This window comes from Pistacia vera, unplaced genomic scaffold, assembly GCF_008641045.1.
Source record: "Pistacia vera cultivar Batoury unplaced genomic scaffold, PisVer_v2 Contig223, whole genome shotgun sequence".
NCBI classification, from domain to species: Eukaryota; Viridiplantae; Streptophyta; class Magnoliopsida; order Sapindales; family Anacardiaceae; genus Pistacia; species Pistacia vera.
Genome location: NW_022196028.1, coordinates 2,067,187 through 2,209,597, shown reverse-complemented (window position 1 = coordinate 2,209,597; position 142,411 = coordinate 2,067,187). Strand labels below are relative to the sequence as shown.

At 35.4% G+C, this 142,411-nt stretch overlaps 12 protein-coding genes and 2 pseudogenes across 18 annotated transcripts; 4 read left to right on the top strand and 10 right to left on the bottom strand.

Moving 5' to 3' along the window:
• Positions 1 to 36,298: 36,298 nt before the first annotated feature.
• LOC116130596 (peroxiredoxin-2) lies at positions 36,299 to 38,165 on the bottom strand. The gene is made up of 3 exons (XM_031416317.1): positions 37,931 to 38,165; positions 37,766 to 37,845; positions 36,299 to 36,809 (listed from the first exon to the last, which is right to left on the bottom strand). Exons 1-3 carry the CDS (start codon positions 38,083 to 38,085, stop codon positions 36,556 to 36,558), a joined length of 489 nt encoding a protein of 162 aa, XP_031272177.1. The 5' UTR covers positions 38,086 to 38,165; the 3' UTR covers positions 36,299 to 36,555.
• Positions 38,166 to 38,770: 605 nt separating this feature from the next.
• On the bottom strand, positions 38,771 to 41,229 carry LOC116130680 (protein NRT1/ PTR FAMILY 1.1-like). Of its 2 annotated transcripts, XM_031416404.1 has the most exons (5): positions 41,177 to 41,229; positions 40,967 to 41,068; positions 40,650 to 40,867; positions 40,018 to 40,568; positions 38,771 to 39,759 (listed from the first exon to the last, which is right to left on the bottom strand). In XM_031416404.1, exons 2-5 carry the CDS (start codon positions 41,061 to 41,063, stop codon positions 38,814 to 38,816), a joined length of 1,812 nt encoding a protein of 603 aa, XP_031272264.1. In that variant the 5' UTR covers positions 41,064 to 41,068; positions 41,177 to 41,229; the 3' UTR covers positions 38,771 to 38,813. The 2 variants fall into 2 exon arrangements, with proteins under 2 accessions (XP_031272264.1, XP_031272263.1); XM_031416403.1 differs by lacking the exon at positions 41,177 to 41,229 and having other exon boundaries at positions 40,967 to 41,081.
• Positions 41,230 to 42,926: 1,697 nt separating this feature from the next.
• LOC116130686 (protein NRT1/ PTR FAMILY 1.2-like) lies at positions 42,927 to 44,960 on the bottom strand. Its single transcript, XM_031416410.1, has 3 exons — positions 44,943 to 44,960; positions 44,023 to 44,570; positions 42,927 to 43,893 (listed from the first exon to the last, which is right to left on the bottom strand). The coding sequence occupies exons 1-3, from the start codon at positions 44,958 to 44,960 to the stop codon at positions 43,005 to 43,007; spliced, it is 1,455 nt and encodes a 484-aa protein (XP_031272270.1). The 3' UTR covers positions 42,927 to 43,004.
• A 247-nt stretch (positions 44,961 to 45,207) lies between these two features.
• Positions 45,208 to 45,722, bottom strand: LOC116130600 (protein NRT1/ PTR FAMILY 1.2-like). The gene is made up of 2 exons (XM_031416322.1): positions 45,543 to 45,722; positions 45,208 to 45,444 (listed from the first exon to the last, which is right to left on the bottom strand). Exons 1-2 carry the CDS (start codon positions 45,661 to 45,663, stop codon positions 45,215 to 45,217), a joined length of 351 nt encoding a protein of 116 aa, XP_031272182.1. The 5' UTR covers positions 45,664 to 45,722; the 3' UTR covers positions 45,208 to 45,214.
• Positions 45,723 to 46,005: 283 nt separating this feature from the next.
• On the bottom strand, positions 46,006 to 62,357 carry LOC116130685 (putative E3 ubiquitin-protein ligase LIN). The gene is made up of 16 exons (XM_031416409.1): positions 61,566 to 62,357; positions 60,206 to 60,421; positions 60,058 to 60,109; positions 51,106 to 51,139; positions 49,871 to 51,025; positions 49,618 to 49,762; positions 49,195 to 49,452; positions 48,760 to 49,066; positions 48,206 to 48,330; positions 48,003 to 48,119; positions 47,749 to 47,880; positions 47,553 to 47,675; positions 47,300 to 47,410; positions 47,047 to 47,193; positions 46,543 to 46,788; positions 46,006 to 46,377 (listed from the first exon to the last, which is right to left on the bottom strand). Exons 1-16 carry the CDS (start codon positions 62,355 to 62,357, stop codon positions 46,360 to 46,362), a joined length of 3,978 nt encoding a protein of 1,325 aa, XP_031272269.1. The 3' UTR covers positions 46,006 to 46,359.
• Positions 62,358 to 63,669: 1,312 nt separating this feature from the next.
• On the bottom strand, positions 63,670 to 66,487 carry LOC116130705 (bark storage protein A-like). The gene is made up of 5 exons (XM_031416431.1): positions 66,163 to 66,487; positions 65,762 to 65,829; positions 65,503 to 65,658; positions 64,096 to 64,350; positions 63,670 to 64,016 (listed from the first exon to the last, which is right to left on the bottom strand). Exons 1-5 carry the CDS (start codon positions 66,401 to 66,403, stop codon positions 63,678 to 63,680), a joined length of 1,059 nt encoding a protein of 352 aa, XP_031272291.1. The 5' UTR covers positions 66,404 to 66,487; the 3' UTR covers positions 63,670 to 63,677.
• Positions 66,488 to 69,462: 2,975 nt separating this feature from the next.
• Positions 69,463 to 71,679, bottom strand: LOC116130684 (annotated as a pseudogene).
• Positions 71,300 to 74,732, bottom strand: LOC116130609 (transcription factor bHLH68). The gene is made up of 9 exons (XM_031416331.1): positions 74,222 to 74,732; positions 73,719 to 74,028; positions 73,369 to 73,443; positions 72,960 to 73,025; positions 72,643 to 72,708; positions 72,454 to 72,513; positions 72,251 to 72,295; positions 71,933 to 71,977; positions 71,300 to 71,814 (listed from the first exon to the last, which is right to left on the bottom strand). Exons 1-9 carry the CDS (start codon positions 74,467 to 74,469, stop codon positions 71,680 to 71,682), a joined length of 1,050 nt encoding a protein of 349 aa, XP_031272191.1. The 5' UTR covers positions 74,470 to 74,732; the 3' UTR covers positions 71,300 to 71,679.
• An 11,580-nt stretch (positions 74,733 to 86,312) lies between these two features.
• LOC116130548 (NADPH:adrenodoxin oxidoreductase, mitochondrial) lies at positions 86,313 to 96,216 on the top strand. Its single transcript, XM_031416273.1, has 13 exons — positions 86,313 to 86,429; positions 86,534 to 86,638; positions 86,824 to 86,937; positions 87,050 to 87,103; positions 87,287 to 87,403; positions 88,216 to 88,325; positions 88,423 to 88,496; positions 88,687 to 88,748; positions 88,906 to 89,104; positions 94,591 to 94,651; positions 95,026 to 95,093; positions 95,615 to 95,760; positions 95,930 to 96,216. Exons 1-13 carry the CDS (start codon positions 86,319 to 86,321, stop codon positions 96,161 to 96,163), a joined length of 1,455 nt encoding a protein of 484 aa, XP_031272133.1. The 5' UTR covers positions 86,313 to 86,318; the 3' UTR covers positions 96,164 to 96,216.
• Positions 96,217 to 100,808: 4,592 nt separating this feature from the next.
• Positions 100,809 to 103,404, top strand: LOC116130634 (auxin-responsive protein IAA27). The gene is made up of 5 exons (XM_031416368.1): positions 100,809 to 101,469; positions 102,171 to 102,400; positions 102,541 to 102,682; positions 102,923 to 102,984; positions 103,152 to 103,404. The coding sequence occupies exons 1-5, from the start codon at positions 101,117 to 101,119 to the stop codon at positions 103,187 to 103,189; spliced, it is 825 nt and encodes a 274-aa protein (XP_031272228.1). The 5' UTR covers positions 100,809 to 101,116; the 3' UTR covers positions 103,190 to 103,404.
• A 1,225-nt stretch (positions 103,405 to 104,629) lies between these two features.
• On the bottom strand, positions 104,630 to 107,910 carry LOC116130597 (DNA-directed RNA polymerases II and IV subunit 5A). 3 transcript variants are annotated; one of them, XM_031416320.1, is made up of 5 exons: positions 107,822 to 107,910; positions 107,090 to 107,296; positions 106,640 to 106,819; positions 106,022 to 106,135; positions 104,630 to 105,049 (listed from the first exon to the last, which is right to left on the bottom strand). In XM_031416320.1, the coding sequence occupies exons 2-5, from the start codon at positions 107,288 to 107,290 to the stop codon at positions 104,924 to 104,926; spliced, it is 621 nt and encodes a 206-aa protein (XP_031272180.1). In that variant the 5' UTR covers positions 107,291 to 107,296; positions 107,822 to 107,910; the 3' UTR covers positions 104,630 to 104,923. The 3 variants fall into 3 exon arrangements, with proteins under 3 accessions (XP_031272180.1, XP_031272179.1, XP_031272178.1); XM_031416319.1 differs by lacking the exon at positions 107,822 to 107,910 and adding an exon at positions 107,685 to 107,820; XM_031416318.1 differs by lacking the exon at positions 107,822 to 107,910 and adding an exon at positions 107,661 to 107,814.
• A 1,839-nt stretch (positions 107,911 to 109,749) lies between these two features.
• LOC116130616 (methyltransferase-like protein 5) lies at positions 109,750 to 115,054 on the top strand. Of its 3 annotated transcripts, none has more exons than XM_031416342.1 (9): positions 109,750 to 109,843; positions 111,599 to 111,655; positions 111,729 to 111,826; positions 112,155 to 112,224; positions 112,360 to 112,408; positions 113,130 to 113,218; positions 113,311 to 113,358; positions 114,505 to 114,564; positions 114,741 to 115,054. In XM_031416342.1, the coding sequence occupies exons 1-9, from the start codon at positions 109,784 to 109,786 to the stop codon at positions 114,849 to 114,851; spliced, it is 642 nt and encodes a 213-aa protein (XP_031272202.1). In that variant the 5' UTR covers positions 109,750 to 109,783; the 3' UTR covers positions 114,852 to 115,054. The 3 variants fall into 3 exon arrangements, with proteins under 3 accessions (XP_031272202.1, XP_031272203.1, XP_031272201.1); XM_031416341.1 differs by lacking the exon at positions 109,750 to 109,843 and adding an exon at positions 111,334 to 111,513 and having other exon boundaries at positions 114,741 to 115,052; XM_031416343.1 differs by lacking the exons at positions 109,750 to 109,843; positions 114,741 to 115,054 and adding an exon at positions 111,332 to 111,513 and having other exon boundaries at positions 114,395 to 114,520.
• A 262-nt stretch (positions 115,055 to 115,316) lies between these two features.
• Positions 115,317 to 122,330, bottom strand: LOC116130586. Of its 2 annotated transcripts, none has more exons than XM_031416302.1 (5): positions 122,216 to 122,330; positions 118,774 to 120,527; positions 118,021 to 118,296; positions 116,934 to 117,636; positions 115,317 to 116,170 (listed from the first exon to the last, which is right to left on the bottom strand). In XM_031416302.1, the coding sequence occupies exons 2-5, from the start codon at positions 120,458 to 120,460 to the stop codon at positions 115,534 to 115,536; spliced, it is 3,303 nt and encodes a 1,100-aa protein (XP_031272162.1). In that variant the 5' UTR covers positions 120,461 to 120,527; positions 122,216 to 122,330; the 3' UTR covers positions 115,317 to 115,533. The 2 variants fall into 2 exon arrangements, with proteins under 2 accessions (XP_031272162.1, XP_031272164.1); XM_031416304.1 differs by lacking the exon at positions 122,216 to 122,330 and adding an exon at positions 121,158 to 121,175.
• A 7,574-nt stretch (positions 122,331 to 129,904) lies between these two features.
• LOC116130683 lies at positions 129,905 to 132,008 on the top strand (annotated as a pseudogene).
• The last annotated feature ends 10,403 nt before the right edge of the window (positions 132,009 to 142,411 follow it).

Genomic DNA, 142,411 nt, shown 5'->3' with positions numbered 1-142,411 from the left:
TAAGCTTTCACAATTCATGCATAGACCTAAAACTGAGCACTGGGCTCTTGTTAAACGACTACTTCGTTATCTTTGTGGCACTATAAATGATGGCCTTCAGCTGTTTAAGGACTCTCCTTTATCCTTACATGCCTTCTCTGATGCTAATTGGGTTGGCAAGCCGGAAGACTTTTCCTCCACCAGTGCCTATATTGTTTATCTTGGCCGAAATGCTATCTCTTGGAGTTCAAAGAAGCAGAGGATGATAGCTCATTCCTCCACCGAAGCTGAATACCGATCAGTTGCTACCACAACCATGAAACTTAATTGGGTTTCTTTTTTGTTACATGATCTGCATGTTCATCTCTCTACCAGTCCTATTGTGTATTGTGATAATGTTGGGGCTACTCAACTCTGCTCTAATCCCATTTTCCACTCACGAATGAAACATGTAGCTATTGATTTTCATTTCATTCGCTCTTCGGATTGCACATGTTTCCTCTACTAATCAACTTGTTGATGCTCTAACCAAACCACTTCCCCGAGCCAGATTTCTTCTTCTCAAAGACAAGATTGGACTCTACTCCCGAGCTCCATCTTGAGGGAGCATAATAGAGCAAATCTCTTATTTGCTGCTTTAGTTGTAATTGGGTTTTGAATCTTTTTAAATACTTCTTTATCTGACTTTGTATAAGTTGTTTCTACTGTTACCTACAATCTAGGAGTTAGTTTTGCTGATTTTGTTTATACGTTTAAACACTTTTGTATTCTATAAATACTCAATTACATCAATAGAATAGATATACCATTATTCCTCCCAGTCTCCTTCTCTTATTGATTAATAGATGATGTATTGGGCCTGTTTGATTTGTGATTTAAAAATAATTTTTAAAAACTAAAATACGATTCAAATTTTTTAGTTGTATTTTAATATTTGGAAAAGTGTCTAATATAAAATTTAAAAATTGCTTTCATATTAAAAACTATAAAAAACTATGAATTCGGTTGTTTTCTAACTTTACACTAGTTTCTAGGATTGTATTTGAAAACTGTGTTAAAAAAATTGTTTTACTCATTTTTACGATACACATTTTCATAAGATTTGTTATATCCCTTGTTTTCAAAAACAAAAAACAGTATTTAAATTCTATACCAAAAGGACTTTAAGATTTTCTTTTCGGAAATAAAAATAATAGTGGAGACGCGCAAGCTGGCTCGGACACCTGGGTTACCAAAAAAAAAATAATAAATTAAGATTATAAATATTTTGTTTTGAAATAAAAATTGAATAAAGGGTATTAACATTGTTTAACATTCAAACAATGATACTTTTATTTTAAACTTGAAAAAACAAGATATGCATTTATATTGTATCAATAATAAACATTTTATCATTCATGACATTTCTATATCAATAACGATAATTTTTTGACACTTTTAATTGGCAAATGACACTTATTCAAAACATTTTTATAAAGGATGTTTTGAGTGATAAAAATGCAGCTCGAGTTTTTAGTTTTTAAATTAGTGTTTTTTAGACGATGGTACTCATTGTTAAAGGGTAATCATAGAATTTCGTGGGAACAAGAATGTTAAAAAAAACAAAACTTATAAATAATGCGTCTGAAAGAATGTGGTTTCTTTAGCTAAATTCTCACTACTCTAATTTTATTCTTGAGACCCATTATATTAACTAATCTTAAATCTTCAAAGAAAAAGAAAATAATTTCTTTAATTATTATATCTTTATAGAGATTTTTTTTTTTTTTTTTTTGGTCGTTTTATTATTTTCAGAATAAAATTTATGTTTTAAAACAGATTCAGATTTGAAAACATTTTTCTGAGTTTCAATATTTGTTGGGCTTTGAATGAGAGAGTGACAACAAATGTACACCTTCAGATATATTAAAAAAGAAGAAAGAGGTCTACTACTTTGGAATAATGTTAAATAAAGAAAAAAGTAGGTACCCACTTTTAATTTGATAAACGGACAGTCTTGGATCGAGTGTCTTCATCAACTTCCCCTTCTTTTATAGTTGTTCAATTTCCTTTTTATTGATTTCTTAGTCGTTAAAGGAGCCGACACTAGTGGTTCCTACCAAATGGTTTAATACCTTTTATTTGAAGGGTGTGTTTTGGTGGGTAATCCTGTATTACTTCTGTATATCCCTTACTATTATTGATGTTATTATGTTTGATTGTTAAATAATAAAAACTTCTAATAGTTTTTTTTCAATACCAATATAATCATTTTAAAATTATAATAGTATCTAAATACCATCATTTTTTAAATATTTTAAAGATTTTTAATAATCTTGATTTTGTTTATAATTTGACTTCTAATATAATATTATTATATTTTATAATATAATATCATTAACAATATAAGTTTTGTTCATTCAACTTCCCCTTCTTTTATAAGTTGTTCAATTTCCTTTTTATAGTTTCTTATTCGTTAAGGAAGCCGCAAACATTGTTTTTATTTTATTTTTTAGTTTATTTAGAGATTATCTACTAAAACTATCTTGCTCAAGTTTTGAATTGTGCGTCCCTTCCTTTCTTTTTACTTCTCTTTATCAACTTACTAATTTATCAGTCATAAATCAATGTTAAGAAAGCTTTCATATATTTATGTATTTTATTCCTGGATTGTGCTGATCTTTTGTAGGATAAATAGAAATAGTAAGAAATTACTATTTTCTTGTTTTTTTCTTTTAAAAAAATTTCTGTTGAAGTTTATTTATTTTTACTTTAATTTACAAAAGCATGTGTAAAGACCTTTTGTCTTTCATAACACATCATCAAGCTTCGTTCACAAGTTATAATTTTTTTTTCATTTTTTTTTAAATATGATAATAATTATCTTTTTCTCCTATGTTCACACTTGTAACTTACTGATTTTCTAATTTTGATATTTAACTTCGTTCACAGTGTTACTGATTTTTAGAATTTTTAATCCAAATTTGATATTTCAAATTATTGAATTTGAAATAGTTTTAATGAATTATTAACATTATTTAATTCAAATCTTAAAGCTATATTAAATATATAGAATTTAATCTAATATGCGGACTAATGTGACAACACTATTAGATAATAAGAATATGTATGTGAGATAATTTTGTTTGTTGATGTTTAACTCCATATCATATTAGGTAACTACTTGTAATGAGTTCTAATGACCAAATATAATATTTAGCATGATTAAACATCTCCAATATTTTTTATTTTAAAGAATATCTTTCCATATAATAACAAAGTATCTTCATTAATTTCTAATTATAAAAAATAAATTATTTTAATTCAAATTTAATGGACTCTATAATTTTTTAAGAAAAAGACTTATAAGAGAGAATTACAAACTAACAGTATAGAAATAAGAGTAAAATTTAACTCTTTAATATGGAGAAATCAACTTACTCTTTAATTTAATATTTAAAGATAAAAAGTCTGTTAGACTCTATTTATATGAATAACTCTTATAAAAAGTTTGTGTCACATAAAGATCTTTTTGATGTTTATAAGGTTTAAAAGTTAGATTTTAGGCATGAAATGGATGGATCAAAACATAAATAAGTTTTGTTTAGAAAACTTATTTACAATTAAAATATTCCCCTAGGTTAATATTGTTTTGTATCTTAGTGAAATAAATAAAATTAAAAAAAAAAAAAAAGAGAGAAGACCAAGACTTTTTGGTAATCACTTGGCCTTTACAAAGTTTTCCAAGGTTTGTGTTTGTCGTTTTGAAAGGAACAAAGCTGACTGAGCTTTTCGCTTTCGATGCTTTTATGTTTATAGAGATTCCTTCGTTTCCTTCTTTGCATGATTCAGTTTGCTTACTAAAGAAGCAATACCTCATTTTTTTCTATTTCTAACAAACGAGAAATTATTTTTAACACTCTGATCAAATTGTTATTTGATAATACGAGAGGTAGAACTCCGTGATCGTGGAAAGCAAAGTCGTAGCAAGAGAACCCAGTTTTTCAGTGACTATGGCTTCACTGATAAAGTTCTTTCTTGGACTCTTGATGACATTCTTAATCCAAATCGTTTTTCAAGGACAAGTAAGTTTTCCTCTGCTTCTTTCGTTTACAATTTGCAGTTTTTTTTTTTTTTTTTTTTTTTTTTTTTGGCCCAATAAGTTTTGTTGAAGCATCACTCACATTATAAATTAGTTTTTGTTGATTGTGTTTTAGTTATGTGATTTTCTCATTCATTAATGAATTTACATTAGATTATAAAATGTTTGATGCCATTTTCTGTTTATAAAAAAGAAAAATGTATATCCACTTTGTGCTACAATGCGTGAATCAAAATTCATACTGACTCCAATAGTATATTCTTGAAATTCTGGTTTTGAATATTTCCTGATATTTTTTCGCTTTTAGGGGAAAAATTCCAATCATTTCAATCTAGGAATCAGTAATTTTCGGTCATATGATTTTCCTCTACTGGAAGAAACCTGAGCTCAACCTGCATTCAGGCATGAACATTATCTCAGAACACCTTTTTCCAAACTTGTTTCTTTAAAAGCAATCCCTGGCCTTTGGAAAAAAGTTGTATGAAGATTAAGATTGATTACTGGCGGAACAGCACGAACCGCAGAAAGACACTAATAAAACATTGCCGGGTATGTTTTAGTTCTAGCAGATGCTAAGCCTGAAACTGCTTCTGATTTGCAAGGGGTCGGAAGGATTGGACTTTTGTAGATCCGTCCCAAACACACTATCTGGCAGTGGTAGTACTATTTCTTTAAAAATCCAAGACCTCGAGACATCGAAGTAGATGATGAGAGATAAATTCTGTGGCTATTTATTGCTTGAGCGAACATGACTCCGAACAAAAGAATCATGAGCTCATTGGCATATGTCTCAGAATTCAAGATTATCGACAAGTTTTATGTCGTAAAACATGGTAAGTTTTTGAAGACTATTATATTATTATATATATATATGATATATATATTATTTTTTTTTTTTTTTTTTTTTCAATTTTTGTAGATTTTAGACCACGGTGTGTGAACCATTACATTTCATGAAATGTACAGGTGCGGAAATTGTGACCTATGTTCTCAACACAGGAGGTGCTGTGCTGAGAAATTCGGTTCTAATTTATCATCTACCCTGAATGATTCTCAAGTAAAAGTCTGTGTTTGCTTGTCTTCGTAGACAATTGTAACACACAAGGCCAGCATTGACTTATATTGGGACCCCCATGGCGGGAAAAACTAAACTGTTAGTATGCTGCTTTTAGACTCTTAAGATGAAATGCAGAACCCTTGTTTGTTGCTCCACACAATATTGCAATTACAGAAGTGGCGCCGCGTGGTTGGGAAGTTGGTGAAAGAATCATCTGAAGCAGATACTGGAGAAGCCACTCTGTTTTCTGTCCTTGGGAGATATGATCTTATTTGGAAGAAGATAGACTTAATGTTGGTGCGAATTGAAGAGATCTACTTAGACTACCCAAAAAAAGTATTGAAAGGCTTGTCGAGTGCTTGGGACTGGTAACAGGTTGAAGACGTTGCCCTTTCACTTCCATGACAGAATTTTTAGAAGTTGGTTTCTCATATTCAAACTTTTCTGAACAATGAAAATAAAAAAAAGGGAAAAAATGCAAGAAAAAAACGGAAGCGCAAAATTGCACGTCATTTCTTCGATTTGTTGAATAGAATTTAGTGAATTTGCATCTTCACTTAAAAATTGGCATTAAACCTTTGCCACGATAACCCATTTCGGAAAAATTTTCAAAACATGTTAGGCCTACTAGTTTACTTGATTCTTTTGAAACTCGCTTTTTCAAGGCAATTTGGTTTCTGAAGACTGAAGCGGCGTTTTTTTTCACATTCACTGGTAGTCGAAGTTAAGATTTGTCTGAGTCAATTGTGGTACAAAGTCTTGTGCGCAACCAGAAGTAATGTCATTTTGGCTTTGAAATACTCTTGGGTTTCCTTAATGAACTGGCTACCAAAGCTTAAAAAAAAACCTTAAAGGTGTCTGTTTCAAAAGCTTCTTTGTTATTTTTGCACTGCTTCAGTCACATCTTCCTGCACCCATTGTAAAGGAACCCGCTGAGCTTTCTGGTTATGATGAAGCGCGCATGTGAAAGAAAGTGAGTCACATCATGCCTATGCAACTCCCTGTATAAAGCATAGCTTTCTAATCGCGCGAACCACAATACCAGCAACGTCGAGCAATGTGTGTTATTTAAAATGTTTTTTTTTTTTTTTTTTTTTTTACATTTTCCCTCTTTCCCTCGCTTGGTTTCCTACACTATCTTCTCCATTCCTTTAACTTGAGTTCGTGTAGTTATTTTGCTTTTCTCTTTAGTTTCTGCGAAGCTGGTTTTTGGTAGAAGTTTATTTGGAACAGGTTGCAGCTCATTAGGACACCCAAAACACGCTCATACAACAATACAGAATGCACCATCAATTAGCTCCTTTGCAAATCCTTATTCTATCAAAATCAATCTAGATGGTCCCAATGTTGAAAGAACAAGTCTACAGGAGAACAGTATTTACCGGGAAAATGTTTTGGTTTCCTATTCCATTCATTATGTAGTTGGTGGAAAGAAGAGTTCGTACGATATTGGCCATAAGGGAGGCCGTAATATGGTGAGTATCCTGTATTGCTGCAATACTGCAGAATGTCAAAGGTATTGTTTTCTTGAGTCCACCACTTGTTTACCACTCAGGTTTTTCTTTTTTTTTTTTTTATTAACTTACACTAACAGCTTGACCCTTTGTGTCTTGTTAAATTTTTTAACGTTTTCATATTGATTCTTTGAGATACAGATATGTTGCTGTTCAGCTCCCTTCTACACAAAACATGATGTTTATTTGGTATTTTCGATCGATTTTGTGATTTTCATTGATGCAGTTTTTCTACTCGGAGCAGATCACATACAGAGGCTTCAATAGTTATGTAATATTTCAACCACTAGTTTGATCATTATAGAATGGAAACTAAATATTTGATGTAGTCCAAAGAGACTGTATTCAATTATTCGATGAGAACATGGAAGGGTCAGTGCTTTCTGTATGGAAAAGCAGCCATTAATGTTAGTGTTTCATTTTTCCATGTGCTTATATTCCTTTTTGGTGGCTCTGTAATATCAGCAGCTTGGCTCGCTCCAAAATAAGCCTCAGGCCATTGGTATCGTGTCTCCCTATAATGCTCAAGTACTTGCCTATGTCCAGAAAACTTGGACGTAATTATGAAAACGGAGATGGATTTTGTGTAAAATGTGAAGTCAACTTGATGGGTTCCAGGGTGGGGGAGGACTTAATAATATCCACTGTAAGATCGAACAGTGGCGGATCGATCGGGTCATCATGTCCAAGCCACAGAGGACATAATGTTGCGGTTACAAGGGCGAGGTAAACTTATGCAAAACTTATGATAATGGGTTTTGGATCATTCTGGCAACTAATTGTCAATAACTACTATTCCTTTGATGATTTTATAGGCACTGTCCTTGGATTTTGGGAATGACACAACCTTGACTGAAGCGAATCTGTTTGGGAATCCTTATCCTTGATGCTAAAGCATCGAAGTGTTTTCTTTCTGCTTGATGAGATAAAGATTTGTTTTTGCTTAAGTGCTATTAGAGTTCAATGAGCGAATCTGATTAATTTTGCTTAACTGTGGGAATTATACGTACCAGACATCAGAGGTGGAGGTATGAAAGTTTATGAGTTATAAATCCAGACATGGGAAATATATATTATTTTTTTAAGATTTAGCATCGTACTAGTATTTTTGTGAGTTCGATCTTGACAAATGTAGTTATTTTTGACTTTCTTATTTAAGTTGATATAGGTTTCTTCTCAATTTTACTGGGTATGTGGCGTTTTCAAAATTCATTCATTTCTCTTTGACTGGTTAATCACTGTAAAAAACTAATTACATTGAGCAATTATAATTGTGATTTATACTACATGCAGCCTAAGAGTTTTTAACTAGATATGGTTGGTTATTGCTGAAATTGTCAATATTTTTTTGCTCTCCTTATCTACCAGGTTATTGCTGACAGGAGATGAGTTTGCTGAGGCTGAACGATTGAAAAGGGTCGTACCCCGAATGGAGATCAAAGACTTGGTACACTGAAGTACTTCCTTGGTATGGAATTTGCTAGGTCTAAGTGGGATATTTTATTTCTCAACGAAATATGTTCTTTGCTTGCCGAAGAAACAATTTCTAAGTTGTTAAAGTGGCTGAACCCCATAGGCCACACTTGAAAATTGCAACCTGCCAGCCGAATATCAGTACTGACAAGAAAGTTTCAAGGCTGGTTTAGTAAGACTGATTTACCTTTTACGTCACTCGTCCTTTATATAGATTTTGCAGGCGGCGTGGTAAGTCATTTTATGCCTCACCCGAAAGGAACACTTTGATGTTTTTTTATAGAATGCTGGACCATACTAACAGGTATTCCAGGAAAAAGTCTTCTATATTGAAAATTTGTGGCATCTTCAAGTTGAAGCTTACATAGATGCCAGATTGTGGCTGGATAAAATAATAGACGATACTCTGTGTATGCATGTTTGAGATTCTCGCCAACTCACGATGATTGCAAAGAGTGAAAGAAGTGGGTTTGATCTGTTTGCTGAAATGAAGACCAAGTCGTCCCTGGACACTGGTTTATAGGAGCTGTTTATAGTTGGTAGCGATCACTGCTATTAGGGGCATTTTGTTTTTTTCTTGAAGTTATCTTTATCACTATAATGTAGTTTCAAAATCAGGCTTTAATATAATACATCTACCAAGCACTTCTTCTGCTTTCGTACCCATATTTCGTTTTGTTTTTGTCTACATTTGGTATCAAGCCGGTTGTTGAGGTGTTTAGTCCTACTGTTTACAATTAGTTTGGTCAAAGCTTCCTCCCCATCTGTGGAGTCTGCATTCAGTCAATGGAGTTGAAAAATTAATTCACAATTGTTGATCCGAAATTCACACCGACTAAAAAATCGGACAAGACACTCGTCCACCAGATATACTCATTTGCCTCCAGAGAGAACCGAGCATTTGGTGCGTGATTCCTAGGACCAACAAAGAAAACTTGACCCCAACGCGGAGGTTGGCCAAGTGGTGATGCCCACCTCCTGTAAATGGTGGAAGACTGGACCTTTTCTAAAGTGGTTCGACTAGTAAATGAATAGGCCATGTCCATGTCGAGCTGATCGTCCCAGACTACAAATTATAATCTAATATACCATAGTTTAAAGTAAAAATTGTCCAAATCCATAAGGGAAGAAGATATCGATCTAATGTACTATTTGAGTTAAGAAAGGGAAATTGACATTTGATTAATAACAACTACGGAACTAAATTACTAACAAGTAATAAAAAGGCTTAATTAAAACTCTAAATAAGGCATTGCCCTTATGGATTTGGTTCGATTCAATACCAAATCTTACAATTCCTCCCTCGCTCTTCGATTTCCTAACCTACAAGGCTTAGTCAAATCAATAAAAACATCTCCCCGCATCTAGGTATATATATTTTGTCTCCTACTAATGTAATCATAGATATGATTGGTTTAAAGATTAGATCTAAATATAAGCTATCTGTCTCTCCCATTGACTCAACCACAGTTCGATGGTTAAAAACTATCATCGCTACCTGAAAAATGCTAACCGTTAAAACACCACTATTGGTACATCTAACCAAGTAACAACTATCACTTTTATCATCCATCAATCATTCAACACAACTAATGCCTCCTAGGTAAAAAATGATATTAAACGCGAATACAACTTGATTGCAATCCGCATCGAAGCAATTAAAGGCCAAACAAATTCAATGAAACTCAAACCAACATTCAATTGTGCAAAAGTGTCTATATCAACAAACGTCTCAATGGACAAATCAATCTCAACTGTCACAAGGCATCATAATAATATTAAAGTATCTCAAACAAACTCACGAATGTAAATATAATCTTAATACAAGAAACTTAACCAATGTCCAATGTTTTGCTCAATCCAACTAGTCAAGAACTGCCAAGAAAGCACCATAAGCGTCCGATCCTAGTCTCCTAACACCATAACTGCAACTGGGAGTTCAGCCACTCAGTGGTGTCAATGATGCTCAGAATTGGAAGAGAGATTGTCATGGTGAGAGGAGTGACCGACAGTAGGATGAGGTACGAAGGTATAAAATTACAAGAAACACCCTAAAGTCACAGTTGCAACTCTGTCGGAATCTGGAGACGGCTCATCGAATGAAGATTCAAGCACGACTATAAGATAGATCAGGACCTGGGGCAGCTAGACCGATTGGTTGGAAGTGAAACCATTGGAAAGGTGCATGAAGCAGGCCTAGAAAGCGAAACATCGCCATGGGTTAAATGTGAAACATCATCCGGCATTTCTCGACGAGAAACTGTGGGCTAAAGCTATGTGAAGTTATATAGCTCTAGAAGGTGAAACAATGGCCAGATGACTCAAGAGTCATTGAAAACACGATAGCTGTGGAAGTGCCAACGTATCGCCGCCAAACGCGCAACACATAACGAGAGATGATATGATTGGTGGCAAGGGGAAGCTGGAGATTGCCGAATGGAAACCGAGAGCCGGCGGTAAGCTAGGGTTTGGGTGAGCGGCACTACCTTGTCACTACTATTCACCTTTCCCTTTTACAAAATTGTGGTAAATTCTTTTAGTCCCTGCCATTTAAAAGTGACAAAATCACCCCTTTAAACTGACAGTTTTAACCCCCTGATAAACCTAATGCGATAAAAGCACCACTATCCTAACTCAACCTAATATCAACTCACGCCATTTCCAAAATCATTTCCAAACATGCAAATTCATAAGAAAACTATTAGAATGTGATTTTTCATAAATAAATTCATAAATTGTTTTCAATATATATTCAATTAAATAATACAAGGGTATAATCCTTTATGAGTCATTCTCATGACTGTCCATGCGCCTCTTGGAGAAGGTGTGAACAACTAGACTTTTTAAAGTGGTTTCGCCACAAAACGAATAATGCATCATGGCATATGTCCCTGATTTTTTTATTTGATATGTGATGTCGGCATACAGGAGAAGGTCTCCCCCACTAAGTTTTTTTTTTTTTTTTTTTTTTTTTTTTGGAAGGGGGAGGGGTGGGATATTTCCATTTGGTTTCTCTGCGTAGACATGATGCTTGGACTAAAGGTTTTTTCCTCTATCCTCACTCCTGTCTATCGTCTCTTATCCCTTCTCTCTCCTTCCCTAGTCCTCCTCCTTCTCCTCTATAGTAGGTGTCTTTTACAGGTCTCCCCTTGGATAAGCTTCAGGAGAGCACGTGGAGTTTGCACTGTTGTGTGCTGCTGTTGAGGTGTGGGGCATATAATGCGGTAAGATTATCTACCCGATGAGACATATTTCATATGACAAACCACTTTTTTTATCTCGTCACATGTTGCTCCTATCTAAAAATTTTAGTGCGATGTAGGCAATTGCTCGTCGGCTCTTCTATCGAGCCAGGTGTGGATTTTTATCATACAACATTTGCCCCTATTTTTCTAAGGTCAAGACAAGCTTGGAAAACTAAGTCTTTTGTGGTCTAGTCCCATAAGTGATGTCATGTCTAATCTTGTCACTTGTTGTAGACTTTTCATCTACCTGCAGCTTTATGGTAATCGACGGGATTTCAAGTGTCGTCTGACATTGCATTTAATGGGACGTGACTGTTTTTTCATCCCGTAACCCGAAGTGTTAGGGGTTGCAGCTGTTTTGGGGATATCAAAGTGACGTTATAGTGCTTTTGCCCTTCTATAAATACAAGTGTTTTTGGGTTGGATGTTCATCCTTCATCATTCTTGCTTTGTTTTGAACCCATCAAGCGGTTTATAGCCTTTTGGGGTTTCCTTTCTTTTTGTTACTTTTCTTCCCTACTCTAAAGATTTCATTCGGCAATGGTCGCTTTCGCAAAAATGTTGGTTTCCCAAATAATGAGGTCCCTGCGATGTCATCGCTATCGTCGGGAGAGGTTCGGACTAGTCCATTCCGTAACGGCCTTCTTCATGATGACAACGTCAACCCTTCACATGCATGCTAGAGGCGAGGAGGTCCCAGGCTAGTTTAGCCTCCCTATCATATGTGCTGATATTTTTTGTCAAACTTATGTTATGGTGGACAATGAATTGTTGAGCAAATATGTGCACACATCGTTCTTCTGTGCAAGCATCTACTATCTGAAACATTTTGCCAAGTGGCACTTTCTCTTTGTTGTCTTGCCCATCAAGCTAATTTTAATTCATGATATATTTGTTTGAGCTAACTTTACAGGTGTCACAATTTCCTTATATGGTCCTAAAAGGTTGTAAGACTTTTTCTATGGTCCCACAAGAAAGAGAAAATATATGTTTGTGATCTAACAAAAAATTGGAATTCTTTTTGTCCTCCACGTGTTCAACTATGTCAGGCTTATGCCTTTTACATTTTCATTTCATGTGTGTTCACAGTGGATGTGTGCTTGCACACTTATGTTAGACATATGTATGTTGCATTTCATTTTGCATTTTATTTCGTGTGTGCGCACAGTTTTCTGCTATACTAACATCGCATGCTGACTCACTTTTGCACAAGTTGTGTTTTTTTCTTTATCAATTGAGATATTTTTTTTCATCTGTTGTGATGTCATGAAGACCACCAACAACTGTCCCAATATCCTCTTGTGGTCCAGGGAAATAAGCTTTTTCCCTTTTTGGTTGTGGTCCCAAAAGATTGGTGGAATCTTTTCTATTTTTTGACCAACATATGTCAGCCCTTGTTTGCTGACTTGGCAAGAATTGGGGGGCATGAAATTAGTCTATATCATCTTCATTCTTGCTCATTTGTAAAGCTAACCTTTGATATTTTTATTTCCTTGTGCTCTGAAACATTCAAAGAGTTTTCTTCCTCAAAGGTTCACCATATGTTATCGTGCCAAACACTTATCATCCTTCATCTTTGTTCAGCTCAAAGGATGTTCATCTTCTTCCTTGGTTGTTTTTCTTTTTGAACCTGAATATCTATTTCGTTGGTACTCTGAACTTTTCAGAGAGTTGTTCTTGGTTAGGTTCTTTTATATGGGTTTGTGCTAGAAACTTTCTTGTTTATCTTCATTGTTGAATGGCGGTTGGAACATGGTTCCTTTGCTGATGTTGGAGTGTGTCTTCAGTGACTAAAGCTTGGGTGGAGCTCAAGCATTTTCCAGGAGTAAACCTAGTGTGAAGAGATCCGTGAAGCAACAAGATATTAGAGATTCAAAGAGTGGTTAGTGTAACTAGAACAGGGAGTTCTCTTTGCTGTAGCTAAAATCAACTTTGTACTATATCTTATAATGTTTGTTGATTAGTGGATTTGCTTCGATCTGGATGAGGTCCCATGGATGAAGGCTAAAAGTGGATTTAGCCAAACCTTGTATATGCTGGTGTGCTTTACATTTGCAACTTATTATTATTGATTTGTTGTAAACCTAACCGTGTTAACACAACTTGGTAAGTCATTACATTGCACTTAAAAATATGTAACCTAACATCAAAGTGAGTTACACAACTCTAACGATATGTCTCTTGAACCCTCGGGGGATGTAGGCAACGATGTTGGTGGTCAGAGAGGGGTTTCATCTTCTTCTCATGAGGAGGAAGCGGATGGCTACCTATAAACTAGGTGATCACCCCATCCCTGTCACTGGGTGGCTGAGCCTTGAGAAGGCTAAGAAGATATTCCTGCGAACGCATGGTCGATGGTGAACGAGGAGGGAGACTGAGAGAGACTAGTTATTGATGTCATTGCATGAGAACTTGGTGAACTTCCAAAGAATCTATGGGTCCTAGTGCTTGCCCTCCATGAGTCCACCACAGATACTAGTTAAGAAGAAACGAGGGGGCACAAACTGATACCCTTTTTGCAGAAGGCAATCATAGACATGCTCAAGTTTGAACTTGCTTCTTCACAATCTTCATCCATCTTTTTATTTGTCGTGCTTACTTGGTTTCATGTTTGTTGTGTAGCTCCTCTCTCTGTTGACTATGCTCTTCCAACAGGTCTACCCGAGGCTGCTAAGTTCGAAGACTGCCCGTGAATATCTTCGAGAGTCAAAAGAGCATTATGTGAAGCTGAGAAAGGCCTTGGCTTCGGCTTATGATAGCCACATTGAGGAAAACGTTACGTTATACTGAGGTATGGGGTCGAGGGATGAGTGCATTGCCACTCTTCAGAGAGATAACGACGAACTGTGCGCACAAACATAGTGAATGGCAGAGACCCTCAGCATTCTTGAGAATGAGAGCGGCTCTAGCATCGTATTGCATTGCTCTAGGATGTGGGTTCTAAAGGCTCATCCTCTTCGGATGAGGATTAGGCTTCTATCGGTTTTTTTTTTTTTTTTTTTTTTTTTTTTTTTTTTTTGGCCCAATAAGCTTGTTGAAGCATCACTCACATTAATAAATTAGTTGTTGATTGTGTTTAGTTATGTGATTTTCTCATATCATTAATGTAATTTACATTAGATATATAAAATGTTTGATGCCATTTTCTGGTTTATAAAAAAGAAAAATGTATAATCCACTTTGTGCTAAATGCTGAATCAATTCATACTGACTGCCAAATAGTATATTTTGAAATTCTGTTTTGAATTATTTCTGATATTTTATTCCTTTTAGGGGAAAAATTCCAAAATCATTTCAATCTAGGAATCAGTATTTTCGGTCATATGATTTTCCTCTACTGGAAGAAACGCGAGCTCAACTGCATTCAGGCATGAACATTATCTCAAGAACACCTTTTGCCAAACTTGTTTCTTTAAAGAAATCCAGCTTATGGAAAAAAGTTGTATGAATTAAGATTGATTACTGGCGGAACGCACGAACCGCAGAAAGGACATAAAAAACATTGCCGGGATGTTTTAGTTCAGCAGATGCTAAGCCTGAAACTGCTTCTGATTTGCAAGGGGTCGGAAGGATGTGGACTTTTGTACCGTCCAAAAATATCTGGCAGTGGTATACTATTTTCTTAAAAATCCAAGCCTCGAAAGACATGAAGTAGATGATGAGAAGACTAAATCATGTGTAATTTTTCTTGACGAACATGACTCCGAACAAAAGAATTGGAGCTCATTGCATGTCTCAGAATTAAGATTATCGACAAGTTTTATGTCGTAAAACATGGTAAGTTTTGAAGACATATATTATATTATATATATATATATATATATATTTTTTTTTTTTTTTTTTTTCATTTTTGTAGATTTTAACCACGGTGTTAACCATTACTTTCAATGAAATGACAGGTTGAGGAAAATTGTGACTATGTTCTCAACACATGGAGGTGCTGTGCTGAGAAATTCGGTTCTAATTTATCATCTACCTGAATGATTCTCAAGTAAAAGCTGTTTTGCTTGTCTTCGTAGATCAATTGTAACCACAAAGGCCAGCATTGACTTATATGGGGACCCCAGGGACGGGAAAAACTAAAACTGTTAGTATGCTGCTTTTAGGCTCTAAGAATGAAATGCAGAACCCTTGTTTGTCTCCAACACAATATTGCAATTACAGAAGTGGCGCCGCGTGTTGTGAAGTTGGTGAAAGAATCATCGAAGCAGATACTGGAAAGCCACTCTGTTTCTTCCTTGGGAGATATGATCTTATTTGGATAAGAAAGACTTAATGTTGGTGCAGAAATTGAAGAGATTACTTAGACTACCGTATTGAAAGGCTTGTCGAGTCTTGGGACTGGTAACAGGTTGGAGACGTTGCTTCACTTCCATGACAGAATTTTTAGAAGGTTGTGTTTCTCAGTATCAAACTTTTCTGAAATGAAAATAAAAAAAAGGGAAAAAATGCAAGAAAAAAACGGAAGGCGCAAGAAGTGCAAGTCATTTCTTCGATTTGTAGAGATAGATTGTGATATTGCATCTTCACTTAAAAATTGCATTAACCTTTTGCACACATATACCCATTTCGGAAAAAATTTTCCAAAACTTTTAGGCCTTACTAGTTTACTTGATTCTTTTGAAACTCTGCTTTTTCAAGGCAATTTGGTTTCTGAAGACTGAAGGGCTTTTTTCACATTCACTGGTAGTCGAAGTTAAGATTTGTCTGAGTCAATTGTGGATACAAAGTCCTTGTGGCGCACCAGAAGTAAATGTCATTTTGCTTTGAAAATCTTTGGGTTTCCTAATGAACTTGGCCTACCAAAAGCTGTAAACAAAAAATCCTTAAAGGATTCTGTTCAAAAAGGCTTCTTTGTTTTTTTGCACTGCTTCAGTTCACATTGCTTCCACCACATGGTAAAGGAACCGCTGAGCTTTCTGTTATTGATGAACGCGCGCATTTGAAAGAAAGTGGTCATCATGCCTATGCAACTCCCTGGTATAAAGCATGCTTTCTAATCGGCGACGAACCAATTACCAGCAACAGTCGAAAGCAATGTGTGTTATTAAATGGTTTTTTTTTTTTTTTTTTTTTTTACATTTCCCTCTTCCTCGCTTGGTTTCCATACACTTCTTCCCATTCCTTTAACTTGAGTTCGTGTATGTTGATTTGCTTTTTCTTTAGGTTTCTGACGAAGCTGGTTTTTGGTAAGTTTATTTGAAGGTTGGCTCATTAGGACACCCAAAACACTGCTCATACACAATACAGAATGCACCATCAATTAGCTCTTTGCAAATTCCTATTTCTATCAAAATCAAATCTTAGATGGTCCAATGTTGAAAGAAAGTCTACAGAAACAGTATTTACCGGGAAAATGTTTGGTTTCCTATTCATTCATTATGTAGTTGGGGAAAGAAGAGTTCGACGATATTGGCCATAGCCGTAGAAATATGGTTGAGGTATCTGTATGCTGAATACTGCAGAAATGTACAAAGGTATTTTTTCTTGAGTCTCATGCACTTGTTACCATCTCAGGTTTTTCTTTTTTTTTTTTTTAAATTACACTAACAGTTGACCTTTGGCTTGTTAATTTTTTAACGTTTTTATTGATCTTTGAGATACAAGATATGTCTGTTCAGCTCCCTTACCAAAACATGATGTTTAATTTGGTTATTTTCGATCGATTTTGATTTTTTAGATGGCAGATTTAATTGCTAGCTCGGAGAAGAATCACATACAGAGGCTTCAATAGTTATGTATATATTTCCCACTAATTTGATCATTAATAGAATGGTAGAACTAAATATTTGATGTAGTAAAGAGACTTATTCAATTATTCATGAAACATGGAAGGGTCAGTGCTTTCTGTAATGGAAAAGCCCATTAATGTTAGGTGTTTCCATTTTTTCCATGTGCTTATATTTCCTTTTTGGTGGCTCTGGAATATCTAGCAGCTTGGGCTCGCTCAAAACTGAAGCGAGCATTGGTATCGTGTCTCCCTATAATGCTCAAGTATTGCTATTCAAGAAAAACTTGGACGTAATTATGAAACGGAGATGGATTTTGTGTAAAATTGAAGTCAATTGATGGTTGTTCCAGGGTGGGAGGAGGACATTAATATATCCACTGTAAGATCGAACAGTGGCGGATCGATCGGGTTCACTGTCCAAGCCACAGAGGACTAATGTTGCGGTTACAAGGGCGAGGTAAAACTTATGCAAAAACTTTATGATAATGGGTTTTGGATCATTCTTGGCAACTAATTTAATAACTACTATTCCTTTGATGATTTATAGGCACTGTCTTTGGATTTTGGGGAATGAAACAACCTTGACTGAAGCGAATCTGTTTGGGAATCCTTATTCCTTGATGCTAAGCTCGTAAGTGTTTCTTTCATGCTGATGAGATAAAGATTTGGCTAAGCAATATTAGAGTTCAAAGCGAATCTGATAATTGCTTAACTGGGAAATTATACTTACCAGAATCAGAGTGGAAGGTATAAGATTTATGATGTTATATAATCCAACATGGGAAATATATATTTTTTTTAAGGATTTAGCATCGTACTAGTATTTTTGTGAGTTCGATCTTGACAAATCGTAGTTATTTTGACTTTCTTATTTAAGTGATATAGGTTTCTTCAATTTTAATGGGTAGGTGGAGTTTTTCAAAATTCATTCATTCTCCTTTGACTGGTTAACACTGGAAAATATACTAAATTACATTGACAATTATAATTGTGAATTTATACTATGCAGGCCTAAGAGTTTTTACTAGATATGTTGGTTATTGCTGAAAATTGTCAATAATTTTTTTCCTTATCTACTCAGGGTATTGCTGACAGGAGATGATTTGCTGAGCTTGAAGATTGAAAAGGTCTTACCCCGAATGTGAGATCAAAGACTTGGGTACACTGAAGTACTTCCTTGGTATGGAATTTGCTAGGTCTAAGTATATTTTATTTCTCAACAGAAATATGTCTTTGCTTGCCGAAGAAAAAATTGTCTAGTTGTAAAGTTGGCTGAGACACCCATAGACCAACTTGAAAATCAACCTGCCAAGCCTGAATATATTGACAAGAAAAGTTTCAAGGGCTGGTTAGTAGACTGATTTACCTTTTACGCACTCGTCCTTATATAGATTTTGCAGGCGGCGTGGTAAGTCATTTTATGCACTCACCCGGAAAGGAACACTTTGATGTTTTTTTATAGAATGCTGACATACCTAAAAGGATTTCCAGGAAAAGGTCTTCTATTTGAAAATTGTGGGCATCTTCAAGTTGAAGCTTACATAGAGCAGATTGGCTGGGAGTAAAATAGATAGACGATACTTCTGTGTATGCATGTTGAGATTCATCGCCAACTCACTGATGATGCAAAGAGTGAAAGTGGGTTGAATCTGGTTTGCTGAAATGAAGACCAAGTCGTCCTGACCTGGTTTATAGGAACTGTTTATAGTTGTAGCGATCACTGCTATTAGGGGCAGTTTGTTTTTTTCTTGGAAGTTTCTTTATTCACTATAATGTAAGTTTCAAATCAGTGCTTAATATAATAATCATACCAAGCACTCTTCTGCTTTCTGTACCCATATTTGTTTTGTTTTGCTACATTTGGTATCAAAGCCAGGTTGTTGAGGTGTTATCCTACTGTTTACAATTAGTTTGGTCAAAGCTTCCTCACCCATCTGTGGAGTCTGCAAATTCAGTCAATGGAGTTGAAAAATTAATTCACAATTGTGATCCGAATTCTACACCGACTAAAAAATCGGGACGAAGACACCGTCCACCAGAGATACTCATTTGCCTCCAGAGAGAACCGAGCAGATGTGGTGCGTGATTCCTAGGAACCAACAAAGAAACTTGACCCCAACGCGGAGGTTGGCCAAGGTGGTGATGCACCTCCTGTAAATGGTGTGAAGACTGGACTTTTCTAAAGTGGTTCGACTAGGAAATGAATAGGCCTATGTCCATGTCGAGCTGATCGTCAAGACACAAATATAATCCTAAATACCATAGTTAGAAGTAAAAATTGTCCAAATCCATAGGGAAGAAGACTATCGATCTAATGTTATTTGAGTTAACGAAAGGGAAATTGACATTGATTAATAACAACTAGGAAACTAATTAATAACAAGTAATAAAAAGGCTAATTAAAACTCTAAAAAGGCATTGCCTTATGGATTTGGTTCGATTCAAACCAAATCTTACAATTCCTCCCTCGCTCTTCGATTTCCTAACCTACAAGGCTAGGCAAATCAATAAAAACATCTCCCCGCAATCTAGGTAATATATTTTGTCTCCCTACTAATTTAATCATAGATTGATTGTTAAAGATTAATCTAAATATAACTATCTTGTCTCTCCCATTGACTCAACCACAGTTCGATGGTTAAAAACTATCATCGGCTACTGAAAAATGCTAACCGTTAAACACACTAGTTGGTACATGCTAACAAGTAACAACTATCAACTTTGTATCATCCAATCAATCAATTCAACACAACAATGCATTCCTAGTAAAAAATGATATTAAACGCAATACAACTTGATTGCAATCGCATCGAAGCAATTTAAAGCCAAATCAACATTCAATAAACTCAAACCAACATTCAATTGTGCAAAAAGTTCTATATCAACAAACGTTCTCAATGGACAGAATCAATCTCAACTGTCAAGGCATCAGAATAATATTAAAGTTCTCAAACAAACTCACGAATGAAATATAATCTTAATACAAGAAACTAACCAAATGTCCAATGTTGCTCAATCCAACTAGTCAAGAACTGCCAAGAAGACCATAAGCGTCGATCTAGTCTGGCCTAACACCATAACGCAACTGGGAGTTCAGCCACTCCTGTGGTGTCAATGATGCTGCAGAATTGAGAAGAGAGATTGTCATGGTGAGAGGAAGTGACCGACAGTAGGATGAGTGACGAAGGGATGAAAATGTACTAAGAAACACCCTAAAGTCAACAGTTGCAACTCGTCGGAATCTGGAGACGGCTCATGACGAATGAAGATTCAAGCACACTAGAAGATAGATCAGGACCTGGGGAGCTAGACCGATTGGTTGGAAGGTGAAAACCATTGGAAAGTGCATGAAGACAGGCCTAGAAGCTGAAACATCGCCAATGGTTAAATGTGAAACATCACGGCATTTCTCGACGAGAAACGTGGCTAAAGCTATGTGAAGTTGATATGAGCTCTAGAAGGTGAAACAATGGCCAGATGAGCTCAAGAGTCATTGAAAACACGATAGCTGTGGAAGTGCAACGTTCGCCGCAAACGCCAAAATAACGAGAGATGATATGATTGTGCAAGGGAAGCTGGAGATGCCTGAATGGAAACGAAGAGCCGGCGGTAGAGCTAGGGTTTGGGTGAGCGGCACTACCTTTCACGACTATTCACTTTCCTTTTACAGAAATTGTGGTAAATTCTTTAGTCCCTGCACATTTAAAAGTGACAAAATCAACCCCTTGGAAAACTGACAGTTTACCCCCTGATAAACATAAATGATAAAACACCACTATCCTAACTCAACCTAATATCAACTCACGCCATTCCAAAATCATTCCAAACATGCAAATTCATAAGAAAACTATAGAATGTGATTTTTCATAAATAAATTCATAAATGTTTCAATATATATCAATTAAATAATACAAGGGTATAATCACTTTATGGAGTCATTCTCATGACTGTCACATGCGCCTCTTGGAGAAGGTGTGAAAACTAGACGTTTTTAAAGTGGTTCGCCACAAAACGAATAATGCATCATGGCATATGTCCACTGATTTTGTTTATTTGATTATGTGATGTCGGCATACAGGAGAAGGTCTCCCCACTAATTTTTTTTTTTTTTTTTTTTTTTTTTTTGGAAGGGGGAGGGGTGGGATATTTCCATTTGGTTTCTTGCTAGACCATGCATGCTTGGACTAGAAGGTTTTTTCCTCTATCCCCTACACTCCTGTCTATCGTCTCTTATCCCTTCTCTCTCCTTCCCTAGTCTCCTCCTTCTCCTTATAGTAGGTGTCTTTACAGGTCTCCCCTTGGATAAGCTCATGGAGAGCACGTGGAGTTTGCACTGTTGTGTGCTGCTGTTGAGGTGTGGGCATATAATGCGGTAAGATTATCTACCCGATGAGAATATTTCATATGACAAACCACTTTTTTTATCTCGTCACACTTGTTGCTCCTATCCTAAAAATTTTAGTCGATGTAAAGGCATTGCTCGTCGGCTCTTCTATCGAGCCAGGTGTGGATTTTTATCATACAACATTTGCCCCTATTTTACTAAGTCAAGACAAGCTGGAAACTAAGTCTTTTGTGGTCTAGTCCATAAGTGATGTCATGTCTAATCTTGTCACTTGTTGTAGACTTTTCATCTACCTGCAGCTTTATGGAATCGACGGGATTTCAAGTGTCTTCTGACATTGCATTTAATGGGACGTGACTGTTTTTTCTCCCGTAACCCGAAGTGTTAGGGGTTGCAAGTCATCTGTTTTGGGGATATCAAGTGACGTATAAGTGCTTTTGGCCCTTCTATAAATACAGTGTTTTTGGGTTGGATGTTCATCCTTCATCATTCTTGCTTTGTTTTGAACCCATCAAGCGGTTTATAGCCTTTTGGGGTTCTTTCTTTTTTGTTTTTTACTTCCCTACTCTAAAGATTTCATTCGCATATGGTCGCTTTCGCAAAAATGTTGGTTTCCCAAATACTGAGGTCCCTGCGATGTCATCAACTTCCCCTTCTTTTATAAGTTGTTCAATTTCCTTTTTATAGTTTCTTATTCGTTAAGAAGCCGGCACAAATTGGTTTTTATTTTTAATTTTTAGTTTATTTAGAGATTATCTACATAAAACTAAAACAATGATTTGGTCTCTTGCTCAAAGCTTTGAATTGTTCTCCCTCCCTTTCTTTTTTACTTTTCTTTATCAACTTACTAATTTATCATTCATAAAATCAATGTTTAAGAAAGCTTTTCATATATTTATTTATTTTTATTCCTGGATTGTGCTGATCTTTTGTAGGGATAAATAGAAATAGTAAGAAAATTACTATTTCTTGTTTTTTTCTTTTAAAAAAATTTCTGTTGAAAGTTTAATTTATTTTTACTTTAATTTAACAAAAGCATGTGATGAAAGACCTTTGTCTTTCAATAACACATCATCAAGCTTCGTTCACAAGTTATAATTTTTTTCATTTTTTTTTAAAAATATGATAATAATTATCTTTTTCTCCTATGTTCACAATCTTGTAACTTACTGATTTTCTAAATTTGATATTTAACTTCGTTCACAAGTTACTGATTTTTAGAAATTTTTTAATCCAAATTTGATATTTCAAATTATTGAATTTGAAATTAGTTTTAATGAATTATTAAACAATTATTTAATTCAAAAGCTTAAAGCTATTATTAAATAATATAGATATTTAATCTAATATGCGGACTAATGTGAAACAACTATTAGATAAATAAGATATTATGTGAGATAATTATTTTGTTTGTGATGTTTAACTCCATATCATATTAGGTAACTACTTGTAATGAGTCTAATGACCAAATATTAATATTTAGCATGATTAAAGCATCTCCAATAGTATTTTTTATTTTAAAGAATATCTTTCATATAAATAAAAAGTATCTTCATTAATTTCTAATTATAAAAAATAAAATTTTTATTCAAATTTAATGGACTCTATAAATTTTTAAGAAAAAGACTTAATAAGAGAGAGAATTACTAAATAAAAGTATAGAAATAAAGAGTAAAATTTAACTCTTTAAATATGGAGAATCAAACTTACTCTTTAATTTATATTTAAAGAATAAAAAGTCTGTTAGACTCTTATTTATATGAATAAACTCTTTTTAATAAAGAGTTTGTGTCACATAAAGAGTCTTTTTGAGATTTTATAAGGTTTAAAAGTTAGATTTTAGGCATGAAAAATGGATGGATCAAAACATAAATAAGTTTTGTTTAGAAAACTTATTTAAAATTAAAATATTTCCCCTAGGGTAATATTGTTTTGTATCTTAGTGAAATAAATAAAATTAAAAAAAAAAAAAAAAGAGAGAAGACCAAGACTTTTGGTAAATCAACTTGGCCTTTACAAAGTTTTCCAAGGTTTGTGTTTGTCGTTTGAAAGGAACAAAGCTGACTGAGCTTTCGCTTTCGATGCTTTTATGTTTATAGAGATTCCTTCGTTTCCTTCGTTGCATGGATTCAGTTGCTTACTAAAGAAGCAATACCTTCATTTTTTTTCTATTTCTAACAAACAGAGAAATTATTTTTAACACTCTGATCAAATTGTTATTTGATAATACAGAGAGGTAGAACTCCGTGATCGATGGAAAGCAGAAGTCGTAGCAAGAGAAGACCAGTTTTCAGTGACTATGGCTTCACTGATAAAGTTCTTTCTTGGACTCTTGATGACATTCTTAATCCAAATCGTTTCAAGGACAATGTAAGTTTTCCTCTGCTTCTTCGTTTACAATTTGCAGTTTTTTTTTTTNGGACCTTCTTCAAGTGGATACGAGAATTCCATCTCGACACGACGTCAAGTTAAAGCAAAGGGTCCTGTCTCTAGTCTTTGTCATCAAAGCATACTTGAATCCTCCTTGAGGTGTCAACATTGATTTAGGGCTAAGTGAGTAAGGGACGACTCTTGCGCTTAGGTTCTAACGATGTTGCCCTCCTAAGTTACAACCAGATTGCCTTCTCAAGCAACAGACTTCCAGTTTTCGCAACATCTTCTTTGTCTTAAAATTCGGGCTTAGGTATGACTGATTGCTTCGAAGTGTAACTATGTAAGTTTAAACACACGTTTACAACAAATTGACAACGAACTTTTCATGACTTAAGAAATTTGAAGAAATTATATTTTTAATACATGAAAATTGAACTAACAATTACAATTGTTGACTGGACTTCAGACTTTATATCTTAGAACGGGGAACTAAAATTTACTTTGTACAAAAATCAAAATGCAAGCTGCATTAGTTACCGATAATGCATTCTTAGATGCTCGACATTCCATGCTCGGGGAATCTTTACGCCATCCAGGTATTCCAGGTGGAAGGTTCATGACGTGAGCTTTTTTGATATCCAGTATGGATGTTCCTAGTTCAATCCAAATGCCCCGATGTTGGCATCATTTATACTAGAAATGATTTTTTTTTAGGAAGAGCTCTTCGGCTCCAAAGTCTTGATTCCAGACCTTCGAGTCAAAGTATCCCTTAGTTTGCTATTGGTATGAGGTCACTCGTGATTAAGCCTTGCTCCGGTGCTCCTCAATTATATTTAGCCTTAGGCACATAAGTGTCTCATTATCGTCTTCGTTAAAGGCTTCACATTGGAATGTATCGACTCCGACCTCTACTGGTGCCATAACCTCGCATCCATATGCCATGGAGAAAGAAATTTCCCCTGTGGTGGTCCTTGTCATGGTTATATATGACCATAGGGCTCCAGACAACATTTTGGCCCAATTCCCTTTCGTTTCATCAAGATTTGCTTTCAGGGTGTTCTTAATGATTTTATTCACCGTCTCGACTTGTCCATTGGCTTGGGGTTGGTAAATAGTTGAAAAGTTTTTTCTGATGTCAAGCCCATCATAGAGTGCTTTGAAATCCTCGCTAACAAAATCTATAGAGATTTGCTCTTACATCGATGGTTTGCCCTAAATTTTTCGTCACAACGAAAAGATAACCCCCTCTCTCACTTATACTGCAAATTGACCTCAATCAGTCGCCGAAATCCCTCGTCTTTGAATGGAGATGTCGTACTTTCCATCATTTTTCTCTCTTCTCCCAATTTCGTTTTTGCGCACTGTTGTTTTGCCCTAACTTGCATTTTTCGTCAAATGATTCCACCAATTTGGGCATACAACATCTAGGCTAGATGAGACCCAATTGTAAGATTCTGGTTTGCTTATTTGAGCCCTGGTAACTCTAGATCTAGCCTTGTCAAAGACCCAATTTTTTTCCTCAATGTAGTGGGCTTGACCTACCTTGCGCAAGGGAGTTGAGTGCTCCTCAAAGTGCTCCTCAATGCCGACACAGTCCCCATCTGTTTCAGGGTGACCAAGGCTTCGTAGGCAAATCTCTTGTAAGATGGCTTGAAGCATTCGACCAACGTTGATTTGAAGGAGCTCCAGGAAATTATCGATGCTCGGGAATCAACCCACTAGTACCAATTCAACGCACGCCCCTCCATGCACATGGAGACGGCTTCAACCTTTTCCTCTTCCTCAAATTGGTTTACATAGAAGTATCGGTCAGCTCTAAAAGTCCACCTAAACGGATCTTCTCTGTATACTCTCTCCGTTGTTTGACATTTTCAGCATATTGTTCCTGTCCTTCTCATGATTTTTACTATCTTCTTTCTCATCTCTCAACCTCATCCACTCCCGAAGTTCCAGGAGGTAATCCTTAATACTACCTAAATCTTTCTTCATAGATCCCATCTCTTTTTCCATTCCCTCCATTCTAGTCACCATTTTTGTTTTAACCATTCCCTAACTTAGCTCTAATACCAATTTGATAGGAACCCCTATAAAAAAGAATCAAGTCCAAGAAAACCAACACCCAACTGACAGATAACAAAAACACAAAGCTTATATTGATCGATATTGGAGTAAACTAAGAACTGAAGAACAGAACAATCTAAAATAGTAATAAAATCACAAGAACAAGGATAATTCCTAGCAATTCGAGGAGCTAGGGGTCTCCATTGATATACCTCTAATGAAAATGCTTAACCCTTCTCCAAGACTCTTCCTAACTTTATATACTTGTTATTCTACTAGTCTGTCCCCGCACTAATCAATCCTCATCACTTGCCACATGGAGATTCCTATAACAAACTAACAAACTCCCATTACCACCCATCTGCCCTTATAGTGTCTTTTTTGTCCCCCCCCCCCCCCCAAAAAAAAAAAACTTACAGACCTTGGTAATGGGTGGTCTATCACTATACTTTACATATGGTAATAAGTCTAAAGCATATAATTAACAATAAATACTTGGCATATGGTTTATATATGAACAGATATACAAATCAAGAAAACAATAACAAATGAACTACCAAAAGATGCAATTACTAACACTGGAACATTCAGAATGATTGAAATTAGACATTAAAGATCAACTTCAAACAATTAAGTTAACTAACTAATGGCGATAGCAATATTGTGAAGTATCATTCAAAGCTTAAGATTCAAATGCAAATGCATGCACGTTTTATTTCTTTTGTTCAACTGAGTTGCACATTGAGCTATACACTTATGCAAAGGAAAGAGAAAATAAACAACTCAAACAATATCTTACTTTATCACTCTTAATTGAAAGTCCAATAGTTATCCCATTTATGACACCAGATGGCACTTCCAGCTCTTCATATAATCCATTATCCATTGATACTTGGTAATCTATACTATGAATCAAGCAACTTGAAACTATATCAACCATTGATATGATGAAAACTAACTAAAATGTAGGGTGTTCAAAAAAATGCAAAAATAGAATCGAACCGGTAATCAAACCAAATTTTTGGTTAACTGAAAATCGGTTCGATAACGGTTCAAAGAATTCAAAAAACCGGAATTTAGGTTTGGTTTTCGGTTTGGGTGAACATGCAAACCGATTAATCGAAACCGATTTTACACACACACACACAGATATATATATATATATCGTAAATCGCATTTACGTTTTTCATCTATGTTCTCAAAACTCTCCACCGTCACATCTAGGCGTCCACCCGCACCACAGTCTACATTACACCGTTGTTCTTCAGGTAACTTCATCGTTCTTTTAACAACAGGAGCAGTTTCATTCTCTCTAGTTTTCCGGCAAGCAAGAGCAGGCGAGCAGCTTCGTTCTTTCATCACACCATTCTCTCTAGTTTTCTGGCAGCGTTGTCATTCTTCTGATAGCAGGAGCAGCTTCATTCTCTCTAGTTTTTCAGCAAGCACGAGCAGTCGAGCAACTTCATTTTCATCACACCATTCTCTCTAGTTTTCCGAAAAACAGGAGTAGCTTCAATTTTCCTTCGATTTTTCGGTAGCAGGATCAACTCTGTCCCTCATCTTCTTTAGTTTCGTCTTCTCTCCAGATTTGTCACACTCACAGAGACACACACAAACGATCAAATATCTCTTCTCCTCTCACAATTGCTCTATCTCAACTTTCACCGATTTTTCACTTTTCCCAGAATGATTCTTATGAAATTGGGTTAGAAAGAAGTAAATTTGGGTTGTCATTGAATAGACTGTTTGTGCAGGAAATTGTGAATGTACATGTGATTTATATTAATTACACCCTTTAATTCTTTGGTTAATTATAAACTGTAATTTTGAGGCCATCACTACTAGTGACCTCAAATGAGAGAGGTTGGTTCTTTAAATCAGCATTTAAATGCCAGTTTTGGCCCCAATTCCTACCCATTATAAGCCAACCTATTAATGAACCCTTGATCTTCATTGCAACTATATCTACGGCGCCTGCCATATTGCTGATCAACATTGAAATGAAGATGCCATTTAGGAAAGACAGATAAATACAATATCATGGGATTGAGTTTTTAAGAAAGACATTTAGGAACCATAGAACCATTATATATTTATTATCTTAGATTCTTAGTCTTCAGTTTTAATCAATTAAAATAAGGAAGCTTATCTTCACTTGAAACATTACATCACTGCTTTTTCAGAGAAAAATCATTATTGCAGTTCACTCACATTAATGTCTAAATTATATCTTTTGATTATTAGCAATGCATGTTCATTTGAAGGTGCTACATAATAAAGATTAATTGATGCGTGCAAATGTAACACCTAATTTTACCTCACTAAATTCTAATACAAAGTCGTGTAATAGCAAAGAGCAAGTAATGGTCTTTCTCGCAGAGGATTTGTGAATTTAATTAATTATCTACTTCTAACGGGGTTTGTCACGAATTATCAAAACTCAACAAAAACTAACAAACTAAAATTAAACAAAGTAAAACAAGCAAACCATCACGATATAGATAAATAAGAGAAACTAGATTGAAGGTTTATTCGCCACCACTAGAAATGAATTACATATAATAAAAGCTCAGAAAATACCAAACATTGATAAGTCTCATCTCTCCTTACTGAGTCGTTGGCTTAGACACTGTTATAACCCAATTCCCTATTTATTAAATAACCTAGGATACGATCTCTAGATTCAAAGTAATAAAAGCATTAAGTTGTGAGAGACCTACTAAATCAAGGCTAAACTCATATGGTCGATTTAGTTATTTTGAGTGATTACCCCTCCTGTATGTAGGCATACACTTTACCACTAGTTATTTAGGTTAATAAAACGATTTCATACTAAACAACCTAAATTGGCATTAATAAATTAATCTTAACTGTTTAATTGCGCACTTAAACAATTAAGACAATCTATCTAAACCCTATTCATAGAGAAATAATCACATAACCAAGAGGGATCAAAAGATAAATAGATGCAGATTTTATTAATTTCAAGACATGTATAGGGCTTTGAAATCACCCTCAATCACAAAAGAATTAGTTACTCATGGAGAAGAATAAAAACATAATCATATTAATGAATAACAAAATAATAACAAGAGATAAGAAAAACTTAGGAAATCTTAGGTAGAGCAATGTTGTTGATGATGATCTTCCCCAATTCTTCTGTCCAAGCCTCTTTCAATCTCTCTTAATCTCTACATTATTGAGTACTTTTGTACTCTACAATGATCCCCCTAAAATAATGTTAAAAGACTTTTATTTATATCCCACAAGGGTTAGCGTTTTGTTTTCCTTAATTCTAGTTAGCTTAGGACTCTTAAACCCTATTTTCCTAGTAAAAAACGAAAGAAAAATTTCCAGCTGTTGTGACTGTGCCCCGGCACTGTGCTATGACATGGTTGATTCTAGAATAAGTGTGTTGTAGCACAGTGTTGCGGGATGGTTGGTTCTGGTCTTGTTGTGCTTTAGCATGGTTCAATTCCTCTTCTAACCTTGCATCATTCTTTAGCATTCCATAGATGGTGATTTTTTAGCATGATAACGATGGAATCTGGAAATGTGGTAAACATATGAAATTTAGTCCTTTAAATCAGCTTTCTAACAGTTCAAAAGTCATCTTGATATGGTAACTACAACTCAAGTTATAGTTGAAGTACCGAGGCATGCTCAAACTGGAGCATAATCTAGAATCTCCTCTTTACTTCAAAGCTCCATAACTTCTTCAATTCAACTCTGATTTTTGATCTGTTTGTTTTCAGTCATCACAAATTCTCTCGCCAACATCATCTCTCATCTGAATATTATTTTTAAGCTTTATTCCCTGAAACACAACAAAAATACCCATGATCCTGAAAAGTGCATTTATGAAACAATTATGTTAATTCATGCAAATTAATCCTAATTTCCCACAAATGATACTATAAACCACTAAGTATAAGTGTATTTTCAAGCACTTATCATTAATTATGCTAATTACATATAAATTCCTCTTTAACTTTACAACTTAATGTTGTTTAATAAATCATTTTCACATATTCTTCGTGTTGATGTTGCAGATATCCAAATCCAATTCCATGGCCGTTGACCATTCTAATACTAATGAAAGTCCTGAGGCACCGACTAGTAGGAATCCAACTCCAAACCCAATCGTAGCCCCATAGCCTTCTACGGATCCATGACCACAACCACCACAAGTTCCTAAACTTGTAAGTTCTAATACTTGAAAGAATACTTCTGATATGTGGGATCAATTTACTGTAAATCCTTGTGAGAATATGGATGATAGGACAACAATGTGTGATTATTGTTGGAATGTGTTTGCATGTCCAAGTAAAAGTGGTACTAATTGTCTACGGAATCACTTAGTCGATGTAAAAAGTACCCTTTGAATGTGATGCATAAGAAACAAAGGATCTTAGTTTTTCAACAGACACAATCACATGCCAATCAAGCGGTGTTGCTGCCACCTCCACACAATCTTCACTTATAGCTTGGAAATTCAATCTAGATAGGCTTAGATGGTTTTTAGCTAGAATGGTCATTATTGATGAGCTGCCCTTTAGGCATGTAGAGCATGAAGGGTTCTGCGATATGATAAGGGATGCAGGACCTCTATTTCAAGTTCCCTCTTGTATTACTATGGCTAGAGATTTTTTTAATATTTATGTTGAAGAGAGAAATAAATTGAAGGCTTTTTTTAGTAAGTTTAGTCAGAAAGTAAGTCTTACCACGGATACATGGACATCTTGCCAAAACCTTAACTATATGTGTTTGATGGCTCACTTCATTGATGATGATTGGAAACTACACAAAAGGATCTTAAACTTTTGTCCAATTGCTAGTCACAAAAGTTTATTGATTGGCAACGCAATTGAGAGGTGTTTGCTTGATTAGGGTATTTTTAAGATTTTCACCATTACCGTGGACAATGCAGTTCTAATGACGTCGGAATAAGATATCTCCAGAATTGATTAAGAAGTTGGAAGGAAAGTGTTTTGAATGGTGACTTTCTGCACATGAGATGTTGTACACATATGTTAAGTCTCACTGTAAAAGAGGGGTTGAAAGACATAGAGGACTCCATTTTTAGAATTCGCTCTGCAATGAGGTATGTGGGGTCTTTTGCAGCGAGTTCATAAAGGTTTAAGGAGTGTGTAGAGCAAGAAAAGATTGAACAAAAAAAAATTTTGGTTCTTGATGTAGAAACAAGGTGGAACTCTACATACTTAATGTTGGATGTAGCTTTAAAATTTCAGAAAACATTTGAGTTGTTAGAAATCCAAGACATTAAGTATAGAGATGAACTTACTAGAGGGGAAAAGTTAAGGGGTTTGCCTACATGTAGTGATTGGGAGTATGCCCGTTACTTGTTACCTTTTTTGAAAGTTTTTTATGATGCCACTTTATGTTGTCGGGCTCACTTTTTGTTACCGGTAATACATACATGCACGAGATCTTTGCCATTGGAATGCAAATTTCGACATGGTGTAGAAGTAATGGTGTTGGCTTGAGTACTATGACTAGGAGAATAAAGGGAAAACATGATAAATATTGGTCAAATATTGATAACATCAACTTAATGTTATTCATTGTAGTGGTGTTGGATCCTAGATTCAAGTTAGGATATGTGAATTGGGTTATTAGTAATTGTGATGATGTTAATATTGAACTTTTGAAGACAAAAGTGCATACAACTTTGTACTCTTTATTTGAACAATACAAGCTCATTTGTGCTTCTCCTAGTGAGCAATCTAGACAACAATCTCAACAAGCAAATCAGGTTAATGTTGAAGATGTAAATGTTGATCCTGAATAATTAATGTATTTTATGTACGATGAGGCAATGGCTGGACAGGAAGTTTTGGTGACCAAATCTAAGATGGATAAATATTTAGAAGATGAATATGAGCAGTGTCACAAGGACAAGATGTTTGATATCTTGAATTGGTAGAAGGTCAATTCAAATAGATATCCAGTTCTCTCTTTGATAGCATGAGAAGTATCAGCTATGTCGGTTTCTACTGTTCATTTGAGTCAATGTTTAGCACTGGGGGTCGTGTATTAGATCCATTTCGTAGCTCTCTCACTTCTAAGACGGTGGAGGCTTTATTTGTACACAAGACTGAATTTGGGCTACACGTGAACCATTCTTTATTGAGGAGAGCTTGGAAGAGATATCAGATCTTGAGTCATGTAAATTTTTTGCTTTAGTTTCAATTATTAGTTATTATGTTGTTTTTGTTGGATTTAGTGACTATATTTTGAATTTAACCATTATTCATATGAACTATTTTTTGTAGAATTTTTGTCTTTGGCAATGGGAAATACTACTCATGTTCATCTTGATGATTGAAGGTTTTGCAACATTTAATTGAGGTTTTATTTCTTTAACTGTTTTGTTATTGTAGGCAATGAAAAAAGAAATGATTTAATTTATATCAACTTCTAACATTTAATTTTTATTTGGGTAGAAATTGGGAGAGCTACTCGATTGACTTAACGTTGGTTGCCGCTTTCCACTTGTGGAGTTGTATTTGCATAATTTCTTTTGTTGTTTTCCATTAGGAATTATTTTGTTGTTTTATTATGGACGTTTCATTACGGACTTTTATTTTTGTTTCATTACAGACTTTTATTTGTATCAAATTTTAATGTATTGTTAGTTGTAATAAATGGATATATATGAATGTTTAATTTTTATTTGGATATGTATTGTTGATATTTACAATTTAATTCATGAATTTTTTTTTTTTTTTTTAAAAAAAGTTTAATCCTAAAGGGGAAAACCGGTTAATCGATTTTTTCAAAGCAGTTAACTAGTTTTTTGGTCAACCGAAAAACCGGTTTTCCCCTAAACCGGTTTAGTTTCAGTTCGGGAATTTTCTTGAACCAAAAAATTGATTCGGTTCAAGAAAACGGTTAACCGGTTAAACGGTTTTGAACACCCCTAATAAAATGCTCTCAAGCTATAAAAAATAAATATAAAATAAAAAAATAAAAAACATAAGAGCATAACAATAAGATTGAACTTAGACATAGCAGTAAAAGTCTCAACAAAAGAAGGTGTAGCATGGTAAACCATAATGCCATGCCTTGACCGATAAAGTCCACTAATATAAGAAACCACCAAATCCATTCATTGTAAAACAAATTTTTTTCTCCCTTTTCTCTGATCAAAAATTTAGAGTAGATGTTTAAGGGCTTGAATAAATACCCACAACATGAAAGCTTTCAGAGATGAGTGGAAAAACTACTAAAGAAAATTTCTTAAAGTACTTGGTCCTTCCCCTGCAAATCTTTCTATAGCTCAACCTACAGCCTTACCTTGGCAACAAGGAGTGCTTAGATTGATTCCTCTGGTGCATCTGCAACTTTTCCTTGCTTGATCTAAAACCTTGTTAAATATGAGGTTAGAGTTTCGACTTTCTCTTACCTGATGTTACTGAGGTAACTCAGGGGCATCGCGAAGCACCTCTTTGCTTGGAATCGTTGGAGGTACAGTGTGACAAATTGTTCCCAGGAGAAGACCGAGCATGTTGGGAGCCTATTGTACCACCTCTTCGTGTCTTCAATCAGAGTGACTGCAAAGCAGCAACACTTGGTGAGGTAAGAGACATAATGCAACTCCATCAAGTCGTTGAAAGCATTCAAATGTCTCGGGGATCACTTTTTCTATCCAACTATTTGAAGCCTGGTGGCAGTAGTGCCCGACGCACTTCTTCGAAAAATAAAAAGTTGACTGCTCCTACAGTCGTGTTTTCTTGATGAACCTGGAGGTGTACTTGATTTATCTTCTCTTTCACCTTAGGGTTCTTGGCTAGGCCCTGTTTTGAGCACTGTGCTTCTAGATGGTTCCTAAGATCGTTTGTATACTATGAGGTTAGGAAAGTGCGGAGGTTAGTTATTTTCCCTTTTCATTCTCTTTTCCCGGGCTTGTTGGTTTATGATGATGTGTTGTAATTACTTGGATAATATGTTTTATTCGAGGTTTCCTGATGTAGGTGTGAATTGGCCCATCAATTTTGGGCGTTTGACTAATGGAGGAACGTCCTCGACATGGGTTCAATCTGACACACTAGGCTCGATTGTTTGCTCGCTTAGGGCGAACAACTTCCTACCGCCTTTCATTCTCAGCATTGGTTGTTTCCATGGCCATCTGCCCGAGTCACTCTATTATAGGACCTCGCGTCTTTGCACTCTGCTAATTTTCTTCCGCTGATGATAGCTTACTGATGGTCGCGAGATGAGCTGGAGTTGTTGCTAGTGGTTTTAAGCTCCTAGCTCGATACTCTAGCGACAGCGTCCGATTGGCTTTAAGACTGGTTTCCTTGTCAAACTTCCTTAATGTTTGCCACCTCTTGTTGCAAGCCCTGGAATGCACTGAAAAGTGATTTCAGTATGTCCATCATTTGGGCAGTGGTTGGACAATGTTCCTGCCCCTTGTTAAGCTACCAGTGGAACAATCAGTGGGTGAGTTTGCTTGGCCCTTTAATCAATTTCCTGGTGGTTGGGCTCATTCTCCTCGGCAGGGTTAATGGCACTTTTAGACCTAGTAAGTGTCATGGTTGTGAAATGTGGCTGATGAATAATGATTGATAAGGTGGAAGCCCCTCTTTCTAGCACTAAAATGTTGTTAAAAAACTCGCAACAACCTGAGAAACCCGGCCGACCATGATGAAATTAGGTAGGATGTGTGTGTGGTTAAGAATAACCAGCTAAGAATGGATTAGAAAATCCATAATGGGAGAACAAAAATGGTTTCTAAAGTGGTTTGGCAAGTATGAACCAAGCCTATGTCTACTGTTATATTATTGCTTTTATATTTGCTTTATACACAAGGTGATTACAAGGAGAAAACACATAATAGTGAGCTAAAACTCTCTCTAAGTTGTTTCCTGTTCTTGAGTAAAAATTTGATCCCCAAAACGGAGGTGGTTCCTCCCTATTATACACACCGTCTAACAGTGGTTGAGACTTGGGAGTTGTTGTTAAACGGTAGATTACACGCATAATCTCTCATAATCCGGATCTGAGTCAGCCTCGCCCATGCTTAATACTGATAAGCTTGTTGGTAAAGTCATCTGTTGTGGGAGCGACACCTAGGGTGAGCCTGACTGTTAGATCCCGATATAGTGTTTGGATAGATAGCACAAATCTAGTCGTTGAAAAATCTGCACAACAATGTATAAATATAATTTGTATCTCTATTTTTTTAAAAATCCATCGGTCCCTAATCTCTATATGCAATAGTTTGGGGGCTGTAACTAGAAGCTGGCCCATTTCATTTAGTTTAAAATGTCATGTTGACAGTTGGGCAGATCCAGTCATCCAGGTCCAGTTTTGCTCTTTTACTTGGTAAATTGGCCAATAATCATCTAAAACATGATATTAAATGAATTTTTAACATACTTAAAAATTAAAATTATGCAATTCCCAGCCGACCCTCCACTATAAAGTGAGACAATGTTTGACCAAGTCCTTAAACCAAACTTGATTATTACCTTAATTAAATAAAGAAGTAATTGCTTAGTATACGAGTACGATGACAAAGAAATTTCTGATAAAAAATTATCCATAGGACCGATTAAGTTGTTGCATCAGCCATCAAGTAGCCGGCAAATGGTTCAAAGCAAGTGTTGATTCAAGCTCCCGCGTTATGTGATAACAAATGTCCCAAATATAAAGTCTACTGGCAGTTGGTACCATCAATAGTTTAAAGAAACTTTTTTATATACAGTATCATACTTCAATGATAGTAACTAATAAGCTGAATACTGGCCTACATGGAAACAGTGCGTATCAGTTCTTGATGCTGGAAATTCGTTTCAGAAGCCAGAGGGTAAGAGCTAAAAGTCTTTTAGTAGTAATCATAGATTTTCTAAAATTTTCTCAGAATATTCTTTTCAGTCCAATGCTGTTCAGAGAATTTCAGAACTATTTTTATGTCCGAACTCAAATCATACATTTATCTACGAAATGCAAAGAGATAAGAGATACTATTGCATTGCTAAACATCTATAAATATAATCAACCTGTACAAATTCTACCTTTAAACTAAACGTAAATGAATCAATCACAAGTCATCACTGCGTAAGAGCACTAATTGTTCCCAATGTTACCACAAATAACTAAAAGCAGTAGGCATTTCATTTTAAATATTTTTATATGTTGGACAATGGTTGATCTATCTTAAAAAAGAAAACTATTGAAATACACACAGCCAACCAACTTGCAGGACTGCATAATTCCACAGTGATCCAAACTGCAGGCTCCCTGTTTGCTCATTAGATGCATTTTTACAAATTAATCTAGGCAAGCTATGATCAAGGAGGATTCATCAAACAACTTAATTATGATAATTCATAGCTACATTTAGAACTACAAGCATCATTGGCCAATGGAGCAGCAGCGTTAATGCCCTTAGGCATACTGCATAAATATAATGTTCTGAAATGATATTTGATTTTTTATAAAATGCACGCAAGATACAAGTATAACACCAGCAATATTTCTCATCATTCAACACCAAGAAAGTAAATAGAAAGAAACACATCCATTATTTCAATTACCATGACACCCAGTTTCAAGCAAAAGATTTTCCAGACACACAAAATCTTCAAAGGCTACTGGTGTATAGTAACTTGTACACATCACAAAAGCTACTAAGTATTGGACTCACAGGCGAGAAGGAATTCGATGTTTAAAGAGCCTTGATTATATCATCAGCACTGGAGACAGTAAATTCTCCACCAGATTCCACATTTGCAGCCTTCACCTTCAAGTCATCAACCAAGAGAGCAAACCTCCTGGAGCGAGTTCCAAGTCCTTTCTCGCTAAGGTCAAGCTCAAGGCCCAAAGCGTGGGTGTACTTTCCTGATCCGTCAGCAAGGAACTTAACGGCCTTGTTCTCAGGATATGTTTTGGCCCATGCCTTCATCACAAATGGGTCATTAACTGCAAATGTGAAAAAAATTAGAGCTTGATGAAGATATACTTGCAAAAATCAATGCATACAGTTTACATCAACCTTGGCTTGGGTGATGTTTAGTAGAACTTTTTGAAACAGTTAAAAAGAAGAAAGTAATAAGCTATTTAATCAATCATTTTCAGTTGTTTCACCTTTTTTTTTTTTTTTTAAGAGTCTTTAATACATAAATGCATATAACACTTTTAGCAATGCCTTGTGACTGACAGTCACAACCAATACATCTCCTTGAAATAGAGGTACCAAATGGAACCTTAATGGTCTAAGTTATTTGAAAGGTTTCATTGATAGTTTGTTAATCTATCTTAAGTTGAAATCGGTTACTTCAAACAACAATAATAGATTATCAAAACAGAAGTTCCGATAATTTTGGAATTGATCCCGTGCACACTTTCAGCCCCTATTGATGGCTCCTATATGTTTTTCAGCTTGATGAAGATATACGCGCAAAAATCAGTGCTGACTTGACGAATGCAAACTATGCATCCAACCAAAGAAAAAATCAACACAAATGAAGCCCAAAATTTGTTTTAAACTTCATTAGAAAGCAAAATTAATCTTATGATGCGTTTAGTAGCACGGACATAGTGATTCAGAGGATGACCTATAATTTCAATTATTCAGGCTATATTTCCACACAAGGGCCTCAATATCGTAAATCTCATAGACATTAGTCAAGAATATAGACAAGTTATTAATAATAAATACGATGAAAGAAAACATTGATGCAGCCCATGTTAAACTAGAGCAAAGTAAGAATTAAAAAACGCAAGTAAAAAATATACCACTTACGCAGAGAATTCATATACATTAGTCAAGAATATAGACAAGTTATTGATAATAAATGCGATGAAAGAAAACATTGATGCAGCCCATGTTAAACTAGAGCAAAGTAAGAATTAAAAAACGCAAGTAAAAAATGTACCACTTAGGCAGAGAATTTCGTCAACGCCCTTGGATTTCAACTCATCTGCTTTTTCAATATAGCCAGGAACATGCTTCAAGCTACAAAACAAACAAACAAAAAAAGTATTACTACAAAGACCTCCATCGGCCAACAATCGGGCTCCTTAATAGACAAAAGTTTTACCTGCAAGTTGGGGTGAAAGCACCGGGAACACCAAAAAGGATCACCTTTTTACCGGCAGCGAGAGAGTGTACAGACACTTGTTGCAACTGATCTTGCTCGTCGAAGTAGGCCAGAGTACCGTCCGGTAAGGTATCACCAACAGCAATCGGAGCCATTTCTGATGAGGGGTAGTAAAAAAGAAGCTAGTTGAGATCGTAGGGTAGGAAATGGAGTGATGAGAGCGTTGAGAGAGTTGAGGATATTTATAGGATGCAGAGGAGGTGAGTTAAGTCTATTAGGTGAATTGGAGAAAATTTTGAGATCCGGGTGAATATTGGGACGTAATGGATACGAAAAAAATCACATCGATGAGATTGGGTATTTTTAAATCATAGCGAATGTATTGTAACAGGTATTATAATGGCATTGGCTATGTGGTTGAGTTTTGATGAAGGGTGGTTGGGCTGTAGGTAGGGTTCTAGAATAAAGCTAATTAAAAGGACCGGCCTTACTCTGATTTTGTAATTCAAAACAAATCCGTAGGAATCATTTAAAACGTATTAAAATTAAATTTACTTAGAAAACAAATGGGTTCATCATTTTAGGGAGGCTCCCTCTTCTGACCATAAACTAATTAATTTAGTTGAGTTTTTCATGGATTCTGTTCATTGCCAACTTATGTTCATTGTTATTCTTGTATGTTTTAATACCATTTTTTCGTGGTTTTATATTATTTTTTAAAGAAAAAACATAATATCATATAGTTCTTTTATTTTTGTTTAATATGAGATATATGAACTCTTCAGTCTGAAATTAATTATGGTGTACAAATATGGTACAAGATTTCATAAGAAAGGATTGTCAGTAGCAATGCATAAACAAGTAGTTGGGTTCAAAATACAAATCAAATACCGGAAGCAGAATAGAAAACGAGAGGAGATCCAGGATAAACAAGAGGGGATCCCTTAAGATCAAGTATCGATAATTCTTCTGTTATCTTTACTTCATCCTCGTCCCAATCCTTAATATCCTCACATGACCCATATGCCCAACTACATACTAAATAGTAAAACAAATTGATCACACTCAAGAAACAAAGAATCCAGTAGTAATAATCGTAGTGAGCCATGTTGAGATTAGTGGCTACCCAGCTCACTTTCCCTCCTCTTTTTGTCACATTATCCAAGATTGATATAATCAGAGCCCCAACTACATTTCCCACTGCAATTCCAAGCGCCATAAGAGCCACTCCGATGCTCGACATGCTCTTTGGAAACTGAGAATAATAGAATTCTATTTGCCCAATTGCGTTGAAAGCTTCTGCTAAGCCTATGAGGCAATATTGTGGCACTAGCCAAAATGCTGACGTACTCACAATACCATGTTTATGCGCCAATCCTTCTCTGATTGCTGTGTCACGTCGCTTCCTCTCCACCAGTGCTGAGGTTGCCATGGCTAGACATGAGATTGCCAGACCGATTCCAATTCTCTCTTTATTGCTAAGTCCTTTTCTTCTTTTTGTGAACTTTGCTAGAAGAGGGACTACGATTCGATCGTAGACGGCAACCCATATTGTCAATGTGAGGATTGCGAACAAACCGAATGAACCTGCCGGATATTTTATTTTTTCAGTGAAAATGCGCCTGTCCATGGTGACAGCTTGGAGTACTGGGAATGAGTGCTGGCTGATGGTCACTCCAATTATGATGCCCGTGGACCAGATCGGCAAAACTTTAATCAGTGCTTTCAGCTCTTCTACTTGTCTCACTGTGCAAACATTCCATGACGTTTTATCAGAGTACTCCATATCTTTCTCTGGGTTTCTGATTATGCAAGCCTTGTTTAAAAACCTGAGTAGAGCCAAATAAATATTACTAAATCAATATCAACCTTATATAAATTAATAGCCGCTGGTTGATATATATTCTTTCTTTGTTTGATATAAAGTCAACTATGGTCGTTTATTTCGATATGCACTATAGATACCCTTGACAATTCGAAGACAAAAGAAGAAAAAGACTTGTGCAGATTTCAAATACCTACAGATTGGAGGTAATAACAAAGCTTATATTAACTCTTTCAATTTGATGTGATATGTGATTATATACCTTAATTTTTCTGTTGGTACGGTAAACTTTGAACCTTTCTGGTAGTGGTACCATCCATCAGAATCCCTTGGTGGCAAAGCTAGATTTCTGTTCTTCCAGGCTGCAGATATAACTTGGGCAAAGCCGGTAAACAAGCTCTTGTTTGCCTTCATTTTGACATATAATGAAGAACCCATTAAGAAGAGTACAGCAGACAAGAACATGAGTCCAACAGGAACTCCAAAACCTACAATCCAGCCAGCCTTATCTTGAATATAAACTATGACTGTCACTGAAATCATGATTGAGATTCCGACTGAAGCATAATACCAATTGAAAAAGCTCTGCAATAGCCTCTCATTGTTGGGATTATTAGGATTTTGTAATTGGTCAGCACCAAAGGCTAAGGAGCACGGCCGAATGCCACCGGCTCCGATGGCCATGAGAGCAAATGAAGAATAGAGAAGCGCCAGCTGGGCTGGTTTTGCAGATATACAAGCTTCTACTGTCGGGTTGCAAGAAGGTGGTGTGGCCTGAGGAACAATAGCTGTTATCCAGAGGACAGTCAATCCCTGCAATGAAAATAAATATTATATATCGTTTATAATTCAAGTATATAACTTAATATTATTTCAGATTAATCAAAGTCTTACAAGAAGGCTGATGAAAGTTCCCAATGCAATGACCCGAAAGCGACCTAAGTAAGAATCAGAAAGGAAAGCCCCAATAGTAGGCATAAAATTTGATATGGCTGACCACAAGAATAATACATTGGTTCCGGCTGCACTTGACATGTGATATTCCTTTGTCAAGTACAATATCATATTGGCTTGAAGCCCCACGCTTGCTACCTTCTCAAACGTCTCATTTGCTGCAATATTTCAACACAAATAAATTTAAATCAATCATTATTTTGCCTAATTAACTTATTATTAAAACATATATATATATATCATTGACCAGAGCTCACCTATGATAAAGGGCATTGTCCTAAATCCACCCTTTCTGCTTTTACCCTCTTGACGGGAGATTTTCTTGTTCTCTTCCTTCTCATAAGAAATCTCCATGTTTTCTGCATAGACAAATTAAGATTTATGCAGAAGAGTATATAATGAGAAAGAGTCTCCTTTAGAATAAGAATATATATAGTAACAGATTGTTAGTGTCCATCATTGTTCACCTTTTTGTCCTCAGCCTCTATCAGTTGGGATAACCTTATGAGGGCGGCCTTTTTGAATGGTCTTCTTCTTGGATTGTTGACGGTTTTGGCCTTTAATTATCAGGCCAAAACAAAAATTATGGCGTAGTAAACAAGAAAGATGTCCACCTTGTTAGAATATATTTTGTATAAGGTAAATTTTGAGATCATAAAGCAAAGCTCACATGGACTTGGTCTTCACATTATGTTGTATGTTTTTGGAGTAACCAGAAACAGCCATCCTTCCTGTTTGCTAATTACTGCTGTTTTCACTAAAAGACACTTTAAGTGTTCAAATAATATTCAGAAAATAATGTGTGTGTGTGTGTGTATATATATATATATATATATTATATCATTCTTATTATGTCGGGTGATCCCATAAACAGCTTGTTTAATCTTATGATTCACCTATAATATCAACAGCTAAAATGCGTTGCATCATCAATAAAATCCTGTGAATCAAACAACAGAAGAATATGTTTAGCTTTGAATTAGATAATTAAAATTGCATTTTTCTTGGAATTAATTTTTAAAGATATATTTTCTAAATGTTAATCAAATGACATATCGTCTTCACAGAGCTCAGCTTATGATGGGACATTTAGCGGAGAAAAGAGATTGAAAAACCTGATCATATATCGAATCAGTCTTAAGGTCTATTATTAAAAATAATAACACATGCATACCGTTTGTGGACTAAGCAGCTGTTCAGGTGGTGGTTACCGTCTGCTATAAATATCATTCAAAGGGCCACCATTACCAAATCCTTCATTTCTGCTGGCACCAACACCAACTATCAAAGTAAAAGTTTTTGTTTTTGTAAGTGGTGGGATAATTTACTTTAAATCTGTGAGTGCCACGATTGATAATGTAAGTCTTTGGCCTACAAATGGAAGAACTGCTGAGATACATAATTACATACTCAAGTAGGCTACATTCTTTTCCAAATTTGACACCCGTAGTCCATATTTAGAGTTCACATGCACGAATTGGAAACGTCCACTTTAAGTGAAAGATGCCCCACGAGTTAATAAATTGAATTGCATTAAAAACCATAAATATTCAGTTGCTATAACATGACATCTCCCTTAAAAAACAGATACATCCTAAATCGAGAATTAAAAATGTTGTAAATCCGAGTCTACTTAACAAAAATCAAGATTCTAACCAACCATACAAAGATCAAAAACAGGAAAAAACAACACCCGATCTTTGACGTGGTTCACTTGTTCAAGATTAAACAAACTAAGTCCATGTTGAGCTCCATAATATAGTGGCTCGCTGCACTATTGTTATCACAAAATCACAGAGTACAATCCTCAAGCACACACTCAATCATTTGCTCAATCACTCACTCTCAAGAACCTCAATCTTTCTACTCCTGTTACCGTAAATCTACAATCCTATAGAGAAGCCTATCCCCGATTCTCTACCCTCAAAAGAAACACAACTTTTGGGTGGATTTACAATCCAATTTACACAAGAGAACAGTTAGAGAATAAGAACCTTAGCAGAGATTGCGAAATTACAAAAGGATTTCACTGTGCAAATTGGTTGATCTGCTGTTTTTATACGTTGACAACCAGAGAAGATTCCAGCCGTTGGATTTGATAGAGATCAAGGGCCAAGACTAAAGAGAGACAGCTTGAAACGGCACCGCATTACTAAAGCCCAATACGACACAGTTTTGACGGCTTCACAAGTTCACATATTAACAAAAAACAAAAAAAAAATTCATATCACAAATTGCAATCCCATCTCAAGTATCTTAAATACAATTTTCGAAACAAAAATGCAAATATGCATATCAAATTAGTGGCGATGTATCTTCTTTTCTTTCTAGTCTTATTTTCGAGGGCACTTTCTTCCCGTCCCTGGAAGGTCCATAAGCCCAACAACACACCAGAAAAGAACCAAAATTGACCACAGAGAGTATGGTAATAAGCCAATAGAAATAATTCAAGTGACCCTTGTTCAGGTTATTTGACAGCCAACTCTCTTTCCCATCTTGCCTTGTAATCTCATCAACAATTTTCACTAAAACACCACTAAACATATCGGCAACAGCCATTCCAAGTGTGTAGAGAGCTATGGCAATGCTAGACATGCTCTTAGGAAGCTGTGAGTAATAAAACTCTATCTGCCCAATTGCATTCAGAGCCTCAGCCAACCCAAGCAAGCAAAATTGTGGTATTAGCCACATAGCAGACATGTCCATCACAATGTTAGGCTTATCAACCAACCCTTCATCTATGGCAGTTTTCCTCCTAATGCTCTCCACAATTGCTGATACTGCCATAGCCACTGCAGAAAGTATCAACCCACTTCCCATCCGAATTTTAGGACTGAACCCGCCTGGATTTCCTGTAAATCTTCCTAGAATTGGAACTATTACACGGTCATAACTGACAACCCATATTGTTAGTGTGACAATGGCAAACACTGTGAATGATCCAGCTGGAATTTGGAAGTGTGAAGTGACGTGGCGATCCATAGTCTTGGCTTGGAGTGCAGTAAATGAATTTTGGTTCAAACTAACTAGAACAATGATGCCAGTGGACCACATAGGGATAATTCTTAGTAGTGCTTTAAGTGATTCTACTTGGTCTATGCTGCTGAGTTTCCATGGATTTGAAGCTGTTCCATCCGGTTTTAAGTCCTCGGAATTTTCAATGATGCAAGCTTTGTTAAGAAACCTATATGTGCAGTAAAGCAAGCTAAGAAGATGTTTCTTCTCTCATATTTTTTTAGGTGAGTGAACATAAAGGATTTTAACCGAGTTAGACATTGATACTTATGATTTAAGTAATGAAAGTATTTGGTACCTTAGTTTGTCAGTTGGAGTAATGTAGATATTTGTATCTAGGCGCTGATAGTACTCCAGATTGTTGTCTGGTATATTAAGGTTTCTTTTTCTAAGAGCAGCCACAATCACTTGAATAAAGCCAGTAAACAAGCTCTTCTCGACCTTCACTTTAACGTAAAGATTAGAACCCATCAAGAACATGAGAGTTGAAAACACCATTAAAAGTGCAGGAACACCAAAACCCACTTTCCAACCCAGTTGATCTTGAATATAGATTATTAATGTCAACGCTAGAAATGTGGAAACACCTATTGATGCATAGTACCAGTTGAAGAAACTCTGTATTATCCTCTCATTATTGGGATTGCCTTTCTTGTCCAATTGATCAGCACCAAAGGCCATCGAACATGGTCTGATGCAACCAGCACCAATTGATATGAGCCCAAAAGAGGTTAGTAAGACGAAGAGTTGGGCCGGTGTTGCTGATTCACAGTTGCTGCTAAACTGGGTGCAGAGAGGAGGCTTTAACTGTGGGATCATGGCTGTTAACCATAGAAGAGTAGTGCCCTGTGACACGGTATGAATACATTAGCTTTAAAAAAGTACACACACGGAATAGTCACTGTTTTTTCTTTTTCAGTTGATGACACCAATTAGCAACTAATATCCTGATACTAATGACTATTTAACTTCATGCTTAGTAATTTATTAGCGAGGCATGTTTCCATGACAAATTCACTGTTGTCAATGTTTAAGGTCGAATGCTAAGTATAGCTGCCATTTCTGAATGCAGTTTAGTATTGATATAAGCCAATTGGGGCAGTCAATAATTTGGACAAGAAAATGTGGACGTTTCTGCTGGACTATCTTATTGTCTCGACATGAAATTGCCGGGACACATGGAAGACTTTTCACGAAAGAAAAAGTCTTTCGAGGTACGTTTGAAACAAACTCCATACATAAAAAAGCCTTTAAAACAGATTGAAAACAAAGAATACAAAATAATAAAAAATAAAGAATTCAACGATCAAAGATTATACGGTAGGTATTCTTCTGCAATCAATCAGTCATCCCAAGTTGTGTTGCCGGGATTAATGCAATCTCTTTAATTACTTGAAAGAAATTAAAATTCATCAGTTTTAGCCAATGCTTTGTCCCGAAGATATATATTTAGTTAAATTAGTCATGTTGATCAAAGGAAAGGATTTTAATTATAAACTTACAAGAAGACTGGAGAAGGAACCCAGAAGAATTGCCCAAAATCGGCCAATATAAGAATCGGAAAGAAAAGCACCCACAATAGCCAAAGCATTGGATGTAGCAGACCACATGGCCAGCATGGTAGCTCCATTTGCAGTTGCTATATGATAACCATTCATCAAGTAGAATATCATATTTGGCATCAATCCATAACCAGCAACCTTCTCAAATGATTCATTCACTGTTGAACAAAAAGAAACAAAGGAAATTAATGAAGTCAAAAGTTAAAGGTATCGTAAATTACTTACTTGTATACAAGTGAGAGTGGGATATGCTTACCTATGATGAAGGGCATGGTTCTAAAGCCACCCTTTTTGGGCCTTGAAGATTGTTGAATCATGTTTTCGTTTAAGGAAGATTCCATCTTCACTTCTGCAACTATCCGCTTTACATTTTCCATATTTATGGAGAGTACTACAAAGTCTGTTATGAGTCTTCCCTAACAACAACAAAATCATGGCAGCAATATTTTGACCAGAATCCAGAAAAACCATCCTAGGAAGGGACCACCATTGACGTGTAAGGCATTAATTAGCTGTACTCTAGTTATTGAATATATAAATGCGTAATGGAAAGTATAGTTTTAAACGTCTCTTTCAATTCTCTAATCACAACGAAGAACAAGTTGCAAAAATATCTCTTCTCGTATATTCTTCATAATAAAACTAATAATCATACTGAAAAATAAAGCTTGTTATTTTCTCTCAAAATATTTCGTGGCGTTTGTATGTGGATGATTCTCTCTTATTTCAGGGATTTATCTTTACTCTGTATTTTTCGTCAACTATCATTGACACTATTTACACATTATAGTTAATCCAGGACAATGTTTTTCCAAATTGTAATAACAATAATTGATATTCTATACATAGATACAAAGAAGGTTACAACCCCCCGGGCTGCACCTGATAGTTTGATGATCAATATTTATCTGCTATTTACATTTCTCATGCATCCTGTGAAGAAGCTTATTTTATGGAATGCAAAAAATAATTCACAATAAAGAATATCATCTGCACAATGCAAAGAATTTCGGTTGACACTTAACCGCTTCAAGCCGTTCCTCTTATCAAAATTTTTACCGCGTCCACGTTTTCTAGCTCAGCCCCCATGCCTGCAAACAAGCAGAGAGATCTTAATCTTTAAATTTGAAGACAAAAGGTATGGCAGTTAACTGAAGAGACTTTAGAGATAAACACAAATCCAAATAAAAAATTGAAACAGGAAAGAAGAATAATTCTGTCCTTCGTTGAAGGTTGAGATGAAAGAAATAGAATACCTGAATCCTTCCATCCGAAGTTCCAATCACCAAAACTTCTTCATTGTCATCAAGAGCCATACATAGAACCTTGCCATTTGTAGCAGTTTGAAGTGTTTCTATTTTAGTTTGTTTCTTACTGTCCCAAATTTCTACAGCTCCTCCTTTGCATCCCAAATAAACTAGTTCTGAGCTTACAGCCATTGCCCGTACTTCACATGTAGTTGGCAGTGATCCAACCATGGCATAATTTGAAGCACTCCAAATCTTTGCCAAATTAAAATTAGGCTTTGTTAGTTACTTTAACAAATTTCCAATCACAGGAAATATGACTTGAAGTAAATAAGTGAAGGCAATCCTAATCAGCTTGATAGGAACCTGCTGTTTTCAGTTATAAATCACAAAGCTTAAAGTTACTTCAGCATATCTAATTTTTTGGTTGAATTTAGATATTAATCATCTATGAATATAAGAAGAAGGGAGAAAATTGGCAACGGTAGAGCATTGGTGTTGGTAAATTTATACCTTCACAACTGCCCCATCTAAGCCAGAGCTTGCTGAATATATAAGTCCATTGTGAACTTGCAGTGCATGAATGGGATTTGCCTTTCCTAGTAATTTTCTTGAACCAATTTGAATGGTACCTAGTGTTCCTGTTGCCAAATCAATTTCCTGAAAAGAATTGAGATTTATTAAAATCTAAATATTTGGGAGAAAAAGTTAGTTTAGAAGAGCTGAGTGCAGATAGTATAACAATGAAGAGAACCTCATGCCATACCTGAATACTACTATCATGGCATCCACAATACAATTTTCCTTGTAAAAGAGCCAAACACTTAACATTTTTGCTGGAGTTCAACAGTTTAGATCCTCCAGTCCATGAGTGAACCTAAGAGAAAATTGACAGTGTGTTTTTCAGTTAAACAAATACCCAAGTTCATTGAACCTATAAAATTCAGAGGGTGAGAGCATGTGATGTGGGGAAATAAAAATCACTGGCAACAGGAAGGATGGATTGTGTTATATGATACCTTGACACCAGCTCCTTGTGGAATGAAGCATACGATGCCACTGGCAACAACTAGACTGTGAACCTGATCCTTTGTGTCTTGTACTTGTACACAATAGATCTCTTCATTGCCGATGGACCAAACCTGCTCATCATCATAAGAACTATTTCAGTCTGCAAATTTAGTAGATATAATTGGAGGAATTATTTTAACATACCCGTGCTGTTTTATCAAGTGAACCACTATATAGTCTTTCCTCTGATTGTAAAACGGCTAAGCTGGTAACTGCCTTAGTATGTTCTCGGATTTCTTGGATGAGATGGAGAATGCTACCTCTCCCTGTCCAGACCTACAGAATTTGAGAATAAAATATTTTATTGAAGTTTAATCTTAGTCTGTCGATGCTTAAATGCTTCAATTAAACTGAATAAATATTGAAGACTTCTGTAATTCAGATATAGATAGAGTTACCTTTATAGTTCCATCTGAATGGCCAGAAAATATCTTGTCTCTGAAGCAAGCTATAGAGAGCACCTCTCCATTTTCACTGGAATCTAATTGAACTAATTCTTTATGATTCCAGAAGTCCTGCCACCAAACAAGGATAAAAATTGCATCTAAGATACCTCATCTTACCGGGATATATATGATATACAGAATTGTACTGAACTTACAGCACTTGATTCATGCCCTTCGGAGAAAACTTTCAGCATTTCAACGGCCAAAGGACAGGATTTCCGAAACTCTCTCAGGCCTTTCATAATATCCTTCATATGGGGAGATAGATAAACCATCCCCTCTGAAATGAGCAACATCAAGTTTCAGTATACCAACAACTAATTCTGAAAGAAAACAGAGAAACCAACTGCAGGTAGTATATAGACCACATGCATGTGTATCCTCACAAAAAACAGGTAAAATGATTCTCTAGTATGGGGGCATTACTACGAATAGCATTTGCACTGTAAATAAAAATGAATATGCAAGTTCCTTTTATAATTTTGTTTTATCTTTCGATCTGCAACATCTCTCCTAGAGTTTGGCTTTATGCTTCAAATGCCAACAAGAAAACCAGATTATTTGATCCAAATGACCCCAAGTCCAACCCACCATAGGGATTGCAGAACTTAACATAATTTTTGCCCTCAAAAAGATTCGAGGAAGTTTCCTAATGTCTTATCCCGATGACTGAAATGAAATTCTGATTAATCCAAAGATGGTTACCAACCTGGGTCATGTATGAAGCTGTTTAGAGCAAGTAATGATAGGGCTTTGTCATCAGTGTCCTTCACAGACTTGAATATTGATACAAAGCGCTGGAGTAAGCAGACCCTGGCTGCTCCTTGGATCCCTGTGTCTGGCATAAGTCTCAGCATGTATACTAGCCATGTTGCTGACTCTAAGCATGCTGAACTTAACTTTGCATATCTGCTCTTTGAGCCTTCTGCTAAAGCCTCAAACACCAGACCAAACTCATGGCTTGCAAGAACAAAAGCCATTTTTCTTTCCCAATCATCTGCAGCTTTCTCTTCTTCCTGCAAAAGAGAAAGAAAGTATCAGTGACAAATTATAAATAGATGGAAATTCTATAGAACCATAAACTAGAGGTTAAATTATTAGCAATAATTTGGAAATAACTTTCAACATCTTGAAAGGAACTCACTGAAGTATCGTCAATCTCTCCTGAAATGCTGCCAAGCCGCTCTGTTCGTATTAGACTTCTGTAACCTCTCGCAAGCCCAGCGCGCTTCAGAAGAATAGCACGTGTAAGTGGCTTCCCAGAGAAAGTGAACCTCCCTTGTAGTGTCATGATTGTCTGAGCAGCCGCTATTTGGGCAGCTGGGAAGTCGGAATTTCTGAGGCAAGAAATGAGGGTATCTATTGCCTCTTCACGATATATACTCATCTTTCTCGGTTCGGCCTACAGATCAAGACTCTAGCCATTAATTATCAACTTTAAAGATGAATTTGACCAATCAAACAATTTTCCAGAATAAGGCAAAAACAGTCACAAAGATAGACTATTTGTTGAAGGATTGATAGCATAAGTTTTCAAATAGCAAGACCGAGAGAGTGAGATCCGAACCAGCAGATCTAGTTGGAGAAGGAGACCCGCGACAACAGGGCATTGGTCTTCGTTGGCTGTCTGTAAATAAACGAGGAGGGTGTGCATTGTACTGAATGTACCTTCATCCTTAATGATGTGGAGAATTTGCTCATTGAATGTTCTCCTAGAGAAAACCGAACATTGAAATCAACCCAGACAGGCATAATCCCCAAATTCACCATAAAATTGGCAACTAATAGTGCATATAGAGATTCAGATATGATAGATATACCTGTTCAATTTGACTAACTCGGAGAGAAAAGAAACTATCTCAAACCTTTCTCCATCACTTGCAGCCATGAAGCTCTCCAAAACAGGAGCCAACACAGCTTTTTCAGCAATGGTATTTCTGCATTTTCCATCCTCGTGCATGCATCTCAATAAGATACCAACTGCTGCAATTCTCTCCTCAGCCAACTCGGCTTCCAAGCTGCCAATAATGCTTTCGAACACCTTTGAAGAAACAATTGTATTGGCAATTGAAGATACGATGCTCTCTTCACTGTTCCCAATAATCTGTCCCAACAAAAGCACTGAAGCTGATTTTTGCTTCAAACACATCTTGAGCAAATCCTCATCTTTCTTCTTAATTACATTCAGGAGAGCTTCCATCATATCCATCTCAATTAAGGTCATGGTGGAAGGTCTTAATAAATATATCAACACGACTGCCTCATGCAAACCTTTCTTGAAAAGAGCCACAATACACTCCACATCAGATTCAACTCTTGTGAGTGTCTGGATCACAGATTTGTCTCTTGACCCCAGTTCAGATAACAGAAAAACAGTTGCTTTCAATACACGAGGATCAACAGAATTGAAAAGAATCTCCACAAATCCATTGATAACCGGAGGTTTGGAAAGCATAGATTGAATATCCATATCCATATTTGCTTCCTGCCAGAACCGCTCGATTTGGAGTACAGCCATTTCAGATTCTTTGAGAATTTCTGACATACAAAGATTGTTTATTGCATGTCTCAGTGCTGTTATTGTCCCATCAATGGTGGCTTGGCTTATGACACTGTTAGGAGAAGTTGAAGGAAGAATTGACTTGGACATTTGCTCGGGTTCTAGGAGAGGACTCTCAGATTGACTCAAGAGTGAACCAGAGTTGTCTTCTTGCCAACTTGCAATAAGCCGTTTGAGCACATAGTTTGTTTTAGGTAGCTGTGTACTATGCAGTTTCTGGCGTGTAATGGGGCATGTTGAGTTTCCCCTCTCAATCCACTCTTGGATTGCTTTACGTTCGTATGTCTGGCCTGTCTCGAGAGTCACTGGGTCATCAAAGACGTGGCTAGTTATCGGACAAACAAAGTCCTTTGGAGGTGTATGCTTTCCATCGCCAGGTGGGTTATCAGCATCTTCCATCGGATGATCCGGAGGACTAAAAGCAAAAGGAATACAAATGTTAAAAAATGAAGCAGCCAACGTAACAGTGTTGCCCAATTTTCAAAAGAGACATACCGACTGGATTCTGCCAAAATGGGCTCCTTCTGTTNTCCGCAGGTTAGAAAGTCCAAAAAGTGTTAGGTAGACCAGCTCAAATAATTGATATCGGTAGTATAAATAGAATAAAATAAATGTATTTGGTTGGACGGTTCAAACAACAGCAGTGCACTGGGAAAATGAACATTGGAAGAATACAGGGAGAGAGAGAGAACAAATGGGCAGTGTCATTTTGAATCCTTCACCAGTTAACCCCTATTCGACGAGAACATCAAAATTATCATTTATGTCAGAAATCAATTTTATAAAAATTATAATATTTTCTAAATTTTAGAAACAATTTGACGAATGGTTCAAAGTAGTTTTTTTTTTTTTTTTTCTATTTTAACCTTAAACTTCATTCTAAGATCGCATTTGAAAGTACACGCTCAAAATTAATTTTTTTTTTTTTAAAATAAACAAATTCATAAGATTAATTAAAAAAAATGCTAGTAATTAGGAGAAAAAAATTAGAGATTGAAGCATATTACATTATAGCACCCTTTTGTCCATCCAAGTTCCTCCTTGAGTTTGTTGCTGTCGTCTTCGTTGCGCTCAAATTTGTCAACTTCTCTCAAAACGACTAATGGTGGATTAATCAATCTGCTATCATCCTTACTTTCTAAAACCTCTTTAAAGTATTTTACGAAAACCCTGCAATTCTCATCAAGAACCTCTTCATAAATTCTCTCAAGCTCTATCAGCTCTGAAGCTTGATCTCCAGTCATTTTCGACAACAGCTTCGTCAGCGGAAGAACCACCGATACATCTTCACCTCCAGAATAATCGTCGCTATCATAACTCTCCCGCATTGATAAAGATGACAAAACACTTGATCTTTGGTCATTGAACCATTGAAGAACAGGAAGAAAATGGACTAGAAACAACTCCTCGAAAAGTAGAGGCACTAACTCTGAACGAGCAAAACCAGGGTCCAGAGTAAATATGTGGAGAAGACTGAGGGATGCGTTGAGGGGTTGATCACAGAGATGATAAATGAGGGACAGGAGAAAGGAGGAGAAGGGGCTTTCAGGATGAAGGAGGAGGAGGCGTTTGGCGAGACGGAGAGAGGAGGATTGAATGGAGGGGTTGGTGGTGGAGATGGCATTTTCAAGAGTTTCAGTGGCCAGGTGTAGAGGTTTGAGTGTGGTTTGGTTAGAATTAGGCGGGATTTTGCTGCGAAGAGTTGAAAAAAGGTTGTGGCGGAGGTCAGGTTGGGCTAGGATTTCGGAGATGAAGGTGCTGGTGTGGTGGAGGATTTCCGTTGTGGAGGTGGTGGCCATGGTGGCGGTGGTGGTTACAACAATTGGTCAGTGTGGGGATGATAAGTATCATAAAGATATCAATAGAAATTTCTGTTTCTTGTGCTGGCGCGAAAACTATGAGACGGCCCTCGGAAATGACTAGGGTGACCTCAGTCTCAAGTTTAGGTGCTTTTTAACTAGTTTCGGAGCTTTGGTAATGTACAAGCAAGAGTATGAAACTAATAATTTTCGTTAAATTAAATTAAATATCCAAACATAATCTAAATTGAAATCTAGTTTAATTGAATTAGATTTACATCCTTTTTAGTTGAGAAGAGGAAAAAAGAAATTGCAAACTGCATAGGTTAAAAAGGTAATTTCATTTATTTGCTACTCCTGAAATGCTGCCAAGCCGCTCTGTTCGTATAGACTTCTGAACCTTCGCAAGCCCAGCGCGCAGAAGAATAGCACGTGTAAGTGGCTTCCCAGAGAAAGTGAACCTCCCTTGTAGTGTCATGATTGTCTGAGCAGCCGCTATTTGGGCAGCTGGGAAGTCGGAATTTCTGAGGCAAGAAATGAGGGTATCTATTGCCTCTTCACGATATATACTCATTCTTCGGTTCGGCTACAGATCAAGACTCTAGCCATTAATTATCAACTTTAAAGATGAATTTGACCAATCAAACAATTTTCCAGAATAAGGCAAAACAGTCACAAAGATAGACTATTTGTTGGAGGATTGTAGATCATAAGTTTTCAAATAGCAAGACCGAGAGAGTGAGATCCGAACCAGAGATCTAGTTGGAGAAGGAGCCCGCGACAACAGGGCATGGTCTTCGTTGGCTGTCTGTAAATAAACGAGGAGGGTGTGCATTGTACTGAATGTACCTTCATCCTTAATGATGTGGAGAATTTGCTCATTGAATGTTCTCCTAGAGAAAACCGAACATTGAAATCAACCCGACAGGCATAATCCCCAAATTCACCATAAAATTGGCAAAATAGTGCATATAGAGATTCAGATATGATAGATACCTGTTCAATTTGACTAACTCGGAGAGAAAGAAAACTATCTCAAACCTTTCTCCATCACTTGCAGCCATGAAGCTCTCCAAAACAGGAGCCAACACAGCTTTTTCAGCAATGGTATTCTGCATTTCCATCCTCGTGCATGATCTCAATAAGATACCAACTGCTGCATTCTCTCCTCAGCCAACTCGGCTTCCAAGCTGCCAATAATGCTTTCGAACACCTTTGAAGAAACAATTGTATTGGCAATTGAAGATACGATGCTCTCTTCACTTTCCCAATAATCTGTCCCAACAAAAGCACTGAAGCTGATTTTTGCTTCAACACATCTTGAGCAAATCCTCATCTTTCTTCTAATTACATTCAGAGAGCTTCCTCATACCATCTCAATTAAGGTCATGGTGGAAGGTCTAATAAATATATCAACACTACTGCCTCATGCAACCTTTCTTGAAAAGAGCCACAATACACTCCACATCAGATTCAACTCTTGTGAGTGTCTGGATCACAGATTTGTCTTTGACCCCAGTTCAGATAACAGAAAAACAGTTGCTTTCAAACACGAGATCAACAGAATTGAAAAGACTCCCAAATCCATTGAAACCGGAGGTTTGGAAAGCATAGATTGAATATCCATATCCATATTTGCTCCTGCCAGAACCGCTCGATTTGGAGTACAGCCACTTCAGATTCTTTGAGAATTTCTGACATACAAAGATTTTATAGCATGTCTCAGTGCTGTTACTGTCCCATCAATGTGGCTTGGCTTATGAACACTGTTAGGAGAAGTTGAAGGTAGAATTGACTTGGACATTTGCTGGGTTCTAGGAGAGGACTCTCAGATTGACTCAAGAGTGAACCAGAGTTGTCTTCTTGCCAACTTGCAATAAGCCGTTTGAGCACATAGTTTGTTTTAGGTAGCTGTGTACTATGCAGTTTCTGGCGTGTAATGGGGCATGTTGAGTTTCCCTCTCAATCCACTCTGGATTGCTTTACGTTCGTATGTCTGGCCTGTCTCGAGAGTCACTGGGTCATCAAAGACGTGGCTAGTTATCGGACAAACAAAGTCCTTTGGAGGTGTATGTTTCCATCGCCAGGTGGGTTATCATATCTTCCATCGGATGATCCGGAGGACTAAAAGCAAAAGGAATACAAATGTAAAAAATGAAGCAGCCAACGTAACAATGTTGCCCAATTTTCAAAAGAGACATACCGACTGGATTCTGCCAAAATGGGCTCGTTCTGTTTCTTGGTTCGGAATTTTCTAGGCTCAAACGACGACATTTTTATGTTTTTGTGCTACTGACACAAGACAACATTATAAATACAGGTAACTACTACATAGGAAAATCAGTCCATGGAGGAGATAGTTATTCTCGTTACTATCGCTTACCTCATTTTCAGCTTCAGAATCTGAAGAAGAGTAATCGTCCAATGAAAACTCAAGTTCAGAATCAGAATTTAGTAGCGGTGACCTTGTCGACTTTCTCAAATTCTGTCTTCGCGGATGCTTAGAGGGATTCTTTGAGGATAAAATGATGGAGACTTGGATTTGCTACTGCCTGGATATAATTCAACCGACTTTTCTCCTTCTTCAGCCCATATTGGCTGCAGGATACAATGCATTAGGCTTGGAATGGTCAAACTAAATAAAACAGACTAGCGCACTACAACTTGGACTAGAAAAGTCATACATCTATTCTAAAACAACAATATAATAATGATATAATATAATCACAAGCTGCAAAATTATAAGAATGAGACTTTTAGGATTAAAAAAAAAAATTGCATGACAAAATTATAAACCTGAATGAATTCGAATATGTAAATCAACAAATAGGAATTGATTATAATGTATATGTTTGACCAGTTGAGGAGTAATAAGATATATTTGACCTTTTAGAATTGTTAGCCTATATATGAGAATCATGTCCCATTAACATACTACATCGAGAATCCAATCAACCAATTATTGTTTCTATAAATCAATATATTTTTTTCTATAACTGAGGGTATCCAGACAGTTTACAGCACCTCAATTAATCCTCGGGACTCTAGAACTATCGATGGTAAGCTCTAATAATTACTCTTATTAACACCTCAGCAACAACTCAAACTTAGATCCTCTTAATACACCCAGAGTCTTTATCAAACCACCATTGTGAGTAATATAAAATTTCTTTATTCCATTATGGTTACTACATTTCTATATTTTGGAAGTAAAATCCAAGCCAATGGCTCCATTGCCCGTACTTCACATGTAGTTGGCAGTGATCCAACCATGGCATAATTTGAAGCACTCCAAATCTTTGCCAAATTAAAATTAGGCTTTGTTAGTTACTTCAACAAATTTCCAATCACAGGAAATATGACTTGAAGTAAATGAGTGAAGGCAGTCCTAATCAGCTTGATAGGAACCTGCTGTTTTCAGTTATAAATCACAAAGCTTAAAGTTACTTCAGCATATCTAATTTTTTGGTTGAATTTAGATATTAATCATCTATGAATATAAGAAGAAGGGAGAAAATTGGCAACGGTAGAGCATTGGTGTTGGTAAATTTATACCTTCACAACTGCCCCATCTAAGCCAGAGCTTGCTGAATATATAAGTCCATTGTGAACTTGCAGTGCATGAATGGGATTTGCCTTTCCTAGTAATTTTCTTGAACCAATTTGAATGGTACCTAGTGTTCCTGTTGCCAAATCAATTTCCTGAAAAGAATTGAGATTTATTAAAATCTAAATATTTGGGAGAAAAAGTTAGTTTAGAAGAGCTGAGTGCAGATAGTATAACAATGAAGAGAACCTCATGCCATACCTGAATACTACTATCATGGCATCCACAATACAATTTTCCTTGTAAAAGAGCCAAACACTTAACATTTTTGCTGGAGTTCAACAGTTTAGATCCTCCAGTCCATGAGTGAACCTAAGAGAAAATTGACAGTGTGTTTTTCAGTTAAACAAATACCCAAGTTCATTGAACCTATAAAATTCAGAGGGTGAGAGCATGTGATGTGGGGAAATAAAAATCACTGGCAACAGGAAGGATGGATTGTGTTATATGATACCTTGACACCAGCTCCTTGTGGAATGAAGCATACGATGCCACTGGCAACAACTAGACTGTGAACCTGATCCTTTGTGTCTTGTACTTGTACACAATAGATCTCTTCATTGCCGATGGACCAAACCTGCTCATCATCATAAGAACTATTTCAGTCTGCAAATTTAGTAGATATAATTGGAGGAATTATTTTAACATACCCGTGCTGTTTTATCAAGTGAACCACTATATAGTCTTTCCTCTGATTGTAAAACGGCTAAGCTGGTAACTGCCTTAGTATGTTCTCGGATTTCTTGGATGAGATGGAGAATGCTACCTCTCCCTGTCCAGACCTACAGAATTTGAGAATAAAATATTTTATTGAAGTTTAATCTTAGTCTGTCGATGCTTAAATGCTTCAATTAAACTGAATAAATATTGAAGACTTCTGTAATTCAGATATAGATAGAGTTACCTTTATAGTTCCATCTGAATGGCCAGAAAATATCTTGTCTCTGAAGCAAGCTATAGAGAGCACCTCTCCATTTTCACTGGAATCTAATTGAACTAATTCTTTATGATTCCAGAAGTCCTGCCACCAAACAAGGATAAAAATTGCATCTAAGATACCTCATCTTACCGGGATATATATGATATACAGAATTGTACTGAACTTACAGCACTTGATTCATGCCCTTCGGAGAAAACTTTCAGCATTTCAACGGCCAAAGGACAGGATTTCCGAAACTCTCTCAGGCCTTTCATAATATCCTTCATATGGGGAGATAGATAAACCATCCCCTCTGAAATGAGCAACATCAAGTTTCAGTATACTAACAACTAATTCTGAAAGAAAACAGAGAAACCAACTGCAGGTAGTATATAGACCACATGCATGTGTATCCTCACAGAAAACAGGTAAAATGATTCTCTAGTATGGAGGCATTACTATGAATAGCATTTGCACTGTAAATAAAAATGAATATGCAAGTTCTTTTTATAATTTTGTTTTCTCTTTCGATCTGCAACATCTCTCCTAGAGTTTGGCTTTATGCTTCAAATGCCAACAAGAAAACCAGATTATTTGATCCAAATGACCCCAAGTCCAACCCACCATAGGGATTGCAGAACTTAACATAATTTTTGCCCTTAAAAAGATTCGAGGAAGTTTCCTAATGTCTTATCCCGATGACTGAAATGAAATTCTGATTAATCCAAAGATGGTTACCAACCTGGGTCATGTATGAAGCTGTTTAGAGCAAGTAATGATAGGGCTTTGTCATCAGTGTCCTTCACAGACTTGAATATTGATACAAAGCGCTGGAGTAAGCAGACCCTGGCTGCTCCTTGGATCCCTGTGTCTGGCATAAGTCTCAGCATGTATACTAGCCATGTTGCTGACTCTAAGCATGCTGAACTTAACTTTGCATATCTGCTCTTTGAGCCTTCTGCTAAAGCCTCAAACACCAGACCAAACTCATGGCTTGCAAGAACAAAAGCCATTTTTCTTTCCCAATCATCTGCAGCTTTCTCTTCTTCCTGCAAAAGAGAAAGAAAGTATCAGTGACAAATTATAAATAGATGGAAATTCTATAGAACCATAAACTAGAGGTTAAATTATTAGCAATAATTTGGAAATAACTTTCAACATCTTGAAAGGAACTCACTGAAGTATCGTCAATCTCTCCTGAAATGCTGCCAAGCCGCTCTGTTCGTATTAGACTTCTGTAACCTCTCGCAAGCCCAGCGCGCTTCAGAAGAATAGCACGTGTAAGTGGCTTCCCAGAGAAAGTGAACCTCCCTTGTAGTGTCATGATTGTCTGAGCAGCCGCTATTTGGGCAGCTGGGAAGTCGGAATTTCTGAGGCAAGAAATGAGGGTATCTATTGCCTCTTCACGATATATACTCATCTTTCTCGGTTCGGCCTACAGATCAAGACTCTAGCCATTAATTATCAACTTTAAAGATGAATTTGACCAATCAAACAATTTTCCAGAATAAGGCAAAAACAGTCACAAAGATAGACTATTTGTTGAAGGATTGATAGCATAAGTTTTCAAATAGCAAGACCGAGAGAGTGAGATCCGAACCAGCAGATCTAGTTGGAGAAGGAGACCCGCGACAACAGGGCATTGGTCTTCGTTGGCTGTCTGTAAATAAACGAGGAGGGTGTGCATTGTACTGAATGTACCTTCATCCTTAATGATGTGGAGAATTTGCTCATTGAATGTTCTCCTAGAGAAAACCGAACATTGAAATCAACCCAGACAGGCATAATCCCCAAATTCACCATAAAATTGGCAACTAATAGTGCATATAGAGATTCAGATATGATAGATATACCTGTTCAATTTGACTAACTCGGAGAGAAAAGAAACTATCTCAAACCTTTCTCCATCACTTGCAGCCATGAAGCTCTCCAAAACAGGAGCCAACACAGCTTTTTCAGCAATGGTATTTCTGCATTTTCCATCCTCGTGCATGCATCTCAATAAGATACCAACTGCTGCAATTCTCTCCTCAGCCAACTCGGCTTCCAAGCTGCCAATAATGCTTTCGAACACCTTTGAAGAAACAATTGTATTGGCAATTGAAGATACGATGCTCTCTTCACTGTTCCCAATAATCTGTCCCAACAAAAGCACTGAAGCTGATTTTTGCTTCAAACACATCTTGAGCAAATCCTCATCTTTCTTCTTAATTACATTCAGGAGAGCTTCCATCATATCCATCTCAATTAAGGTCATGGTGGAAGGTCTTAATAAATATATCAACACGACTGCCTCATGCAAACCTTTCTTGAAAAGAGCCACAATACACTCCACATCAGATTCAACTCTTGTGAGTGTCTGGATCACAGATTTGTCTCTTGACCCCAGTTCAGATAACAGAAAAACAGTTGCTTTCAATACACGAGGATCAACAGAATTGAAAAGAATCTCCACAAATCCATTGATAACCGGAGGTTTGGAAAGCATAGATTGAATATCCATATCCATATTTGCTTCCTGCCAGAACCGCTCGATTTGGAGTACAGCCATTTCAGATTCTTTGAGAATTTCTGACATACAAAGATTGTTTATTGCATGTCTCAGTGCTGTTATTGTCCCATCAATGGTGGCTTGGCTTATGACACTGTTAGGAGAAGTTGAAGGAAGAATTGACTTGGACATTTGCTCGGGTTCTAGGAGAGGACTCTCAGATTGACTCAAGAGTGAACCAGAGTTGTCTTCTTGCCAACTTGCAATAAGCCGTTTGAGCACATAGTTTGTTTTAGGTAGCTGTGTACTATGCAGTTTCTGGCGTGTAATGGGGCATGTTGAGTTTCCCCTCTCAATCCACTCTTGGATTGCTTTACGTTCGTATGTCTGGCCTGTCTCGAGAGTCACTGGGTCATCAAAGACGTGGCTAGTTATCGGACAAACAAAGTCCTTTGGAGGTGTATGTTTTCCATCGCCAGGTGGGTTATCATTATCTTCCATCGGATGATCCGGAGGACTAAAAGCAAAAGGAATACAAATGTCAAAAAATGAAGCAGCCAACGTAACAATGTTGCCCAATTTTCAAAAGAGACATACCGACTGGATTCTGCCAAAATGGGCTCGTTCTGTTTCTTGGTTCGGAATTTTCTAGGCTCAAACGACGACATTTTTATGTTTTTGTGCTACATGACACGAAGACAACATTATAAATACAGGTAACTACTACATAGGAAAATCAGTCCATGGAGGAGATAGTTATTCTCGTTACTATCGCTTACCTCATTTTCAGCTTCAGAATCTGAAGAAGAGTAATCGTCCAATGAAAACTCAAGTTCAGAATCAGAATTTAGTAGCGGTGACCTTGTCGACTTTCTCAAATTCTGTTCTTCTGGGATGCTTAGAGGGATTCTTTGAGGATAAAATGATGGAGACTTGGATTTGCTACTGCCTGGATATAATTCAACCGACTTTTCTCCTTCTTCAGCCCATATTGGCTGCAGGATAGAAATGCATTAGGCTTGGAATGGTCAAACTAAATATAACAGAAACTAGCTGGCACTACAACTTGGACTAGAAAAGTCATACATCTATTCTAAAACAACAATATAATAATGATATAATATAATCACAAGTTGCAAAAATTATAAGAATGAAGACTTTTAGAGATTAAAAAAAAAAAAATTACATGACAAAATTATAAACCATGGTGTAGCCTGAATGATTCGAATAATGTAAATCCATACAGAAAGGAATTGATTATAATGTATATGTTTGACCAGTTTGAGGAGTAATAAGCATATATTTGACCTTTTAGAATTGTTAGCCTATATATGAGAATCATATCCCATTAACATACTACATTGAGAATCCAATCAACCAATTATTGTTTCTATAAATCAATATATATTTTTTCTATAACTGAGGGTATCCAGACCAGTTTACAGCATACCTCAATTAATCCTCTGGGACTCTAGAACTATCGATGAGGTAAGAGCTCTAATAATTACTCTTATTAACACCTCAGCAACAACTCAAACTTAGATCCTCTTAATACACCCAAGAGTCTTTATCAAACCACCATTGTGAGTAATATAAAATTTCTTTATTCCATTATGGTTACTACATTTTCTATATTTTGGAAGTAAAATCCAAGCCAATGGATCCGCAGGTTAGAAAGTCCAAAAAGTGTTAGGTAGACCAGCTCAAATAATTGATTTCGGTAGTATAAATAGAATAAAATAAATGTATTTGGTTGGACGGTTCAAACAACAGCAGTGCACTGGGAAAATGAACATTGGAAGAATACAGGGAGAGAGAGAGAACAAATGGGCAGTGTCATTTTGAATCCTTCACCAGTTAACCCCTATTCGACGAGAACATCAAAATTATCATTTATGTCAGAAATCAATTTTATAAAAATTATAATATTTTCTAAATTTTAGAAACAATTTGACGAATGGTTCAAAGTAGTTTTTTTTTTTTTTTTTCTATTTTAACCTTAAACTTCATTCTAAGATCGCATTTGAAAGTACACGCTCAAAATTAATTTTTTTTTTTTTAAAATAAACAAATTCATAAGATTAATTAAAAAAAATGCTAGTAATTAGGAGAAAAAAATTAGAGATTGAAGCATATTACATTATAGCACCCTTTTGTCCATCCAAGTTCCTCCTTGAGTTTGTTGCTGTCGTCTTCGTTGCGCTCAAATTTGTCAACTTCTCTCAAAACGACTAATGGTGGATTAATCAATCTGCTATCATCCTTACTTTCTAAAACCTCTTTAAAGTATTTTACGAAAACCCTGCAATTCTCATCAAGAACCTCTTCATAAATTCTCTCAAGCTCTATCAGCTCTGAAGCTTGATCTCCAGTCATTTTCGACAACAGCTTCGTCAGCGGAAGAACCACCGATACATCTTCACCTCCAGAATAATCGTCGCTATCATAACTCTCCCGCATTGATAAAGATGACAAAACACTTGATCTTTGGTCATTGAACCATTGAAGAACAGGAAGAAAATGGACTAGAAACAACTCCTCGAAAAGTAGAGGCACTAACTCTGAACGAGCAAAACCAGGGTCCAGAGTAAATATGTGGAGAAGACTGAGGGATGCGTTGAGGGGTTGATCACAGAGATGATAAATGAGGGACAGGAGAAAGGAGGAGAAGGGGCTTTCAGGATGAAGGAGGAGGAGGCGTTTGGCGAGACGGAGAGAGGAGGATTGAATGGAGGGGTTGGTGGTGGAGATGGCATTTTCAAGAGTTTCAGTGGCCAGGTGTAGAGGTTTGAGTGTGGTTTGGTTAGAATTAGGCGGGATTTTGCTACGAAGAGTTGAAAAAAGGTTGTGGCGGAGGTCAGGTTGGGCTAGGATTTCGGAGATGAAGGTGGTGGTGTGGTGGAGGATTTCCGTTGTGGAGGTGGTGGCCATGGTGGCGGTGACAACAATTGGTCAGTGTGGGGATGATAAGTATCATAAAGATATCAATAGAAATTTCTGTTTCTTGTCCTGGCGCGAAAACTATGAGACGGCCCTCGGAAATGACTAGGGTGACCTCAGTCTCAAGTTTAGGTGCTTTTTAAGTAGTTTCGGAGCTTTGGTAATGTACAAGCAAGAGTATGAAAATAATAATGTTCGTTAAATTAAATTAAATATCCAAACATAATCTTAAATTGAAATCTAGTTTAATTGAATTAGATTTACATCCTTTTTAGTTGAGAAGAGGAAAAAGGAAATTGCAAACTGCATAGGTTAAAAAGGTAATTTCATTTATTTTTGAGTTTCGGGTGCTAGGTGAATCCGTGTGGGCCAGGGCAAAAAAGAATGGATCCAGCTGCCGCCTAGGCCGGCCCGACTTCACGCATGGCTTATTAGCAGATACATTTGTCTCGTAATTACCTGGCAAATTCACGTATGACACGTGGAACTTGGGTAGGCCATACTCTTTGCTCGGTCAACGAAGTAGATATAATAAATTTATTTTCTACAATATGTTTTAGCTTCATTAGCATTATATGTTCTGACACACATTGTACCATAGAAATTCATCGTACAGTTGTTCCATTTGAATGGATTGAATGAAACATACGAAGAGTTCAATATTATCTTTTGTTTGTCATGTATGCTTGCAATTGCCACCAAAACCAGCAGTCTTTTTTTTTTTTTTTTTTTTTTTTTTTTTGGTCTTAAATCATAATTTTCAAGTGACCTTAATTTCTGCATCACTAGGTGTAGGTGGTCCATATGTTACCAAGAAGTTTTCTTTTCTTTTTTAATGACAAAGGGTTTTCGGATCAGCTAATACATATTTTAACTAATCACTCAAGTCTTTAAAACTACCGATCGGGTAAGAATTTCAATGGCTACTCTTATTAGCAATCATGGAGGGACTTGAACTGAGGACTTCATTAAGCAATACACCCAAGAACTCTATTGAACCACTCAACCACTCAAATTAAGGCAGTTACGAAGAAATTTTATTCTAATTTGATTCCAAGAGAGTTAAAAAATAAGAAATGTAATGCATATATAAATATTAGTGTGACATGATATAGGTACCATAACACCTGGCTATATCACAATAATATTCTTTTAATTATTCTTAAACACATAAATACATTCCAATGTTTTCAATAAATTTGAATTGTTTCCACCATTGATTTATTATTTATATGCATATTCTCGGTGAGTCCAAATATTACTTAATTATTGCCCCCACAAACGAAAGTTAAAACCGAATTAAATGCGTAATTACGTGGACAGTAAGGTAATGAACCTAAGCAAAGCGTCAACAGCATTTTGAGCAGCTAAAGAGCCAAAGATGGCAGCTTCATTGGACAAGGCAGAACCTCCACCAGCTAAATCGGACAGAGATCTGAATGCAATAAAGGAAATGTTTTGTTGGTGACAGACGAGAGCAATAGCAGCAGTTTCCATGTCAACCGGGGTTGCATTGAATTTGGAGTTCAAAAATTGTCGATAAGCACTATTGTCCAGCAACACGTTTGCAGAAATCCCCCTTCTAACCCTCACCACCATTGGTGTTCTTGGTAAGCAAGTTTCATTCACACATCCACCCAACTTCAGACTCTGCACCCAAAAAAAAATAATATATGTATAAATTAACGTCAACAGCAACTGGATGAATCCTGTTAAGAGTTAAGGTTACCTTAAGTCTTTTTGCTACTGAAAAGTAATGTTTGTCAACAGGAACCCAGAACAGGTGCTGCCTTTCTTCAGGAGTTCCATAAACTGGGAAGATTTCTTCAGGCTGATACCAAATATTGTTCAGAAGGTTATCTGATGAGGAGTTATCTTTCTTTGTGCCATTGTTATAATCAGAAAACTTAAGATAGCCGATGCTTCTGGTGTAGTCTCCGTCAGATTCAAATGCTAGCTCATCATCAGGCCCATTTCCGTATCTCTGTTTTCCAAAAAAAAAAAAAAAAAAACGATCAGGACTATTTGGAGAATATTTTTTCATCTTTAAAAGGAAAAAGGGGTTCCCGCGGAGGACATACTCTAATTTTCAACTTAAAAATATCATATAAATGAAAGGGAAATCCTCGCAAGACAAGCTTATAATAGTAATAGAATAATATATGAATCTTCAACTACTCCAGAACTGTTAACCGCAATATGATAAGCGTGATTGTGAAAAAGTGATAAATATAGTTGTTGTGCATGATTTTCCCACTTCCGGTTTGCGCCACCTGTCTGCGAACTATGCCAAGATCGGGCAAACAAGATCGCCCCGCATGTCGCTCCCGCAACGGATGACTTAGCTTTATCAGTCTTAAGCATGATTACTCTGACTTAAGTATGGGTGAGGACTGACTCAAATCCGGATTACAGGATTATGCGTGTAATCCATCATGTAATCTACCAACTCTCAACCACTGTCAGAATGCATATATATAAGGAGGGTGCCGTCTTCAACTCAAGGATATATACACACAACCTTGTAAAAACTGCTAGAAAAACATACTTAAGCAAATAACCTACTTAGCGAAGCCCTACAAGCTTGCTATTACGATTCCCCTCTTGTAAATCCATCTGCATGTAATCCAGGTCCAAATGATAAGATAGAAGTGGACGTAGGCTTGGTTTTAATCCACCGAGCCAGTATAAAAATCTCCTTTGTCTCTCATTATTTAGCACAAACTCTATTACCTAGCTGATTATCCATAATCATGCACACATTCCACCCAATCCCGTCTTGGTCGACTAGATATTTTTGGTTGTTGTGGATTTTCATAACAACAATAGTACGTAACTAACATTAGAAAAAATATATATATATATATCATTTGGGGGTGTTTGTGTTTTTATTACTGCAAAAGTTAATTATTTCAAAATTAAGAAAACGACTACTAACTGTCTGGAGAGTGAGAGTTCTTCACTTTCTGCTTATCTTTTCTTTTGATATAATAAGAGTTTGTAGGAAATAATTAATTGCTTGTTTGCCAAAAAGACAGAGGATATATAATAAGGTCAAGAGATCTATATTACTATTTATAGCCTCCAAAATAAGTTTACGTTTTGCTCATATTTCTCCGATAAAAGTAACTTATACCTGCCAGTTCCAAAGGCCAGTATGAGCCCAATATCTGGGAATAGTGACATCTCCAATTTGAAGTTGAGAGTTTGCATTTCCGGCAATTCCATAGTGCAGAACACCTTTCACCTTAAATAGACTTAGCAATAACTGTGTGGCTATACCTGCATTAAGCTATTAAACCAAGACATGCATGTATAAACAACCATATGAAATGAATTTAAAATTCTGCTAAATGGACTGAGGATGCATATATAGAACATTTATAATATCATACCATGCTCAGTCCGGTCATGACAATAATAACCTTCTCATTGCCCAATCCTCCAATTCGAAACCTTCTTCCTGCGAACAATACAATCAGGTGAAAAAAATTATATAAAACATCAGTTAATTAATATATATTTATAGGAGATAAGCATCTTGGGTGGAAGTTCGTTCCTATTTATTATTTCAAATTGAATTCAAACCATAAACATTTATGGAAAGAGTGGGCCAAAAACGGAAGGTGCAAATTTTTGTCCTTTAATCAAACAACTATTTTTGTTTAGAATCGATGTAACTTCAGAAAACAAAAATTGCTGATATATGCAGACGAAAGAAGTACCCGAAATGAAAATGATAAGAAAATGAAGAAAGTTAGACGACAAAAAACATCATAGGTTGTTTCATTCTTACCGGCAAAATCAAAGTAAGGAAAGTGTTGATGAGTCTGAAAGCTCGGAGACTGCAAAAGAGGATTCATCTCATAGGCATTTGGCACTATAATACCCAAGTACGGACCCTCCTTGTTAATTCCATCAATGGTTCTCATATTTCCTTGAGAAATAGCCCCATAGGCTCCACTGATGAACAACTCCACCAACAAAACAAGAAAATAAACTAACATCAATCGTGAATTAAAAACTGCCATTTTCATCCTCCAGTAATCAATGTTCTAGCAACCTAACTCTGCAGTGCAGAAAGGGCAGCTATATAGAGAGAGTCAAGGAGAGATGTAAAGAACAAGAAAGTTGATAAGTCGTATAAAACATATGAAAAAAAAAAAAAAATGTGGTTAATTTGATTAGAAGTTTGTGGTCTTAAACGAAAGTCAAGAAACATGAGATGAAACTTGGTGGATCTCTGCCAAAAGCTTGTCTGGAGTCTAGGACACAGTCATAAATCATTCTAGTTTTTGTCGAAGAAAATAAATTTCCAAGATATAAGGTGTGCAGTGAGCACATCTTTCAGATTCCTAGCTATGTATTGTGTAAATAATCAATTTCATATTTACTCTTTTATTATTTCAATTTTTTTAAATTATATTACTTTGATCAATTAAATCTTGCATGTGTTCAAATGGATTTGTACTGTTTTTTTATTTTGTTAATCTACTTAATTCAAATTTTGAATCTATATTATGTACCAGTGTCACTATCATTATTTCCAACGTAAGTGTCCATGTCCTATTTATAAAAAAAATGGACCACGCTAACGAGTGAAAATAAGAATTCCACGTGGAAGAAAAAAGAAAAAAACTGTGATTTCAATCCTTTCTATTTTAAGTGAAAATTCACAATTCCAATGGAGTTGACTGTTGACCCTTGCATCTCATTGCGTGAAGGAATTAGAAATTAAAAAAAAAAAAGTGTTGAAATGTGAATTAAAGGTTTTAGCTTGATTGAAGTAACGGTTACATGAGACAGATTACACGAGCTTCTCCTTGCATTGTGGTGATTCTACAATTAGTCGTATGATTATGTAATTAGTTTTTTCCTTACATGCCACATTATTATTATTTTATAAATTGACATTTTGTGTACAAACAAATACAGCACAAATATATACAATTCATGGCAAAAGCTTTCTTTCTCTTCTCTCTTTGGCGTACTTCGGTAGCATAGTTGCCTCTCTTGCCCTTTTCTGACATGGTATTAGAGCAAGTTGCTTAATCAAACTCAAATCATAGGTCAGGCCCACATGCCCATTTCGGGTTTACTGGCCCAAATCACAAAGCCGGTCAACCATTCACTTTCCCATTCCAGATTATCCCAACCACCCAACGATGGCCAAAGCCAAGCAACGCTTTGTATTTGCTGTCGTCAGATGGGCCAAAACTCGTTCTGGTCAAATAGCCGCTCACTGGATCAGAAAACTACACAATTTGGGCTCATGATTTCCAGTGAGCACTCATTACAAAGGACAAAGACAGACTCTAAAATGAGGTTGTACCACCCCCCGAAGAACCACATTTGCGCAAACAATGGATCAAGTGCAACACTTTGGTCCAATCCTGGCTTAACAACTCCCTGACCCAAGATGTTGTTGTTGGACTTCCATTGACAAAGAGCGCTGAAGACATGTGGTCCAACATCAAGGAGATTTATGGATAACTTGATTTAGCCAAGTTATTCGCACTCTGGCAAAACTTAGTTGAAGTCAAGTAAAAAAACCAACTGGTGACAGTTTATTTCAACTGTCTGTCGGCGATTTGGAATGAACTCGATGCCTTCGAGGAGTCCTTGGAAGGACCCTCTAAAACTCTACAACTGGTAGTTTATGCATGCACCAAAGCAATCACATATGGAAGCAGCAGTAAAAGTCCTCAAATACCTGAAAGGATGCCTAGGGCTAGGATTCCTCTTGCGTCGGGGAGAAAACTTAAGTCTTAGAACATATTGTGATTCAGATTGGGGGTCATGCCCTATGACAATAAGATCTCTCACTGGTTTTTGCATCAAACTCGGGGGATCATTGATCTCATGGAAAAAAAAAAAAGCAGTCAACAGTCTCTCTTTCATCAACAAAAGTCAAATACAGAGCAATGGCCAAAACCACATGCGAGATCACATGGATTCTTGGGTTATTAAAAGATTTGGATATCCAAATAGAAAGGCCGATTGAATTATACTGTGACAACAAAGCGGCTAATCTAGTATTTCATGAGAGAACAAAGTACATAAATATTGACTACAACTTTATCAGAGAAAAAATACAAGAAGGGATGATCAAGATTGAGCACATTCGAACCACATATTAGTCTGCTGACATCTTCACAAAATCTCTAAGTCACAAACAGCATTCACATCTTTTAAACAAGTTTGGAGTTTATGAAATATATAAACCACCAACTTGAGAGGGAGTGTTGGCATGTGAATTAAAGGTTTTAGCTTGATTGAAGTAACGGTTACATGAGACAAATTACACAATCTTCTCCTTGCATTGTGGTGATCCTACAATTAGTCTTATGATTATGTAATTAGTTCTTTCCTTACATGGCACATTATTTTTTTATAAATTGACACTTGTGTACAGACAAATACATCACAAATATATACAATTCATAGTAAAAGATCTCTTTCTCTTTCTCTCTTTGGCATAATTCGGCAACATAGTTGCCTCTCTGGCCCTCTTTGGACAAAAAGTCTTCCTTTCTTCCTTAAGCAAAAACTCAAAAAAAAAAAAAAATAATAATAATAATAATTATTATTATTATTATTATTATTATTATGTTTATTCTTGGAAGCCATCTAATATTATTTTAACAAGTGGGATTGGTGATTCCTACATGGCTATATGATTACTTTATCAGCTTTACTTTCAATTATAAGAGTAGTTAATGTTATGGATAGGCATAGTTGATGTTTCCCTATGTGTCCAGCTAGCTTGCGCACACCGACACTGATCCCTGACCATTGAACACCTTACAAACTCATTGTAATAGGTAAGTCATAATGTGATAGGTGGCCCCAAGGCTCGAACCCAAAAACTCAATGAAAGAAACGAACTTCCATGACTGTCAAGCCAACAGGGTTAATTGGTGGTAAATTTGTAACTTCAAGTAAGTATATTTATAATTTTCTATTTTAAAACCATGTGTGAGCCAGTTTGTGGGAAATTTGTAATTAAGAAATGTTTATTCTTGAAAATATTTGAGTTAAATTACACTAATAGTTTCCTAGTAGTTGATCAACAATCAATTATTATTATGCTTTATTCATATGGCTGGGAGGTTTGGCGAAATAAATATGAAAATATGCTAAATTCTCAAGACAATAAGGCGATGAATTGAAGCAAAGCATCAACTGCATTTTGAGCAGCTAAAGGGGCAAAGATTGCAGCTTCATTGGACTGAGCAGAACCTTCACCAGCTAAATCAGACAGAGATCTAAACCCAATAAAGTGCATATTTTGTTGACAACACAGCAGAGCAACCGCCGCAGTTTTCATGTCAACTGGACTTGCATTGAATTTGGAGTACAAGAATTCTAAGTAAGCACCACTGTCCAGGAGGACATTACCACTTAACCCCTTTTCAGCTGTCACCACCTTTGGTGTTCTAGGCAAGTAAGTTGTAGCATTCACACATCTTTCCAAATCCAAAGCCTGCAATGTATCCATCCAAATATTAAACAAATTGGTCAAGGAAATAGAAATCCTAATGGATTCTGTAGTTGAAATTGTGTACCTCAATTTCCTTTGCAATTTTAAAGTAATGATCGTCAACAGGAACCCAGAACACATGCTGCCTGCCTTACTTCAGGAGTTTCCATTAACTGGAAATACCTCCTCTGGCTGATACTAAACATTGTTCAGAAGGTTATCCGTCGAGTCATTGCTACTGTCATTCTTATATTCAGAAAACTTGAGATGCCCTATTTCTCTGGTGTAGTCTCCGTTGGATTCAAATGCTAGCTCATCTTCATGCCCATCTCCTTTCCTCTGTTTATTAGTTGGTTTTGTATTGTTTTGTATAAATATACATAGTATGATCACAAGATACAAAAACTGAAAGTGCCAGTATCACAGACCCGTATGAGCTAGCCCAATACTGAGGGATTGTTACATCACCAATTTGAAGTTGAGTTCATGCATTTCCAGCAATTCCATAGTGCAAAACTCCTTTCACCTCAAATAGACATAGCAACAACTGTGTGGCTATCCCAGCATTAAGCTATTTTTTCCAAGAATATAATAATTAATTAAAAAGCTAAATAAATAGTTATCCTAATTTTATTGAGGATGCATAACATATATGGACATACCATGCATGCTTGGTCCCGTCATGACAACAATAAGCGTCTCGTTTCCCAAGCGTCCAGTCCGAAATCTTCTTCGTATTGAACAAAACACTCATGAAACTGAAAACAAATTCATGTATAGTCATAGATTTGGGTTATGATCGTGAGAATGGTAGTTTTCATTGATTTAAAAGAATAGTGTAAGATTAGAGTAAGTTGTTGAGCATGAGATGTTATGATATGTTGACGAAGTGGTCGGTCAAATGTTGATGCCAAATATGAAATTGAAATTAATGTAGGTGGTGTTTCCGTTGTCGAATCACTATAGACCCCTCAATATATTCTTGTCATAGAAAAGGAAAAAGAGAAACAAAATATGTCTTTCAAAGTAATTAGGCCCCTACATATTTCAACTTTTGATTGCCCTACTCATACTCATACTCCTATTCTTTTTCTTGCTTTTCTTTCCACTTTTATTTCCATAAATTTTCTTCCTTTTTTATTTTCTTTTCTTCGCAAATACAAAAAGGTTCTGAACCCCTTTAATTCAGATTACTGTATTTCTATGTGTCTTTTTAATAGATAAGAAATATTTTCAAATAAACTAAAAATCAATTTTGTCTACTTTTATATGGGTTAAAATCGATTGTTTCCAGTATAGAATTTAAATCGTTCATGCATTACCTGCATGCTACAAGGGAAATTATATAGTTATCATATATAGATCAAATGCTAACATTCTAATTAACTGAACGAGAATTGAAGCTAACATAAAGGTTTTAGTACTAATTAAATGTAAAACCATCTCGATATATATAAAAATGAACATACTGATCTCAACCTGATTAAATGAATGCTGCTTGATATGCAACATTAAAATGATTTGGTGATACTACAACTGCATAAATATACATGAAATTAAGCAATTAACATTGCACCAAATTGAAGCTTAATAAGGAGAAACATAGACAAAGCTTAATAATAATTAATGTAAATTAGAGAGTTTTATGGACCTCTAAAGTCCTCAGCTAGCTACAGCACACGCTATTATAAACCCAAGAAAGATTGTATATCATCATGAGCAATCAGCCTTAGATCTTAGCAGAGTGACTGCTCATGATGTTATATCGTTTCATGAAGCTTAATTAAGTCGAGTGTGCTGCCATTAATTAATTAGAAACCTTCTATCCATCTATCGAAACCCTCCACCCAGTGCAGGAGCCCAGTAATCCGCCCCATTGTCGCTCCCAACTTGCAGTGTGCATGATACAGGAACCAGGCACAGCCCTCTACTCCTCAGATCTTTCTTTCCCTCGTCATGCGACTCCTAAATTAAATTAAACCAAAATATTTATTAGTCTTCGTTAATTTTCTGATTTCGTGATTAGATGAATTTACATGTAAATCAAATCAAATTGTGTATATTTGATAGAAGCAATATATACCTGCTCAGAAGCTCCTTTCTTCTTCATGCAGTTATCATTCAACAACTAATCAAAGAAACACAAGTAGTTTAGATAGCATGAGTTAATTGATGTTCACAAACCAAGCAATTAATGTAACTTGAGGAATCTACTTAATAATTATTATATTGATGTTATTAAAATTTTAAAGTCAATAAAGCTGAAAACAGTGTTCTTTTAACACTTCCCTTTTCATTTTAATTTAATAAAACACAATCAACTGGAGGGTAGCTTTTTCAAATTCGCGTCCCCTCTCCTACAGTATCCTTTTGAAGAGGTAATGGATCCCATAAAGCTTACCTGACCAGGGTCTTCAGGAAATATACAATTCCTCTCTCCTTGAACCTAACAAGAGATTATAATCATTAATCAATTAATGTCACATAATACATAAAGATACTCATGTCTCATGCTCATGGTAAAGGAGAGAGAAAGAGAGAGATTATTTTTGCTTTGGGAAATGAGAAATAAATATTGGAATGTTATCGGTATTGTTGACTTACAGATTGCTGCTGTTGCCTCATATTTCCTGATCCGCTACCTAAGTACGGTAGGCTGAGAGCCTGTATTTAAGGGGGGGAAAGAAGAGAAATATTTAAGTAAAAAGAAAAGCAACATTGTGAAATGAAACCACTTTTATTATAGTGTGTTTTCAAGGTGTTAGCAAAAAGAAAGGAAAGAAGAAACATCACCTGAATTTGACTCTGAAGGAATCTGATGTACCCAATGGCTTCTAACAACACTGAGGCCGTGTCAGTCTGCAAAAGTTAAAAAAATACCACACCACAACCGGCCAAACTCATATTAGTTTTATGCTTTTTTCCTTAAATAATTACTAAGAAAGAAAAAATATATTTTTATATAGATGTAGAGATGAAAGGAAGCTTTCATCTTTAGCAAGAACTACACTTTACGGTTTCTATATATATATATACACACAATTGTTTTTATTGCATATAGACTAATTAAAGTTGAAGATCTAAGCTTCTTGATTACGAAAATAAGTTACCTTTCCAAATGGAGAAACCAGCTGGTGAAGGGCAGTAATTCTGTCTCCTAATTTCTCCTTCCTCACCTAGTTAAGCATTGTTAGAGTTCAATCAATTAATTTAGATACAAATTAGTATAAGGTTTTGATTAGAAGCAATTGCTTTCAAGAATATTATAAATTTTTATTATTTTCCCAGTAGATATTTATTCTTAGTTGTTTGATGGATGACATGAGAGATAGTTCAAGAATCGTCATGGTTAGAGAAAAGGACAATCAGGAAAGACAACAGTTTATCATCACAGATGTTTGTGCTTGTGTTTTCGTCTGTGTGTATCCTTATGTGTGTGCGTGTTCAAGAATGAGACAGGGAGAGAGAAAGATAGAGATAGTGGGGCGTTCTTCAATCATTCTGAGGTTTTATGAATACCTTGAATGTTGATTGGGTTGCAGCAGGTTGAATCCTAGCTTTCTTCGCCGCTCCACCAGTCGCAGTGCTATTACACTAAACATGAAAGAAAGGAGAATAAATACGTTAAATAATGATTAAGCTGATAATAATTGGCTTAACCAGTTCGTGTTGACAAAAGCTTAGGTTTAAGTTATAATCATCCAAAACTTTTCTAGAGAATGAGCAATTATAGAAGGATTATAAATGTAAAGCATCAGATATATACATCTGGAAGTTGAGGACTTAAGAGAGAAATCTTGAAACCCTAAAATATTGGGCTTACTTTTAATGAAGGAAAAAAGCAGTAGTACTCTCTTTCTGAATCTCACCTCAGAAGATCGATCCGGTGGTGGGTGTCTCCCATCAGCTTTGTTGGTGGAAAAATCCAACATGTTGCTACTGAAACTTGTAACACATGACTTTGGGGATGAAACAGGCATCATTTGAGACCAAGTAGGTTTGGGTGGTGCTGCCTGGAACTCTTCATTTGCATGTCCATAAATAAAGCTGTTTTGATGGTTTTCTTGCTTCACATTTACAACCGAAGAAGTGGAGGAGTGCTGTAATACTTGTTCCTCCCAGCTCTCCAACTTCTTCCCATGAAAATGCCCCTTCTCCTCTTCATCCACAAATCGACCCCTAATATACAACATAAAATCAACCCACTCAATTCTTAATTAATCGTTAATATTTCATAAACTAACTGATGGGAGAGAGAAGGGATTTATCATATCCAACTACCCAATAAGGATCAAGACTAATATCTATTATATATTTAAACGAAAAAATATGACTTGCCAATAAGCATGTATATGGAGAGTAAGAGATTTACAAGAGTAGTTGGCTCCATGACTCAGGAAGCTCCTGGTTATCATTCCAAGAAGGCATGGGAAAAGAAGAAGAGGAGGAAGAAGAAGAGGAGGGAGGAGGAGTAGTAAATTGAGGGAAGAAATTAGGAGGAGGCAAGAAAGGAGAGGTTTGTGGAGTAGTGGGTGGCCTCATGCTATTGATATTCCACCAGTTAGGGTTTCCGGCCATCATCTGCTGCACCGGTGAGCTCTGCAAAACTCCTCGATTCATGCCTTGCTCCTTAACTCACTTACCTAGCTACCTTTCCCTTTCAAACTAGTTTGTGTATTATTTGTTTACTTTTGATGAATCGCGTTATTTTTTTCTTGAAGCTCCCAAACAAGTCTTTGTAGAAAATGTAAAGAGGTCTTCCTACTATGGGTTAAGTAGTAGGAAAAACCAAAGTCTTATTGTCTTGAGAGAATTTGAATCATGGAGGTTTGAGAAGCTTTGTCTTTGTTTTCTCTCTCTCTCTCTCTCTTTGTTTCTTTATTGCTTTTTTCTTTCCCCCCCCTTTCTTTTATGTTTTTCTTTTCTTTCTTGCTTTTTCTCTGCTTTTGCTTTATCTCAAAGTGGGACAGAAAAGGTGCTACCAATTCTAAATATTAATTTAACAAAAAATTTATTTTCACAAACAAAAAGAATTCACTAAACTTACTCTTGGTGTACAGTTTTTTCCATCGTATCCATGATCCATGTATATATGTGTCTCACTACCACTTAATCAAAACACTATAGAGTTCTGAAAATATTTGTATTCGAATTACGTATAACATATGTAATTACGTTAAATTTTGGAGTTTGAGTTATGTAGTGCTTAAAAAGGCCCTTCCTTCGGATTGTGAAAGACGCACACTCCATTTTAGTCTAAGCATTGTGATAGAAATTGTCTTCCAATTTGTCTTCAAAATCAATATACATGATTGGGTATATGTATAGACACATCAAATAAGATTTGATTATACTTATAATCATCATTGGATGGCCTGATAATAAAATAGCAAAAGGGTCTAACATGGGTTCTTGAGTTCAAGTCTCTCTAAACACTAATAGGGGTGGTTACTGAGAAGATTCACCCGATCGTTCACTTCATAGTCCCGAAAGATTAATTGAGATGCGTACAAACTAGTCCGAACACCTTTCAAATGGATTTTTTAAGATGCACACAAGCTGGTGTGAACAAAAAAAAAAAAAAAAAAAAAATTTCCCTTTTCCCTGAAATCCTGGCAAAATAAGTGCATATACAAGCAATGAGTTTTCAAAATTGGTAAAACCGAGTGGACAAGTTAATACCTGGAAAACGTGTCATAAAGTGGATGAAAATGATACAAAGATCAGGCAATATTAGAATGAAGTGAGACTTAATTAGCAAGTAAGTAACCGAGTTCAGTGCAAATAAATGTCAAAGGAATGAAGTAACTTATAATTCTCATATACATAATTACTTATAAGTAATGTGTAGCTCCAATCAAATTATTACATGGATGAAATCAAATAGAGCAAAGACTTATGTTTCTTTTTAGTAATCACTCTCTCATAACCTAATTTCTAACATTATTTTTAGTATTGGCAATTATATGTATATATGCAACAACTAATTATTACACGTTACGTAATACTGATTCATCAATTGCATATCTTGTTGGATTAAACGTTTAACATGATTATGTTTTATTAATCGTTTTAAAAAATAAAAAATAAAATTAAACTTCACCGACCAAAGTATATGTCACGCTGATGGAAAAAATAAATTTTATCAATTTGGATGTGAAATTAAATTAAAAAATTTTAAAAAGAAAGAGGCGTGAAGGATTTACAGACACATAAATCGAGAAGTCAAATCTAGGGTTTGGAGATCCCTAACCTCAGCCCTCTGTCTCTCTTTCTCTCTGGGGTCTCCGAGGGAATGATTACCATTTCCGAGAACAATAATAGCTTTTTGATCATTTCATTTGGGCACTCTGCCTGTATCTAATAATAAGCCATACAAACAAAGTCAATAAAGTTTCGGCAGTAACTTGAATAAATTTTATGATTTGATAAGGGAATGGAGTGGCCATGGAGGAAATCTTGATATGACAAAATTATAAACATTTTAAAATTATTAAAAAAAGAAAAGAAAAGAGGAAGAGAATTATTCCACAAAGACATTCATTCCCTTGAGCAGCATTTCGATGTCACATACAAACAAATAAACCCTTAAATTTCGAGCTAGCTAGGAACATAACCCATTGTTTTATTTTCATGATAAATATTTGAGCATGTTGTCTGCTTTGTTGGAAGCGCCGTGTCTTCAAACATTCTTTCACCTCCTTCCCAAAAAAAATACAAACTTCTCCTTCTTGTCCTCACCTTCTCCACTTTTATTCTTCTCTCTCTTTGAGAAAAAAGCTTTACTTAATATAATATCTCAGTCGGTCTTATGCGTTCACTCCATACAAAGAAACCTCAGTCACAAAATATAGTCAATTTGAGTCACTTAATTTTGTCTTTTTATTCAAATTTAATAAAACAATTAATGATGCTGATACTTCCATTTAATATTGTTTGTTTAAGCAACAATCAAAATCAGTTGTATTAATTATAATTATAATGAAAGCAGACAATCTTGAAACTTGACATGTCGTTTCCTTCTACTCGAATATTAATCCATCAAAGCTTGTGTAATTTTGGTGTTATCTTGTTCATGCTTTGATTCATCGGATTCCTTATCACATGCTTAATATATAATAATATTCATATTTTTAAGTAATTAATGGATCCATCATTCCTCTTCATGATCCCGAGACGGGTTTCCGATACCCCTAAAAAAGGAGTAAAATCATAACCGTGTTTCTCATTAAAAGCTAATGCAACGGTTATGAGTAGGTAATTAATATTTCTCAAATACAAATATTACGTGTCACATGATAATAATATGAACTTCACTGGTAGTAGTACTGTACTGGCCCCTCTACCCTTCTCTAATTTCCACAGCGTTGAAATTTAATGGACTTCTAATTCTAGGTATGATTGAAAAAAATCATAATAATAATTGTAACAAGAATATTCCTCTTTCAAATATTTAACATATTTACGTATTATACTCACATTCTACCATTCTACGTTAAGAACATATGTTTAATTAATATTACGATTTTCACATTGAATAATGTACATACTAATAATAATTATAATACTTACGTATAACTGGCCCATTACCATTTATGAACATTACTTTAGTAAGTAGCAGTATAGAGTACATACATTGAGATTAAGTCTACGTACAGGGAAATAGTAATGATTCAATAATCTCCCTATTGTCTCAACATACAATTGTAGTTTAAAATATATTATAATACATGAAGAATGATTAACTGATGTTACAATACTCTGATTATTGCTTAAAATATTGAAATTATTTAACACCTTTACATCTAATTCAATCTAATAATTTAAAATAATTTTTCTAAATTGCTAGACTATTTTATGAAGTATATGTATGGTTACTAAATAGTTAAATGTTTTATTTATTTCCATTAGTAGATACATACTCCTAATAAACCACAGCTTTAATAGCATACCACTATATTTTAACATAAAATACGTTAAATTATGTGATTAAAGTTCAAACTATTATATTTTAAGTAAAAGAAGTATTAATAAGATGGTGTTGAACATTAAGAGTATAAAAATGAAAGGAGAAAATGATGTATAGTCCCTGGTAGCCTGTAAAACTGGACACGTAGCACATGATGGCTTTGCGTGCACGCATTTTGAAGCATATATCCATCAATTATCAATCTTATCCAGATGTGTTTTGTTTCACTCAAATTACTTCCCCCAATCACCCTTAAATTCTTCTTTTTTATCGCTTTCTTTCCCCATCTTATTCCCCGTTCAATCAATATATCATATAACATCAATTTATATGTCTCCATGGTATTCAATATATATTTATAATTCAGTAAATAAAATATTATTTTCAATTATTTATTTACTTTTTTCTTTAAATATGTTTTTTTTTTCAAATACATTATGTAAAAGATAGAATATATAAGATATTTTAACTTAAAATATTGATTCAAGCTTTCGACATAAATTTTTAATTGTTAAATTAAATTGAGATAAAACTTTCAGAATCTGAAATTTATCTCAATTTAAATCAAAATTTTAAGTTAAAAAATCTCGAAAATCCATCTATTTTTATCCAACGTAGTATTGTAAACAATAATGTTAAATGTACAAATAAATCTTACAAAGATTTGTGTACAAACTGATGTAACAGAAAATGAACGGAAGAGTGAATATGATGAGTTTGACTTTTTATACTCATTATTCCATTCATTTTCTGTCACATCAGTTTGTACACAAATCTTTGTAAAATTTGTTTATACATGTAGCATTACTCTATTGTAAAACACCTTTTAAGTAAATCTCATAGGATAGTTCAAATTTGATTGATACCGATTTGCTTTTTAAAGCATAGTATAGTTTTCTTGAGATTCTTTCAAATAATATTTATTTTTAACATAAGATAATGGGATGTTAATATTAGGAGGGTTAGAAGATGTGTATGATATATCCAGTTTTGTTGTTAGTGTTATTTACAATACACCGAAAGAGAAGGCCAATTAAAAAAAATCGATTATTAACCATTTGATTATGATATCATGAGAATATAGTCATAATGAATTTAAAAAATGCTTTAAAATAATAAAAAGGAATAATCTCGGGAGACATTAATCAAAAGAGCATATCTCAGTAGGTTATAAACAAAGGCATCAATCATTCTCCTAATGAAATAATTAAATGAGATTTGCTTCTTGCTCTCATAATTACCAATTTAAATACTGATCCCAATAACCCCACCCTCTGCCCTCTTTCCTTTTTCCTATTTTAATCTCTTATTCTTTTGTCTTCTTATATATCAAATAATCCCTCTCCACTTTCTCTTACCCTACAAAAACAACAACCCTCTATTATTTTTTTAATACAATTTTTAACTAATTAAATGCTTATTATTTCCACGCTCATCTTTTACCTTTAATTAAATATATCCTTTATTAATTCCCATTATCATCTCATTGCCGGATTTATGACATCACTAATTAACATAATTTATGTTAGTTGGAGGATGATGATTCAGATTCAATTAAGTCCGATTAGATCTCTGTCTTATTTGCGACGTCTGACGAATAGAATTATTGCAGTAAATTATTCTTATATTTATTGTTACGGACGGTCTACAACGTACAATTAATCAGAGATTACTATACTAAATTAAGATGTCAGTAGATCGGACGGGTCTGGGTCATTCAAAATTAAGCGACTGCACTGGAAGCCGACAAACATTTACACAGGATGAATATGGAAATGGAACAAAGTTGTACTGATACAGACGAAAATTACCTCACATGACAGATCACGTGACTGACAGCCTTAAAGTTAAACCGAACTTTATGGCCAAGGTCTAGTCCAAAACACTAGAGGACGAACCACAGCTTAGATGGGTCAGTGGCCCACATGGAATAACACGTGTGTTGTAAGTGAAGCGTGTAAAAAAAAAATTCACTTATTAGAAAATAAAAAAAATTTCACGTGCGATTACTAAGGCTCACATGGCAACTAGGAGTCTACGGTCTAGGAGGGAGCTCTATGTTGGGACCTTGTACTGTAAAAGCCTTGTCAACTTTGATTCATTAAAAGGTGAAGTCAGAGTTGAATTAGAGCAATTTGGAATTAGTCAATCGAAATTGTCCACAAACATAATTACTAATTTATTTATTTTTTCCTCTTATCAAAATTGTTTCTTACCCATTTTTGCTTTAATATGTTATATTGTATTCCACAAGTTGGTCAGCGTGAATCACCACTAGGTGATTTGATGGTAAAAGAATAAAGAGAGATTTTATGAGTTCTTGAGTTCAATTTCTCCTAAGTATTAATAGGGTGATTATTAAGATTTTTATCCGGTCAACAGTTCTAATGTCCTGAAAAATTAGTTGAGGTGCGTATAAATTGATCTGGACACTCCCGATTGAAAAAAAAAAAAAGTTTGTCACCCTTGTTAGTATTGATTTATATTGTTAAAGATTGTTGAAAAATATGAAATAGAGAAAGGTTAAGTGAGGCTAGTGATTGAGTTGGTTAAAGAGGAGAAGTGTGGTGGTGGGTGTAAAGAGAATAGGAAATATACAATACAATTACAATTTACAAACACAACTCTTTCAATGTGGGCTTTCCATTTCTGAGGGCGACTTAAAAGTTTTTGGACGGTATTGGTTAGCCCTAGTGGGGTGGGCCCCTTCTCTATGGCCCACTTGCCTCCCCTCCCTATAAAGATCAACCGTCTCTCGACACCGACCTCTAACAACTTATTTCTCTTGTGTTTTTTTCAATCATAAAATCAACGTCGGACCCACCCCTAATTATTTCTCCACCTTTTCCTTTTTATTATTATTTGTTGTATAATTTTACCGGTAACGTCATCCTCACATCAGATATGACATCCCAATGTGTTTTCATTTCTTATGATATTTTAAACGTACACAAAACACACGTGTTAATGTCACCGAGAAAAGTGGGTATAAATGTAAACAAAATTTGTTTGTTGACGATCAAGTTTTAAATTCCTCCCGTCTCATTATGTTTATCATTCAAATTCCACTACATAACTATATATGTGTATTTATTTGATGAAAGTCAATTAGTTTTTATTATAATTTAATGTTAGTGGAATCCTAAAGTTTTATTAATCAAACTTTATATGATTTTATTTTGAACATAATATAATCAACTAAAATACAAATAAAATATGTAAATTTTATTGGATTGTGTTGTTACAAAAATTCGGAACAACCAACGACACTTAATCAACCCTGCTATGGATGGGTGTGTGGTTGCATTCGACCATCAATGGGATATGAATAGATCAAAAATTATGGATGATTAGACACTAAAGTGATGGAAAACAAAATGGAGTTTTTAAAGAGGTTAGGCGAGTGGCTCCCAAACCTACGTCCTATGTTATCTTATTAGTTATACCTAGATTATACATAGAGTGATCACAAGAAACAAACTGTAATGGTGAGCTCAAATGCCCTCATAAGTGGATTCTCATTGAGTATAACCCTTCTGCAGTTTTTATATGGTAGTCATTTTCTTCTTACACATCCTCTCGAATGGAAATGAGGTCTCCTTTCTATTACAGATTACAAAGGGATGCTCTTGTCTCTCAATAAGCTAAGTGTGTTAAAAATGAAGAATACCTGCCCAGGGGGCTAACATCAGTGAGAAAAAGGGGGAGAGAGAGAAAGTCTGAGAGCCCCCCACAGTTGGGTAAAAAAATCGTTTATATATGTTGTCACAGTAGCAAACTTGTAAGTGAAGTCTAATTTACTGTCAGCGTTTAACTTGTGGGCAATGTTTAACTTAAGAGTAGCATTTAACTTGCAAACGAGTGCGCAGCGAGGTGACCCCTCGAGTTGTTCCCTTTCTTTTGAAGTGAAAGTCGCTTCTTCTATGCATTGCATCTGACAGTGGCTGGGAGTTGATGATTATGGGGGGATTTGCACGCATAATCCCTTCTAATTTGGATTCGAGTCAGCCTTTTGCTCATATTTAAACCAAAATAATCATTATTCCTGCGTAATTATTGAGCCAGAATAATCATATCCTAAACTGATGAACTCATTGGTTAAGTCACTTTTCATGGGAGTAACATATGGGACAATCTTGATCACTTGGATTTATCTTGGTTAAAAGACATATGACATGAGTATGACTGGCGGAGATTCACGCACAATAGATTGAATAATCAAATTAACAATATACATATTAATGGACAACGCTTAATAATTTTTATATTTTTACTTACCTAACATCATTAAATATTTGTAGAATACGAATTAAGTAATAATCATGGTTGACCTCTTTGTTGGGTGGTTGAAATACATATCAAGATCTATAGCTCTAAATTTGTCACCTTTAATTCTAATTTCAAATACTACAATCATTATAAACTTTAACACGAAAACCACTTCTGGCCCAATAGGAATTATATAATATATTATCTTATCAAATAATTAAAAAAATTGAGAAACATGTCACATTGTTACTTGACTATGGCTTGAAATCTTCATTTCATACCCTTTTAAATGCCTCTCATATAATCAGTTCCAACTTAATTTGACTTGGTGAGCAATGTTTATCCTTTTTATGTTGTATTCGTGGCCTATATTTAACCTTACGTTAAATACATCACTTTCAAAATCATTCATCTAATCTAACCATAATGCTACTTAATCAACTAATTAAATCATTCATAACCCAACATTAGTGTTCTTTCGATTTAATATATTTTAATTGTTTTTTTCCTATTATCTAATTTTGATCTATCGACATCAATGGACTTTGTTATTTGACTTATTTGACCATATCTAAGCTAAGTAGGCAAATCAATGGAACTATATGGTAATTAGTAAATGTTCTTATCATTAATTATGTGCTCACATGATTCATTGAGTAAATGTAAGGCAGCTTCAATTGGTGACTGTGTAGCCAACATGTGATAAAGTCAACCCTTTCAAACATAATAAATGGTTTTAAGCTATTGAGAATGTTAGGTCCATAAAAGCCAACCCACGTAGAGTTATATTACATTATTTTTTTATTTTTGGTAACTGGGGTGCCTATGCCAGTTTGAGCACACCTCAACTAATCCTCAGAATTGATTGAACATTCTATAGGCTCGATTAGGTAAACCACAATATTATTATGATAGGTGTAATAGCCACTTTCTACTCAAATACTCATAATGAAATACATATAAAATAATATAAAGAAATTGGGCCCAAAATTTTTCTTTTTATTATATATATATATATATATTTTTTTTTTTTTTACAAACCTATATATTTTTACACAAAACTATAATGTGTATAAAAGTCATCAAAAACATAATAGACAGTGTAACCGCTTCTCCTCGAGCGCCGACGTCCGTCCGACCATGTCCTCACCTAGATCTTACAAAACATAGGAAAACAACGGGGTGAGCACTAAGATAATGCTCAGTAAGTAAATCCTCTACTCATCTATCCCCGTAACTCTCTCTCTCTCTCTCTCTAATTCTTTCCTTACAACTCCTCATTCAATTTCTCTTTGGGTACTTCTCTCTCTCTTTCTCTTTCTCTTAGAACTCTTTTCTAATAACTCTTTAGTAAGTCACGGCCCCATCTTACCGGGGGCACGGCCGGGACTCGCTCCCACTCTACGTGACCTCTACTCATTCTAGCCGTTCGGACTCGGTTATGCATGGATTCGGAACCCTTGGCCATGTGAGTGTGTATCTCTCTCTCGGGTACTCAGGTATAGCCCTCATCCGCATGCACTCTCACGGGCTACACCACTTCTCTATCTCATACTCATGCCGCTCTCTCAATGCGGCGTACATGCGGGAATACTCTACCCATTACTCACGGGTTCCCCATCGCACAACCTACTCTATTCTCTTTTTCTCTTAGCTCTTAAAGTAGCGTATACTCAAATTCTTTACTATGTCTCAAGCTACTTCTTAAGTGCATAAACAATTGTGTATGGATAGCTCATGCTCACTAATGCACTTATGAAATGTCAAATACAAGATTTCCTCAAAACAGTTATTCTGCACAGGTCACACTAAAAAGGGCATAACTTGCATTATACACCTCGGATTGCTATGGTTTTGGTCTCGTTTTAAATCTTAGAGACAGGGCTACAACTTTGATTTTGGTCTCAGCCTAATTCAATCCGTAAAATGTCCAAAAATCACTTAGAACATCACGGCTGTGACAGGGCAGATTTCACTTAGGCATTTCATCAAACAACTTATGTGCATATAAACACTCTACTAAAATTACTACTATACTTCATTCTCTAGCCATCCAAAATGGGTAAAAACTCCCTCAAATACTCATAATCCTTGTCAAGAAAAGCACTTCCAAAAAGGTTTACACAACATCTCTCAAACTTCATCTCAAATTCCATTTCTCATCACACATAAAAAAAAACACTTCTCATAATACATATTCATCTCAACTCAATTCTCAACAACATAACATACTTATACAAGCATACATCTCTATTCAATCTCTAAATCTCTACTCAAAAATTTATTCAAAACTCAAGTTGGTTGGATTTACTTACCTTGTGAAAAAGTGACTTCTCTAGCACTTTTCCTTTCATTTGTTGTCTTGTCTCCTCTCTACAACTCAAAACAACAACAAGCAAATAAGACTTCACTATAACTATAAGAAAATTCACATCTAAAGCATGAATCCTTACCTTAGGATGCTTTAGATGAAATCTCTATTCAAAATTACTCAAAAGCTCTCCTAAATCCCTTAGAAATCTTGGAAAATTGGATGGAGAAAATGAGAGAACTTAGGCAAATGGAAGAGGCGGTGGAATGGATGGACTAAAGGGTTTCTCTACATTTAACTCTTTTTATCTCATATTATAAGCATCATTTCCCATTTTGCCTCTTCCTTCGAAATTCCATCTATATCCTTTGATTCTTTACAAATACACCCCCATCCAAACACAACCTCTACTAAATTTTCTTACATTCTACTCCCCACTTTTCCTACTAATTAGGGGTAGAATGGTCATTGTGCCCCAAAAGAAGGATTCTCTAGAAAACTCAAGAAACTTTGTATTAGGCTCGTCGCCGCGGCGAAGCACTTTCCGTCGCCCCGGCAAAACAGGGCAGAACCTACCCGTGGGTGTAGCTCCTCCTCACCGCGGCGAAGCTTCTTCTTCGCCCCGGCGAAGATTGGATTTCCAAACTTCACCAAACTCAACCAATTTCAAGGCAACCATTCAACCAACTCAACATACCATGATAACAACAAACTCAATTGAAGCTGAAACAGTAAACTTTTAACTAAAGTAAATCTTAAGTACATACCTCAAGTGGGATATTACAATAGGTGACCCAAAAGTTTGAATCCACAAACTGAAGAAAGAGAACAAACCTCTTTGACCGCTATAGAAACCTCTTGGTGTTATTATATTATATTATTAGTCGACTTAAAACAAATAAATATATGTAAATATGTATTTTTGATACTTGTTAGTTGTTATGTAAAAACGCAACAATCATAGGTGTCCACTTGACCTTCAACCGGATTGGATATGATGTGTGCGTGATTTAGAATAACCAACTAAGAACATGTTAAGAGTGCATTAATTGAAAGACAAGAACGGTTTTTAAAGTGGTTTGATGAGTTAGAATCAGGTCAACATCCACTGATATATTATTGTTTTGTATTTACTTTACACACAAAGTGATTATAGGGAAAGAACATGCAAAAACAAGGTTAAACTCTCTCTGAGTGGGTTCCCTATTATTGTGTGAATAATCAATTCCCCAAACGAAGGTGGTTTCTCCTTTTTGTACAATCTTTCTGATAGTGGTTGGGACTTGTGAGTGGCTGCTAGAGGGTGGAATACACGTATAATCTCTTATAATCTGGATTTGAGTCAGACATCTCCATGCTTAAATTTGAACACGCATACTTAATACTGATGAGCTTGCTTGTGAAGTCATCCGCTGTGAGGATGACATATGGGGCGAGCTTAACTGCCAAATCCCAGCATGGTGTAGAGGATAGATAACATGAATCTAATCGTCTAAAAGAACTACACAACATTTACAATACATAATAAGACTATCCTCGTATTCTTTATTTAATAATTTATTTTTGAAGTGTCCAGTGAAATATTTTGCTAAAAAAAGTTATTTTTTAGATGCTTGGAAGCAAACATTTTTTTTCCCCCTCAGAATTATTATTCAGATGCCGTTTCTTTAATAAAAAGAAATTAACACTAGAACACTTAAATCTCGATGTCTCGGTACATATTCTGAAATGGAAAATTATTGGAAGGTCAGCCCATTTTAATAAGTTGGGCCTCAATAGCCCAATTAATGTGTCAACTATCAATGCTCCCAATAACAATCTCTACTCTTTAACAAAAACCTAATCATCATCCCAAAACCTCCCAAAAATCTCTCTTGTTTTTACGATTATTGAAAAAAAATAATAATAAAAAACCCCGCTATGTATCAAGCGAGAACATTGTTGTCAAGAAGCTTCGCAACTCTCTCAAATCATCCCCTACGAGTCTGCATAGTTGGCAGCGGACCAGCTGGCTTCTATACTGCTGAAAAGGTATTGTAGCTGAAATGAACCCCCTTTTTTTTTTTTTTTTTTTTTTAAATTTCAATCTTGTTTCATTTATTGATGCATTGATGAGAATTTAAAAAAAATATTAGACATTAAAGGCGCACCAGGAAGCGCAAGTTGACATCATTGATCGATTGCCAACACCATTTGGATTAGTACGCTCTGGTGTAGCACCTGATCATCCGGAAACAAAGGTCATTTACTTCAATTTTGCTTGTATTTATTCTGAGTTACAGTAGCTTGTATCAGATTGTGTTTGCGGTACAATAGATGTTAGTGATATACCTAGAGTTTTTTTTTTTTTCATTTTTTAAAATTATTTTTCTTTGTGTGGTGTAATTGTCTTAATTGAGCTTAGTTTACCAGAAAATTGCAACAGATTGTGATTAATCAGTTTTCTCGAGTGGCACAACAAGAACGGTGCTCATTTTTTGGGAATGTCTCTCTCGGTTCCTCCATTTCTCTATCAGAGCTCCGTCAGCTCTACCATGTGGTAAAATATCTACCCTAGATATGTTGTTTCGCTGGTAACGCGTTTTTCTTCTAGTCTTCTTATTTTGAATCTTTTAAGTGTAATTTATCGATTTTAGCTGGAATTTGAACAGGTTGTGCTTGCTTACGGCGCTGAAAGTGATAGAGTTTTCCATATACCAGGAGAAGTATGTATATCTAATGCCATCACAGTGTTGTTAGACTTGCTTGTTTAATATAATGGTGCTCAACATCCATATTGTCGTGCACAAAATCGTTGGTTTAATATTTCAAATCATGCGATTATGAATGTTTCAAATGGAGTTGAAATTAAGGTTGTTTCTAATTTTCTTATGTTGAATTTGTTGTAGGATTTATTTGGAATACACTCAGCCAGAGAATTTGTTTGGTGGTATAATGGACACCCAGATTGTAGAAACCTGAATCCTGACTTGAAGAGCACTGACACAGCTGTGATTCTTGGTCAGGTATTCTCTTATAGATTAGTGTGAAACCAGGTTGATTACTGGGTTCTTGCATTTTGAATGACACGTTCTATCAGAGAGTATGTAATTTGTAGAATCTAAAATCATTTATGAATCTTGATTAAATAAGACACGGTCCCAATTTAAGAGGCATCTTGGAAATTGGCAGTTGGTTGAGGAGATTGATTATTAAGGAGTGTATCTGTAAAAGCCAAGTACAATTATTGATATGTAGGTGACTTGTGGTTCCATTTGAACTTTAGTCAAGTGGTGTAGGGGTGGATGGCTCAGTACGGGTTCAAATTTTACTGAAAAAGGAAGGACAGTGTGACACCAATTAGATTGATCTCAGCTGGAGTGTGGTTGGCGAGGTCTTAGGTTCAAATTTTACCAACAGATTCAGCATTCTAGTAACTTAGGACATTAAATGTACTGCTTTTCCAGACCTTGCTTTTTAGTTGTCCAATTGTAAGCGTTTTTAGTTTAATGATTATTGGGGACCTAATAGACTTTTTTTCATTTCAACCCCAGCCAACCCTTCCCCATGTACAAAATTAATTTAAATGGATCCTTATGAGGGACTTTGATCCTTAGACCTCTTGCTTCCACGGCAAGAAAACTGAATAATTAAGCTATTCCATTGGGGATAGAGACCTAGTAGATTAATTGGCAATTAATTGTCTTATATAGTAATAACACCAAAATGACACCGTAATGCATCCCATGAGATTACCACTCTATTTGCTCTACAACTTTTGTTAGAAACTGCAAACTTATGATATGTCCTGTAGGAATGACTTGCACTTATTTTCCAGGGAAATGTAGCTCTTGATGTTGCTCGTATCCTCCTACGACCAACTGAAGAACTGGCAACGACTGATATTGCCAGCCATGCTTTGAATGCTCTGGAAGAGAGCTCTATCAGGTTTCTTGTCCATGATTTTCAAAGCTAGCAGATCAATCTGTCAGTTCTCTCTCTTTCTCTCTCTCTTCTGTCTTTACTGATATAAGTGTAATTACAGGAAAGTCTATCTGGTTGGCAGACGTGGACCAGTCCAAGCGGCTTGTACCACTAAAGAGCTCCGTGAAGTACTTGGTAATTCTTAACATCCAGTCTTTTGCACTAATATTAATCTGATTTATTTACATCCTGACTATTTCTGTGTACACGATTAGTTTTTTATTTTTTTATTTGTATATATTTGCATTCAGAATATTGTGGCTGGTGTTATATGAAATCCCTTTATAATTATGGAACTTAGAGAAGTATTACAATCTTCTTGCAGGTATTAAAAATTTGTTTGTTAACATAAAGGAAGCTGATTTGGTCAAAACCCCAGCAGATGAGGTATATTTCAACTCTTAATATTTTCTGTGTACCTTCCTTACATGGAACATCAAATATTTGCTTTTCTTGAAGGAGAAGACGTGATAAATATTTTGGGGTTTGCCACATTTTCTCTCTCTTGATGTTTTTTGTATCTTGATATTGTTTTTTCGCAAAGGAAGAGATGAAAAATAGTCGTATTCAGAGGAGAGTTTATGAATTGCTCTCTAAGGCGGCTGCTTCAGCTTCTTCCCAATCCAGTTCAGGTCAACGTGAACTTCACTTTGTTTTCTTCCGCAAACCTGATTGTTTTCTTGAATCAGATAAAAGAAGTGACCATGTTTCGGGTGTGCACTTTGAGAAGACAGTTCTAAAAGGTATTTCTTACTATACATGTTTGTCTATTTGTCTTCATGTAGTTTTTGTTGGTTTCTCATGTCTTGGATTGTTGGATGCTAATGAATTGCAAGTTGCAAACCAAAGTAGATTAATCATCACAATGACCACGTGGCTAAATCCAAGAAATAAGCTGTTTCTTTTAATTTTTAAGTGTTATGAGTAATGAGGGAGCTTAGTCAAGTGTTATGAAAAATTTCATTTGAGAAAACGGTTTTAAAAGGTATTTTATTTTTTACATGTTTGTCTATTTGTCTTCATGTAGCTTTTGTTGGTTTCTCACGCCTCAGATTGTTGGATGTTAATGACTTGCAAGTTGCAAACCTAATTTGATTAGTCGTCACATGGACCATACTTTAAATTCTTGAAGCAATCTATTTCTTTAAGTGCTATGGGTAATGAGCAGGCTTAGTCAAGTGTCATGAAAAATTGCATTGTTTATTGTTGAGTTGTACAAATCAAATGTTTTAGGAATAGGATCTTTAGAATAGGAAATTAGATCAACCCTTTCCTAGTTTAGATTATTTCATTTCCTTATATGGATTGTTGAATGTGTATATATTGTTGTATTTTGTTCACAATCAATAAGAAGAAAATTCTTCTGATTTTCACATGGTATCAGAGCCAAGAAATCAGAAATCCTAGAATTTTTTTTTTTTTTTTTGGCGAAGTTCAGTCTCTCTCCTTCTGGTGTTGAATCACTCTTCTAACCACACCAGCCTGTTCGTCTTCTCCTCGCCAACAAAACCTGAAATTTTCATCGGCGGTCGCCATCGCATGCGTCGGTCTTCTTCCGGCAGCTTCTTCTCCGATCTCTTTCTTCGACGAGCGTGAGGTCTCACCGCCAGCACCTGTGCACTCAGACACCGCTGGCGAGCACACCCACCACCATCCAACCTGCATTATCATCACCGCCGCAGCAAATAGCCCACTACCGCCGGAATATTCCCTTTTTTTTTTTTCCGATCTGCCCAGAATCAGTTTAGTTTTTTTTTTTCTCTCCCACAAAACAATCATGCTCCCTGTAGGATCCAACACCAAATCAGGTTCTGTTTCTTTTTTGTCTTTTCCTCCGATCACAACTGAAAAATTAATAGGCAGCTCCAATTATTCCTCATGGGCTGCCTCTGTTGAACTGTGGTGTATGGGACATGGTCTAGAGGATCACTTGACCACTAAAGTTGAAGATGTCACGGATGATAAAACTACCTGGGTGAAGACAAATGCTTTGGTATGTGGTTTATTATGGCAGTCTACTGACCCTCACCTTCATTCTACTTATAAAATATATCGAACCTGTTTTGATGTATGGCGACATGCCAAATTGCTTTATACTAATGATATCCAGAGACTCTATTCTATTGTGTCCAATTTGGTTAATCTCAAACAGCAAGATATGGGCATCTTTGACTTTCTTGGCAGGATGGCCTCTCTCAAGGCAGAATTTAATTTGTTATTACCCATTGGCAAGTTTGAAGCAGCAGATCTGGCACAACGAGACAAATTCTTTATGGTTCTTACTCTTGCCGCTATTAGTCATGCTCTCACTCCTGTACGAGATTAGATTCTGGCAAGTGCTACTGTGCCTTCTCTTGATGACATTTTTGCTCGATTACTTCGAGTCTCCTCCCCTAGTGTTATGGTTGGATCTTCCCCAGTTGATTCTTCTATCATGGCCTCTCAGTCTCAAACTTTTGTTAAAGGAGAAAAGGGGCATCGTAGTGGCAGGGGAGGACGACCCAAGTGTAGTTATTGTCATAGGTGGGGGCATAAACGGGAGAAATGCTACAAATTACATGGGCGTCCTCCTCGAGTTGCCAATGTTCTTATCTTGATCATTATTCTGAATCTTCTGAAGAACCAAGTCGGCCATCCTTGACACTTATAGGTGCTGATTATGACGAATATCTCAAGTTCCAGGCAAATAAGTAGTCTTCTTCATCTGTTGCTTCCCTCGCTCAGTTGGGTAAATCAGTTGCCTGCCTCACTCAGTAGTCTCCTCCAGGGTGTTGGGTTCTTGATTCTGGTGCATTGGATCATATCTTTGGTAACCCCCGTATGCTTTCTCATCTTATTAATACTACCTCTTTGTCTCATGTTACCTTAGCTAATGGGACCAAAGTAGTTGTTAAAAGCAGTAGGTCGTGCACAACCACTCTCCTCCGTGCCTTTAGATTATGTCTTGTATATTCCCCATTGCCCTTTTAACCTTCTATCTGTCAGTAAACTCACCCGCTCTTTAAATTGTTCTATCACTTTTATTAATGACTCTGTTGTTATACATGACCGCAGCACGGGACGAATGATTGGCGTAGGACACGAGTCACAGGGCCTCTATCATCTCAAGTTACCTTCTGCCCCTATTGCCTACACTGTCTCCAAGTCTTCTCTTCTCCTTCATAATCGTTTGGGTCATCCTAGTTTAGCAAAGCTTCAGAAGATGGTTCCAGGTCTATCTACTTTATCGTCTTTAAATTGTGAGTCCTGTCAGCTTGGAAAAGATACTCGTAGGACGTTTCGAAAGCGTGTCAATAAACGGGTTACATCCCCTTTGGAGTTAGTTCATTCCGATGTCTGGGGTCCTTGTCGAGTCTCGTCCATTTTAGGGTTTCAGTATTTTGTTACGTTTATTGACGATTATTCTTGTTGCACTTGGTTATTTTTAATGAAAAGTCGTTCCGAATTATTTTCTATCTTTGAATCCTTTTGTGTTGAAATTAAAACACAATTTAATATTGTTATTCGTGTGTTTCGGAGTGATAATGCTCGTGAATATTTTTCTGCTCCTTTTACCAAATTCATGTCATCTTAAGGAATTCTCTATCAATCCTTTTGTGTTTATACTCTACAACAAAATGGAGTTGCTGAGCGTAAGAATAGACATTTGATTGAAACTGCCCGAACCCTGCTTTTACACAATCAGGTTCCTTTCCGGTTCTGGGTAGACGCTGTGTTAACTACCTGTTTCTTGATTAATAGGATGCCTTCTTCTGTCTTACAAAACCAGGTCCCTCATTCTGCTTTGTTCCCTGATCAACCGTTACACTCTCTTCCTCCACGTATCTTTGGTTGCACATGTTTTGTCCATATCCTTTCTCCATGTACCAACAAACTGTCTGCCAAATCTACCAAATGTATTTTCCTAGGATATTCAAGACTTCAAAAGGGTTATAAGTGTTATTCTCCATCCACTCGTCAATACTTTCTATCTGCTGATGTCACCTTTTTTTAGTCTTCTCCTTTCTTTCCTGCATCAGCCTGTGATTCTATCACCACAGTCCTTCCTATACCCTACATTAAGTCTACTTATGATCATCCTGCAGAGTCTGTTACTATTCCTCCAAGTCCTACCCCTATGGGCGAGTCTCTTCCTCTGGGTGATGCTATTGTTCCAAGTACGACTACTGACACTGTTCTTGATGATGTTCCTGAGGCTCCTGTTCCTGATCCTCCTGCATCAGATTCCTATCCTGCTGTAGCCCTACCTCTTGAAGACTAATTTCCCATTGCAATTCGTAAAGGTATGCGGTCCACTTGCAACCCTCATCCAATCTATAATTTTCTTAGTTATCACCGCTTATCTCCATCATATTATGTTTTTGTGTCAACCATTTCTTCTGTCTCTGTTCCTTCTAATGTTTGAGAGGCACTGACTGATCCCGGCTGGCGTCAAGCTATGGTTGAAGAGATGACGACTTTACATCATAATAATACTTGGGAATTAGTTCCTTTGCCTCCTGGCCAATCGCCTGTTGGTTGTCGTTGGATTTATACTGTCAAGGTTGGCCCAGATGGACAGGTTGATCGACTAAAGGCACGGTTGGTTGGAAAATGGTATACTCAGACTTATGGGTTGGATTATTATGAGACCTTTTCTCCTGTGGCTAAGATGCCTTTTGTCCGCTTGTTTTTATCAATGACTGCTCTCCGCCGCGGGCCTCTATACCAATTAGACATTAAGAATGCCTTTCTTCATGGTGAGCTTCAGGAATAAATCTATATGGAGCAACCACCTGGCTTTGTTGCTCAGGGGGAGTCTGCCTTGGTATGTAAACTTCGTCGCTCTCTGTATGGTTTAAAACAGTCCCCTCGTGCCTGGTTTGGACGATTCAATAATGTCATTCAAGAGTTTGGGATAATTCGGTGTGAGTCTGATCACTCTGTTTTCTATAAACATAACTCATCAAGGCAATGCATATATCTGGTTGTCTATGTCGATGATATTGTTATTACGTGAAGTGATCATGATGTCATTAAACAGTTGAAGACACACTTGTTCCACCACTTTCAGACCAAAGATTTGGGATTACTTAGATACTTCCTTGGTATCGAAGTGGCTCAATCTAGCTCAGGTATTGTTATTTCTCAAAGGAAATATGCACTGGATATTCTGGAAGAAACAGAGATGTCTGACTGTAGACCGATAGACTCTCTTATGGATTCTAATTCAAAGCTCTCACCTGGACAGGGGGAGCCTCTTGCAAATGCTGGGAAATACCGAAGATTGGTTGGTAAACTTAACTATCTCACCATTACATGACCTGATATTTCCATCTCTGTCAGTGTTGTTAGTCAGTTTCTACAGTCTCCCTGTGACAATCATTGGGATGCAGTTATTCGGATTTTAAGATATATCAAGGGCACACTAGGCAAAGGACTATTATATGAAAACAAGGGTCATACACAGATTGTCGGATATTCTGATGCTGACTGGGCAGGTTCTCCTTCTGATAGACGTTCCACTTCAGGTTTTTGTATTCTTGTAGGAGGAAACCTTGTATCTTGGAAAAGTAAGAAGCAAGATGTCGTTGCCAGATCGAGTGCAGAAGCAGAATACCGTGCAATGGCTCTAGCAACTACTAAGCTCATTTAGTTGAAGCAATTAATCCAAGAATTGAAGTTTACAGAAGTAGTAAAGATGAAGTTATTTTGTGATAATCAAACTGATCTCCATATTGCCTCCAACCCGGTGTTTCACGAAATGACTAAGCATATAGAGATTGACTATCATTTTATCAAAAAGAAAATCTTATCTGGTTGTATCACCATTAGTCATGTCAGCTCAAATGATCAGCTAGCAGATATTCTCACTAAATCACTTAGGGGTCCTCGTATTGACTTTATTTGTAACAAGCTTGATGCATATAATTTATATGCCCTAGCTTGAGGGGGAGTGTTGAGTTGTACAAATCAAATGTTTTAGGAATATGACCATATGTTTTGGGAATAAGATCTTTAGAATAGGAAATTAGATCAACCATTTCCTAGTTTAGATTATTTCATTTCCTTATATGGACTGTTGAATGTGTATATATTGTTGTATTTTGTTCACAATCAATAAGAACAAAATTCTTCTGATTTTCACATTTATTAAAAGGTAAAGAAAAATAAAAATGCAATGATTCGACTTCTGATTTGATATATAAATACAGGGAATTACTTTGCCTTATTTAGCATCAATTTGTAGGTGTTGGCCCTGGAAAACAGGTTGCAGTGGGTACTGGAGAATTTGAAGATATTGACTGCAGGTAATATTTTCTGGATAGCAAGTTTTAAAAATTCGTATATATTTCAACTATCAAGTTTTTGGTTTTTTAGCTGACTCTTTATAGGAGCCTTCATGCTACGATTCGTGAATTTTGTTTTATTTTATTTATCTACCTCTTTGAATGTGTTGGGACTATGCCCTATATCTTGACCTGGGAGGCAAATTCTTTTGAATTTTGGAAGTAAAAAGTTTCTTTGTTGATGCCATGATCCTTGTCTCTGCATCAATGAGGAACTGAACGATTAATGAGGAAGGGGAACTAAAGGGCTGCTTCAGATGTTTTGTTCGGTTTGCTATCTTGAATTCAAGTGACTGTGATTTAGTATTGATGGCAATTGTCCTTCCTGTTGGCAGGATGGTGCTAAAGAGCATTGGTTACAAATCAGTACCAGTAAATGGTCTACCCTTTGATCATCGTAAAGGTAAAAAGCAAAAAAGGTTTGTTGTATTTTTAATTTAATATCATTTCCTGCTTATTGCATGTAAATCATTTCACGTCTGGAGAAACTATAATACATTGAGTTCTTCCAACCAGTTCAAAGTTTCAATCCAAAATCACTTATTTATTTTAAATTTCAAGATATATTTAAAAAAAAAAAAAAAAAAAAAAAAGATTAAAAAACTTAATGACATTGTGATGTATAACTAATTTTTGCTCAACTCTTTAAGTAATATCCTTTCTAAAAGTTTTGTGAGTTGAATCAGTGAGGGAAATCATGATTGGGATTTTTCAGGTTGGAAGCCTTGGCTGCATTGTTGTGTCTCCGGAGTTTCTAGAATTTTTGAGTTTTTAAAGTACATTTTTTTTTATTGCATTGGACCATTGAATTACAAGTACTCTTCAAAGCCATCTGCAAAAAAAACATCGTCAAGAGTTTTTCTGAATGTCTGTGGTGCATACTTTTTATGTAACCCATCTCAATTTTCATGGCATATTTTTCAGGTGTGGTTCCAAATGTCAGAGGTCGAGTTTTAAGTGATAATTCAGGAGATCCTACACTGATTGAAAATGGCTTGTATGTTTGTGGGTGGTTGAAGAGAGGACCAACTGGGATTATTGCTACAAACCTCTACTGTGCCGAGGAAACTGTAAGTCTCGCATCTCCTTGACAAAAAGTTGTGTGCTTTAAGAGAAGAATACCTTCATTAGTAGTTATGTTTGAATATCTCACTGCAAGCAATCTATGCTAGAGTTAACTTTTGTGTTAGTTTACATGTAGCGTTGACCAGTTTTATGATTGAATTACTGAAATGATAGGTAGCTAGCATATCAGAAGATCTTGAAAAAGGAATGTTATCATCCATATCCAGTTTGCCGAAACCTGGAAGAGAGGGACTCCTGCAGTTACTGGATCGTAGAGATGTTATACCTATACCATACAGCAGTTGGGAAAAGATTAATTCCGTGGAGAGGAGGCTTGGGAGTTTGAGGAACAAACCACGGGAGAAATTAACATCATGGGAAGATCTGCTAAAAGCAGCCACAACATAAATTAAAACCTTGAGAAGAATATTACCATTTCCCTCGTTTTCTTTATTTTGTAAGGTGAAAAACTTTTCTTTGTGGCAAAAGAGGATAGAATGGAAAACAGCTGAGATCTCATTCAATTTTTAGAGTAATGCTACGAATACAAATTGATGTAATAATATTACATAATTGGCGCATCATGCACTACTTATTTTTTTCCATGATAATATTATTGTTTTATTTTAAAGATGAAGGTGAAACGGGCATTTTTGGTTCACTGTGGGCTTGTGAATGAAAAAGGTTGGAATTTAATAATAATGATATGTTGTATTTGAATTCAAATTAAAGGCGAATCACGCGAGGACTTGTTGATTTAAATGTTCTCGTCCGTTAGTCGCTGATACAGAGTATTTGGAACGATGACAGATCAAAACTTCAATTGGGCAGCCTAAATTGCATTGAGCTGGGTTATGTCATATTGAATTTAGCTGGAAAGAAAATAAGAAATAGATTCTCCCTTGTGGCTACATGGCAAATCCTTGGATTAGTTATACTCATGAGTCTTGTATTTGAGTTACGGGATAGGTAATTATTGGTTTACCCAAAAAAAAAAAAAAAAAAAAAGCAAATATTACCTTAGTTTGACACTTATTTTTTTTCATAATCGGGGTATTCAGGTCAACTTACTTGTACCTTAATTAATATGAGGGTTCATTGAATACCTTATAAACCTAATGGGTTAGGTAAATCATTTGGGTAACACACCCAGATAGCTAAAGTTTTACCGATCACAAGACTAGTGGTTTAGTTCGGCACTTCCCTCAACCCCTTATTAGGTTTATGAATCGAGTAATATTATGAATATAGAACAAATTTTACAATATTTTAAAGAACTTTTCAGTATGTATAAGATGAATTAGAGTACAGATGAGAGAGTATCTTTTTTGTCATTTGAGTCTGAGACTCCAGTGTTGCAAGCCAACAATACGATAGACTGGGACTGGGAAGGATACATTATTTGTAGTTTTGAGTTTATGTATGTGTTTATTACCACAATGATTATACAAATTGAGGTCTGAAATTATTAATTATTATTTCCTGGACACAGATCTTGTCCTTGTTAAACACGTAATTGAGAGTAAATTTTAACAACTTGAATAAATATTTGACATTTGACAGGATGGGTATGGTCAAGTCTCCAATATGACATTCACTGTAATAGCAACTGGAAGAAGCTCTTCACCTACCGTTCTTTATCCAATTCAACAACACAATTCTATTCTGCTGTAACCATAACTTTCTTTAATCCCTCACATCTTCGCCAACCCATATACTCTATTCAACTGAATAATAATTCTACATTTTCTAGTTGACAAATAAATAATGTTGCGCTTTTTTATTTGTTGATAAAACCGGTTGTGTGCAGAGTCAATTCCCACCATTTTTTTTTCAATGCCAAGCACTTGAAAAAGCTGCCATCTTCAATGTGATTAATTGCTATAAGTCTTGTTCAGTGGATTTTATGATGAGAATATTGAATTTTGTAATTGTAAACTTGATATCACATCACATCACAAGTATGTATATCTCCAACCATAACTTCCACCGAAAGGGTTTGCCTAATTAATCAACTGATCTTGTGCTGAAGCAGACTTCCCTTTTCAGGAAAATTAAATAAATCTATTTCTGTAAATGACTTCTTTGGTCTTCAATTCATCATTATCTTTTTACATTCATACTTAGTTATGTACAGTACACGCCATACTCGTGTAAAAGCAAAAGAGACTGAAACCTTATTTAGTTGTAACATGAAAAAGACTCGAAACTGTTTGTTTCTTCCTCTTCTACTCTGAAAAAGGTTGCGTGAATGTAAAATATTTTCGAATTATGAAAGGGAAAACACCAGGAGCCTCTTGTCTCTATAAAGGCCATTTCATCATCAACTTTTCAATAAATGACAAATAGCATTGATTTGATTCTAAATTATAAGTTTCTTTCATAAGCCTGGAGTCTTTTCTACGAACAGAAGTGAGACATACAATTAATTGCCTTCAAAAGGTGCTATAGCAAAATTCTATTTATGTTTTGAGCCCAACTCTCCATGATGAGAAGCAAATGTTTCTCTGCAAGGCAATATACTGAAGTTATTGTAATCAACAAAAAAGATGGGGGCAGATGATGGTTGGTTTGGTTATTTGTCAGTACGTAATTTCAAAAATAGCTAATTTTCAAGTTGATGGAACTGATGAACGTCAAATTTCCACCCATTTCTGTGGGTTGATTCGGCTCTTCTCAGCTTCAATAATTCATCTATAAAAGGGACCCATCAATGGAAGCGATTGGGTTTGACAGTAGGATAAAATTTGCAGGCTTTTATATGTTAAAGATATTCGGCCACTACTTCGCTGTGGCTTCGTCTTTAAGGTTTTTGAGATCCACTGCTATAATAATAACAGGTTGGAAAAATAAAGCCGAGGCGCCGATTAATTGAACATGTGATAAGTCGTCTTGGATCAGGGAGCATGTGTTACTGGTTGTTTAGGCTAAATTCCATTTCAAATCTGTTAATTTGTTGGCATGTCATGGAATAATATGCTCTTTTTGAACCCTTGGAGATTGACTTTTGATTATTTAAGAGAAAATTCATATCAGAGGGTTAAAAGAGAATAAATTAGTAAAATAAAAACCATGCATAAAATACTAGTTGAGGAGGAAGTAGCATCCGGTCCAGTGGGATTGATGGTCCATTTGAGAGTGAGATTCCTCTTGTTTAATCAAATCCGGTATGGGACCAGTAGCTGCTGCTTTTAAGATTCATTCTGTCTCCTCAACCTTACCAGAAAGTCTCTCCTCTGATCATGACTACCATTTCACTTGTTGGATTTTTCCAACGATTATCTAATGCCCTGTTTGCTTTTTAATTCATTTGGTCCTTGTCTAAAACCAGAAAAGCCTCCTCTTTTTTTGAACTTGAACTTGTATTAATGAAATCCAAACACATCCTAACTTTTATTTCTCTCACTAAGAATTGAATTTTGGTGTGAATGCGACCGCCATTATTGTAAAATGGATACTCTGCTTGAATATGGAATTGAAATTGAAGGAAAGAAATTGGAATCCTGAGACGTTAGTGGAGGTTAAAAAAGCATTAATCCATTATCTTGTTGGGTTAAACACGTGGGAATCACTGTAACAATTAAAAAAAAAAGTTGCATTGCAGAGAGAATAGAGATGACCCACAACACAAATGCTTCCACCACCAACCATAACTCATTTATTGGATTATGACACTCGTATTTGGAATTGAGCTTTGCCCAAACACAAATCTCGATCCTACTGCAGAAATTAATGAAGTCTGAAGTTAAAAATTCTAAAGCCTTTCTTATTATCATCTTTAAAAAAAAAAAAATCAACATATAATTATCAGTTAAAAGAGAGCCCACATCAATGTTTAAAATTATATTGAAAATTTGAAGCTGACAGAAAAAGGGGTGAAGTTGAAGGTAGTGTGGAGATTGTTGGGCAATGAAATGGAAGTTTTTTTTTTTTTTTTTTTGCTTAAAACTGACTTTTTTTTTTTTTTTTTTTGCTTAAAACTGACACATTGAAACTCCTCCATGTAACAGAGACAGTACACAGATGCCCAATGCTTCTCCACTATCTTTTAAGTTGTGACACTGTCGCTGTCCCATCAAACATTTCTTCTTTTTCAAAATCTTTAATTGCATTTCAAAGTAATTAACTATATGCCTTCCGTTCAAAAACTCCTTAATATTAATAATTTGTACAAGTAGAAACATTTTAGTATTCATAGAAAGTGAAAAAAGTCCTGGAGCGTTCGATCAATATAAACATAACTCCGTTTTGTCTCCCACCAACCCCTCTCTTTGCGTGGACTTCTGTTAAACCCTGCAAACTTTTATTATATTTGCAATTATTGTGCCATCAAACCTGCTCATTTCAATTAAGATTTCACTGAACTTCAAAACTTCCTTGATTATACTTGTTAATGGAAGTCTGGTTTATCAACCCCAAATCCAATCATTAAAATGGTTGTAACTTGATAAAATGTAGTTAGAGGTTAATTAATGCAAGGGATTTCTGGAAATTTGCTGCCAAGTGAACAACAACAGTGACTTCTCTTTCATGTCTTCAGAAACAAAGATTTCTTTTCAGTTAATCAAACTGCCGTTTTCTTTTCTCCTCTTGTTAGTGTCTCTCGTGTCAGCTTTCTTTCACTTTCTCAGCAACCAAACAGCGAATCCGCCAAAAAATCCCATTAAAATTTTTTTTCGCAGTGATTTTCTGTCTTCCACCCTCTTCAAAATCCGAGAAATTTTGGCCTCCATTTCGTCCTTTCGTTATCTACCACCCTGAATTATTTTATTTCTTTCTCTCAAACACTGTATTTGCGCTATCTTAGCAGTCTCGTCCATGTCATCATATGCTCGGCGCACTTTAGCTTTTTAAATTATTTTTCTTTTTGGAAAATAGATTATAAAAGGGGCAGTATCGGAAAGTTTGCCGGGAACTTTCTGTGTCTTGTCGGAGTGGTTGCCCACAGAAAGCTTTATATAATAATATAATAATATAATAATCAATTATTTATTTTTTAAAAAGCAACCAAGTCAGTAACCAAATAAAAGAGTTAAAAAAATTAAAAAAAAAAAATTGTTAAAAGGCCTTTCATTTCGTTTTCTCAGTTTGAGACTTATCAATTACTTACAGTTGTGAGAAAAATATATAGAAAGAAAATATTGAGTATCCAAAAGACTAAAGAAGCTTCTCTGCTTTGCTAGCTTCTCTGCTTTGCTTCATCATTAATAATCATAAACTGAACGTTGATATATCTTGTTTTTTTCAGAAAACAATTAAAAGTTGAAGAGACTTGTTTGATGTTTGTTTGAGTAGTGTTGAAGTATGTCAGTGTAGCATGATTACATAGGATTATCAGCAGAGTCAGAGGTTCCGAATTCAATGGAAAACTCAGGATTAAACCTGAAAGCAACGGAGTTGAGACTGGGGTTACCGGGGTCAGAGTCACCTGAAAGAGAGAGTAGTGAGAACAACACTGTGGTTGTTTCAGTGAAGAGCTTTGTTGGTTCAGGAGCTAAAAGGGGTTTCTCTGATGCCATTGATGCCAAGTGGGTTTTCTCTGGATCTGACCCTGCCTTGTATTCTCCAAGAACTGCTGCCAGTAATGGTTCCAAGCTTCTCACCGCTCCCAATTCGCCTTTGGCTACTCCGGTCGTGAAAGAGGCTGCTGCTCAGTCACCAAAGCCGGTAGTGCTGCAGGACAAGAAGCGTCATGGGATTGCTTCTTCTTCAAAGTAAATATAAATATATATATATTTGTCTTCCTAGACCGTTTTTCTGTGTTTACTTGTTTGTCTACTTGGTGAGTTTTGATTTTGTTTTGTTTACTAGAAAAATCTTGTTAAGGAGAAGAAAAAAAATATTTAATTCGAGTGTGTGTGTCTGTGGTTTTTAATTTTTCTATATTCGCTGTTATAATTATTGAAAAATATAGAATTTTATAACCTTTTCTTTCAATTAAAGGAGAGTTCCTCCTGAGCCGGTCTCTACTCTGGTTTTATAATTTATGCTACTTGGTTTTTGTGGTTCACTATGCTTTTAATTATGCTATTGGCTTTGTTGTTGACTGCGCTCTTAATTTCTTTAGCATCCTGGTGATTCATGCTTTTATGTTGCTCATGATTCCAATTGAACTTCCCATAGCTGTGTTTTGGCTTCTATATACCACCTTTTAGGATGTCTTTCATATTAAAGTTGCAAACAGAGATTACCAAAACAAAGATTTCAGGATGTCTGTAATTTAGTTTCAAGATATTATCCAGGTGTTGTTGCCTTGAAATTTTGTATTTATGATTTCCACTGGAGAATGGTATCTGAATTTGTTTTTGCAATTTATAACTGCATTAGATATGAAAAAAAAAAAAAGTTGATTGATATTCTATTCTAAGGAAATCACAACAAACTCTGGATCCTTCATGTGTGTATTGTGTGACAGGGCACAAGTTGTGGGATGGCCACCAATTCGCTCTTTCAGGAAGAACACAATGTCTTCCCATTCTTCAAAAAATGAAGAAGATTCTGAAGCCAAGCTTGGATTGGGATGCTTGTATGTTAAAGTCAGTATGGACGGTGCTCCCTACCTGCGGAAAGTTGACCTCAAAATCTATGGCAGCTATATGGAACTGTCGTCAGCTCTAGAGAAGATGTTCAGCTGCTTTACAATCGGTAATACCTCTTTGTTACTCATTCCAGCAATTGCCACTCTTTTCTCTCTGCACGCATGCTTCCAAATCTCTCTCTTAATGATAAATACTAGCATCTTTTGTGGAGAGAAGTTAATTCTGTTTATAAAATGTCTGGTTCAGGTCAGTGTGGCTCTCATAATATTCCCAGCCGAGATGGATTGAGTGAGAGTAGATTAATGGATCTTCTCCACGGTTCTGAATATGTGCTCACCTATGAAGATAAGGATGGTGACTGGATGTTAGTTGGTGATGTTCCCTGGGAGTAAGTGTTTTCTCAACCTATAATCTTTATAGATATTTGGTCAAATTGCTGGAGCATTCTAGGTTGGGTGAATCACTGCCCAAGTTATTTCAGGTTTTAGGAACTGGGACATTATAGATTTAGAGGCAAAGAAAACATATCGTCCAAGTAGATCAATTCCTCATTTCTTAACTTGAATGATATCTCTGCGTTATCGGTCGGTGATGGAGCCTTCCTAACATTTACTGTTTGGCGCTGCAGAATGTTCACCAACTCTTGCAAGAGGCTTAGGATAATGAAGAGTTCAGAAGCTATTGGTTTAGGTATGGAATTCAATTTCTCATTTAATTTATTATCCTATCATTGGTAATTCTAAACCAATAAAATTCTACCATGTATCCATCTGACTGTGGTATCTGGTTGCATAGTTAAAATCTATTTCAGGGGACAAAATGACTGACACATATGTTTCTGCATCTGCTGCTTGCAGCTCCAAGGGCAATGGAGAAGTGCAAAAACCGTAACTAGTTTGGTGCTGTTGCTGTTGCTACAGATTGATCTCATAATGTCCATGGAAAAAAGACGACCGCAGTTGCTACCATCTGACTGTTGAAAGTGCTTAATGGGTCTCAACAACTGAGTCCTCTATTTGCTTTTATGTTTGCTCCTAAAATTGAAGACTTGGTGTACTAATGAAATAATTATACAACCGTAGCCAAGAAATAATGTTGTTGGAGGATTTATTGATGGTTGTCCCCTCTTGATCTTTTCTTTTTTTAATGTATTATGATTGCTGGTTGATCATGTCTGTATAAATAGTCTGTTTGCTGTAGACACCCTCTCTCACTTGGTATTCAATAGAACTCCGGTATTATAATATCTGTTTGGTTGCCAAGAACTGAAGTTTCTTCAATTGCTTTTTATTGTCTAGATGACTGGTATATTGCACATCTGGAAGTAGAATGTGGACCTATTTGGATAGGTGCTACACAGGAGAAATCAACTAGTATTTATTGAGAACAAAGAAAATCACCTCATTCTGTCACTCTCCAACAATGTTTTAAGACTCAACCTGGGGTGAAACCCGACAAAGTTGTCGAGTCTCGAATTGACCGGTTTAACTAGTTTGACTGCAGATGACAACAAAATTTAAAATTCAGCAACTACACCCCTAAAAATTACAGTTAAGTCTCTATAGTTTAAAATTTAGCAAACACACCCCAAACACAAATCGGTCGACGACGGTTGACAGCAGTGACACTCCAAATGCAACTCCAATCGTCCCTTGAGCCCATTCCCCTTGAAACATACCCAAGATCTGGCCGAAATAGGTTCAATTTTAGCCAAATCTCACCGACACCAACGTTGGCATTCTAGGTCAGATCTCACCGACACTAGCATCGGTGACCCTCCCCATCACCCCAAAATTACTTCCCTTTTCCTCTCGACCAAAACCCACCTCACCCACCCCCGTTAACCTCACCAATCGCCGACAAAAGCCAATTGTTGTTGTTGCCAGTTCTGTTCGATTTCCGATCTATTTACTCACCAGAAATCAATCCCGTCACCATCACTACACTCACTGGCACTTTCTCTTCAAAAGCCCCAACATCCCGACCTTTAATTGTTCGCCAATCATCCTCCCAAATTCTAGAGTTTTGGGTAAATAGGAAAAATGTAAACTCGACCAGGTGAAGCTTCCAAGTCCTAGCTAAACCGATCGGGCCGGGTCTTAAAACATTGCTCTCCGATAGTAATTACTTTTTGAATGTGAACATTTAACATTAGGTAACTAGTTAAAAAGGCAGTCCAAATACAACAAAGATCAAACATTGTTAAAGCAGGAAGATAGAGTAGTCTTATACAACCCACATCAATTTTTCATGGGGAAACATGGTCTTTTGGTCAAGTTAGTTATACTGCTAATAATAAAAAGTTCAAAATTTTAACTCAACCTGCCACAACTTGTAACAATTAATGGAGGCACCACAATACTTCAATATAACATTCAAGCTATTCAATTATCCAAAGGAAAACATCTCCACAACCGTAATTGCCATTTCCTTTCTACCAACATGAGATTTCACTGATCGCACAAATGAATGCTGTTCAAACCAATATCACAAGTTGTCTTAAGGTCCAAAACTCTTAACAGTTTTGCATTGCATTTTGAGACAAGCCAAGCCATGATAAAAGCACTTCGGTATAAGCCTGGTATTTGATGCTAAATTTAAGTAGTTACTAAACCTATTAAACTAATATTTATACAACATATCGATAGGTGATATAACGACCAGCAGTCTCACTTGGCCGGATAATCTTCACAACTTGTCCACGCTTCAGTCCATAATATCTTGCAATTGGATCACTCACTTGAATGCGAGGCAACTGAGCTCCAACCACCCCCAGAAAATAGGAACAGTAGAATATCAGCAATAAATAAAACCAAACTGAGCTGTCTGTATAAAATGCATATACTACAAAATTTGACACCTGGACCTCAAGTAACAATAGCTCATTATAGTAGTTCACACAATTAAGAACACATTAAGCAGGATTTAAATTTAAGATGCTCCCAACAAAGAGAACTCAACAAGATATATAAGCCAAAAGGTAAAACTACTATGCAGGTGGGGTTCATGACTCTCAAGAGTAAATTAATAATAGATCATTAACCAAGTCATTGACATAAAACTATTATTTTTATTTTTTGGGAACTAGTAAAGTATCATATACATCTTAGTGGATTTAGCCCCCAAAACTTAAAGTAGATACAAATCAAGACAGTTTCTCATTAGCATACATATAGAAAGTTCTTTAAAAAAAACGCAAAATTTGTAGTTTTACCAAAACATTGTTGGTACCAAAAAGTCAATGAGCTTAATAAATTACAAACTCAATAACAAATCATATCATAAGTCAAAACATTAAGCTTAAGTAGCTTTAGGGCAAAGAAAATGTTTATTTAAAATTAGGCTTAGTTCCTTTTAACTGCTGCATCAGTGAACCACCTATAAGAACAAATTTTAACAACTATCTCCATCAGCTCTTCAAAATAAATCCATCCCCATTCTTGGTTGCTAATATAATAAAGGAATCAAAGCGAGAGTCCATGGTAAAAATAAAAGGGGTTCAACCAGAAATAAAGTGCGACCATTTTTACTAACAAGACACTGCAACCTGTCAGAGTGAGGCAGTTTCTAGAAACTTTCAGGTACTAATGCAGCAGAATTATGATTAGTTTGTAGTTTCACATCAGTTGATGTGAACTTCCTATGAGCAAATTAGTAATAATGACACCATAGATCAAACAAAGTGCAGTTTTAACAAAAAGAAGATATCCAGATTCTCAAAACTTACCTGTGTTTCCTTCACTGTGTACCTCTTCAGCAACGTCTTCTTCTCTTCATTAGTAAGCACCTGATGCTCAGGAACAAGAACATGTTCTTTGATGTTGACTAAAAGCTCTGCCTCCTTTAAAAATTGAGCAGCAAAATTAAAATAAAATAAAATTAACATCATCCTTCACAAGTTCAGAAAATAATGCATTACCCTTACCACAACTGAAGACCAAAAAAAGAAATATGAGAAAACCTTTGTGTAAAATCACTCTTGAAAATTATCAAAAAAAAGAAAAAAAGAAAGAAAGATATGAGAAAACCTTTTTGTGTAATTCACAGGTGCTTTATCAAAAGCAACATTTTGGAATCCAATTGATGCCTAAGCATAAATCCATTTGAACTCTTATGTAGTTCAAAGGATGGATCACAGATATTGAAAAATCCCATGATTTACTACTATTGATCATCCATGGAATAAACCAAAGTCTTCAGTCAAGTAAATGATAAAAACATTATTTTCTGCAGAAATCTTTAAGTACCACATCCAGAGGGCCACAAATATACAAATAATCCTATGAAAAATTGATTCATCAGATGAACACCGCTAGCCAAATCACGCAGAAGCAACTAATTTTACCTGGAAAACTTCCAAGTGGAATTTTGAAGAGATCTCATTTATACATGTCCGTGCAAAGGGAGTCAAGTTCTGTTGAACCACCAATATTGCTCTGAAAACGTTCTCTGATTTCATACGATTGGTATAAGTCTTCATTGTCTTAACCCCAACTTTTTGTTCGTCAGGAAAGAAAACATAAATCTGGTACACAAGGAAAACCAATGAGGATAAAACAAAAAGAAAAGCAGATAACAAAGCATGGGTACCATGACTACGAAGTAGATGCAGTCACATATCTTTAAAACTTGACTAGAAACAAATTGACCTAGGAGAGCAAAATTGAAGAGAAACATACAATCAACTTAGCTATGGAAATTTGAATAACAACCAAAAAACAAACAACAGAAGAGCAGTATAAAGTCAAAATGGCCATGAAAAATACAATACATTCGCAAACATTTAAATGTATACCTGATCACCGCTATTGTTTCGCATTGCTTTATTGATAACGAGGTCCTCCCTTTTCATGTTCTCACCATATTTCGAGAGGAACTGTTCTTTGGTCATGTTAATCTCAAAGTCTCCAACAAAATAATTCCGATCCCTCAGCATCTGCATCACCGTCTTCCTGATTCTGAAAAGCCTTTTGATTTCTTCGTCCGACAAAGTCATATTTCGCTGGTAATAGGTATCAAATTTGAAATAATGAATCAAATGATTCAATCTTTAAAAGATTGTCATTCTACCACTATTGTATAAATACATGTATAAGTTTACACATACAAATAAAACAGAGCTATTAACTTTAACTTTTTAACTTTTATGCATAAAAATTCAGCAACCAAAATCAACCCGTCAATTCAGCAACCAAAATCAAATACCACGTCAATCTAACCAAACCCTAACCAAATCAATCAACCACATAGTTTCCACTATCATACACGAAAGAGTGAGTATGTGCGAATTACAAAATATAATAGTTTTTAAAAGGAAAAACGTAATTAGCAACCACAGAAAACCCTAAAAAACGATAAATTACTACCGAAGGGAGGGAAAGTGGAGGTACCCCCAATGCAAAAGAGGGAGCTCGTGCGTGTGTTTGTAACCCTAACCCTAAGTCCTTAAGAAGCACACTTGTATTTTATCAATGGCGGCTAAAATGTTATACAAGCCGCGCTGTTTCACTATTCACTACACCTTTATCTTTATAAACTCGGAGCTACTTGGCCGAAATAAATTTAACGAAAATTACATGAGACCCTAAAAGAAGGAGATGATAAAAAGTATACGCGACATTTTCTGAATTTCTGTAATATAAAGTTATAAACAATGCCGTTAAAACTAACAGCTGAGGTAGGTTATTTTGTATTTCAACCTTTTAGAAAGGGTATCATTGACCTTTAGCATTCATTTGAAAAACCAAATACAATATTTTTTTCTCTTTTTCTCCCGCTCTTTTTTTTTTTTTGTCTCTCCTTTTCCTCCTCTTCTTCATAATATCTCTTCTGCCCCACCATTTCCATTACAAAATCCGCCTTCTTGGAGTTGCGATGAGGTCGGATCTGGCCACGCCGGCTGAAAAAGGCCCAAAAAGGCCTCTTGCAGCTGGAATGAGGCCAATCGGCTTTGGAAAGCTTTGAGGAGGCTGAAACGGGCATCCCCGCGATTGCCCAAGGCCGTTCTCGGCCTCAACAGCTGCCCGAGGCTGTTAGCGGCCATGAAGCTTTTTCCGGCCTCAAGCGGCTTCTGTTTGGTCGGATTTTGTCAAATTTTTGGGTTTTATTTGTTAGATTTTAAGGTTTACATGTTTAGAAAATCATTTTATTAAGTTTTTGGTTTGAAATTAAATGTTGTGGGTAATATTAAAATTTTTAAACTTTTTGAAGGGTCAAAAAGTCATTTAATTCATTTCTGTTTAAATTATTTAATGTCTAACAAAAAAAGGGGTTTATGGTAGAATTTCCATACCTGTGGGTGTTTTAATTTTCCTAAACCCTTGGAGGTTTTTGTGTGATAACTCCTATAAAAACTTGTACACATGTCACACATTCCCAACAGAAATTTTATTAAATGACACTATTTAGGTGTGGAGATGAAAAGTAGCACCTGTTTAAAAGTTTTCCATAATATGGCCAAATGGTATTATATACTATTTTTACAGACAAAATGCCCTTCTTTACAAATTTGTAAACCTTTAACCAAAACCTATTCTTAAACTCTTAAGACCCATTCTCCATAATTACAATCGCTATCAAATCGAAGAATATTTATGTAAATGGATGGTTAATGTTGATCGTTTGAGTTAATTTTCAGATGGGGATGTTGAAAATTGTAGGATTTTTATATTTTTGACAAAATCTAAACTACCTAACTGAGAGTATTGGCAGTATCGATTATTTTTTCAGTCCAAGGTTGAAGATACAAAAAATGTCTGATAAAACTACATAATTATCGTTTAATAGATGTATTTGGACAGCTGTAGGACATATAGGGATGTATTGTAATTTTACCTATAAAAATTATAAAACCCCTATAATTACTTCAGACATAATCAAAATACTCTCTCTAAAAATTATATGCCCCCATATAGTCCTATCGGACGTCCAATACACCCCTATTGGACGGTATCGAACATTTTTTGTCATCTTCAACCTTGGATAGTGAAAAATGACTAATACCACAAATACCCCTACTCTCCGATAACAATTTCATGTTTTATAAAAAAACAACAAAATTCTTCAATTTGAAACATCCTTAGTTAAAAATTAACTCAAACAACTAATATTAACCACTCATCTACATCAAAAACTCTAATTAACATGTTTCTTACAAAACAAACAAAATCGAATTAAGAATCGGTTTATAACATTGGTTTTCAAATTCTTCAATAGAAATAAGGGTTAATCTAGTTTCGAAGAAGACTGGGGAATATGATTAGGGTTCATTTACAGATAAGGGCATCTTCATTCTTCACAATTTTGTAAAATACCATTCGTTATTGTATAAGTAAAAGAAGTGCTACTTTTCATCTTCACCCTTAAAATAATACCGTTCTCCATTCTCAACCCAAATAATAATACCTACTGTAGACTTCTTTTAAAATCCCAAAATAGGGTTTCAAGGAGCAGAATCTTGTGAGTGGATTCTCATTCTCCAAGGCTAAAGATGAAGCTGAAGCAATTAGAAAGCCTCTTAGGTGACCTTGAACAGTTCTCCAATCCAAAGGTTCCTCTCTCACTTGACCACTTTTATGAATGAGTCAAACACTTGCGGTGAGGCTCTGAATTCTGATTATNGGTTTTTGTGTGATAACTCCTATAAAAACTTGTACACATGTCACACATTCCCAACAGAAATTTTATTAAATGACACTATTTTAATTTTAGGTGTGGAGATGAAAAGTAGCATCTGTTTAAAAGTTTTTCATAATATGGCAAAATGGTATTATATACTCCCTTTTATTCTAAATAAAAGTCGTTTTAAGTCAATGCATGTTTTTTAATAAACTAATTTTTTAATGTAAATTTTTTTTCTCTTTGCTCCTCCCTCCAACCGTGCGTGGAAAATGGAACGAAGAAAAAACAATAATGATTGATGGGAAAGTTGTGTTAAATGCCTTTTGAAAGAGAAAGAGAAAGAGAGAGAGAGAGAGAGGAGATGAGGGGTGAGGGAAAGAGAGAGATGAGACAGGGGCATACTTCGAGAAAGAGAGAGAGGGTTGCATTTGGCCAAACGAAATTTATTTTGGAAAAAAATTATAAGGCTAAAACGACTTTTATTAGGAAACAGAAGGAGTACTGTTTGTATAGACGAAATGCCCTTCTTTACAAATTCGTAAACCTTTAACCAAAACCTATTCTTAAACTCTTAAGACCCATTCTCCATAATTACAGTCGCTACCAAATCGAAGAATATTTATGTAAATGGATGGTTAATATTGGTGGTTTGAGTTAAATTTTAGATGGGGATGTTGAAAATTGAAGGATTTTTATATTTTTGACAAAATTTGAACTACCCAACTGAGAGTATTGGCGGTAGCGATTATTTTTTCAGTCCAAGGTTGAAGATACAAATGGTGTCTGATAAGACTATAATTATCGTCTAATAGATGTATTTGGACATCTATAGGACATATAGGGATGTATTGTGATTTTACTTATAAAAATTATAAAACCCCTATAGTCACTTTAGACATAATCAAAATACTCTTTGTGAAAATTTATGCCCCCCTATAGTCCTATCGGCAATCCAATACACCCCTATTGGATGGTATCAAACAGTTTTTGTCATCTTCAACCTTGGATAGTGAAAAATGACTAATACCACCGATACCCCTACTCTTCGATAACAATTTCATGTTTTATAAAAAACAACAAAATTCTTCAATTTGAAACATCCTTAGTTAAAAATTAACTCAAACAGCTAATATTAACCACTCATCTTCATCAAAAACTCTAATTAACATGTTTCTTACACACAAAATCGAATTAAGAATCGGTTTATAACATTGGTTTTCAAATTCTTCAATAGAAATAACGGTTAATCTAGCTTCGAAGAAGACGGGTGAATATGATTAGGGTTCATTTAAAAATAAGGGCATCTTCATTCTTCACATTTTAGTAAAATACCATTTGTTTTTTATGAGTAAAAAAAGTGCTACTTTTCATCTTCACCCTTAAAATAATACCGTTTAGTATAATTTTTCCATTCTCAACCCCATTAATGAAATAATAACACCTACTGTAGACTTCTTTTAAAATTCCAAAATAGGGTTTCAAGGAGAAGAATCTTGTGACTTGTGAGTGGATTCTCATTCTCCAAGGCTAAAGATGAAGCTGAAGCTGAAGCAATTAGAAAGCCTCTTAGGTGGCCTTGAACAGTTCTCCAATCCAAAGGTTCCTCTGTCACTTGACCACTTTTATGAATGAGTCGGAACACTTTCGGTGAGGCTCTGAATTCTGATTATATTTGTTACCGCAGGTGGAACTAGAGCAGTATCCGACGGGACCCCACATCGCTGCTCGCATGCTTTACACTGTATTTATCACTCTTTGATTGGTTTTAGGATTAAATTTTTAATCAATGAATGACATGTTTTATTATGGAGCAGGCGGAGAATTCTTTTGGGGATGTTACCGATAAGTTAGTGGCTGATTTTGGTTGCGGGTGTGGTACGTTAGGTGCTGCAGCTGCTCTCTTGGGTGCAGAGTGAGACATTTTTCTTCCCCTACTTTTACGCGCGCTCTTTTTAGTTCTCAAATATCCATTTTCATATCAAATCTATCCTTTCTCAACAACTAATTATACTGGTCATTGTTTGTAATTCTTTTTATCTTTCGTCTTGTCCTCGTGGATTCTTTGAACTGATTTTTTTTTTAGAAAAGTTTCCTTCAAATTGCGGAAAATGTTTCTATTGAGTACAATTTTTTTATCTCTGTACCGATTTTTGTTTTTTTGTTTTTTTTTGGTTTTTTGGCAAAATGCAAACGGTTTTCCTTCTATATTTCTCATTTTTTTTTCTTTAATCCTGTAATAGACAGGTTATCGCTATTGATATAGATTCACAATCTCTTGAGATAGCATCGGTAAATGCAGAGGATCTTGAGGTACTGTATCTTTAATTTTGAGCATACAATACTACTCTATCTCTATGGCTAATTTAATTGTAGCTTCGATAATTAGAACAGTGGCTGTCCCCGGTAGATAACTGATGCGTTGTCCTTTCATGATTGAACTTGCAGTTGGACATAAATTTTATTCAATGTAACATCATGAACTTAGAATGGAGAGGTAAAAAAATCTCCGCCCACTTGAACTCTCTGCTTGATATCATGTAATTTTCATCATGGGACATCCATTGATTTGGTTTCATCGGATACAATTAGCACTTGGTATTGTAAGAGACAATGAGTCTTCCCCGGGTGAAGTCTTGTACATATGCAACGTAAAGTTTTCTTTGTTTACAATAGCAAGGTTGCGAACACCCACTTGGCATTCTTTACTATCTTTTTAAATTTCATGATTTGGAGTTCAAGGAAAATGGTCTTGTGGTTCATCTTTTTAAACTTTTAATTATCATGTTGTGAGAGTCATTGCTGTATGGTGAAGGTAACTAGGATGAGATGGACGGTTGGTATGAGTTGACGTGGGGGTTATTGTCCACTATTGGGGAAGGGAGGGGTGTGTGTGTGTGTTTGTTTTTGGTTTAGAATTGCAGGGTTAACAATAACCTTCCTCTTGTAATGGAAATGAGTTTATTGGTAACTGTTTCTTCTCTGGGTTATTTGTAAACTATGTTGGACATTTGTCCATCAATGATATCCCAAACGGCTCCTTTCTTAATTTGTGTGATAAATAAGATATTTGTTTGTAATTGATGGAGAAATAGGTATTTGAGTTTCTAGTTGAATGCATAATATTATGTTTAAGTTTATGAGATATTTTATCCATTTGCTCTGTTGTTGAACTTTTGCAACTTATATGTTCGCCTTATGGTTGGTCTCTTGTTTAGGTCAAACTGTTGATACTGTTGTAATGAATCCTCCATTTGGAACTCGGAAAAAGGGGGCTGATATGGATTTCCTCTGTGTGGCTTTGAAGGTAAATACAGGACTGAAGATTGATGTTATATGTCTCAATTTGATCTCATTTGATCTATAATGTATACATTGCTCGTGTATTGGTTGTGCTAGGTTGCATCTGGAGCAGTTTATTCCTTGCATAAGACTTCCACAAGAGATGTGAGTCATTTTCTTAGAATATTTAGCTGTTAATTTTTAAATTGTTATTGCCACTCTTACTTGGCCTGATCTGATCTGCCATTCAAGTATCTTATACATCATACTAAATGTTACATGAAGGGAGGTAAATGAGTCATTCAGTTTCTCATCTTTCTTTGGTCATTAGAATTATGTAAATCTGTAACCTGGATTCTTTTTTTGTTAGATTTATATAAGAGCACTGCACTGTTTACAATATGGTACCATAAAGCAAAATATGGATACATAATATTTCTTTTCACTTTTTCTGTTCATGTGTGTGGGTTTCATTTTTTTTTTTTTTTTTTTCATTTTCAAATGGACCCACTTAAGTGGAGCCTCAAATGTTTGGCCATAAGGACAATTGGAATTTGTTTTACCAGCTGGATATAGTTTATGCAAATATCAGCTTGATGCAATCAATTCGGAAATTTCTGCAGAAAGGCCAGTTTTATGTAAAATATTTGATTTGATTGTTACAATAATCCACGATTGGTTAAGGACTTGCAAGATCCAATTATACATTGCTCCAGCTTCTTTTTTCCCCCCTTCTCTTCTTAAGGCTTGTTTGTTACAACTCTACTACTTAGAAGAGCTTTTTTAAAATTAAAAATTTTTTAATTTGTATTTTTGTTATGTTGCTTCTCTGCAATTCAAGAAAGAGTTAGCAAGTGATTGAATAGAGTGGTTTTATATTTAACACCTCAATGTTATTTTAGAAATTCTTCATCCTTTCTTTATGATAACCCTACTTTTTTAATTTATTTCTAGAAAAGTATTCCATGTTTATGCATTAAACAACTTACTACTTTTTAATAATGGCTCCAATTTTATAAGCTTTACTTAAAAGAGTCATACTAAATGGAGTGTTAAGTCCTATTTTCTTATGTCATCTTAATTTTTCAAAAAATTGCATAATAAGTGGAAGCATCAGAAGATCTTATACTTTGTTTCTGTGTACATTACTATGATCCCATTACTTTTTATGAATTTGACTTTTTTGTTTGCTTGATGCTAGGCCTCCTTGTGGCATTATATACCGTATGTGACATTGAAATGTCTCTAATGTTTTGGTAAATTTTTGCTTTGGCTGACGAATGACAAGATCTTTTCTTCTTGGCATCTCAGCATGTGAAAAAGGCAGCATTGCGAGACTTTAATGCTAGTAGTGCTGAGGTTTTGTGTGAGGTGAGTGAAGATGGCTTTGCTTGGAGCTAGTTTATTGACACTATAAAGTGGAGTTTACATAATCTGATTCTTTATTCTTGCATTGTTAGTGATTTTGATTAGTACTATACTTTCCGGACTCTAAAAAATGATGCTGCTTGTTCAATTGTCGTTTATTGATTTCCTTTTTTTCCCAGCTTCGATATGATGTTCCGCAATTATACAAATTTCATAAGAAAAAGGAAGTGGATATTGCTGTGGACCTCTGGCGATTTGTTCCTAAAAGGAATCAAAGAAAGGTTACTTAGCATATGCATTGGGGTGTATCATAAACAATATACATGTTTGAAAAATATTCAAGAAATTTGTATTTATGCAGAATGGAAGAGACTTCTTTATTTTTCTTATCTTAATTTACGGGGTGGAACTTCGTGAAACGTATATAGTCAATCAACAATTTTTCGGATCATTCTTCATTGAATTTGTTGAAGCATTGCCCTCAAAATAGAGAGCAAAGATATTTCATGTTTGGTTTTGTCATAAGAGGGAGAGTTTTTTCTGATCTTGCCCCGACTAGTACTGGGCAAATCGATTTGTCACCGTCAGATCTTCCTTTTGACATTCAGAATTACTTTCTCCAGGAGAATTGGGACTCTTCTCTATATGATTTAAAAGAAGTTTTATGATAATCTTACACAAGTGTCGGGAAATATTTGAACACAAGTATAACAGGCCATACTTAGATTGACTAAAAATAATAATATAAAATATGCTTGAATGAACTGTGTTTTCATATTTTCATTTTGCATAAAATAGATTTGAAATGTTCCTCTTCTTCAAAATCAAAAGTAGTGGATCATATAACAAAACTGAAAAACAAAACTACTTTGCTTTAATCACAACAAAAAGAATCAGATTAGTCTCTCAATTCAAAATTCTCCCACCTGTACTTGCGAAGATCTCCCTCACTATTTCTGACATTCTCCCATCTCATGCTTCAGTTTCTGTTTTTGCATCTTCAGTTGTCTCTCCAAGAGTAAACCGAACAAATCTTCGAACTTTTATGTTCTCACCAAGAGCAGCAACAGTTTGCTTCACCAAGTCTTTCACCAAAATACTGTCATCCTTTATAAAAGGTTGCTCTAAGAGAGCAAGCTCTCCAAGCCTCTTTGTGATCCTCCCCTCAACAATTCTCTCCCTTATGTTCTCTGGTTTTGACAAAAGGTCCTCTCTCTGCATCTCAATCTCTTTTTCCTTGTTTATAATGTCTTGCGAAATGTCTTCAATGGATACAAATTGCACCTGTGGGCATGCCACAACTTGCATTGCTAGATCATCAACCAACTCCTTGAATTTTTCACTTCTACCCACAAAGTCAGTCTCACAATTTACTTCAATTAGTACCCCAATACGTGAGTCATGAATGTAGGAACCAATTCTGCCTTCTGCTGCAAGTCGGCTTGATTTCTTGTCTGCAGCTGAAAGGCCTTTCTTTCTCAGGTACTCCTGTGCCCTCTCAAGATCTCCTCCAGTTTCAGAGAGAGCTTTCTTGCAGTCCATCATCCCTGCTCCTGTTTCCTCCCTTAGTTGTTTAACAAGTGCGGCTGAGATGGTCGCTGCTGGTGGCCTGAAATAGGGTTTGAGCGCTTGTAAGACTTGCAACATATTCAAATATAAGTAGGCTATATTTATTTTCACTGGAAGTTGACAAAATAATGTTTATTTGATAAACCCTTAATGCCTCAGATGGACAGACAGGTTTTACCACCGTTGTCCCTCTCACCCTAAGACCTGACTTTCCCAGGTCTCCTATTCTCACGAAGCTGCAGAACCAAAAAACTTTTGGCGATAAAATGATAACAGAAATATTGAATACATGTTGCTGAAAATTAGAGAGAAAATGAAACCTATCATCATCACTTATGAAACATTTTCATTCATTGCTGAGGTAAGATTCTGACATGCATAAATTCTATCTTGAATTAATAATGGTTCTAATTGTCAGACAACACAAATTAAAATGAAAATCAGTGGTTAACTGGCTCTAGAGATGCATTGTCTTGATGTCTTCACATTAAATTATTAAAACAAATTTCATGTTGTGATGTAAAGTTCATATGAAGCCTACTCATAAAAGTGGGAAGTGAAAAAATACTGGCTTTTGGTTATACAGCTTTAAGATCCAATATATGGGAAGACTACTTGTTTTCAATTGTAATTCTGAGCTAAATCTGTGCCACCTTAACACCTAATCTTCCATTCACATAAACAAAAATTCTTTTCCAAATTTTTATGGTTAGTCCATACATTTCAGAGTATCTAATTTCCTGAGAAAGCATTAATCATTGCATTATTACATGAGTAAAAGTTCACAGAAAGCAGTCACTTACTTCTCAACAGTTTCCTTTGTTTCCACGGCAGCAGGCTGATCTTTTACCACCGGCTTTGCTGCAGTTTGAGCAGCCACCTCAGCAGCAAAATCCTGGCTTTTCTTCTCCAAGCCCTCCCCAAGATTGTATCGCACAAACCTCCTCACTTTAATATTTTCACCAATGGTTGCAATGGTCTGTTTCACCCAGTCCTTTACCACCACTTTATCATTCTTTATGTAGGGCTGTTCAAGCAATGCCAGTTCCTCAAGCCTCTTCCTGATCCGTCCTTCAACAATCTTTGACCTGATCTGCTCTGGTTTCGACAAGAGATCTTCCTTCTGCATTTCAATTTCTTTCTCCTTGTTCACAATCTCTTCAGGAACATCGTCTGTAACAAGATACTGTACTTGAGGGCATGCAGCCACCTGCATGGCAAGATCATCAACCAACTCCTTAAAAATGTCGCCTCGGGAGACAAAATCTGTCTCACAGTTCACCTCTACCAGGATGCCAATCCTGCTATCATGAATATAAGAACCTATTCTTCCTTCAGCAGTGGCTCTGCTGGCTTTCTTTTCTGCACTTGCTAAACCTTTCTTTCGAAGAAATTCCTGAGCTTTGACAATGTCTCCTCCAGTCTCTGCAAGAGCTTTCTTGCAGTCCATCATTCCTGCTCCTGTTTCTTCACGAAGCTGCTTTACTAGAGCTGTGGATATAGATGCTGCAATCCACAAACGAACAGAACTAAATAGAAAAACATGGTACTGCTAGTAGGAGGCAGCCATTGCTATACTAATTACTCACACAAAACAATGACCAGTCATTGATATACTAATTACAGACACCCGACAGAATCAGAACAACACCATCTAATAACTGGAATCATTAATAGTTTCACCATTCTTTGGTGAGGTGAATCCTCATTTCAACAAGGCCTAAAGACAATATTACCAATAACTAATAGCTTCTATCTAAAGCCTTGCCTTGGTTCTACTACATCTTACAAATTATAAATAACAGTACCAGCAGACATCAAGTCCCAATTAAGAAATGCCTTTGAGCAAGCAAGAATGACAGCCAAAAGAAATATAAATAGGGTCCAAACCTGTAATCACGTTTTCCTTGGGCGAAGGAGCGTCAGGTTGTCCATTAGAATTTCCTACATTGTCATTTTTCTCGGGATCAGGTCCTGTCTTTTCATCTTCAACTGCTGAGGTTGTCACAACTTCAGTCTCAGCAGCAGGTGCTTGTATCTGCACTTCATCCTTGGTATCATCAACTTGATTCTCCACAACTTCCTCAATGACCTGACTTCCAGAAGAAACGGTCTGGTTCACAGCTGATTCCCCAGATGGATCAGAATTTTCATCAACTTCTCCAGCTGCACCAGAACCAACAAATATGAAAACGTACCCAACAAAAAGAATGCCATGCTATGACATTCTGAGAGGAGGCCAACTAAGAAGCCATTTTCTCTTCATATGAGACATCATGATTCTTCTCTTAAATACAACATCTAAGTGGGCTGTCAATCATAGAATGAGGAATTGTTGAAAGAACCATCATAAAACAATCATGTTTGATATGCCTCACCTATTTTTGTTTGTCTGCAAAACCACAATCTATATCTTATAAATGTCCACCAACATTTTATTTTTGCCAACTGAATATCTTAACAACAAACTATCAGCTCAAATTTTTATGTAATAATTTAGTTAAGCACATGTCATCTCTTTAATTGTGAAGAATTATGTAATACATAGTAAGTTGCCACTTTGGACATGAAGATTATGTTTCCCAGACAGCAAGTATACAAACAATCATTAAAAACTAAAGCACATGAAAGCATGTAATGAACCTTTGGTTTCCTCGGGTTGTACAACAGAGCTGGAGACACCACCATTTTTGTCAGGAGTAGGTCCTGCCTCTTCGTCTTCAGCTGGTGCAGCAGTAGGAATATTGGTCTCTGCCGTAGGTGTTTGTATTGGCATTTCAACTTTTGCCACGACATCATCACTTTTACTCTCTAAAACTTCATCTTTTGAGCTTTTTGAAGACAAGACTTGTTCAGCTATTTCTTCAGATATGTTGGTTGAAGTAGCCTCCTCGATTGTTTGATTCTCAGTAGATACACTCCCTTCAGCAGCCAAACTTTTGCTACTCTCCTCCGGTTCTTTCTCCATGGTTTGGGGTGCACCATCCACACTTCCTGATGAGCCAGATAATGTATCAGCCTCCACAATCTCCTCCTTTGAAGGAACTTCATCATTTTCCACTACTTCATCAAATGCAGAAGGGGCACTGACCTCTGGTTGCTCCTGCACCTCAGAAATACTGGATTCAACTTCGGTTTCATTTAACTTTCCTTCTATTTCTTTTGGGGTCTTCAGTTCCACTGTTTTTTCAACTACTTTCTCTGTTTTATCCCTCTCATCCAAAAAAGCAGCAATATCTTTGTTTTGACGGAACGCCAACACAAAGGGGTTTGTTGCAACGTGGACAACCCCTTGAGCAACCTGTAAGTCTGATTTAGCATCTTCTTCTTTCTTCATTGTCAAAGTTACTTGTCCCCTTGAGATACGCAATACCCGCACACTGACTTCTTGGCCTACCTGCAGCGACGAGCCGCCCATCATGCTTGCAAGTCCATCATCAGATACCTCTGATGTAGGGAGAAATCCTTCCTCCCCTTCAGGAAGAGATATAAAAGCACCAGCCCTAACTAAGTTCTTCACTGTGCCCTCCAAGTCCTGTCCCTTGACAAACTTGGTGGTTTTCACCTCAGCCCGTTTTTGATTGGGCTTTGAGGTGCCCCGTCTGGCAGGCCTTGCCTTCTCGCTACTGGCGGGAGCATCTTTCTCTTGCTGCAGCTTGCTAATATCATCACTTTCTCGCATGGTAAGAGAAATACGTCCAGTCTCATTATTTGCTTCAATCAATCTGACCTTCACCTCTTGGCCGACAGAAACAAAACTTCCAACATCCTTAACAAAGTTATCACTCAACCTTGAAACGTGCACCAGGCCATCTGTGAAAGCTCCAAAATCAACAAAAGCACCAAATGGATGGATTGATTTTACTTTACCAGTAAATGTTGCACCAGGAATTAATTCCTCATCCTTTAGAGGAGGCATCTCACTTTTCCTAACTGGTCTTGACTGTTTTGACTGAGCTGGAGTGGGACTTGTATCTGATCTTGAAGAGGAAGTTTCACTTGTTTCAACCACATCAGATGGAATGTCTGAGGCCCCGGCCGAACCTTCATCTGCAGCAGGTGAATCTGGTTCCTCTACCACTACATCAATTCCTGTGGCTGATAATATACGGATTCCAGATTTATCATGTAAAACACACCCCCTTTGGTATTGTGAAAATATTCTAACAGAAGAAGAAAGAGGTAAAACATATCTTGTGGAGGATATTGTATGTTTTGCAGATTTTCTGGTTGAATTGCATCTTGTTAAACAGTTTTTGTTCTTTATTATAAAAGCATTCACAGGAATGGGTGAAATATTGCTTATAGAACATGGGATCACAGGCGTCATGTTAACTGCAACAGCAAGGTTTAAGGTGTAGTTGGCAGCTAAAACAAGTTATTCATCAGATCTTCACCTGCACATATAATAAAAGGCATGGGTTATAAATCCCTGCAAAAAGATGCCCAGCTACGCATGTGATAAAATCAAGGTGCATACTATCTTTTACAACTATAGAAGCCCAGAGTTGGAAATTTGCTTAGCAGGAAAAATTTTACAATTGCATGCTGTGCATTGGTCTTGAGATGAATGATTAAATCTGCTCAACAAATGATTTTCTGGTTCAAACAAATTCATCATTGCCTAACTAGGTTAAATGGCTCATATGGGCATAGCATTGCCATCACAACATAAAGAGACAAGTTAAATCTCAGGTCATACATGGTCCTAACTTTCATATTTGCAGAATTTGGCCTAAAAGAGAATATCATGTCAAACAACAAGAAGCCCACTTAAGGCAGAGACTAGATCGATGTTATCCTGACAATTCTGAGCATTGCTAATGCCAGTAGTGAAAATACATCCTCCTGGTGGTAAATGTTTCAACAAGTTCAATAAGTTTGCTTGGTAGTTTGCCTTTGTGATACACCTTAAACTTAATTCAACTTTGGCAGTACATCACTAAGAAAACTCAAATCTCTGAGCAATGAAAAACAGAAGTTAGATAATGGAAATAATGCAAAGAATTCCAATCCAGAATCATTACCATGTGTGAAATATCTCATGAGTTAATCAGATCACTGAAGTCACAATATTCTTTCTTGAGATATTCACAAAGTTCATAGCTTCAAGAAAAAAAATAAAACACAAAATATAATCGGTCAAGTCCAATTCAGTCAATACGTTTATTTGGAATAACTACCGAAAGAATAATAACACGACTGCAGCAAGCGGGAACATCATTTTCCTTCACTTGGTCCAAAGGTGGGTAATGTTTATTATTTTTCTTTCTCCTTCTCCCAAGTTAGATAGCTAAAAATTAGTTACACCTTATATGGCTCATGATACACCTATCCCAAGTTGTTTGTATCCACTTTCAATCACTTGTACAAATATTAGCTGATTGAGTTCCAAATCTCCTCATTTTACTTTCTCACGGTCCTTGAAAACCCAAACCATGAATAGCAGTAAGCATGCCAGACTTCAACAAGAAAAGTAAACAAGTTTTTCTGTTAAATATACCAAACATCCCTAGGGCATTCCAGTTTTCCCCGAACTATTGGAGCTTAACACCATAAAAGCCAAAAAGACAATGACGAAAATTGAAGTTCTAAATTAGCCACCCCATCAAACTCACATTCAACCAAATTATTCAAATAAACTGGATGATGAATTATATGTTATGATACATATATATCGAAACCTCATGCACACAGAGAAATAAGCAAGCATATTTCATCAAATTGCAAAAACAACTAAACAAAAAGTAGTGAGTCTTTCAAATGCATTGTAAAGAAATAAACACCAAAAACAAGTAAATCCAGTTAACATTTCAGAAAACTATCCATCTGAACTATAGCCAAACTTTCTATTGAAATTCAATGAACTATAAGAAAAGTTTTACATATTTCAAAAGGAGAAAAAAGAAAGCACCAGACTTCATACATAACTCAGACAAGAAAAAACCAAGAAAAAGCATATTAACTTATTAAGAATCAGAGAACGATTAAAACCAACCGACAAATAATGTCTTTAAGTTACATAAACACAAAGAAGCTCGAAAAACAAATACCCATAAGCTTACATATAAGTAAAAAGGTGTACCTAACGTTGAAAAGAAAAAGCTTCAAGTTTGGAGGTAGAGTGTATTGAAGAAGAGAGGAGAGTGAAATGTAAGGTGAGGCCTTGAATCCTTATCTTATGAACCACTGTCTTTGTTTCGAGTTCTTTGGATAAAAATTACGATGATGTTCTTTTGCAGTTTAATTGTGGGGACCCACGTTTGCCCAAAAAAGACAGAGATTCAGCCTTCATGGGCGAAGTCCAAGTCCCACAAAAGCCCAACTGTGTTATTTGATCTCATGGGTTTCTTATTTGGTCTCCCATTGTTGATCATAAATCATAGCCCAACCATGCATATTGAAAAGTGCACTATAAAACAAAAATCTGATTGTTTTAATGCATTGTGAAGTGTTATGTATCTTTTTAAACCATTTTATAAATAATGTGAATTGATTATATTAATTCTTTTTATTTATTTATGTCTTTAAAATGTGTCACTTATCAAACTATACATATGTTACATTTTTTTTTTTATAAGCAAGGTGTCCAAGCCAACTTGCGCACATCTCAACTAATTATTGGAATCAAATTTATCATGTATATGTATAGGACTTTCAAATCAGTAATTAAGGACATTTTATACATGATAAATTCTTAGAAAAGTAGTATTATAAGAAGATTATTGAAAGGAACTGTTGTAAAATCGATTTACCTTACTACTTGGATTTTTTTTCCTTGGCTTGAGAAAATCTCTCCAGGGAGTCTTACTTGATTACTATACTCAAACCGTTAACTAATCATCTTGTTTGTTTAAACCTGGAAAAAAAAAAAAAAAAAATCTGTCCTATTGAATTATGGTAAGAAATTTTCCTTCTGAGCTTAATAAGCTGTGTGTTTCAGTTTCTACTCGAGGCTGGTGATGAACTTGCATGATTAAACAAGCTCTTTCAATACACCATGAACAAAATATTTATTCTTGTACTTATTTGTTTCCTATTAATTAAAATTCTAGTATGCTAACGTGTTAGATGGATCCCAAAGTTGTCATAATCTTGTGTCACATATACGTTTCTGACGATCAAATCTTCTAACTTTTCTTTTTGAACTGAGCAAAAACCTTTCTTCAGCGGGAAAATCAAGAACTTGTCAGAGGGGAAACCTAACACATCTAGAATGGTCAAATGCCACAAAAGTGAAGTGATTATAAAAATAATAATGTGACTACATGCATGCATGCAAGCTAGGTTTTGTAATGCAAAAGCGTATACTATGTTGGGCAGCATGATCAAAAATCCATAATTTATTAATTTCATTATAAAAGAAGTAATATTAAACTAAATACGAGAGCATGGGTTAAACTATTAAAAATAATTCACCACGAAGGTGTATGACCTCATCAATACTCGGATACTGTACAATAAAGACAATTAACAAATTCAATTCATGTTTGTTTAACAAAGAAAACTTTATAACCAGATACTCCATTATTCTTCCCCATGCTAGCAACCCGTTTTAAAAAACTCTCCCACGTGGTGAAGAGGAACATTTTACAGGTGTTTATCTAATAAGCTAATTGCAAATTGAGCAGGTTGGATACTAAATCAAACAAGGTCGTAACATGATTAACGATTAATTAAGCAGGCTGTAGTACTTTTAAAGTTAACAACATTAGTTCATGTTATTTACAAATATTTTTAATATAAAAACATTTTAAATACTTTTAGAAGAAATGCTTCGAATAACATATAAGTATGGTCTTTCTTTTTTCTTTTATTTTGGTATCTGTATATCAATATTTTAGTATATTTCTCTATTCATTTTTTTAACTTGATCAAGTGCTCTTTATTGTTGCGATTGTATTTATAGGAACTAAACTCAAAATATGATTGGACAATTTGATTGTTACGAATCTTAGGAATCAATACAAAATATGAATGATCCAATGAGATAAAACCTAGTGACCCTCCTAATATGATTGATCAACCAGCTACATTATTGGAGAGTTTCAATCATGAAAAATAAATCGAATTATGTTGACAGTAGTGGGATTAATTTTCTAAATCAACAACATAAGAAACCGTATCCAAGATAGATCATAACAGCACTGGGGATGTTGGTTTCGGGATTGGTATTTTCAATTGAATGGGGGACAAGAGGACCAAATGCATTAATAGAGCGACATTTCCAAGTCATTTGTGGAGCCTTTTAAAAGATTTTCTCTGTAGACTGCAATATCCAAAGGTGCCAAGTGTTGAATTTAGCAGTAACTCCACATGTGGGTCTATCAGGAGCTCTTTTTGCAGTTCCGAGGTCCCATTTCCAGTTGTACCAACTCCCATAATTAATCCTAATTATACAATATTCGTAAGAGACTTTCTTCACTTAATATTTTATCTCAAAAGAAAATCTCACACCTAGGCTTAACATGGATTCATGGGCATTATTTTTTTAGGCTGAGCTTTGAAAGCTAATTAATTATAAGATATCGTGTATGTATCCAATAAGAGGTTCATTGACTCAAATAATGTTGTTTTAATCAAGAATATGAGCATCTCGGTCACTACCTAAAGCATTTTAGCTCATATGCCCACATGATCCACCCAAATCAAGCTCTCTAATTTAGCTATAGTACGTTAATTATAAATTAAATGTTCAAAATGATGATAGGAATTGATTCATTATATGCTCTCATATTTGAATGTCATTGGTTGAACTGAAAAAATGATATTTTATTTGTACGTATTTAACGATGACGGGCATGAATTTGATATAATTATATCATGACGTCTTGACTAGAGAATTAATATATATATATGTGTGTGTGTGTGTAATTATATATATATGTAATTGCTTGTACAGGTAGGTCTATTGCAACTGCATTCTATTTGATTAACAAAATGCACTTTAGTGTATTGCATAGAAACTTAATCACCATTTTTTAACTTCCGGATTCTATTCCATCTTGGCAACACGCATATAAATGGGGATATGTGCATAACTTAAAATTAACTAGTTTGGCTCATATCTTCTGTTATCAGTAGTACTCTTCCTTAAGTCCAGCACTAATTGTATATTACTTGATATACAGTATGTGATTGTACATGACAACTTAGAGAGGCAATCGGAATTCGTTCCAGACTCTCAACTTCATCATAACATTTGCAACCAGGCCAATAAATTAAAGCTACATGCTAGCTCTTGATGTATTGAGTAAGCACAGAAACTTTAGAAACCAATATAACATATATACATCCTCTTTCTGAAAAGGAGCTCAAGTTATAGATTGCATATGCCAAGTTTAATTTCTTTTACGGAACCCATTGGCCAATTGATTACTTCCTTTTGGGACTACATGCAAGTAATTAGATCGAAGTATATCTTTTTCATATCGATATTCATGATGGCTTCTCTCTGCCCTTGTTGACTAAATAATCAAGTAAACCGATAGGATGAATAGATCCAAGTAAACCAAAAAAGTTAAAAAATAAGACAAAGTTATGAAACTATTATACATGTGATAATTTAGAGAAAACTAATGGCAATTTACAGATCATCATAATTTCACTTTCCATCTTCTTTATATTATTATTATTACCTTTTAGGGCCACTAAGATAAAATTCTATTAGGAGGAAACTTAAATTTAACGAAAACATTCATAAGTTTATTGTGTATAATTTATAGCCATTGAAAGTTCTTCTGGGCACTTCTTTTAAATTATATATATCATCGGTAGGGTTAATTCTGAAATTCACTAGTATATTAAAATAATCACTGGTATATCAATACTGGTATACTAAAAGTTAGATGCAATTAACAATTTTATTTAAAACAATAACGTATAATGACTATTCACTATCAACCAAAAAATTATATAAACCACAATGCAAATATCCAAAATCTAAAATTTTCATACACTCTAATATCTTACAATGGTTGTCGAAGATTTAACAACAGAAATCAGTAATATTTTACAACTACCGATAGATATAGTACAACAAATCATTGTTAAAGCAACTCGAAGAAGCATCCAGACTCTATGCGCAATTTGGTTGACGTAAGGACTACTAACTCCAACGGTATTGATTACTATATCAAAATACTATCACAAGATATAAATTACACTTTATTTATCTAACATTTTGCAGATGCAAATATCTTAACAAACAAGCAAATACAAAGAAAGTACTGTGTAAAAGAAATATCTACAAGCAAAGATCCAAGCTACCAGCAATCACGCCACAAGGACTTTCAATTTTAAAAATGTTTGCAAATGCAGAAAATATACATGCTTTATTACTGCTTGGAACACATTGAGTCTTCATCAAACGTGATGTATACATAGGTTTACCGATGCTGAATGCAGCTTGCAGAACAAATACAATGCAAGCACTATATCACTTTGCAATTGCTCTGCTCACCATATATGAACGAAAAGGTATACAAATTCTACTCAAGTTGGTCAAAAATCCATACTATTTTGTCAAGATGAGAAATTGTAGAGAAACCTTCAAATCCCTGACTCCAACAGCAACGATTCTCATCCAAAGAAATACATTTAGGATTTGTGATAAACAAGATGAAAGTGTTGTACATTGGGATAGAATAACAACACCAAAAAATATCACCTGCCAAAATTGTTGTGTAGATTACCAGATAGTACGTATAAAATACAATTTGTAATAGAAATATAAGGACATCAAATTAGAATCTTAATAATATTTTACTAAATTTTAATAAACCAATGATTATTCAGAAATAACCCTACTGATGATATATATATATATGACCCAACAAAAATAAAAAATAATTAAAGAATGTTATAAATAAAAGTAGAGAGATCATATTTCACCAGCAGATGTGATCATATTGGATGATCGATCTTTTTCAAGAATCTTGGAGGATTCTTATATATATAAAACTAAAAAAGTTAAGATACCTAGAGTCTACTCTTTCTATGATATTTCCCTCTTACACATAAACTCAACTCCAGGTTTATCGATCTCAAGTTCTCAACCATGGATCACCAAAAAGAAAGACGAAAATCAAAGGAAACCCCTACACTCTCTAAGGTGTTTGGTACAAGTCCCCGTGTAGATATAGGAATAATCAATGAAAAATCTAATTAAAAATGAGATAGAAGTTGATTTGGTTTTATAATTGGATGGATTTGGAAGCAGTGGGGGCTCTTTTTATTTTAATTTTGGCTCTTCACAGACACATAGACAGCGTTTTCTAAGGGATCATATTGCTTTGCAAATCGTGTGGAGTAATGCATCCTGTAAGTTTGCATGTGCCCACAAATCTACAGTAGATATCATATTCTCTACATCTCTCTCCACTAAGCTTTGTCTTTGTTTCTTCTTAATATTATATTATTTTCCAACAACATCACTCATCAAATCACACCCAATCAACATAATCCCTTCTTTTCTTCTCTACTTTAATTTTCTTATATTATTATATTTCTATGTTCAAGGAATAAGTATAGAAGCCAGCTTATGGTCACATCATCAAGTTAAACCCATGTAGACAATACACTGTCCAAATTCAGGCGTATTAATTTAACCCATTCATATGCTTTTTCTATTTTAAATCCTGAACAAATGTGTGGATATATATATATATATATTAAACTAATGGATGTTTATGTTTTCATGAAGGCAAGAATATTCATACGTCAGTTTTAGACGCTGCAACACGTGGCAGGTGGCTATTAGTCATGCCCTGCAAGTAGATATATATACACGAATGAGAGAGTTTGTTTAATCAAATATTTATCACAATATAAACCTTATTTTTTTATTATCATCTGATTCACGAGATTTGAATTTAATAATTTTTATTGAGAATGGTAACATTATTTACTCCTAAGTTAGACTACAATGTCCAAAGGATTCATCAAGAAATCGTATTTTTATTGACCTAGCTGCTGCATGTAGACCACAAGAAAAACCATTTATATACGATGCAATTCATCATACAATTTGAAATTTTAAGCTATAGTTTTCTACACATTTATTTCAAACATCTAATATTATTTTGAAATTAGTCATGGACCACACAATTAATATTTATGTAAGAAAGCTAGGGTTGCGTACCCATAATGACTGACCTCATGCCTTGTTGACTTTATTAGCTTGTGATATTGTAAAACTAAATATAAAATTTTAATTAGTTAATTTATTTCTCGTTTTCATACTACATTAAAGTGTAAATTAATCACATACCCAAATTGATAAAATTCTTTGTTGAGATTTTTCTTGTTGTTGAAGCCAAAATTTTTCAAAGATTGGGGTCATTTACAATGTTTTGGATAGAGCAATGAAGTTGGGAAGTTTATTGGGCGTCACCATAGATTATTCAAAAGATTAGAGGTGTGTAGCTATTCTATCATCATAATTTGGGATGTAAGCAAAGTCTTCCTTTATTGAGACGTTCTATAGGGTAATAGTTATAGAATTTTCGAATTCGGGACTTCACCTTTGTTGACTTCAGATGTTTAAGCTCCTTTATTTAGATTTTGTAATTCTTATAAGAAGTCACTGCCACGTGAATTGCCTTTAAAATGTCAATCTTTTCAGCATCCTCGATATGATCTTCTTTCTTCAACAGCAGGGATTATTGAAGCATTTGTTTTACAATGTCTTTAAATTGTTATGAAGAAGGTACCTTGTCTAGTAAAAATAAAAAAGAAAAAAAAATGTAAAATTAATTTTATTTTGGGTTAATCTGCTTTATACAATAATCTATATAATCACTTTAGTTTTTTTACCGCATGTAAATGACATACATATCTTCCAGCATTCTATTAATGCGTTACATATTTAAGTTGATCTTAAATAAAAATTGAATACAATGCAAAAATAATAGTCAGGTGAGAAGATCTGATTATTATCATTCAATAATAAAATTCATGATCCTAAATAAATAGTGTAAGAATTTCAAAAGAAATTTAGTGGCATAGATCCCTGCGACTGTACACAAAAAGATTGTGGTGTAATTGTTTTAACCAGTCCTATAGGTTTAAATTACACAGGTATAGGTAGAATATGATCGAATTAAAGCTTATTACTAAGTTTGTTTTTATTATATATGTGTGTTATTTTTGGATATATAGGTTTTATTGGTAATTGCAAGAGTTCACATGCCTGTATAAGAAATTGAGGATTCTCACTTTCCACCACACAAACAACTCATAAAATATGACCCACAAATCATGCGTGAAACAGCTCAACTAGATTTGGTTCCCCCTTCTATTCTATTCTATTACATCATATCATCTATTCAAATTATCGCGATCTTTTGGTCAAATCACTAATCACATTACCATCAATTCTTCCCTCTTATTTTAGAAACTACTTCCATCCTTTCTTTCACTTTCAGCAACATATATTTATTTTATTTTGAAAAAAAAAAAAATTCATGAATTAAGATTGATACAGCTTTAGATATTAATGACGAGAATTTCTTTTCTCCCCAAATGACAATCCCTTTGAAGCTGCTAATAAGATTTCTAGAATCTATATTTAATGATTTTTACGTTTTTATTTATTATTTCCTTTCTTGTTAAGTTTGCTATACATTTCACAGCTGGGGGCTTAGGTTTAAGTCGGTGAGACGATTTGATCATAGAACTCAAAGATCACATGTAAAGTGGGACCGCTTTCATTTTCAAGACTGAATGATAAATACAATTCTAGACGATCAAATTTAATATACTAAATATAACGATGAGATCGGAGAGCGTGAGATGTAGGCACCACATGATTTACACTGAGCAGGGGTACAGATAATCATATGTCCAGATAGAACTTCGTATCGTATGCATATGTTTTATGTTAGCAAAGATTCATGTTCAAATTATTACAGTACATAGCGCGTAGGGTGGCATACTTCTTTTAAAAATGCAATTTATAATACATATAACGGAGAGACAATCGCTTTCAAGTCGTAGTCTTCAAGTCCATAACTAAAGGAAAGTTTTATAATAAATATATATATTTATAAATGGCATTATTATTATTATTAGTGTATTATAACACATTTATACAAGTTCTCAAAGAGGCAAAAGAGAAGGTGGGGGAAAAAGAGCATAAAATCTATGTTATTATCGATTAAATCTTTACAAAATCTGATCCAGCGATGCAATAATTACTTTGTTTCAAACAGCTTTAAAAGGGGTATAGGAGATCTCCGATTTCTCAGCAGCTCGTTTGCCTCAAGTTTTGCAGTAAGAGAAAGCCAGGGATTTTCAAACCAAACCAACCAAACCGTCTATCTATCTATCTCTTTCATCATCCCTCTCACTCACGCACACAAGAAACACTGAAATGGGTAGCGGTATTTTGGAGAGCCAAACCTGGGAAATGAAAGAGCTGGATCTTCAAGGAAGGGAAAGAAATTCAGATAAGCCTAACACGCCACAGAGAGGTCTGGTGTTGCTCAATTGGAGAAGATCAGATTACATGGCCAAATGGTTGTAATTACCATCCTTCTTTTCACACTCCATACCCTACTAATTTCAACCAGGTATTTCTCTCTCTTTCTCTTTCTTTCTTGCGGTGAGGCAGTGAATAGTTTGAAGATTATTAAGTTCTACATTTTCATCGAGTTTTTAATTTTCTTCTACTATTCATCAGGAGGATGTACGAGTGCAGACTGCTTATTCATCAGCACCATCATCATCTTTTTCTTATTCATCATCCTCATCATCCCCAACTTCTTATGGTTGCCACCCCAGCATCACGGTATATAAAATGAAAATTTCTTTCCTATACTTTCCGTTGAAGTGACTCTAAAGTAGACCCACGGTTCGATTTCATTCTATGTATTTGTGGGTCTTCATGTTTGTCTCTCACTTGATTTGTGTGTCACTACTTTGTTAATGTTGTTCTTGCATAGTTGATGATGGGGTACGATATTGGTGAAAAATACAGCAGAAAAGTTTAGCTAGGTGGTTTATATTAAGTAAAGGAAATAGTCTTTTTAATCATTGTTATCACACAGTTTTCAAATTTGAAATTAAATTAATTTGGTCAGTTTTAGGTTTTTTTGGGAGTTCTACTATTGATTGGCCCTAACCCTAGCAAGATATTGTTCAAGAAATAAACCAAAACTTAATGCACATTATAAACCATCATCAACCCAAATAGTTAATGGTTGAATTAATTGTTGTTTACAAAATGAATGAATGCATCTGAGAAGAGGGGGCGTTTGAATTAATGTTTTTATGTTTGGTTTTTATATATCTGATCTTGAATAGTACCTAATTAAATTTGTCCAAATCACATGGCCTTACAGATGGGGTAGGCGAGTATGAAAGATCAACCTTCATATATGGTGATTCACAACCTACTACCACAGCAAGGTACTTGATTATGTTTCAAATATAATATTTTCGATAAGGAAGAACTTCAAGCGAAAATTCTACTTTCTGTTTTTTAATTTCCCTGAATTTTTATTTTGGTTTAGTGCTTAATTCTAACAAATATATATGTTGAAATCCTTTCAGCAGTTGGAACCCTGCGAGTGGAATCTTAGAGACCCAGCATTTTATACAACCGAGCATGAATAGACACCATCTAAATCTACAAGTTGAGGTTGTTACATTAACCTAAGCTACTATGTTTTTGATATTGTACTCTTAGATATATTTTGATAGTAAAACGTGTACTTGATGCTTAGCTTCGCTTTGATATTGACATCTTTACATCCATGATAGGATCCACCAAAAGAGGAACAAGAAAACAGGAGTAACTCAAGGGGCTCAAGCAGTCAGAATTCCGAATCAGTGACACTCAAGAAGTAGATTTGGAGCTCAGACTATCGCTTTAGCCATGTTTTTCTGCCACTCAAATCAATGGATTCGAATTCTACGCGTTTAGTTCAGATCAAAGATGAAGATAACCTGTTGTTTTGGCCAACAAATTATAATCGCGGTCAAGTCTATGAGAGATCGAGCAAGGTATAAACATGAACATGTTTTAAGTATGTGAAGAATCTTATGTAATATTGAAAGGTAGATTGACTTTCTGCATTAGACAATTAAATTTCTTCTTGTTAATGAATTGTCAAGAAGTGAGAAAGTCATAATTCTCCCATTTAGAAAAAAAACTAACATCATTCATTGAATTTTAGAATTTTTATTCTCTTTCTTTCCTGTTAATTGTTCAATAGGGCATGAAATTGTTTAAGAGGTAAAAATGGGGATCAAGATAAAGCATGTCAAGGACGTGGTAAATCAATTGTGAGTGCATATTAAAGTTTCTCGTTTAAGATTGATAAAGCCACTGACAGCTACAATGTCCTCTAATTTATGTATTGGACTCTATGGTATCGTTGAGAAAAGATGATTAGCATATTAAATTGAGAACTCCACGCATTTGCCTAGTTCCAGCTACATTATAACGTTTTTTCTTCACTTAAATGGAAACCACAAATTTAGTAGTTTCCTAGGTCATAAATTGAATTTGAACAATTCTACTTTCATAAGAACCCTAATTTGATTTTCCGTTTTCATATTTTGTACTTTGGCCATATAGGCAATTTCAATGAAAAACATACAGGGTGAAGAGGCGATCTTCAGCCTCTCTCATACCTCAACTTTCTTAATGATTATACAATTTTAATTGGGCAGGGTGAGAATAATTTCCCCCCCTTCTAATTTCTGGGAGGGAAGAGATGTGCGCAAGTGCAACGGAACAAAGCTGCTAGATTGTTACTAATTACATAAACATTTTTTATTCGCTTATAATTCGTTGCCTGATGAATGAATTATAGATAAGACATCTTGGGAATAGTTTAAAGGAATAGTATTAACAGGTTCTCGGTGAGGGCAAATCTTAAGAAGTGTTGAGTTTGTAGTTTAAAACTGGATTATCTCTACATCAGAGTTTACTTGAATTTGAAAGATTTTATAACATAATCACTATTAAATTTAGGATTGAATTTTTTTTTTTTTAATTGTCTAGTAATCTCAACCACGATATGAATTTAAGGAAAAGTTCAAATAAAAAAGAAATACTTTGAAATTAGTATTAGAATTTTATGAAGCAATAATACTTACCTAAATCATGGCAGGGGCCATTGGCTCGAGGCGATTTATGAAAAAAAAATGTTAAGAAGCTTAAGATAACTTCTGATACCCTATTTAAGATCGGTGTTTAAAACATTTGTCACTCAATTTGTTTTGACTTGGCTACGAACGACATTCCCTTCTAATTTAACACATGGTAATAGGTTATAACGCCAAGCATTAGTCAAAGCGTCGGAATTTGAATTACAAAATTTAATCAACAAGTAGTTAAGAAGTCTACGGTATACTATACTGTGATACTGGTTTTCACGATAAACATATGATTATCAATTTTCATTAGGGTTAAGAAATTTGCCTCAAAATACACTAAAATGAATGTCTTTTCAATGTTTACAGTATCTCATTTCAATGTCATTAATCACGCGACCATCGAAGAAGGAAGGAGCCAAGCAGAAGCAGCTGGCTTCTTTCGGCTCCACTCTTTTCACCTTTTATAAAAAGGTGAAAGTGTATTAGTTTTTTACTATGTTCCTTTTAAAGCAAACCGTAAAATTTAGGTTTTCAATTACGGTGAAGAAAAATGGCCAGACAAATAAATACTCTTATAATTTTATAATACTGACAGGCCCCATTCTTTTTATATCGACAATTAATTGTTCTTGCCATCAACTCAGGAGGGCCAATATCATAGAGCTTGATGGGTATGATCGCTTTCGTTATTAAGAGCATCTTTAATGGTATTCTTTATTTTAAAGATTATATATCATATAAATCAAGAACATCTTTATTGATTTTTAAATATAAGGAACAAAATTTTTATTCAAATCCAATAGACTTTTTAAATTTTAGGAGAGAGAATATGTTTTTTCAAGAAAAAAACTTAATAGGAGAGATAAATCATAAATAAAATTATAAAAACTTGTAATTTATTATTTTAAATTAGGATAGAGAGTGAAATTTGACTTTTTAAATATGGAGAGTCAAACTCACTATTTAATTTATATTTAAAGAATAAAGAGTCTATTGGACTCTTGTTTCTATGGATAAACGCTTTATAATAAAGAGTTTAGATTACATAAAGAGTTATTTGGAGATGCTCAAATATAGTTAAAAATAAAGTTGTTAGCTACTTTATATATAATCAACAGGAAGAGCAATTAATAATTAAACAACTGTATTAATGTGAATATTAGTGAAAAGATTAGTAATGACAATAGAAAAGCTAATTATTAAGATTGATTGATATAAAATTAGACTTACTTAACCATTAAATTAAGAGCAATACTAGTCTTACAAAGACAAAAACAAAGAGGACATACAAAGACAATTTCCACCCTTCATCTTCATGATTTCTCTCTCTCTTTCTCCCTCTTTTTTTCGTTTTTTCTTTGTTTTTTCTTTCTTGCTGATGTTACTTTGTAGCTCTCTTTGTATTGTCTTTGTAAGGATAACATTTTTCTTAAATTAAAGGCCTGTTATGCTTATTTAAATTAGGAAATTAAAGATACCTTTTTAATATCGGTTATCTCTTACCAAATTTAGCTGAATCATTCATTATATCCACTTATTCTTTAGTACGGTAAAACCTCACCTCTCTATTATGATATTTTCTATAGGAATAACTTCCATGTAATCATAAAAAAATTTAATCCTAACTTGAAATAATTATAAATAAAAATAAACTTCACATTGTAATAAATTATAATTTTTTTAATTCCCGTCTTAAGAAAGTTGCCTCCATATAATAATAATTATCTGTATAGCATGAATACCTTTTTGTTGACGCCAAAGTATTTCTAAATTCTCAAGTATGTTTAGAGCTTCTTAGTAAAAAACTTTTTGTATTTCCGTACTATCATCCTCAGGATTATTTCCTTTATCTTTTTGTCTAATTGTAGCAATGATTTCTTCTTCAGTTAAAGCATACATGGTTTATTGCTCATTTGGATGATTAAGTAAGACACTAATATCTATTCGATTAATGTAGTGAAGTTGTCAAATCTGATCACTCAATTCTGCAATGACTCTTTGATTCTCCTTATCCATTTCATTTGTAACTTGCAATTCATCGACATCGAGGGTCCTAATTTTGCAGTACTTAAAACAATTGGTAATTGTATTTGGCTTCACATCAATTGACCATGCGGTAACTATATTTACGATACTATCAAAGACACTTATCTTTACTAGTTTCAAGATATAATCTTCTATCTGTTTCAAAAGTGGACAATTGAAATTCTAATACTGCTAAAACATGAATTAAGATCCTAATACTGTATTACTAAAACATGAATTATAAAATACGAAATCAAAATAATAATTTTTGTAATTATATCTCTATTAAGTTATAACCTCCTCATAGTAATAAAATTAGTTGGTCTCACTATTATGACTATAGAGAGATTTAACTGTATTGAGTTATTGTTATATATACTTTCTATTCCTAAATAGTAAAGAACATGATATCATTCCATAAGCTTAATATTGCACATATAAAGAGTTTATACAAAGTCATGTGATAATACTCATATATTGCCACGTTATTCATCCTTATTTAATGTGAATTTATTAACTTGATTTTCTATATTAATTTATCTAACTATATTTTAACACATCATTTTGTATAAATTCTTTATAAGTATAATATTATTCTATTGGATAAATTAATCGACGGAGATTAGTTTACCAAGAGAGGTTCCAATAAGGCAATAATCAATACATGGCTAATGCAATAGAAAATTGGTGACAATAAGAAACGATATTAGTAAGGCTATGCTAAATATTCAAAATTGCTGTTCAGGATTCACGTAAAGCCCATCGAGAGATTATAAATCCTTTGATTTGAAATACAAGTTAATTCGTTAATCTAGTTGGCAAGCAAACTCACAGAAAATGAAAACAACTTCTTCATTTATCACCATTAAGACTTCTCACCTTGTCACTGCAATCTGTCTCAAAATCCCCCACCGTTTACGATGTTTATTATTTTACGGAAAACTACTACTGGGGACAATCATCATGCATAAATTGAAGAACTAAAATTCATATCATAAGTTCTTTAAATTTATGGCCGGGTATTCACTTGTAGCAGGATCTGTTACATTTCAAGCCAATGATGCCTTCTTAATTATCTGAAAATAACATATAAAACCACATACATAAAACCTTAAATTAGTTGTTGATAATTGAAAGTTAGAGATCTAAGGATTCAAGGATCCCGATCTCTCTTAAATTGGTTTAATTTAAACAAATATTAGATGAATATTTTTGACATGAAGGGTTTATTAGAGAGTAAATTTGGATCCTGGTTTAAGTGTTTTGAGGCTTAGGAGATTTATGTGGATGAGGAAAACCCCAGAAAAATGGGGAGGAGATTTGACCGGGCAGAACAAGTGCCACGTTAAAGGATAAAAATGGCAAGATTCCTCAATTCACTCGCCCATTTCCTCCTGTAAATAGTAAAGGCAATACCGTAAATACCTTAAAAGCCTGAAAATCAGGTGCAAAATAGACGCAATAGCAACTACATAACTATTCTGAAGGGATGGGGAGATGGAGACAAGGAAACAAAAAGCCTTCTGTAGCCAAGCCATTGATAAAACAACGGCTGCCTTCTTGCTTTCTTGTTCGTTTCAGCGTACGCGGACAGCAAAGCGAACCCTCCTAAGGAGGATGACGAGGGCTGGTTGGATGAAAAATGGAGATCTCAGTACCGATGAAAAATACTACGAAAGTTTCTCCAAGGATAGTTGGGAAAGAACCGGGCCCCAGGTTGGAGAAAGAGCCGGGGGAGAAACAATCAGTGGAAAAAAAAAATAAGGACAAGGCTTGGAAAAATAAGAAAGAAAGAGATTTTTTATTGCTGTCGGAAAAAGTAGATACGACTTGGAGAAACAACAACAATCCAGGCCAGGGTTGGAATGGTGGTAAAGATAATAAAACGGACAATCCAAATAAAGGCCCAATCCCTAATCAACCAGTCAATGCATTCATTCCACAAGAAGTAGCGGCTGGAGCATTCAATGGCAAATGGGAGCTGACAGCTAGCAGTTCTGGTGTCTCAGCTACTCACGCTATTTTGCTACCCAAAATCGACAAGGTCTTAATTTACGATGCCACAATTTGGAAGGTATCAGCGACGGCCGAACGACTTGGACTCATCCAAAGTTTGCTATAAAGACAATCTGGTACCCAACAAGTTTGGAAGTGACAATTACCCACTTTCTGTAAGGTCTTGTCGGTAAAATCCGTTAGATGACATGGTATTATTGATATTCTCTCATACTTAAAGGGTAATTTTGACTTTATATGTTTTATAAAATCCTTAAATTTTATCTCCTTTTTTCTTTATTTTTTTCTCCTCTATTTTCATCTCATCTCTTCTTCGCCTTTTCTCTCTCTTATCTTTCTTCTTCTTCTCTCTCTTCTCTATCTTTCCTTTCTTCGCCCTCTTCTCCCTTCTCCCTTCTCTCCACCATGTGCCAACCATTTGATGGCTACATCTGGTCAATTGGCGCCCAGATCATGATGACCCAATCTGTCTGGCTACTTGGCAAGATCTAGGCACCGAGATATGTGACAGGCTATTTGCAAGTGTACGAAATCATGCAAGTAATAAAGCTCGAGTAGACGAGTGTCGAATCCCAAGGGAACTACCTACCAAGTACCAAACTATTATATCCTATTGCTATTTGATAAAACAGAATTTTAAGAGAAGCTTTAATGATAAAGTAACAAACTAAAAACTAGATAAATGCAGAATTTGTAAAAGCTTTGATGTAAAGATCAATATGACTAAACCTAGGGCATAGATTTCGCACCAATTTAATCCTCTGCATTGACATTTGTTGTTAACCTAATTAAGCGGATTCTAAAGGCTAAATCCCCTAATATTCCACTAACTCTCTCTCAAGCAGTTAACAAATTAACCCTTAAGCAGCAACCCAAGATATCTCTAAGTTGGATTTAGGTACTAAGAGATCGTTAAGTTTTATGGAATTTACCGGAACCTCACAGATCGCGATAACCTATCTCTAGCGTTCGCTCGATCTATGGTTTTATTACCTAAGACAAATCAGGTTTCATCTCTCGATCTCAACCCAACCCATGATATCATTCAACTCTCGGACCCTTGAGACTTGAAAGCATTACATACGATAATAAAACTTAGAAATCATGCTCAATATAAAATCAATATAATAACGTCAACACATATTCATAAATTGAGCTATAGAAAAGAGAATTAGTTCATAATGAAAATAACAAAATCCATCATTCTATTCAATGACATCAGTTCAAGAAAGACAAAGATAAAAACTTCTCTAATCGGTGAACGAGAGCTCCCAGGATCCCGATCTCCAACTTGGTAGATGTCTTCTTCCTCTTCCAAAAGTCCACTCTTAACTTCTTAAAGACTCTCTTTTATATCTCCTGGGTTCTGGTTGTGCTTGGGAAAAAGATTAGAAAACTTAGCCCATTCAGATTCGGATTAGGGTAATGAATTAACACACCCGTGACCCATCGCCGCGGCGGTAAGAATGGTCGTTGTGATGATCGTTCTTTTTGTCTAAGGCATCCGTAATCTTCAGAATTTGATAAAGTCATCAGCACAAACATTGTAGCTCTCTGAGTAAGCTTTCCAACGCCACTAGAATCGTCAAATTTTGACTTCTACAGCTCAAGTTATGACAGAAACATCGAGGCATACTCACGATGAATGATTTACAGATTTTCCGTAACATCTTCGACGTGCCACAACTTCCTCATTTCGACCCTGATTCTTGTGCCGTTTGTTCCTACGCATTGTGAATCCTATCGACATCATTCTTTTCCCTTTAAAAACCTGTTTGAGCCTGAAAACACTCAAAATGCACCCGTGATCTCATAAATGGTATTTATGAAAGAATTAATCAAAATTCCACACTTTAAACACATTTTTTCCATAAATAAACCAATTAAATCACTAATAAAATATAAACATTCAAGCTCTTATCAATATGGACTACAGGCTGGCCAGATCGAAAGCCTTTCTCCCCTCTCTCTCTCCTACCTTTCTATCTCTCTCTCCCCCTCCCAACTTGAAACCGCCATGGGTCCCACGCGGTTTTTTTTTTTTTTTTTTTTTTTTTTTTTTCCAGATGAGTAGAACCGCAAGACTATTGACTTGACTTGAAGCTTAGTTTTTTAAAGTTTAGAGTTGCGGTTGGTGAATACTCAGTAAGGAAAAATTGTTACTTGAGATGGTTTAGTTGACTTTTGGATAGGATCGGTTCAGGACCATTTGGGAGATTTGGTTTGTTGAAGTGTTTGGTTTGACTTCTTGATTGCATAGAACAAGATTTGTTGTTTTTTTTTTATTTTTTTATTTTGATTTCTCAAATTAGAAATGAAAACAAAGCAGAGAAGAGAGGAAAAAAGAAAGGTGAATAAGAATAAAACAGAAAGGGAAGAGAGGTGGTGAAGGCAGATATGTTTGCTGTTGCAGCTATTATGTAATTTGAATTAAAATTAATTATAAAAATAGAATAATCAAAATTCATATTAAAAATAGGTACAAGAATTTTAAATTACAAGATTTTTCTGCTAAATAAAAATTTACTATTTTATCCTTCCTCTAACAGATTTCACTAACAAAACTTTACGAAAAGTGGGTAATTGTCATTTCCAAACCTTTTGGGTATCATATTGTCTTTACAGCAAACTTTGGGTGGGTGCAAGTCGTTCGGCCTATCAGCAGCTGATCAATTGCCCCCCGAGCAGTGACCTTGCCGTGTGGTAGATCATACCAATAAGTTGATTGTTAATTTGTTATGCCCATTCAGTCCTCTTTGACCCTAATACAGGAAAATTCAGAATATATACTCGAAGTATGGCTTATATATTGTCCCTCATACTCACTTTTAATTAATAACTATGACAAATACATCTACAATTTGATTATACTTCATTTTCTCTTGTTATGCCCATTCAATCCTCTTTGACCCTAATACAGGAAAATTCAGAATACTCAAAGTATGGCTTGTATATTCTCCCTTGTACTCTCTTTTAATTAATAAATATTACAAATACATTTACAAATTAATTTTGTCTTTAAGTGTTATATGTGTGTGTATATATATATATATATATCTACAATTATAATAGATATCTTTATATATCTATAGTGAGGGAGAGAGAGAGAGAGAGAGAGAGAGAGAGAGAAGAGGGAGAGAGAGAGAGAGAGAGAGAAGGAGAAGAGAGAGAGATCTCTATAATCATAAGGTGTGATCAAACAATTTATTATTGTAAAGAGGTTATAATTTAATAAAGTTATAATTACAAAAGTTACTATTAAGTTACTATTTTGATTTCTTATTTTATATTCACGTTTAATAGGATATATTAAGATTTCAATTCATTATTTTAGTAATCATTACTGCAATTAGACAATAAGTAAAAGAAATAATCCTAAGGATAATATGCCAAGAAGCTTTAAAGATACTGAAAGTTAGAAATATTTTGGCTTTACAAGAAGACATCCAGGTTAGTGAGTTATTAGTACCTATAGTTAAAAGATGTGGTAACGATTCTAAAGCATAAATCATTGTCTCAACAACTTTAGATATATTTTAATTCATCTTAAATCTTTAATATACCAAATTTTTTTTTTTTTTTTTTTTTTGCAATATACAAATAATTATTACTATGTAGAGGCAATTTTCTTAAGACGAGATTAGAAAAATTATAATTTATTACAATGTGAAGTGTATTCTTATTTATAACCATCCCAAGTTGGGACTGAAATTTTCTATGACTATGAAAGATTATTCATATATAAAGCATCATTATAGACAGACACTAACCACACTCCACTTGTGGGTTCAATTGAACCCGCTCAACTTTTGAAAAAAAGACCTTATATACAGTAAAACCCTCTATAGTCATAATGTTGGGATCAAACATTAATTACTATAAGGAGGTTATAACTTAATAAATGTGTAGTTACAAAAAACTATTTTGATTTCTTATTTTATAATCTATGTTTTAGTAGTATGTATTAGGACTTCAATATTGTTTTAGTAGTATTAGGATTTCTATTTACTTTTAAATTACTGTTTCTTACTTTATAATTTATGTTTTGGTAGTATTTGATTTCCTATTTATTTTTAATATTACTTTGATTTCCTATTTTAAAATTCATGTTTTGGTATACTAGGATTTCAATTCATGTTTTAGTATAGTAGGATTTCAATTCATTGTTTTAGTAGTAGTATTGAATTTCTTATTTCCTTATCCTAGTAGAATTATGATTAGCCTGCTATAAATAGGGTTGTTTTTTCAACTTATCAATCAAGTTTTTAAAAAACTTCCACCAATTCAGTGATACCTTCCTTCTTCTCTACAAATATCATGCCACCCAAAGTTAATACACGAACTCAATTGACTAAGTATTCGTGTTGAATTGTGCAAAATGAAAGAATCAACCCTAGTTGAGCAAAAAGATCTCCTTCAAGAAAGGATTGTTGAACCCAAACACAAAACATGCAAAGATGGTAAAGTACCCCAAATGGAGTTTGCCCTCTATGGGTTTGTATGCCTCAAGAGCAGTCAATATGAAAGTTGAATTGTTAAAAGAGAAGGGAAAATATTTTTCTAAGGAAACTCTATCCGAAGCTGCCTCGTTTGATTTTCAAATGGATGGTTGGAAAAGTTCAAGCAACGCCATGCAATTCATCCCTTTCTTCGTTTTGGGGAAGTTCAGTTAATATGGAGAAAATTGAAGTTACTTTGCCATCAATAAAGAGGAATTAGACAAATGGGCTTGGAAGGACATTTATAATATGATGAAACTGGCTTATTTTATCGAATGCAAGCCGATAACTCTCTGCACAAGCAGTTGGAGGGCCGAAAGCAAAACAAAGAGAGGATTACAATTGTTATTTGTGTGCAATGGCGATGGCTCAAACAAACTTCCGCTTTGGGTCATCGTGTAGTTTCTTAATCAAGATGTTTTAATAGGTTACCCGTGATAATCTCAATTGCAAGTATCGAGTGAATTCAAATGCTGGATAACATCTTTGTTTTTTATGAATGGCTAAGTGGTTTGATAGCCGTTGGATAGAATGTTCTTGCTTATATTGGATAATTGTACCGCCCATGCGCAAAAGGAGAACTCCCCTCCACTTCATTACACAACTGTTCTGTTCCTACCACCAGCTAGCAC

Coding starts and splice junctions, on each gene's coding strand:
- LOC116130596 (XM_031416317.1), bottom strand. CDS start 38,085: ATGGCTCCGATTGCTGTTGGTGATACCTTACCGGACGGTACTCTGGCC. Junction 37,846..37,930: donor GCTTTCACCCCAACTTGCAG/GTAAAACTTTTG, acceptor TTTGTTTTGTAG/CTTGAAGCATGTTCCTGGCT. Junction 36,810..37,765: donor CGAAATTCTCTGCCTAAGTG/GTACATTTTTTA, acceptor TCACATTTGCAG/TTAATGACCCATTTGTGATG.
- LOC116130680 (XM_031416404.1), bottom strand. CDS start 41,063: ATGGAGATTTCTTATGAGAAGGAAGAGAACAAGAAAATCTCCCGTCAA. Junction 40,868..40,966: donor GACAATGCCCTTTATCATAG/GTGAGCTCTGGT, acceptor GAAATATTGCAG/CAAATGAGACGTTTGAGAAG. Junction 40,569..40,649: donor GAACTTTCATCAGCCTTCTT/GTAAGACTTTGA, acceptor TTTTCATTGCAG/GGATTGACTGTCCTCTGGAT.
- LOC116130686 (XM_031416410.1), bottom strand. Junction 43,894..44,022: donor ACTCCAACTGACAAACTAAG/GTACCAAATACT, acceptor CTGCACATATAG/GTTTCTTAACAAAGCTTGCA.
- LOC116130600 (XM_031416322.1), bottom strand. CDS start 45,663: ATGGAAAATGTAAAGCGGATAGTTGCAGAAGTGAAGATGGAATCTTCC. Junction 45,445..45,542: donor AACCATGCCCTTCATCATAG/GTAAGCATATCC, acceptor TTTGTTCAACAG/TGAATGAATCATTTGAGAAG.
- LOC116130685 (XM_031416409.1), bottom strand. CDS start 62,357: ATGGCCACCACCTCCACAACGGAAATCCTCCACCACACCACCACCTTC. Junction 47,881..48,002: donor ATTCAGATGGAACTATAAAG/GTAACTCTATCT, acceptor CAAATTCTGTAG/GTCTGGACAGGGAGAGGTAG. Junction 47,676..47,748: donor CACTTGATAAAACAGCACGG/GTATGTTAAAAT, acceptor GATGATGAGCAG/GTTTGGTCCATCGGCAATGA.
- LOC116130705 (XM_031416431.1), bottom strand. CDS start 66,403: ATGAAAATGGCAGTTTTTAATTCACGATTGATGTTAGTTTATTTTCTT. Junction 64,351..65,502: donor CTGGCCTTTGGAACTGGCAG/GTATAAGTTACT, acceptor TTTGGAAAACAG/AGATACGGAAATGGGCCTGA. Junction 64,017..64,095: donor CAGTAGCAAAAAGACTTAAG/GTAACCTTAACT, acceptor TTTTGGGTGCAG/AGTCTGAAGTTGGGTGGATG.
- LOC116130609 (XM_031416331.1), bottom strand. CDS start 74,469: ATGAATCGAGGAGTTTTGCAGAGCTCACCGGTGCAGCAGATGATGGCC. Junction 73,026..73,368: donor CAACCCAATCAACATTCAAG/GTATTCATAAAA, acceptor ATGCTTAACTAG/GTGAGGAAGGAGAAATTAGG. Junction 71,978..72,250: donor TTCCTGAAGACCCTGGTCAG/GTAAGCTTTATG, acceptor TTCTTTGATTAG/TTGTTGAATGATAACTGCAT.
- LOC116130548 (XM_031416273.1), top strand. CDS start 86,319: ATGTATCAAGCGAGAACATTGTTGTCAAGAAGCTTCGCAACTCTCTCA. Junction 86,430..86,533: donor GCTTCTATACTGCTGAAAAG/GTATTGTAGCTG, acceptor AAAAAATATTAG/ACATTAAAGGCGCACCAGGA. Junction 95,761..95,929: donor TCTACTGTGCCGAGGAAACT/GTAAGTCTCGCA, acceptor CTGAAATGATAG/GTAGCTAGCATATCAGAAGA.
- LOC116130634 (XM_031416368.1), top strand. CDS start 101,117: ATGGAAAACTCAGGATTAAACCTGAAAGCAACGGAGTTGAGACTGGGG. Junction 101,470..102,170: donor GGGATTGCTTCTTCTTCAAA/GTAAATATAAAT, acceptor ATTGTGTGACAG/GGCACAAGTTGTGGGATGGC. Junction 102,985..103,151: donor TTCAGAAGCTATTGGTTTAG/GTATGGAATTCA, acceptor TGCTGCTTGCAG/CTCCAAGGGCAATGGAGAAG.
- LOC116130597 (XM_031416320.1), bottom strand. CDS start 107,290: ATGACTTTGTCGGACGAAGAAATCAAAAGGCTTTTCAGAATCAGGAAG. Junction 106,820..107,089: donor GAAACAATAGCGGTGATCAG/GTATACATTTAA, acceptor CTTGTGTACCAG/ATTTATGTTTTCTTTCCTGA. Junction 106,136..106,639: donor TCCACTTGGAAGTTTTCCAG/GTAAAATTAGTT, acceptor CAATTTTTAAAG/GAGGCAGAGCTTTTAGTCAA.
- LOC116130616 (XM_031416341.1), top strand. CDS start 111,448: ATGAAGCTGAAGCTGAAGCAATTAGAAAGCCTCTTAGGTGGCCTTGAA. Junction 111,514..111,598: donor AACAGTTCTCCAATCCAAAG/GTTCCTCTGTCA, acceptor TTGTTACCGCAG/GTGGAACTAGAGCAGTATCC. Junction 112,409..113,129: donor CATGAACTTAGAATGGAGAG/GTAAAAAAATCT, acceptor TCTCTTGTTTAG/GTCAAACTGTTGATACTGTT.
- LOC116130586 (XM_031416302.1), bottom strand. CDS start 120,460: ATGACGCCTGTGATCCCATGTTCTATAAGCAATATTTCACCCATTCCT. Junction 118,297..118,773: donor ACAACCCGAGGAAACCAAAG/GTTCATTACATG, acceptor GTTCTGGTGCAG/CTGGAGAAGTTGATGAAAAT. Junction 117,637..118,020: donor CAAGGAAAACGTGATTACAG/GTTTGGACCCTA, acceptor TGTGGATTGCAG/CATCTATATCCACAGCTCTA.